At 39.9% G+C, this 144,179-nt stretch overlaps 2 protein-coding genes, 1 long non-coding RNA gene and 1 pseudogene across 4 annotated transcripts; 2 read left to right on the top strand and 2 right to left on the bottom strand.

The window, feature by feature from the left end:
* Window positions 1–4,644: 4,644 nt before the first annotated feature.
* On the bottom strand, window positions 4,645–7,185 carry LOC137216682 (U3 small nucleolar RNA-associated protein 25 homolog pseudogene; annotated as a pseudogene).
* Window positions 7,186–24,206: 17,021 nt separating this feature from the next.
* LOC137216681 (CXXC-type zinc finger protein 1-like) lies at window positions 24,207–30,235 on the top strand. The gene is made up of 10 exons (XM_067722734.1): window positions 24,207–24,229; window positions 25,206–25,257; window positions 26,996–27,103; window positions 27,229–27,392; window positions 27,773–27,980; window positions 28,082–28,192; window positions 28,517–28,566; window positions 28,782–28,878; window positions 29,831–29,983; window positions 30,089–30,235. The coding sequence occupies exons 1-10, from the start codon at window positions 24,207–24,209 to the stop codon at window positions 30,233–30,235; spliced, it is 1,113 nt and encodes a 370-aa protein (XP_067578835.1).
* Window positions 30,236–40,706: 10,471 nt separating this feature from the next.
* On the bottom strand, window positions 40,707–52,761 carry LOC137216949 (uncharacterized). The gene is made up of 3 exons (XR_010939906.1): window positions 52,683–52,761; window positions 44,719–44,964; window positions 40,707–41,689 (listed from the first exon to the last, which is right to left on the bottom strand). It is a non-coding gene; the product is annotated as an uncharacterized lncRNA (long non-coding RNA).
* Window positions 52,762–58,524: 5,763 nt separating this feature from the next.
* On the top strand, window positions 58,525–129,649 carry LOC137216770 (zinc finger protein 81). Of its 2 annotated transcripts, XM_067722818.1 has the most exons (5): window positions 58,525–58,656; window positions 64,193–64,438; window positions 100,550–100,676; window positions 107,852–107,947; window positions 127,153–129,649. In XM_067722818.1, exons 2-5 carry the CDS (start codon window positions 64,367–64,369, stop codon window positions 128,859–128,861), a joined length of 2,004 nt encoding a protein of 667 aa, XP_067578919.1. In that variant the 5' UTR covers window positions 58,525–58,656; window positions 64,193–64,366; the 3' UTR covers window positions 128,862–129,649. The 2 variants fall into 2 exon arrangements, with proteins under 2 accessions (XP_067578919.1, XP_067578921.1); XM_067722820.1 differs by lacking the exon at window positions 64,193–64,438 and having other exon boundaries at window positions 58,556–58,656.
* Window positions 129,650–144,179: the final 14,530 nt, after the last annotated feature.

The following is a 144,179-nucleotide window of genomic DNA, read 5'->3' as shown; positions in this document are numbered from 1 at the left end:
GCTGACAAGGTTGCAGTGAAAATTAAATGAGGTACCTGATATTGATCACCAGGGCCTCAGGGCAGAGGCAAGTTCCAGACTTGGTGTCCCTGAGACAGGTCACCATCTTCCTGCTGCATGAGCACCACGTGGCTGGTGTCCCACATCCAGAGCCCTTCCTGTTTCAGTGGAAAATGTGGTGCAGCCGATGGAAGAAAGGTGAGATGGGAGGGTCAGCCCCACAGCCTAGAGGAGGGGGAGGCAGCTCCCTGCAGGGTGTCTGCGAGCGAGGTCTGGGTCGGGGTGACCACCGGCCCCAGTCAGGGAGACGCTACCCCCTGATGCCCCGCACAGGCCCTTCAGTCCTCACTGGCTCTGTGCACATGCTCAGTTGATCCCCACCAGAGCTGCTTTCCCCCAGCACAATACTGTTAAATAAGCTATAGACCTAATTCAAATTTCACCATTTTTCCCACTAGTGTTCTTTTTGTTTCAAGATCTTCTCCAAACTTTGACTGTTCCTCCGTCTATCCTTGTCTTTAATGACCTTGACACTTTTGAAAAGTACAGTTCAGGTATTTTGTAGACTGTCTCTCAACTTAGGTTTGTCTGTTATTTTCTCATGATTAGATTGTGGTTTTGCATTTTAGCAAGAATGCCACAGAAATGTCCTCAGTGCACTTCTTGAGGAGGTACGTGATGTCGATGTTAAACTTGATCATTTGGTTAAGGTAATATCTGCTGGTTTCTCCATTGTAAAGTTTCTATTTTTCGCATTGTACTTAATAAATACCTTGGGGAAGATACTTTGAGACTATGCGAATATTCTGTTTCTATTCAATCTTTTGCCCACTAATTTTAGCATTTATCAGTGGATCTTGCCTACAACAATTATTACCGTGGTGTTTGCCCAATAGTGGTTTTGTATTTCCTTCATTCCTTCTACATTTATTAATTGGGATTATTCTCTAAGAAAGAGCTGTCCCTCCCCTCTCACTTATTTATTGTCTTTTTATTCACTTTTTAATTTATATCAGTATGGACTCATGGATATTTATTTTATTCTCTGGGTTATCCTCCAATACAGTAGCCCCTCCTTATCCGCAGTTTAGTTTTCCACAGTTTCAGTTACCCATGGTCAAATGTGGTCCAAAAATATTAAATGGAAAATTCCAGAAACCAACAATTTATAAGTTTTAAAATTGTGTGCCATTCTGAGTGGTGTGATTAAATCTCCCGCCATCCCGCTTCGTCCTGCCTGGGGCTGTGAATCATCCCTTCATCCAGTGTATCCCACCCGTTTGTTGCAATATAGCAGTGATTGTGTTCAAGTAACCACTATTTTACTTAATAATGGCCCCAAAGTGCAGGAGTAGTGATGCTGGCAGTTTGGCTATTCTCTACTGTGCCTAACTTATAAATTAAACTTTATCATAGGTATGTATGTGTATAGGGAAAAATAGTATGTATGAGGTTCGGTACAATATGTGGTTTCAGGCATCCATTGGGGATCTTGGAACATATCCCCCATGGATAAGGGGGGAGCTACTGAACTAGCATTATTTATTGTGTTGCTCACATTGTCCCAGCTGTGGCCATTGGGAGCTCCTTCACGTTGGCTCCTGTGTCCTTTTTTTTATTGTTTAAATAAACTTTAAAAAATCTACAATAGCTTTCGATTTATAGAAAAGTCTCAAAGATAGTTTTCTCCATCGTTAACATCCTACATTGCTATGGTATGTTTGTCACAACTAAGGAACCAACATTGGTACATTACTGTTAACTAAACTACACACTTTATTTGCATTTCTTTGGTGTTAAACTAATGTTTTTTTTTTTTCTGTTGCAGGATCTCATCCAGGACACCACATTACATTTATTCATCATGTCTCTTTGGCTTCCCCTAGACTGTGAGTTTCTCAAACTTTCCTTGTTTGTGATGACCTTGACAGTTTCTAGGAGTACTGGTCAAGTGATTGATAGAACATTCTTCAGTTGCTCTTATCTGACATTTTTCTCATTACCAGACTAGGGTTTGAGATTTTGGGAAGAATACCACAGAAGTGAAGTACCATTCTCATCACTTCATATCAGGGGTACATGCTATCAACCTGACTTATCCCCAATAATGTTAACCTTGATCACTCCCTTGGCAGAGGTTTGCCAGCTTTCTCCACTATAAAGATACTCCCCACCCCCTTTCTATACTCCAGTCTTAGGAAGCAAGTCACTAAGCACACCCAGGGATGGGGAGAGGATGTTAACCACTACCTCCTGGACGGGGAAATATCTACACACATTATTTGAAATTCTCCAAGTTATCTGTCTCATCTCTCCCATTTATTAGTTTATTCAATCATGTATTTATACCAGTATGGACTTATGGATATTCATTTTTATTTCATGGGTTATAATCCAATACTATTGTTTATGTTTTGTTGCTCAGATCTCTAGCTTTGGCCATTAGGAGCTCCTCTGGGTTGGCTTCTGTATCTTTTTGACATGCCCTGCCTTTTTTGAGTACGTTCTTACTTTTTGGCACCACAAGATGTTTCAGGTTCATCTTGTAGTTTCCCTGCTCCAGCCCTGGACTCAAGCACTTCTCCAAGAAGCCCTAACTCCTTTTATTGGAGAATGGTATTGAGAAACAGGATCTGGGCACTAAATGTGCTCACTGACTAGGCAGAACACTCCAGTGTTACCTAGTATATTCTTAGAGCCCAATCAAGAGACAGAAATCACACAGGAGTTTGAAGAGAGCATGTTTAATATAAGTAATTAACTATAACAGGGAATTGGAGGAATGGGAGATTGGCTACTAAGAGGTAAAGAGCACTCCAAAGAATAGCAAATATAGGGAGTAGCCTTTATCCCTAGTGCTGAGATAAAGCACCTGAGAAAGAGGCCACTCCCCATCTCTCCACCCCGGCTTAGAATTTGATCTAATTGGAAAGGGCACGACCAAGACCCATTGGATGGCAGAGAAGTTTGCTGAGCTGGTTGGCAGGGCTTGATGGAAGTCTGCCCTCTGGGATGACGGGGGAAGACGTTTATGGGATGTGCCACATGCTTATGGCCGCTGGGTGCTACTGTCCACCTAGGGATGCACTGCAGAAGCCATGGGTGCTGCAGGAACTTGGTGAGAGCAGCACACCAGAGCTAGGAAGAGAAGTCTCTTCCTCCTCCAGTGTCTTTCTATGCCCTCTACTGATAACTGAAATACTTAGGCTAATTTCTTTCCTTTCCCATCCTCTTCAGTGCCGTTATACTATTCATTTTTAATATAGGTATGTTCATTTGTTAGTGTATATGTCATTTAGGGTTCACCCCACATTGTAGTTAATTTTAATTTTTTTGGAGGATGTGAAACAGTATGGTTTCATGAATCAAAGCTACACAAAAAGGTATATTCAGAGAAGCGTCACTTATCTCCTTGTCCCTACTATCCTGTCCCTTTCCCACCTATCCCCTGTAGGTAAGTGAGCTCTTTAGTTTCAAGTGTATCCTCCTGTATTTCTTTTGCAAGGACATGTATGTCTTCTTATATCCCCTTCTTTCTAGACACTCTTTAAAGCTTCACTTTCTTCATTTAACAGTATGAAATCATTCCATATCCATTCATAGTCTTCCTTTTGTTGGAGATCTTTAAGGTGGATTTCTAGATGTAGGATTGCTGCCTCAAGAGGTAAGAACAAATGTAGTTTAGTTAGATATTACCCAATTCCTTGCCAGAAGGATTGAAGCAGTTTGTGTTCCCAACAGAAATATACTAGAGTGCTTTTTTCCCCACAGCCTCACCAACATAACATATTGTCACACTTTTAATTTTTACCAGTCTGATAGATGAGACATGGCATCTTGGTGTTATTTTAATGTGCATTTTGCTAATTGTAAGTAAGTTTGAGCTTTAAAAATATATTTGGTGGCCATCGTACATCTCTTTTTCTTTTTGTGAATTACCTGTTCATGTCTTCCCATTTTTAAATTTGTTTTTTATTAAAGTATAGTTGATTCACAATGTTGTGTTAATTTCTGCTGTACAGCAGTGATTCAGTTATACATATACATACTCTTTTTTAAATATTTTTTCCCTTGTTTATCCATTCCATATATAATAGCTTGCATATGCTAACCCCAGCGTCCCACTCCATCCCTCCCCCACCCTCCATCCCCCTTGGAAACCACAAGTCTGTTTTCTACGTCTGTGAGTCTGTTTCTGTTTCGTAGATGCATTTGTGTCAGGTTTTAGATTTCATATATAAGTGATATCATATGGTGTTTGTCTTTCTCTTTCTGACTTACTGCACTTAGTATGATAATCTCTGGTTGCATCCCTGTTGCTGAAAATGGCATTATCTCATTCTTTTTGATGGCTGAGTAGTATTCCATTGTATATATGTACCACATCTTCTTTATCCATTCATCTGTCAATGGACATTTAGGTTGCTCCCACATTTTTAAAATGAGGTTTTTAGGCCCATGTTTCTCAATTTTTAAGAGTTCTTTATATCAGGGATCAGCAAACTAGAACCCATAGGCCAAATCTGGCCCACCACCAGTTTTTATAAATAAAGTTTTATTGAAACACAGCCACACTCATTTGTTTACATATTGTCTATGCTGCTTTCACACTACCCCTGCAGAGTTGGTAGTGTAGATTGAGTCAATTCTTTTCGTTCTTTTTTTTTTAAGAATTTACCAAGTGTAATAAATTAGAGGTGAAGTCACAACAAAAGAATTTATGGCGTCCAAAAAAATTCACAAGTAGAAGTTTCCTTCTATCAACTTCTCAGAGTCCCATGAGCTCTCCCCTGACCTCTGAAAGATGGGTTTTACCAAAATCTGGTTTACACTGAACTTTTCAGGTATATATGATCTGAAAAGAAAGAAGTATCTGAAAAGAACCTGCCTGGTGCTCCTTCCTTGTTGCAGCCCTTCTTTGTGTAAGTGATCAGAATCAGGTCCAAGTGACACAGAACCAAGCATGACATATCACACCAAACACCATTTCCTGTCCAACCAATTCTCATCTCTCTCCAGTAATGAAGAGGTGGACGTTCTTCTTGGACTGCAGCATCTGTGCAGCCCGCTCGACCCCGACCACAGCAGCCAACCTCTGGGCATCGTACTTGGAGTAGAGGACAGTGCAGGTCCAGGCAGCTTCCTCTCCTCTGGTGGTGGCTTGCAGCATGTTACAGACTTCACTGTAGAAGTGGGGATATGTTGGCAGTTCATAGAAAATCAGGTTCCTGATGCCTTTTATTGTGTATCTTTTGTAGAAATGGAAGCGCTCTGTGAGGAGCAGGAACTGCTTCTCTCCTTGAAGGAAGAAGTGTCTGGCCCTGGAGACACCAGACTTCTGGGCACACTCGCAGATATGAGTGAAGTTCAGTTCCTCCTTCCTGAAGTAATTTCGGAGACGCACAAAGTCCAAGTAGGAGGGGACATAGATAAGCGTGTGAGACATGACTGCATCACGATACTGAGGCAAAATCTTGTTGACGAAAAAGTTAAACCTGGCATCAATCACTGAAGCTAGGTTTTCAGCTTCCATCCTCTGGAAGACACGTGGGAGCTGCACCAGGACATGACTGATGCAGCCTGTCATCGGGACGTTCCTCACAGCCACCTGGCCTTGCCCATGGACGCAGTATTTGATGAACACAGAGTTGATCTGGGCATCCTGCAGGGCCCCAGACAGCAGCGTCTGACGATAGTACTTGGACCAATTATTGAGGCTCCACATGCGCACTCGAGAAAAGTCCACCCCATGTGAGTCCAAGGGCAGTAGGTCCATGTGGTTCATCAAATGCAAGACATGCTCCCAGTTCTGCATCAGGTAAATGTCAGCTTGATCAATGATGAGAAGCTCAATAGAAGACAGAAAGTCAAAATCTCTCTTCTTCTCTCCTTCTCCACCAATGATGGTCCTCAAGCCCAGAGGGGAGGCAATGAGGATGTCTGACGAATAGAAGGGGGCATAAAGTCGGATGCTTCTCTGCAGTATTGCCACTCCAGTCCTGAACTGGTCATCGATGTTGCCGACAAATACAGCTTCATAATCCTCAGGCCTCTTCAGGTTGGGTGGTCTCTCCTTGGGATCTGAGCCATACTCTCCATTAAACCTTTTTGTTGCCTACAATTATTTTCTTCTTGCTGTCGCCCTCAAGAAGACTGATGAAGAGCTGTACCACCCGCAAAGCAGCTTCCCAGAATGGCACCACTATCAGCACCTTGGGCCTCGTTAGCCCTTGGTCCCTGAAGTCATCATCATCACCCACCCCAAGTTTCTGGCTTCGGCACCTGCTGTTGTTGGTAAGCACCTGGGCATTGGCTTTGAGGACGTGATTTATCACATGCAGGCAGTACACGTGGCGGATCTCTTCCCCATCCTTCAGGGCAGTCCTTTCTGGGTAGAACAGGTCCCGGTAAGAATTCATAATTAAGAAGAGCTCTTTCTGGAGGGGTGTGAAGGGGCTACTTGAATTTGGGGGACCAGAGAGGAACTGGCTGTTGGTCTTGATCCAGGTGGATTCCAGAGGCTTCTGGAGATGAAGTGACTTTAAGTCAATGTCCTTTGGGGGTTTACAGGTTTCCGGTTTCCAACTGTTGAAACCTGGATGAAAAGACAAGCTGGCCCAGGATGGGCCATTTTAGCTGGTGGGTAGTTTTGGGATTTGTGGCAACAGCCTGGATTTCTTTTTCTTTCAGTTCTTTGTTTACATGTTGTGCAAATGGATCTTGTAATGCTTTCAGAGAACAGTTGCCTTCTCTTTCCTCTTCGAGAGAGTTGGTTTCTAGGCTGAAGAGTGACTCATGTTTTGCATCTGTAAACTCCTCTGGGGATTCCTCTGATGTGCCAGGTGGCCCGTGCCCATCTTTTCCCTTAGGGTCAGCAGGTAAGGCCGCATTCTTCTGCATGTCAGTAGACGCTACTGCCGTCTCTTCCTCCACACTGATGTCACTATCGCCATCTTCAAGATTCATTTCTGTCTCATCTATAACACTGTCTTCTTCTTCCTCTTCCTCCTCCTCATCTTCCTTGGAAACATCCTTTAATGTGGCAAGTAGTCTGTTGTAACCAGAAACTTGTTCTGGTTCACTCTCTGCTTCACTTTCAGAACTTGAAGTATCTAAACTCTCTGACAGTTGACAAGTCTGTGGTTTTGCTTCCTTTCTGGAAACCCTTGGAAGGTGGAAAACAGAAGTTCAATGTTTTGAAATAAAAGATTTGGTAAAGCTGTCTTCTCTTGTAACTTAGAAAGAAGATCAGTGGACGAAAGCAGTTCAGGAGCTTGTAGTTCTAAAGAAGTCATGATCCACACCATTGTAAAGAAATCATACCCCAATAAAGATGTTAAAAAAAAAAAAAGTCATGATCAAGTGGGGTTTATTCCAGAGACGCAAGGATAGTTCAACATCAGCCCGAGAGGCTTGTCTGCTCACCCACCGGGGTGGGCGGGGCTGGGAGCTCAATTCTTTTCATTCTTGTTTCTTTATTCTGCTCTGTGGTAGTTATTTCCACTATTTTATCTTCCAGGTCACTTATCCGTTCTTCTGCCTCAGTTATTCTGCTATTGATTCCTTCTAGAGAATTTTGTATTTCATTTATTGTGTTGTTCATCATTGTTTCTTTGCACTTTAATCCTTCTAGGTCCTTGTTAAACGTTTCTTGTATTTTCTCCATTCTATTTCCAAGATTTTGGATCATCTTTACTATCATTACTCTGAATTCTTTTTTAGGTAGACTGCCTATTTCCTCATCATTTGTTTGGTCTGGTGGGTTTTTACCTTGCTCCTTCATCTGCTGCGTGTTTCTCTGTCTTCTCATTTTGCTTAACTTACTGTGTTTGGTGTCTCCTTTTTGCAGGCTGCAGGTTCATAGTTCTTGTTGTTTTTGATGTCTGCCCCCAGTGGCTAAGGTTGGTTCAGTGGGTTGTGCGGGCTTCCTGGTGGGGGGGACTGGTGCCTGTGTTCTTGTGGATGAGGCTGGATCTTGTCTTTCTGGTGGGCAGAACCGTGTCCGGTGGTGTTTTGCGGTGTCTGGGACCTTATTATGATTTTAGGCAGCCTCTCTGCTAATGGGTGGGGTTGTGTTCCTGCCTTGCTAGTTGTAGGGTGTCCAGCACTGTAGCTTGCTGGTTGTTGAATGGAGCTGGCTCTTAGCTTTGAGATGGAGATCTCTGGGAGAGCTTTCACTGTTTGATATTACGTGGAGCTGGGAGGTCTCTGGTGGTCCAATGTCCTGATCTCGGCTTTCCCACCTCAGAGGCACAGGCCTGACACTTGGCTGGAGCACCAAGACCCTGTCAGCCACATGGCTCAGAATTAAAGGGAGAAAGAAAGAAAGAAAGAGAGAGAGAGAGAGGGAGGGAGGCAGGGAAGGAGGGTGGGAGGGAGGAAGAGAGAGAGAGAGAGAGAGAGAGAGAGAGAAAGAAGGAAAGAAAGAAAGAAAGAGAGAAAGGAAGGAAGGAAGGAGAAAAGAAAGAAAAAATAAAGTTATTAAAATAAAAAAATATTAAAATTTTTTAAAAAAAGAAAAAAGAAAGAAGAGAGCAGCCGAACCAAAAAAACAAATCCACCAGTGATATCAAGCCCTAAAAACTATACTAAAAAAAAAACCAAAAGCAAAAAAAAACGGACAGACAGGACCCTAGGACAAATGGTAAAAGGAAAGCTATACAAACAAAATCACACAAAGGATACACATACACACTCACAAAAGGAGAAAAAGGAAAAAAAAATATATAAAGGAAGAGTAACGAAATCAATAAAGATATCTACCAATGATAATAAACTCTAAATACTAAACTAAGATAAACATAAAACCAGAAACAAATTAGATGCAGAAGGCAAACTCCAAGTCTACAGTTGTTCCCAAAGTCCACTGCCTCAATTTTGGCATGATTCGTTGTCTATTCAGGTATTCCAGAGATGCAAGTTGATTGTGAAGATTTAATCCACTGCTCCTGAGGCTGCTGGGAGAAATTTCCCTTTCTCTTATTTTTTGCACGGCTCCTGGGGTTCGGCTTTGGATTTGGCCCCACGTCTGCGTGTAGGTCGCCTGAGGGTGTCTGTTCTTTGCTCAGACAGGATGGGGTTAAAGTAGCAGCTGATTAGGGGGCTCTGGCTCACTCGGGCCAGGGGGAGGGAGGGGTACAGAATGCGGGGCAAACCTGTGGTGGCAGAGGCCGGCGTGACATTGCAACAGCCTGAGGTGCGCTGTGTGTTCTCCCGGGGAAGTTGTCCCTGGATCATGGGACCCTGGCAGTGGCGGGCTGCACAGGCTCCCGGAGAGGAGGTGTGGATAGTGACCTGTGCTCGCACACAGGCTTCTTGGTGGCTGCAGCAGCGGCCTTAGCGTCTCATGCCCATCTCTCATGTCCGCACTGATAGCTGCGGCTCACGCTCATCTCTGGAGCTCGTTTAGGCGGTGCTCTGAATCCCCTCTCCTTGCGCACCCCCAAACAATGGTCCTCCAATACTTCTAGGTAGGTCTCTGGACCTGCTGTGGCACTGTGGGGCCAGCTCAGACTCTGATCTGGCCTTACTCCTGCATGTACTTGTCTCCAAAGTCCACAGTTGCCCCCAAAGTCCACAGCCTCAATTGTGGGAACACTCGCTTTCTCTTCAGATATTTCACAGATTCAGGTTTTACCAAGCCAATTGCAGGGGTTTAATCCGCTGCTCCTGTGGCTGCACGGAGAGATTTCCCTTTCTCTTCTTTGGTCGCACAGCCCCTGGAGTTCACCTTTGGTTTTGGCCCTTCCTCTGCCTGTCAGCCACCCTCAGGCATCTGTTCCTGCCCAGCCAAGAGGGGTGAAAGCAGAGGCTGATTAGGGCTCACTTGCTCACTCAGGCCGGGGAGAGGGAGGGATACAGCTGTCACAGTTGGGGTGTGGGGGGAGTGCCTGCAGTGGCAGAGGCCAGCAGGAAGTTACTACAGCCTGAGGCATGCCATGCATTCTCCCAGGGAAGTTGGCCCCAGATAATGGGACCCTTGGCAGTGGTGGGCAGCACAGGCTCCCAGGAAGGTGTGGGCAGTGACCTGCACTTGCTCCCGGGACCCTCGGCAGCAGCAGCGGCAGCCGTCGCGCCCGCCTCTGGGATCCTAGGTAGCAGCTGCGGCTCGCATGGGTGATGCCCTGCCGTCTGTGAGTGCATGTAGGTAGAAGCTCCTATGGTGGGATTGCCCCTCTCCTTGAGCACCCTGCAACAATGGTCTCTTGCCTCTCAGGAAGGCCTAGGCTTTTTCCCAGACTCCCTCAGTTGTGGTGCACTAGCCCCCTTCAGGCTGTGTTCACGCAGCCAACCCCAGTCCTCTCCCTGGGGTCTGACCTCCGAAGCCTGAGCCTCAGTGCCCAGCCCCCACCTGCCCTGAACAGACAAGCGTCTCAGGCTGGGGAGTGGTGGTTGGCACCAATCCTCTGTGCGGGATTCTCTCTGCTTTGCCCTCCGCACCCCGTTGCTGCGCTCTCTTGCATAGCTCCGAAGCTTCCGCCCCGCCACCCCCCATCTCTGCCAGTGAATGGGCTTCCTAGTGTGTGGAAACTTTTCCTCCTTCACGGCTCCCTCCCAGAGGGGCAAGTCCTGTCCCTACTCTTTTGTCTCTGTTTTTTTCTTTTTTCTTTTGCCCTACCCAGCCACGTGGAGATTTTCTTGCCTTTTTGTAAGTCTGAGGTCTTCTGCCAGCGTTCAGTAGGTGTTCATTAGGAGTTGTTCCATGTGTAGATGTATTTTAGATGTATTTGTGGGGAGGAAGGTGATCTCCATGTCCTACTCCCCTGCCATCTTGAAGGTCCTCCTGGAAGTTTTATATTTTTTAATTACAGATTCAATTTCACTTCTAGTGATCAGTCTGTTCAAACTGTGTTTCTGCTTGACTCTGTCTTGGCAGGCTGTATGTTTCTAGAAATTTGTCCATTTCTTCTAGGTTGTCCAATTTGTTGGCATATAACTGTTCACAGTATTCTCTTATGATTTTTTTTTTTTTTTTTTTTGCAGTACGCGGGTCTCTCACTGTTGTGGCCTCTCCCATTGTGGAGCACAGGCTCCGGACGCGCAGGCTCAGCGGCCATGGCTCATGGGCCCAGACGCTCCGTGGCATGTGGGATCTTCCCGGACCAGGGCACGAACCTGTGTCCCCTGCATCGGCAGGCAGACTCTCAACCGCTGCGCCACCAGGGAAGCCCTCTCTTATGATTTTTTTAATCTCTGTGATATCATTATTATCTCTCTTCTTTCATTTCTTATTTTGTTTATTTGGGTCCTCTCTCTTTTCTTCTTTGTGAGCCTGGCTAAAAGTTTATCAGTTTCATTATCCTTTTGAAAACCCAGCTCTTGGTTTCATTTACCTTTTTGGGTTTTTTATCTCTATTTTTTTTACTTCCTCTCTGATCTTTATTATTTCCTTCCTACTTCTGACTTTGGGCTTTGTTTGTTCTTCTTTTTCTAATTCTTTCATGTGGTAAGCTAGGTTGTTTAGTTGAGATTTTTCTTATTTCTCGAGAATGGTCTGTACTGCTATGAACTGATTTTGCTGCATCCCACAGATTTTGGAAAATTGTGTTTTCATTTTCATTTGTCTTGAGGTATTTTCTGATTTCCTCTTTGATTTCATTGTTGACTTTTTTTTTAATAGCATGTTGTTTAGTCTCCACGTGTTTGTTCTTTCCCCCTTTTTCTTTCTGTAGTTATTTTCTAGCTTTGTGCCTTTGTGGTCAGAAAAGATACTTGAAATAATTTCTATCCTCGTAAATTTGTTGAGGCTTGTTTTGTGACTTAGTATGTGATCTATCCTGGAGAGCGTTCCATTTGCACCTGAAAAGAATGTGTATTCTGCTTTCTTTGCACGTAGTGCCCTGTAGATATCAATTAAGTCCAACTGGTCTATTGTGTCATTTAGGACCTCTATTGCTTTATTGATTTTCTGTCTCAGTGATCTGCCCGTTGATGTCAGTGGGGCATTAAAGTCTCCTACTCTTATTGTACTATTGTCAATTTCTTCCTTTATGTCTGTCAGTATTTGCTTTACATATTTAGGTGCTCCTGTATTGGGCACATATATGTTAACGATTGTAGTATCCTCTTCTTTGTCTTTCATTATAGCCTTTGTTTTAAAGTGTATTTTGATACGAGTATTGCTAGCCCTGCTTTCTTGTCATTTCCATTTGCACAAAATAACTTTTTCCATCCCCTCACTTTCATTTTGTGTGTGTTTTCTCACCCTGAAGTCTCTTGTAGGCAGCATGTTGAAGGGTCTTGTTTTTTTATCCAGTCAGCCACCCTGTTTTGTTTGGAGTATTTAGTCCATTGAGATTTAAAGTAATTATTGATAGGTATGTATTTATTAGCATTTAATTCCTTGTTTTCTCATTTTTTGGTAGTTTTTTGTTCATTTCTTTTTCTTTTTGTGGTTTGATGATTTTCTTTTGTAGTATGCCTGAGTTCCTTTCTTTTTGTGTATCTATTGTTGATTTTTGATTTGTGGTTACCGTGGGATTCAAATATGTTAACCCATAATTGTATCTACTTGCTATAAACTGATAATCATTTAAGGTCACACACATTCTAAAAGATGTACATTTTTTACTTCCCTCCCCCACATTTTGTGATTTTGATGTTCTATTTTACATGTTCATGCTTATCCTTTTGCTGTTAATTGTAGTTACAATTGCTTTTACAAATTTTTTTGATGTTTTTTAATCTATGTACTGGCTTATTTAAGTGATCATCAATCCTTTTATATATCTGCCTTTCCAATAGATTCTTGCTTCTTTTCTTTTTAGAGAAAACCCTTCAATATTTCTTTTAGGGAGGTTAATATTGCTGAATTCCTTTAGCTTTTGCTTGTCTGAGAAATTCTTTATCTTTCTTTCTATTCTAAATGGTAATCTTGCTGGGTAGGGTATCCTAAGTTGCAGGTTTTTCCCTTTCAGGACTTTGAATATATCATGCCACTCCCTCTGGCCTGCAAAGTTTCTGAAGAGAAATCAGCTGAGAGCCTTATGGGGGTTCCCTTGTAACTGACTCCATGTTTCTTTGCCGCCTTTAGAGTCCTCTCTTTATCTTTAACTTTTTCCATTTTAATTATGATATATCTTGGTGTGAGTCTGTATGGGTTCATCTTGCTTGGGACCCTCTGTGCTTCCTGTACCTGGATATCTGTTTCTTTCTTTAGGTTTCAGAAGTTTTCAACCATAATTTCTTCAAATACATTTCAATTCCCTTTCCTCTCTTTTCTCCTTCTGGAAGCCCTATAATGCGGATGTTGGCATGTTTTATATTCTCCCGTAGATCTCGTATGTTGCTTTCGTTTTCTTTTTCATTTGTCTTTCTGTCTGCTGTTCTAATTGGGTGATTTCCATTTTTCTATCTTCCAGATCAGTTATGTGTTCTTCTGTATCACCTAGTCTGCTGTTAATTCCTCCTAGTGTATTTGTCATTTCAGTTATTTTATTCTCCAGTTCTGCCTGTTTCTTTTTAATATTTTCTTGTTCCTTGTTAAAATTCTCACTGTGTTCATATATCTGTTTCCTTAATTCGGTTAGCATTTTATTGCTAATGCTTTGAACTCTTTAATAATAATAAATAATTTCTGTTTCATTAGTTGTTTTTTCAGGGGTTTTCTCTTGTTCTTTCATCTGAAAAAATTCCTCTGCCTTCTCATTTTGCTTAACTTCCTCTGTCTCTATGAAATTAGGTGAAATAGTTACCTATACCAATCTTGAAGGAGGGTCCTTGTGTGGGAGCATCACAATACTGTCTTCATGTGCCCAGTGGCTTTGATGGGAGAGCTGGATCTGAAGTGAGCATGAATCACATCTTCCCCCAGAGTGTGCTGGTAGCTACCACATTGGTAGAAGGTGGGGCTGGAAATGGAGGGGCTAGAGCCAGGGCCAGATGTGGTCTAGGGCTTCTCCTCTGCTCAGTGGCCACCACCACCCTGTTGGGGGTGGGGGTGGGGGTAGGGGTGGGGGTGGGTCCTAAGTTGCTGGAGCATAAGTCCTAAGAGTCTGGTCTGAGCTGGCTCCATTCCCTCTAAGTGTGTGCTCTCCCGTCTCCCAGCACGGGCACCCTTGTCCCAAAGGGGAGCAGTACTGGAGCAAGAGGAGCTGGAGCAGGTGCTTGGTGTGGGTCAGGGCACAGGCTGTAGCAGTACCAGCACCAGTCACTGTTCTGGACCATTCCTGCAAGTGCCAGCAATGGCTGCCTTCACCTTGTTTAGATGCCATGCTGGGTCTGAGCCAGCTCGGTCCCTCACAACTGTGCACTCCCCTCTGCCATGGTAGCCCTCACCCTAATGCAGAGCTGCACCATGGAGCAAGTGGGGCCAGAGCAGAGGCTTAGCTCAGGCTGGGTCACATGCTGGGTTGGTCATGGGAAACCAGCCAGAGTCCTGGGTAGTTTCAATATGCTTCCCCACCCTTGTTCCGGGGAGTAAGCAAGCATGTGCATGCTCTTCATGAGTGGTGTGTAGGTTTCTTACAGCCCTCCTATTAGTCTCACTGGTTTTCAAACCAGCTCCAGTTTCTTGTCTTCCCCGTGTCAGACCCCAAGGCTGGGTGCTCAATATGTGGCTTGAACTTCTCACTCCCCAGGGAGGACCTCTGAGCCTGTGCAGTCCCCTTCATCTTCTGTGCCCTCTCTCAGGGGTGCATGTCTTGACCTGATTGCTTCTCTTCCCTTCCTAGCTGATTCTGTGTGGATCATTTTTACAGCCATTTTGCCAGTCTCCAGTTTGTTTTCAGTGAGAATTGTTCCACACGTTGATGTATTTTTCATGTGTTTGTGGGTATAGGTGAGCTCTGCATCCTCTTCCTCTGCCATCTTGATCTCCCCTTCTCTCTTCCCTCCTCCTTTTTTCAATCTCCTCTTCTCCTGAACTTTGAAAAACTTTAAGAATGACAGAAACAGGTTTCAAAAAAACTGTTCTGAAAGCTGCAGGCATGAGATTGCACCTCTGATCCTGAGAAGAAGGCATGGAAAACTGGAACAGTCTCTCAACAGTTCGAACCACAAATTTTCAGCAGTTACAGATAAGAAAAATTGCAGCCTGGGACAGACCACAGTCATATGCCCTTCTTGCCCTATATAAATTAATCCTGCCTCAGCTTGGGAAGTTTATCGTTCTTAAGTTTCTAACTGATGCACATCCGTTGAGTAAAATCTTTAAGTACTCTTAGAGTCACAGTTTTTCTCTCGACAGGTTCATTCTGTAATAATAAAGGGGTTAATTCATCAAAAGGACATAACAATCCTGAATGTTTAGGGACCTAATAACAGAGCTTCAAAAAGTGTCAAGAAAAACCTGATAGAACTGCAAGGAGAAATAAATCAATCCACAATTACAGTCCAATATTTCAACACCCTTCTCTCAATAATCACTAGAATAAGTAAACAGAAGAGAAGAAGTAAGGATATAGAAGACTTGGATAACACTATCAACCAACTTGCCCTCATTGACATTTATAGAGCATATCGGCAGACTACACTTCCTTTACAAGAGCACATGTAACCCATTTACCAAGATAGACCATATTCAGGGTCATGGAACCAATCAAATACATTTAAAAGTATTCATATCATACAAAGTATGGCCTGGGACCAGAACTGAATTAAATTAGACATCAAAACCAGAAAGATCCCTGGAAAATCCCCAAATGTTTTGAAACTAAATTACATACTTCTAAATAATCTGTAGATGAAAGAAGAAATAAAACTTGAAATTATAAGATATTTTGACCTAAATGAAAATGAAAGCACAGCATATAAAAATTGGGGGATTCAGCTAAAGAAATATTTAGAGGTACATTTATAGCACTAAGCATTTATATTAGAAATTAAGAATGCTCTTAAAGCAGTAATCTCAGCTTCCTTCTTAAGAAACAAAAGCTGTATGAGCAAATTAAATCTAAAGTAATTAGAAGAAGGGAAATAATAAAGATCAGAGCAGAAATCAATGAAATAGAAACCAGAAAATCAATAGAGGAAATCAATGAAACCAGAAGCTAGTTCTTTGAGAAGATCAATAAAATTGTGAAACCTCTAACCAGAATGATCAGGAAAAAAAGAGAGAAGACACTAGTCACTAAGATTAAGAATGACAGAGGTGAAATCACTGCAGGTCCTAAAGATGTAAAAAAGGATAAAAGGGAGCACTATTAGCAAAGATGGAGGAGTAAGGACCCCTGGAATTTCACCCTTCCATAAAAGCAATGAAAAAACTGGCAAAATATTGTCAAAATCAACTTTTTCACAACTCTGGAAATCAACCAAAGTTTTTCAGTTACCTGGGAAGCATTTAATCAAGACCATATACTGAATCTCAGTACGAACAGCAAGTTCTGTGGCATTTTAACTTTCCCTACTCCCACCCCCAACTCCCCAGTTCGGTGGCAGACTTGAAAAGACCACTTTCCTGGTACCGGTAGGAGCAGAACGGAGTTATTGCTCTTTCTAAGAGCTGCTATAAACATGGGAGGACAAATATCTCTTTAAGACCCTGCTTTCAATTCTTTTGAATATATATCCAGAAGTGGAATTGCTGGATCATATGGTAGTTCTACTGTTAATTTTTTGAGAAACTGTTATATTTTTTTCATTAGTGACTGTACATTTTACATTCCCACTAACAGTGCACAAGGGTTCCAATTATTCCACATCCTTGCCAACACTAGTTATTTTCTGTTTTTTGATAGTAGCTCTGCTAATGAGTGTGAAGCGGTATTACATGTAGTTTGGATTTGTATTTCTCTAACAATTAGTGATGTTGAGTGTATTTTCATGTGCCTGTTGTCCATCTGTGTGTCTTCCTTGGAAAATGTCTATTCAGGTCCTCTGCCCACTTTTTTTTTTTGGCCGCACTGTGCAGCTTACGGGATCTTAGTTTCCTGACCAGGGATTGAACCCGTGACCCCTTCATTGGAAGCACAAAGTCTTAACCACTGGACTGCCAGGGAAGTCCCATGCCCACTTTTTAATTGGGTTGTTTTGTTGTTGAGTTTTAGGAGTTCTGTATATATTCTGGATATTAATCCCTTATCAGATATACAGTTTGCAATTATTTTCACCCATTTTGTGTGTTGCCTTTTTCACTCTATTGATAGTGTCTTTTTAAAAATTAATTAATTTATTTTTGGCTGCATTGGGTCTTCGTTGCTGTGCGTGGGCTTTCTCTAGTTGTGGCAAGCCGGGGCTACTCTTTGTTGCGGTGCACAGGCTTCTCATTGTGGTGGCTTCTCTTGTTGCGGAGCCTGGGCTCTAGGCGCGGGCTTCAGTAATTGTGGCACGTGGGCTCGGTAGTTGTGGATTGCAGGCTCTAGAGTGCAGGCTCAGTAGTTGTGGCACACGGGCTTTGTTGCTCCACGGCATGTGGGATCTTCCTGGACCAGGGCTTGAACCCATGTCCCCTGCATTGGGAGGTGGATGCTTAACCACTGCACCACCAAGGAAGCCCTGATAGTGTCTTCTGATGCACAAAAATTTTTAATTTTCATGAAGTTCAATTTGTCAAATTTTTTTGGTTGTTGTTGTTGCCTATGCTTTTGGTGTCATACCCAAGAAACCATTGCTGAATCTAAGGTTGTGAAGTGTTTGCCCTATGTTCTTAGAGTTTTAGATCTTACATTTAGGTCATGGATCCATTTTGAGTTATTTTTTTAACATGGTGTTAGGTAAGGATCCAACTTCATTCTTTCCCATGTGGATATTCAGTTTTCCCAGCACCATTTGTTGAAATGGCTGTTTTTCCCCCACTGATAGCCTTGATAGTACTGATCGCCTTGATAGTCTTGATAGCCTTCTCAAAAATCATTTGATCATATATACAAGGGTTTATTTCTGGATTCTCTGTTCTATTCCATTGGCTTATATGTTTGTCTTTATGCCAGTACCATATTGTTTTGATTACTGTACCTTTGTAGTAAGACTGAAATCAGGAATTGTGAGTCGTCCAATTTTGTTCTTCTTTTTCAAGATTGTTTTGGCTATTCAAGGTCCCTTGAGATTCTATATGAATTTTAGGATTTTTTTTGTGTGAAAAAAAATTGGGATTTTGATAAGGATTGCATTGAATCTAGATCAGTATTGACATCTTACCTATGTTTTCTAATCTATGAACTTGGGTTATTTTTCCATTTATTTCTGTCTTTATTTTCTTTCAGAAATGTTTTGTAGTTTTCATTGTACAAGTCTTTTAACTTCCTTGGTTAAGTTAATTCCTAAATATTTTTATTCCTTTTGATATTATAAATGCAATTGGTTTTTAAATTTCCTTTTTGGATTGTTCATTGTTAGTGCATACAAATGCAACTGATTTTTGTGTGCTGACCTTATGTCTTGCTACTTTGCTGAATTTGTATATTAGTTCTAACAGGGTTTTTTTTTGGTGTCTCTATGGAATGTAGGGTTTTCTACATATAAGAGCATATTATCTGTGAACAGAGATCATTTTACTTCTTCTTTTCCAATTTATATGCCTTTTATTTCTTTTTCTTGCCTAATTGCTCTGGTCAGGACTTCCACTATTTTGAATAGCAGTAGCAAAGGTGGGCATCCTTGCTTTGTGTCTGACTTAGAGGAAGTTTTCAGTCTTTTACCACTGAGTATGGTATTTTCTGTGGGTTTTTCATACATCAATCTTACTATGTTGAGGTAGTTTCTTTCAATTCCTAGTTTGTTGATTTTTTTTTTATCATGAAAGAGTGTTGAATTTTGTCAAATGCTTTTTCTCCATCAATTGAAATGACCATTTGGCTTTTCGACCTTTCATTTTGTTAAGTTGGTGTATTACATTGTTCAGTTTTCATGTTGAGCCAACCATGCATTCCAGAAATAAATCCCACTTGATCATGTTGTATAATCCTAATATGCTGTTAATTTGGTTTGTTGAATATTTTTGCATCAATGTTCATAAGGGATTTTGGTCTGTGATGGATTTTTTTTTTCCTGTAGTGTCTGTCTGGCTTTGGGATCAGCATAAGGCTGGCTGATTATGAATGAATTATGAATGAATTAGGGAACATTGTCTACTCTTCAATTTTTTATTGAAAAGCTTGAGAAGGAATGATGTTAGTTTTTCTTTAAATGTTTGGTAGAATTCATTGGGAAAGCTATTAGGCCCAGAGATTTCCTTTCTTGGGAGATTTTTGATTACCGATTCAATCTTTTTACTAATTATTGGTCTCTTCAGATTTTCTATTTCTTCATGGTTTAGTCTTGGTAGGCTTTGTTTTTCTAGGAATTTGTCCGTTTCATTTAGGTTATCCAATTTGTTGGCATACAATTGCTCAGAGTACTCTCTTTTAATTCTTTTTATTTCTGTAGAATCAGTAGTAATGTACTCACTTTCATTTTTGATTTTAATAATTTGAATCCTCTGTTTCTTTCTTAGTCCATCTAGCTAAATGTTTATCCATTTTGTTGATCTTTTCAAGAATCAGCTTTGGGTTTTGTTGCTTTTCTATCACTTTTCTATTCTCTATTTCATTTTATTTCTAATCTTTATTATTTCTTTCCTTCTGCTAGCTTTGGATTTAATTTTTTCCTCTTTTACAGGTTCCTTAAGTTGTAAAGTTAGATGTTGACTTGAGATCTTTCTTGTTTTTTAATGTGTTTATAGCTATAAATTATCCCTTAGCATTGCTTTCACAGTGTCACATAAGCTTTTCTTTTTCTTAATTTTACTTATTTTTGGGCTGTGTTGGGTCTTCGTTGCTGTGCACAGGCTTTCTCTAGTTGTGGCAAGCAAGGGCTACTCTTTGTTGCAGTGCACAGGCTTCTCATTGTGGTGGCTTCTCTTGTTGCAGGGCAGGGGCTCCAGGCACCAGGCTTCAGTAGTTGCAGCATGCGGGCTCAGTAGTTGTGGTATGCGGGCTCTAGGGTGCATGGGCTTCAGTAGTTGTGGTGCGTGGGCTCAGTATTTGTGGCTCATGGGCTCTAGAGCGCAGACTCAGTAGTTGTGGTGCATGGGATTAGTTGGTCCATGGCATGTGGGATGGTCCTGGACCAGGGATTGAACCCGTGTCCCCTGCATTGGCAGGCAGATTCTTAACCACTGCACCACTAGGGAAGTCCTCCATAAGCTTTTGTATGTTATGTTTTCTTTTTCATTTGTCACTAAGTATTTCCTAATTTCCCTTGTGATTTCTTTATTGATCCATTGGATGCTTAAAAGTGTGTTGTTTAGCTTCCACAGATTTCTGAAATTTCCCGTTTTCTTTCTGTTATTGATCTCTAATTTCATCCCATTGCTTTTATTTTTTTAATATTTTATTTTATTCTTATATTTTACACAGCAGGTTCTTATTAGTTATCTATTTTATACATATTAGTGTATATATGTCAATCCCAATCTCCCAATTCATCCCACCACCGCCCGCACCCCACTTTCCTCCCTTGGTGTCCATACGTTTGTTCTCTACATCTGTGTCTCTATTTCTGCCTTGCAAACCGGTTCACCAGTACCATTTTTCTAGATTCCACATATATACATTAATATACGATATTTGTTTTTCTCTTTCTGCCTTACTTCACTCTGTATGACAGTCTCTAGATCCATCCACGTCTCTACAAATTACCCAATTTTGTTCCTTTTCATGGCTGAGTAATATTCCATTGTATATATGTGCCACATCTTCTTTACCCATTTGATTGTCGATGGGCATTTAGGTTGCTTCCATGCCCTGGCTATTGTAAATAGTGCTGCAATGAACATTTGGGTGCATGTGTCTTTTTGAATTATGGTTTTCTCTGGGTATATGCTCAGTAGTGGGATTGCTGGGCCATATGGTAATTCTATGTTTGGTTTTTTAAGGAACCTCCATACTGTTCTCCACAGTGGCTGTATCAATTTACATTCCCACCAACAGTGCAAGAGGGTTCCGTTTTCTCCACATCCTCTCCAGCATTTGTTGCTTGTAGATTTTCTGATGATGCCCATTCCCATTGTTTTTAGAAAAGATACTCTGTATGATATCTAACTTTTAGAAAATATTGAGATTTAATCTGTGGCCTAACATGTGGTCTATCCTGGAATATGTCCCATGTACACTTGTGAAGGATGTGTATTCTGCTGTAGTGGGTAGAGTGTTCTGTATATGTCTGTTAGATCGAGTTTGTTTACTGTGTTGTTCATGTCCTCTGTTTCCTTAGTTATCTCTTGTCTGGTTGTTGTATTCATTATTGCGAGTAGAGTATTGAAGTCTCCAAGTATTATTGTAAAACTATCTATTTCTCCATTCAATTCTGTCAATTTTTGCTTCATATATTTTGATGTTCTGTTATTAGGCATGTAAATGTTTATAATTGTTATATATTCTCACTGCTTTGAACTTTTTATTAATATATAATGTCCTTCCTTGTCTCCTGTCAAGAGTTTTTGACTAAAAATTTATTAGTCTGATATTCGTATAGCCATCCCTGCTCTCTTTTGTTTATTATGCATGGAATAACCTTTTACATACTTTCACTTTCAGCCTATTAGTGTTCGGGGATCTAAAATGAATTTCTTGTAGATCCCATACAGTTGGATCACTTTTTTGAAAAAAATCCTTTCTGCCAATCTCTATCGTTTGATTGGAGAGTTTAATCCATTTACGTTAAAGTAATTACTGATAAGGAGGGACTTACTTCCATTTTGGCATTTGTTTTCTGTATGTCTTTTAGCTTTCTGTCCCTCCTTCCCTGCAACACTGTCTTCCTTTGCGTTTAGTTGTTGGGTTTTTTTTTTTTTTTTTTGGTAATGAAATTTTAAAATTCCTTTCTTATTTCCTTTGGTGTATATTTTATAGCAATTTTCTTTGTGGTTACCATGGGGGTTTCATTTAACATCCTAAAGTTATTACACTCTAATTTGAATTTACACCAGCTTAATTTCAGTAGCATATACAAATTTCTCCTTTAATAGCCCCAGCCCCACGTCTTTCAGTTGTTGATTTCACAAAATTACTTCTTTATACATTGTGTGTTCAAAAACTTAAGCTAATAATTTTTAAAGAATGCATTAGCCTGTCAAATTATGAAGATAACAAAATGTGGAGTTACAAACCAAAGTTATAATAATAGTAGCTTCTAGATTAATAATTGCTTTTTTTTAATGTAGTAGTCTCTTAAATCATGTAGAAAACAAACAATGTGGTTATGCAGCATTGTTACAATAATTCTGCCTTTTATAATTGCCCATGTATTTACCTTTACTGAGATCTTTATTTTTTCATATGGCTTCAAGTTACTCTCTATTGTCCTTTCATTTCAACCTTCAGGACTCCCTTTATCATTTCTTTTTTTTTTTAACATCTTTATTGGAGTATAATTGCTTTACAATGGTGTGTTAGTTTCTGCTTTATAAGAAAGTGAATCAGTTATACATATACATATGTTCCCATATCTCTTCCCTCTTGTGTCTCCCTCCCTCCCACCCTCCCTATCCCACCCCTTTAGATGGTCACAAAGCACCGAGCTGATCTCCCTGTGCTATGCGGCTGCTTCCCACTAGCTATCTATTTTACGTTTGGTAGTATATATATGTCCATGCCACTCTCTCACTTTGTGAAGACTATTTCTTAAAATAAACCTTAAAACTTTGGTTTTTATAATATCCAATATATGAATCACCAACAACTGTTGTAGGAACACTGTGCTGGGAGTCCTTCACACTCCAGCATTGCCTTAACTGTCTAGTAGAGGAGAGAAACCTGCAACCCACACAGTGACACAAAGCAGAATGACAGAGGTGTTGTGAGAAAACTGAAAAAGGAGGAGCAAGGGGTTTGGGGAAGGCTTCCCAGTGGGGCAGGCACCTGAGCTTAACGTTGAAAGATAAGCAGAAAGTTGACAGGCAAAAGCAGACAAATACAAAACAGACAAGTACAGGCAACTCTTCCCCATCCTTTATAATTCCAAGGTTAAAATAAGAGGAACACCACTCACTATTATAACTATTTCCACAAGTGCATTCAGAAGAGAAGCAGGTCACTTGGTTGGAAAGGAAGTAGAGGGAACTTCCCAGATGATGATGCCAAAGCTGAGTCTTGAAGGGTGAGCAGGACTAAGCAAAAGAGAAGGACAAGCCTGAGCAAAGGCCTGGAATGTGGAAGCCCATGCTGCATTGACAAGAGAGTGACTATCCAGGATGTCCTGAGTGTTTGACACCTGGAGGGCCTGGGAAGAGGATTTGTCTATCACAGGAAAGTGGGGTCCTGTCATGGAGAACTTTGATGGGCACACCACAGAGTGGAGAACTGATTCTGAATACCCTGGGAATCCAGGGAAGATTCCCAAGGAGAATGGTGACATAATTTTTTCATCTGTGGCCCTTTGGGAAGACAACCCTGGAGGCAAAATGGATTAGCCAGCCACATGTCAGAGGTGGGAGTTCATTATAATGTAAAATACAGGAAACCTGAACTAGGGCTTTGGAACTGGGAATGAAAGAAATCAGCAGTAAAGAGACAGGAGATATTGGAGAGGTAGGTCTGAAGTCAGAGGTGAAGAGCAAAACGCTGTCCAAGATTCTTTGAATGAGCCACAGTGATGAAAAATAACTCAAAGGGAAGTTAAAAGTTTAGCTGGGACAAAACAAGTAGTGCTTATAAACATTCACAGCCATAGAGATGTAGTAATGCTTTCTTTAGAGCTCGCAGACTACTTCTTAGTTCAGCTCGAATTTCTCACCTCTTGCCCCAATCCCTAAACTGGATTTGATAAAAACTGTGAAGATTTAGCAGGGGATACTGTCTTTAGAGGCTAGGCTCGAACCAGGACAATAGCTTCTTAACAGCAACATCTTAACATTTTTGAACTTTGCTTTTCTACATGATGATTAGTTAGATGCAACTCTAGTGTAAATTACAGCATTTATTTGCTCTTATCTTCAAGGAATAATATGCAGCCAGATAAATTGCAGTAATTTGCCACTTTGCAACAACACCAGGCAAGGCACCTGGTCATCAGTGGCTACTGGACACTCTTGTGTGTCATGTGTATGCTGGGCACTGCACAACCAGTAGTGAGCAAGACCAACATTGTCCCTGCCTTCATTTCTAGTTGAGGAAAATGGGTGTGACAAAACAGGTGTGAGGGGTTCAGACAATGCCTCCATTTACTTCTTAATTTCAAGATTAAAATAAAAGAAACATTCCTGCTATATAATTATGTCCACAAATTCATTCAGAAGAGAGGCTGGTCATCCAGATGGAAAGGAAGCAGAGAGAGCTTCCCAGACGGTGATGCCAAAGCTGAGTCCTGAAAGGTGAGCAGTGTGATTGTAATCTTTCACAATGATAATGTTTTTTTCTATTTTACTTTTGTTTTACTTTTACTAATATATTTTTCTTTATTTTCATTTTACATCATTTTAATCATGTATTATATAAGATTGGAATTTTTACATGTTCATGGTGAATCAAATCATTATAGAATGACCATTTGAACCCCAATTAATACTTTTTGTCTTAGTATTTTTAGTCTGATATTAATATAATTGACCTTGCTTTATTTTGATTAGCATGTACCTGGCAAATTTCCTTCCATCCTTTTATTTCAAACGTTTCTGTAGCCTTATGATTTGCCAGGTTTGGCATAAACAGCATATGGCTAGACTTGTTAATTTTCATCCAAAATGACAATCTCTGACTTTAACTGGAGAGTTTACCCCATTGACAATTTTTTATTACTGATTATGTAATAAAGTATAAATTTCAAATATGAACTTATTACTACCTTCTTACATTTTTCTTTCTATTTTTCCTGCCTTTCCATAAATCTTTTTCTACTTTCTCGACTTCTAAAAGCTGATTTACTTGTTTTTCTTTGTTTTTCTCATTGCCTACCTCATGATTGAAATAGCAGATAGTAAAATGGTACTAATATGTAATTATTCAAAATAATTGGAAATGATAAAGGGATCAATTTTCCTGCCACATACAATAATGCGGTGAAGATCACTCGGATGTGTGAAACAGTGAGGCGCTTACGTCAAAAGAGACTAGTGTATCCTTCATGACGCACAGAACACCGTGCATGTAACTATGGTTTCTCTGTAACTATGGTTTCTCTGTAACCATTTGCTTCAAACTTTGGGCTGTACAGCAGCTCCGATATTAAGGGTCTGGAGCAAGTGCAAACACAGTACTTTCGGGAAGGGGTGGCGCTAAGTTCGATACCGGACTGGAAGTCGGTTTGCTGCCATTTTTATCTCAGCTGCCTTGAAGCTCTCCTCCGTGTAGCGCCTTCCGGGCGCTGAGGTATCTTGTGAGGGCTTTGAAGACGGAGGGGTGGGTGAGGGGGTCGTCGAAGGGGATTTGGGGGTTGATAATGGGTGTCTTTGGAGGCAGTATGGGGACTTGTTCGAATTTGAGTTGAGCGCTCAGATCATTATTTTCTGTCTTCTTATATTGTCAGCTGAGACCACAGTTGGGTATGTATTGTTTTCGTTAAGCTCTAAGTATTTTCTAATTTCCGTTATTATTATTTTTTTTACCAAGAGTTTAGAAATGCCTTTTCAATTTTCAAAAGTTAAGGCTTTTGTTTCTAACGCGACTTCTCTGTGCCCCGTGTGATGCTTATTCATTGGAAAGTGTTCAGACTTCCTTTAAGACTAAGGCCAGGGTGAGTTTTTATTAATATTGCATCTGTAGCTCGAAACTAGTATGTGTTCTCTGGTTGATAACTGTCTTAACCAAAACGTGTGTATTCTTTGTGTGTGTGCTTGCTCTTTTAATCTTTGAGAGTAATGATTTGCGTGTATGTGCAAATGCACGCAAACATTTAAAAACATTTGTATATTTATATATTTTAGCAGGCGTTACTGGGTTCAGGTAGGAGTAGTTTTCAGAATAAAGACTGTCAAATTATTCTAGGTGAGTGAGTCAGGGCAGACAGCGCACAGCGTGGCACGTGCAAGTGGGGGAGGGGGCAGGGCTTGGCATGGCTCAGCATGTGAGAGGTAAGGCAGAGCAGAGTATGTACAGGAAGTGGGGAGGGGTATATGAGGCTGAGAGTCTGGGAGGCGGGCAGGGCCTGGCAGCGCATGGGACCCACAGGGCTGGGAGCCTTAAGGCAAGACAGAGTGTGTCCAAGAAGGCAGAGTCAGGCATGTGGAGCCTGGAGAGACTAGGCAGACTGGGCGGGACAGAAAGGTGGGCGGAGCATGTCTGAGGGGCTGGGCCGGCTGGGCAGAGGAGGCTTGTCTGGGACCATGGTGTAGGGCAAGCAGGGTAGCAGGTGTGTCCTGGAGGGTGGACAAGGCAGGCTGAGCCCTCTAAGTGTAAGGAGGTGGAGTCTAGCTTTTCTGGGTGGATATGCAGGGCCTTATGAATTCGACTGGGCAAGATGCAGCCAGATGGACTAGCCAAGTGTGTCTGGATAAGGTGGGCAAGCAGGGCCAGGTGGTGCCAGTCATTCCCAGGCAGGCAAGACCTAGTGCATCCAGGCAGGTGCTGTGGGCCCCAGCCACAGTGGCCAGAGGGTGAGGCCAGGAGTGTTGGGGCAGGGTGAGCCCATCCCCACCCACTTAGTGCTGACCCAGAGCCCTCCTTCCATCAGCACAGGAGCGCTACTTATAATCCCTGGTCTCTGGTGAATCTAGGACACAGGGTGGTTGGGGGAATGGAGCTGGTGCGAGGGTCTGCCCATCAGTTCTTAACTGTGATACTCTCAGAGACTTTGCCATAGTCCCCCTGACAACTGCTCACTCGATCACACCTGCCTCAACTACAGAAGTCTGAGCTGTCCCAGAAGTACCAGGTGGGGGCAATGCCATTGGCAGGAAAGGAGGCCATACACCAGCTGTTGTCTGAAAAGGACCTGCCTCAGTACTGAAGCTTATACCAGGACTTTTATATACGAGATTCTTGACAATCAAAGCCTGATGAGTGTATGGCAGGGCCCCTGCGTGGAAGGGTAAGGACATTGAAGGCAGGGAGGCTCAGCAATGAAGAGAGAGGCGGCACGGAGTGTCCAGAGGTCATTTAAGAAACAAATTGGGGAGACCTGTCAGCATTTTTCTCGCCTACAGCCCTGGATGAATGACACTGAGGACTTCCCATTCCTAGATTCTGCACTGCAGAAGCAGGCAATGGATACGAAGAAAAGGAAGAATTTGAAGAAAAAAGTGGAGTGGAAGGTGACAGAAATGGTGGAATGGGGGGCATGGAGGCAGAGGTTGGGGGCAGAATGCAAGGTAGTAGTACAGGGTTAGGGGCTGACACTGATTCCCCTGCCCCTGCTTTGACCACTCTTGTCTCACAGAAGGAGAAGCAGCAGAAGCTCATGGAAAAGTCAGAAGATCCAGAGCAGTCAGGTGCCGAGCACCCAGCCTCACTGCGGCAGTGCCTGGGGCCTGACTGTGTGCACCCCACCCGGCCAGGCTCCAAGTACTGCTCGGACGACTGTGGCATGAAGCTGGCAGCTGCGTGAGTGCACCTGGAGGTTAAGCAACAGGGAATAAAGTAGGGCATGATCTATGCCAGCTGTAAGTCCATCTACCCCGCTACCTATGCATCCTCCACCATTCGTCCACTCATCCACCTATCCATCCACCCTTACATCCACCGACCCGCTGAACCACCCATCCACATTCCATCCACCAACCCACTCATTCACCCTCAACAGTCACTTGCCCACCCAGCTGTCTAGCCATGCACCCAACCATCCACCATCCAAGCACGCATTCACCAACATTCACTCATCTACCATTCATTATCCTAAACATCCACCATTCGGCCACTCATCCATTTCTTCTTATTTTGATGCCCCCACATACGCATTCCATTCTTGCTGTCTCCCCTTCCAGCCGCATCTATGCGATCCTGCCCAAGCGCATCCAGCAGTGGCAGAAGAGCCCTTGCATTGCTGAGGAGCATGGCAAGCAAATGCTCGAGCGCATCCACCGTGAGCAGCAGGACACCCACACCCGCCTGAAGGACTTAGAGTGCCATTTCCATGAACTTGAGGCCATCATTCAGCGTGGCAAGCAGCAGGCTGTGTGCAAAGATGAAGAGGTGAGTGGGAATGGGTGGGGTGGAGCAGAAAGGTGCCTGATATCTTGCCCTGCCGTCCCCACCCTGCACTGCTTTACTGGCCCTTCTACTGTCCTATGCAGAGTGACAAGCATGGCAGGAACAGCGTCAACCTGCAGATCTTCTGTGTCTCCTGCGGGCAACCCATCAATACGCAGGTTGCCCTGCGCCACATGGAGCGCTGCTTCGCCAAGGTTGGAGCATTGGCTGGGGGAAGATGGGGCAAGGGTGTTTTTGGCTGGGTGGGGTCCATGAGGAGGGGGGCAGGTTTGGTGCCCGGGTATTTGTTGTAGAAGACAATACAACACACATCCATGGCTCTACCCATTTGTGCTTTTCTTCCACCCCCAGTAAAGGGGCCAAGATTTGGGCATCAGCCACTGGTGAGGGGGGGACATCGGCTGAGCAGACAGGAGCGTAGCGTCCACAGGGAGCAAATGTGTTGTTTGGGGCTTTTTCATGGGAGGTTACGCAGTGTGTGTCTATAGTTCCTCCCATTTGTACTCTTTTTTCCCCAGTATGAGCGCAAATCGCCCTTCACGTCCATGTACCCCACTCGCATTGAGGGGTGAGTGTGAGTGCTGCTCAGGGTCAAAGGCACGATGTGGACAAGGTCGGGAGCAGGGTGTGCAAGATCAAGGGCTGGATGTGGGTAGGCTCAGAGACAGAGGTGGGCAGATTAGCGGCAGGGTATAGGTGGGGTTGGGGACAAAGTGTGGGCAGGGTTCAGGGTGGGACCAGCCTCCTCCTGACCCTTAGCACCTCACTTTCACCTCTCCCCAGAACCGCAAGGCTCTTCTGTGATGTTTACGACCCACGGAGTAAGAGGTACTGTAAGCGACTCCAGGTGTTATGCCCTGAGCACTCGAAGGACCCCAAGGTGAGACTTTTCTTTCTCTACCTCATCGCCCTCCATTCCTCCCCTTCTCCCTACCTGACCACCTTCCTCTCGTCCTCCAGTGCTTGATTGCCTCCTATTCCTTCTTCCTTCTGCCTGACTGCCTTCAGGCCTCCTGACCAATCCCTATGTATCCCCTCCTCCTTTCCTGACCTCCCCTACACCCCCCTCCTCACTGCCCAATCACTTTCTAGTTTTACTTTTCTCCCTGCCTGTTTATTTATTCATAATCTCCTTGCCTGACCCCGCACCCCAACATTTCTCTCTCCCTCTGCCTGACCAGCCTCCGTTCCTCTGCTCCTCACTGCATAACCATTCCCCATTCTTCCCTTCTCCTTGCTTGCTCATCTCCCTTCTTTTCCTAGCCCCTGCCTGACCACCCCACAATCCCCCCTCCCTCCCTGCATGGTTACCCTCAATTCCTCTCTTCTCACTTGCTGACTTCCTTCCATTCTTATTCTCCCTGCCTCACTTCCCCAATCGCCTTCTCACTGCTTGTCATGTCCTAAATCCCTTCTTCTTCCCTGTTTGATCAGCCCCCATCCCTTTCACCCTCCTAGCCTTATTCCTCACCTCCCCCATGCTTTACCAACCCTCATTCATCTACTTCTCCCTGTCAGACTCCCCCTCCATCCTTCCTCTCCTTCCTGTTTGATCTCTTTCTGTTCTTCCGTCCTTCCTGCCTGATCACCTCCATTCTTACATCCCTGCTTAACTTCTTCCTCCATTCTCCATGATTGATCATCCCCCTTTGGCCCCCTCTTCTTTACCTAATCACTGAATTCCTCTCTTCCCCCTGCTAGGTCACCACTCCCCATTCCTCTCCTTCCTGCCTGCCTGCCCTCTATTCCCCTCTTCCTTGCATCCTGCCTGCCTGATCACCCTCCATTTGCCACCCTTCACGTACCTCAGCATCTTTCATTCTTCCCCACAGGTACCGGATGAAGAAGTGTGCGGTTGCCCACTAGTGAAAAACGTCTTTGAGCCCACCGGTAATTTCTGTTGCCTCCCCAAACGCTTGTGCAATCACCACTACTGCTGGGAGAAGCTGAGACGTGCCGAGGTGGACCTAGAGCGCGTGTGCATGGTACGTTACGTGGTACGTTACATGGTACATTACATGGTACGCCCCTTAGGGGCTGAGAGGCAGGATGGAATCCTAGAAGGCCCTTCTCATGCTTGCCCCCCACAGTTGCTCAAGCTGGAAGAGCTGGTTGAGCAGGAGCACAAGGTGCGCACAGCCATGAAGAATCGGGCAGGGCTGCTGGCCCTGATGCTTCATCAGACAACCCAGCATGACCCGCTCACCACTGACCTACGCTCCAGAGTAGACAGCTGAGCTCTGCTCAGCTGAGGTCCTGTACTCAACACCCTGTGCAAGGGTGTCACTCTACGAATTCCTCACACACCTCTTCCTCTAATATATTTTTCAGGGCATCTCAGAGTTTCTCTGTGCTTCTCTGTTCCCCATTTAGTCTCCTGTCTCGGTCTACGCCTCCTTGAGGTGGGGTGGTCCTCAAAATCCCCCTCTTTCTGTCCGTTCCTGTATCCTCCGTCTCTTTCTTTCCTGAATCTGGGTGGGGCCAGGAGACTGCCCTGCCCTCATCTCCCACCATCCAGAGTTTTGTTTAAAAACTTTAGAACAAGAGATTTTAATATCCTCTGGTGGCCCCTAAGCCGTTCTCTCTGGCCACAAACCCAATTCCGAACCTCCAGTGGTGGTGGGTGACAGTGCAGCTTTACTTGGGGGGTGGGCTACAGTGCACATTTGGGGGTGCCTGTGATGCCCGGTGTGCTCAGTGCAGGTCCTGGTGCACACCTGGTTTCCAGTGTCTAAGAAGTGGGTGGGGAGGGTGAGTTTGAGTTTTCATCTCTGTCAGAAGAGGGAGGGACAGGTAGGTTGCCCTGGATGTGCAGTGAAATATGCAATCAGTTTATGCACACAAGATGTTGCCTCTCCTCAGCCTGAGCACTTTGAAGACAATGGGAAATAGGAATATTGTTTATTGAGAGTCAACCCCATATGGGGTTTAGAATCACAGAGTGGCTAAGTGTGGGCACTTTGGAGTCAGCTGACCTCGGCTTAAGTATTTCCTGGTCATTCTACTTGCTAGCAGTGTGACCTTGGGACAACCAACTTAGCCTCACTGTGCTTCAGCTGCTTCTATTGTAAAATGGTCCTAAGGATAATCATTGTCAGGTAGCTGGCAAGGTTGCAGTGAAAATTAAATGAGGTACCTGATATTGATCACCAGGGCCTCAGGACAGGGGCAGGTGTGTCACAGGAGGAGCAAATTCCAGACTTGGTGTCCCTGAGACAGGTCACCATCCTCCTGATGTGTGAGCACCATGGGGCTGGTGTCCCACATCCAGAGCCCTTCCTGTTTCAGTGGAAAATGTGATGCAGCCGATGGAGGAAAGGTGGGATGAGCGGGTCAGCCCCACAGACTAGAGGAGGGGGAGGCAGCTCCCTGCAGGGTGTCTGCGAGCGAGGTGTGGGTGGGGGTGACCACCGGCCCCAGCCAGGGAGACGCTCCCCCCTGACGCCCAGCACAGGCCCTTCAGTCCTCACTGGCTCTGTGCATACACTCAGCTGATCTCTACCAGAGCCTGCTTTCCCCTGATCCTTGGGGATTTGCTGATTTCTCCTCTATCCTGATCTAGGGCAGAAAAATCCCTTTTCTTTGGAACTTAGAGAATGGCAGGGTAGTAGGGTGACCACGCTCTCTAGGGCCCTTCTGCTTCTTCCTCCTCCTCTCAAAGATGAGTAAAGTGGCCTGAGAAGGTACATGACTTGCCCAGGCCTCTGGGATTGTGAGTGACAGCAGTGGACTGGAACCTGGTCTCCTGACTGTGCCTTCCACCCTCAGCACACAATAGCCAAGACCAAGTTTCCCACTAAAAGTTCCCCTCAAGGGATTTCCCTGGTGGTCCAATGGTTAACACTCTGAGCTTCCATTGCAGGGGGCACAGGTTCAATCCCTTGTCAGGAAACTAAGATCCTGCATGCCGAGTGGTAAGACTAAAAAAAAAATGTTCCCCTTGAGAGTCCGTAAACAGAGGCAGACGATGAGGGAACCAGACCTTGCCCCACAGTTCCCTCCTTCCTGTGGATGTTGTCACCTCTGGGGACAGGCTCATTTTCACAGGGGCTCAGGGTCATGTGGTCAGTAAGACAGTATATATGACAAAACTCATTTTAGTTTTGTTTATTATACAGTTATATTTGTAACTATTACAAATATAACTATTTGTATAATAAAACTAAATATAAAGCAAGTTACACACTACAAATAAGTAGAAAGAATAAAATTTAAATGACCTCTGTTATCTCCTAACTAAATTCTATTAACATTTTGATTTTTTTTTTTTTTTTTTTGCGGTACGCGGGCCTCTCACTGTTGTGGCCTCTCCCGTTGCAGAGCACAGGCTCCGGACGCGCAGGCTCAGCAGCCATGGCCCATGGGCCCAGCTGCTCCGCAGCATGCGGGATCTTCCGGGACCGGGGCACGAACCCGTGCCCCCTCCATCGGCAGGCAGACTCTCAACCACTGTGCCACCAGGGAAGCCCCATATTTTGATTTTTTTGCTTTCAGATATTTTTTCTGGCTCTGAGCTTTGGTGTTTATGTTCATGAGTGTTTAGTATATTCATACATGCACATTTAATTTAAATGAAAACTAGAATTGTTTGGTTACCTTCTCTCTTTGCTCTGTATTCTAACTTAAGTATTTTTCCACGTCAGCAAATATTTTTGTATACAATTTTAATAGCTGCATAATATTGAGTCTTTGAATATATCATAATTTTTATAACCAATATACTGTTAGTTAACATTTATGAAGGATAGTTTTGGTTTTGACTATTAACATCACAGTAGTGAAATTCCTGCATTTAAATCTTCATGCACATACATGATTGTTTTCTAGAAATTGAAATCTTGGATCAGGGTGCAAGGACAGATATTAAACGACTTAGGAGGCGATAGTTGTACACTTGGTCCCAATGAGAAACCTGCCTTTTCCAAGTGTCACACAATCATATCAGTCACAGATACACAGATTGTGGCCACAGAAATGTGGTGCCCCCTGGGTCTCCCACAGGGTGTGGCCCCCAGCTGAAGTGTGGGTGTTTCCGGGCTGGTGAATCTGATCTCTGCAACGTACCTGCACATCATCCCCTCTGCAGCTTTGACTTCACAGACCCAAGCCCCTTCCCAGGAACAGCAGGAAATAACCAAGTTTTTAATAACCAAGTTTTTAATTTAATAGATTAATTCATGTATTTGTTTGTTGTACCCATTGCTTTTCCAGTGTTTTTAGGGGGCATTAAAGAATCCCTGTAGTAAAATGTCCAGGTATGACTCTATTTTAGGTCAGAGAAGATATAGACAGAACGAACAAAGTCAGCACTAGAATCTATTTGGACTATAGGCATTTGGGCCTGATGGTCCTGCAGAGTAATTAAATTTGAGCTAGAAGTTTTTTTCTTATCTTCCTATCAGATATAGCTGGAAAGGAAACGCAGTCGTTTGTAAGATTTACATTGGCCACAGGGAGAAAATGTGACAATTCTTCCAGGGTAAAGGTTTCCTGATAATTGAATTTCAAAAACAAATTTGATCTCATTATGGAGTATGGGTGAGGTAACCTTATACTTTATCATCCAAATCAGGACACTTTAGAATGGGAAGGGGCATCATTAATAATTATGCCGGAACAACAGGTGTAAACTGGACAGAGGATCAGCCTAATGAAAAAGACGAGTGTCGTCAACAGTAATCTTGTCATAAGTGTATGATGATAGGGTTTGCCACAGCCATCTTCTAGAACAATGGTTCTCACAGTATGTTTCTTGGACCACCACCAGCAGCATCATTTGAGAGACTGGTAGAAATGCAAATTCTCGGGTCCTACACCAGACTTTTGGTTATGAGGTTTAGTAGTCTGTGTGTTGACAAGCCCTCTAGGTGATTCTGATGCATGCTCAAGTTTGAGAACCGCTGGTTGAGAACCATCTAAAAGAAGCCGAGGGCGTAGGGCCCAAGCAGAACACAGTGGATAGGGTTCTTCATGTGCACACCTCACTGATGATTTCATTTCATACAGGTGCAAACCATCCTACATTTTAACTTTCCTCTGGGGCTTTTGACACTACTTGGGCCTTAGGTAGGTCAAAGTTAAAAGAATATATTTATATCAAAACACCATATTGGGGGCTTCCCTGGTGGCACAGTGGTTGAGAGTCCGCCTGCCGATGCAGGGGACACGGGCTCGTGCCCCGGTCCGGGAAGATCCCATGTGCCGCAGAGCGGCTGGGCCCGTGAGCCATGGCCGCTGAGCCTGTGCGTCCGGAGCCTAGGCTCCGCAACAGGAGAGGCCACAACAGTGAGAGGCCCGCGTACCGCAAAAAAAAAAAAAACCAACCTTACCATATTGTATACCTTAAGTATATATAATTTTTAATTTGTCAACCATTCCTCAATGAAACTGGAAAATTTTTTAAATATTTAAAAACATTGGTAATAGAATATGCCATTTTCAGTCTGGGCTTAAAGTTCTGTGCAAAGACTCTGTGGTCAGTTCCTCTTTTAATGTTGTTTTTAAAAATCTCTACTTAAAATATGTTATCCTGAAATATAAAATACAATTGCAATAGGGACTATAATTCTTTCAAGATACAAAAGTTAGTTAATATATCTTCCCTGCATATATAATCCCTCCATGGTGATCCATTAGATCAAGGAAAAAATTCTTACTTTTTCTATGATGGAGTCCAGCATTTGTCCTCAGATTTTAAATTTATTTTGCTTCCCTGAATGTCACATAGACTCTTCTTCTTCTACACAGAGCTATTTGACATCAAATAGTTTTTCTTTTTCACTTCCATACCTTTGCACTTTGTATCACATGCCTTATCATCCAATTTAAGCTTCTCCAACACTGGCGGGTAAACTTACTCCCTCATGGAGAACTTACCTTTCCTACCTACCTGTATTTGTTTTTCACATTTCAGGGTTGCTACAGGACAAGGGGTGTGTGTATAATATATTTCTCCCTTCCCAATTCCTGGCATAACATTTGCTACTCGGTACTCAACGGCCCAGGAAAGGTGTTTCTGGCAGTTCTCAAAATAGCAGGAGGACTTAAGAGGGTTGTTTAGTCCTCATTTTTATCAATATTTTTTAAATTGAAGTATAGTTGATTTACAATGTTGTGTTACTTTCTGCTGTACAGCAAAGTGATTCAGTTATACATATATATACATTCTTTAAAAAAATATTCTTTTCCATTATGGTTTATCATAGGATATTGAATATAGGTCTCTGTGCTATACAGTAGGACCTTGTTGTTTATCCATTCTATATATAAAAGCTTACATCTGCTAACCCCAACCTCCCACTCCATCCCTCCCCAGCCCCCTCCCCCTTGGCAACTACCAGCCTGTTCCCTATGTCCATGATTCTGTTTCTGTTTCACAGATAGGTTCATTTGTGTCATATTTTAGATTCCACATATAAGTGACACCATATGGTATTTGTCTTTTTCTTTCAGACTCACTTCACTTAGTATGATAATCTCTAGTTGCATCCATTTTGCTGCAAATGACATTATTTCATTCTTTTTCATGGCTGAGTAGTGTTCCATTGCATATTTGTACCACATCTTCTTTATCCATTCATCTGTCAACGTAGTTCTCATTTTTAGTAAAGAATAACTTTTACTGCATGAACACAGTGAATTGCAGAAATTTCAATTATATTTCTTTCTCCTATAAAATATTATATAATATTAGGTATTTAGTAGTAGGCATACTATGTTATATACCAGGATAAAAACTCATTAAAAAATTATTAACTAGGAGATGTGGGTTATTCTGGGCTGGGGTGGGAAAAGTACCGGATGAACCTGAACATTTTGTTGTACCAGAAGGTCAGGATGTGCTCAAGGAATCATGGGACATGTCAAAAGGACATAACATTCCAGCTGCAAGTGACTCCCACTGGCCAAATCTGAGAATATTTTAAAATTCAAATTAAATATAGTAATAAATTATTAGAGAAATGCAAATTAAAACTACAGTGAGGTACCATCTCACACTGGTCAGAATGGCCATCATTAAAAAGTCTACAAATAACAAATGCTGAAGAGGGTGTGGAGAAAAGGGAACCCTCCTACCCTGTTGGTGGGAATGTAACTTGGTACAGCCCCTATGGAGAACAATATGGAGGTTGTTCAAAAAACTAAAAATAGAGTTGCCATATGATCCAGCAATCCCACTCATGGGCATATACCCAGACAAAACTATAATCCCACTCGTGGGCATATACCCAGACAAAACTATAAAACCACCCCTCTAGGTGGTCACAAAGCACCAAGCTGATCTCCCTGCATACAGGTCTTTTGTCTCCTTAGGTAGATTTATTCCTAGATATTTTATTTTTTTGTTGCAATGGTAAATGGGAGTGTTTTGTTAATTTCACTTTCAGATTTTTCATCATTAGTGTATAGGAATGCAAGAGATTTCTGTGCATTAATTTTGTATCCTGCTACTTTACCAAATTCATTGATTAACTGTAGTAGTTTTCTTGTAGCATCTTTAGGATTCTCTATGTATAGTATCATGTCATCTGCAAACAGTGACAGCTTTACTTCTTCTTTTCCGATTTGGATTCCTTTTATTTCTTTTTCTTCTCTGATTGCTGTGGCTAAAACTTCCAAAACTATGTTGAATAATAGTGGTGAGAGTGGGCAACCTTGTCTTCTTTCTGATCTTAGTGGAAATGGTTTCAGTTTTTCACCATTGAGAATGATGTTGGCTGTGGGTTTGTCATATACGACCATTATTATGTTGAGGTAAGTTCCCTCTATGCCTACTTTCTGGAGGGTTTTTATCATAAATGGGTGTTGAATTTTGTCTCACACCAGTCAGAATGGCCACCATAAAAAAATCTACAAACAATAAATGCTGGAGAGGGTGTGGAGAAAAGGGAACCCTCTTGCCCTGTTGGTGGGAATGTAAATTGAGACAGCCACTATGGAGAACAGTATGGAGGGTCCTTAAAAAACTACAAATAGAACTACCATACGACCCAGCAATCCCACTACTGGGCATATACCCTGAGAAAACCATAATTCAAACAGGGTCATGTACCACAATGTTCATTGCAGCTCTATTTACAATAGCCAGGACATGGAAGCAACCTAAGTGTCCATCGACAGATGAATGGATAAAGAAGATGTGGCACATATATACAATGGAATATTACTCAGCCATAAAAAGAAATGAAATTGAGTTATTTGTAGTGAGGTGGATAGACCTAGAGTCTGTCATACAGAGTGAAGTAAGTCAGAAAGAGAAAAACAAATGCCACATGCTAACACATATATATGGAATCTAAAAAACAAACAAAAAAATGGTCATGAGGAACCTAGAGGCAAGACGGGAATAAAGACGCAGACCTACTAGAGAATGGACTTGAGGATATGGGGAGGGGGAAGGGTAAGCTGGGACAAAGAGAGAGTGGCATGGACATATATACACTACGAAATGTAAAATAGATAGCTAGTGGGAAGCAGCCACATCACACTTGCATTGGAAGAATCAACATTGTGTGGTGATATGTCTGGATAGAATTTTGAAAGCAGAATGCTGTTCTCCTCCAGCCGGCACTATGGTAAAAATTCTTTTAGGATTTTCCCTGATTTTCCCAGTTAACAGGTGAGTTTCCTGGAGGAAAAGCCTATAAAAGCATGGAACACCCCATGCCTATAGGCATCAGGGACTTCACACTAGAACAGTGACCCACACATAAACTTTAAAAATTTGTTAAGTATTTCTAGCTGAATCTTCTTACTAGCTTAAATGGCATATGGTAGTATCTGTACCAGGTAAGCAAATGATGGCCTTTTTTCTCCCTGTAGGCACCTATTTTTCTCCAGATATTGGGTTACAGTCATACTTCATTTTATTGCACTTTACTATACTTCGGAGATCTTGCATTTTTTGTTTGTTTGTTTTTAACGAATTGAAGATTTGTGGCAAACCTGCATTGTCAAATTTTGGTTAGCATATTTTAGTAATAAAGTATTTTTAAATTAAAAAAAAAGAATCAACATTGTGAAAATGACTCTACTACCCAAAACAGTCTACAGATTCAATGCAATTCCTATCAAACTACCACTGGCATTTTTCACAGAACTAGAACAAAAAATTTCACAATTTGTATGGAAACACAAAAGACCCCGAATAGCCAAAGCAATCCTGAGAACGAAAAACGGAGCTGGAGGAATCAGGCTCCCTGATTTCAGACTATACTACAAAGCTACAGTAATCAAGACAGTATGGTACTGTCACAAAAACAGAAAGATAGGTCAATGGAACAGGATAGAAAGCCCAGAGATAAACCCATGCACATATAGGGTCACTTAATCTTTGATAAAGGAGGCAAGAATATACAGTGGAAAAAAGACAGCCTCTTCAATAAGTGGTGCTGGGAAAACTGGACAGCTACATGTAAAAGAATGAAATTAGAATACTCCCTAACACCATACACAAAAATAAACTCAAAATGGATTAAAGACTTAAATGTAAGGCCAGACACTATAAATTTCTTAGAGGAAAACATAGGCAGAACACTCTATGACATAAATCACAGCGAGATCCTCTTTGACCCACCTCCTAGAGAAATGGAAATAAAAACAAAAATAAACAAATGGGACCTAATGAAACTTCAAAGCTTTTGCACAGCAAAGGAAACCATAAACAAGATGAAAAGACAACCCTCGGAGTGGGAGAAAATATTTGCAAATGAAACAACTGACAAAGGCTTAATCTCCAAAATTTACAAGCAGCTCATGCAGCTCAATATCAAAAAAACAAACAACCCAGTCCAAAAATGGGCAGAAGACCTAAATAGACATTTCTGCAAAGAAGATATACAGATTGCCAAAAAACACATGAAAGAATGCTCAACATCATCATTAGAGAAATGCAAATCAAAACTACAGTGAGATATCATCTCACACTGGTCAGAATGGCCATCATCAAAAAATCTACAAACAGGGCTTCCCTGGTGGCACAGTGGTTGAGAGTCCGCCTGCTGATGCAGGGGACATGGGTTCGTGCCCCGGTCCGGGAAGATCCCACATGCCGCAGAGTGGCTGGGCCCGTGAGCCATGGCTGCTGAGCCTGCGCGTCCGGAGCCTGTGTTCCGCAACAGGAGAGGCCACAACAGTGAGAGGCCTGCATACCGCAAAATAAAATAAAATCTACAAACAATAAATGCTGGAGAGGGTGTGGAGAAAAGGGAACCCTCTTGCACTGTTGGTGGGAATGTAAGTTGATACAGCCACTATGGAGAACAGTATGGAGCTCCTTAAAAAACTAAAAATAGAACTACCATATGACCCAGCAATCCCACTACTGGGCATATACCCTGAGAAAACCATAATTCAAAAAGAGTCATGTACCAAAATGTTCATTGCAGCTCTATTTACAATAGTCAGGACATGGAAGCAACCTAAGTGTCCATCAACAGATGAATGGATAAAGAAGATGTGGCACATATATACAATGGAATATTACTCAGCCATAAAAAGGAATGAAACAGTTATTTGTAGTGAGGTGGATGGACCTAGAGACTGTCATTCAGAGTGAAGTAAGTCAGAAAGAGAAAAACAAATACCATATGCTCACACATATATATGGAATCTAAAGGAAAAAAATTGGTCATGAAGAACCTAGGGGCAAGATGGGAATAAAGATGCAGACCTACTAGAGAATGGACTTGAGGATATGGGGAGGGGGAAGGGTAAGCTGGGACAAAGTGAGAGAGTGGCATGGACATATATACACTGCCAAACGTAAAATAGATAGCTAGTGGGAAGCAGCCGTATAGCACAGGGAGATCAGCTTGGTGCTTTGTGACCACCTAGAGGGGTAGGATAGGGAGGGTGGGAGGGAGGGAGACTCAAGAGGGAAGAGATATGGGGACATATGTATATGTATAACTGATACACTTTGTTATAAAGCAACAACTAACACACCATGGTAAAGTAATTATACTCCAATAAAGATGTTTAAAAAATCTTTTTATTGGAGTATAGCTGATTTACAATGTTATGTTAGTTTCAGGTGTACAGCAAAGTGAATCAGTTATACATATGCCCACTCTTTTTTTAGATTGTTTTCCCATATAGGTCATTACAGCGTATTGAGTAGAGTTCCCTGTGCAGTCGGCTCTTATTAGTTATCTATTTTATATATAGTAGCGTGTATATGTCAATCCCAATCTCCCAGTTTATCCCTCTCCCCTTCCCCCCTGGTAACCATAAGTTTGTTTTCTACATCTATGACTCTATTTCTGTTTTGTAAATAAGTTCATTTGTACCATTTTTTTAGATTCCACATATAAGTGATATCATATGGTATTTGTCTTTCTCTGTCTGACTTACTTCACTCATTATGACAATCTCTAGGTTCATCCACGTTGCTGCAAATGGCATTATTTTGTTCTTTTTTATGGCTGAGTAATATTCCATTGTATATATGTACCACATCTTTATCCATTCCTCTGTTGATGGACATTAAGTTTGCTTCCATGTCCTGGCTATTGTAAATAGTGCTGCGATGAACATTGGGGTGCATGTATGAATTCTTTGGATTAGTGTTAGCATGGTACATGTTTTGCCATCCATTTACTTTTAACCTATTTTTGTCTTTATATTTAAAGTGGATTTCTTGCACAGAACATATAGTTGCGTCTTGCTTTTTTATCCAATTGAAAAATCTCTATTTGCCATTTACATATAATATGATTATAGATGTGGTTGTGTTGAAATGTATCATATGGCTATTTGTTTTCTATTTGTTCTATCTGTTCTCTTTTCCCTTTTTCCTTTATTTCTGTCTTATTTTGAATTAAGTATTTTTTATTATTCCATTTTATATTCCTCGTTGGGTTTAAGAGCTTTAATACTTTCTCGTTTTATTTTAGTTGTTGCTTTAGAATTTATAGTATTAATATCATTAACTTATTACAGTCTACCTTCAAGTGATATTATAGCACTTTATGTATAATTCAAGAACTTTTACAACATACTTCAATGTACCCTCCTAAGTTTTGTGCTATTGTTGTTATATATTTCAATTTGCATATATTATAAATGGCATGATTCATTGTTATTTTAATTTTAAACAGTTGATTATCTTTTAAAGAGATCCAAATAATAAGAAAAGTATTTATATTTACCCATGTAGTTACCATTTCTGGTGCTCTTCATTCCTTTGTGTAGATGTAGATTTCCATCTGGTATCATTTGCCTTCTGCTTGAAGGACTTCCTTTAACATTTTTTGTAGTGCAGGTCAGCTGATGATGAATTCTTTAAACTTTTGTATGTCTGAAAATGTCTTTATTTTGTCTTCATTAAAAAAATAATTTTGCAGGTAGAGAATTCTAGGTTGCTGGTTTGTTGTTGTTAATTTCAGTAAAGTTCTTGCTCCACTGTTTCCTTGCTCCACTGTTTCCTGGCTTGTTACTGACAAGAAAACTGCTTTCGTCCTTATCTTTGTTCCTGTGCATTTTCTTTTTTTCTCTAGGATTTTCTCTTCACCAGTGGTTTTGAGCAACTTGATTATGACGTGCCTTAAGTAGTTTTCTCATGTTGTTGTGCTTAGGATTTGTTGATTGTTGTATCTTTGGGTATATATTTTTTATCTTATGTGGAAATATTTCAGCCAATATTTTTTCCAGACACCCATCTCTCTCCTCTCTTCAGGAAGCCCCACCTCCTAATACATTTATGAAATGACAAAATTTTGGAAATGGAGACCAGGTTAGTAGTTGCCAGGGGTTAGGGAAAGGTATAGGAGGGGGAGGTAGGTGTGGTTGTAAACTGCAACACCAAGGATCCCTGTGATAGAAGTGTTCTCTACCTTCATTCAAACCTCTAACTGTGATAAAATTGTATGAAACTAAACACACACACACAAATGAATACAAGTAAAACTGGGAAAATCAGAATAAGATCAGTGTACTGTATCAGTGTCAATATCCTGATTGTGATCATAGTTTTGCAAGATCTTACCACTGGGGGAAACTGGGTGCTATGAACTAAATGTCTGTGTCCCCCACAGATTTCATAGGTTGAAATCGTTACCCCCAAGGTGACAGTAGTGGGATGTGGGGCCTTTGGGAGGTAATTATGTCATGAGAGTGGAGCCCTCATGAATGGGTTTAGTGCCCTTATAAGAAGAGACATGAGAACTAGCTCTCACTCTCTGATCTTCACCATGTGAGGATACAGTGAGAGGATGGCCACCTGCAAACCAAGAAGTGGGCTCTCACCAGACATCAGATCTGCTGGCACTTTGATCTTGGACTTCCCAGCCTCCAGAACTGTGAGAAGTAAATTTCTGTTGTTTAAGCCACCCAGTCTATGGTATTCTATTATAGCAGCCTGAATGGACTAAGGTACTTGGTAAAGGATACACAGGACCTCTCAGTATTATTTGTCATAATTGCATGTGAGTTCACAATTGTTTTAATTAAAATTCCAATTTAAAAAGGCATGTATGGGACAATTAAAGGACATTTGTATAATAAGTAGGTAACAAATGATATTAAGAAAATATTGTTAATGTTTTAAGTATGTTAATGGTATTGCAGTTAAACAGAGATACATACTAAAGGAAGTAAGGACAAAACATATCATTTCAGTGATTTGCTTTAAAATAATCCTTCAGTAGTAGATAAAACAAGATTAGTCATATATTCATAACTGTTGATAGTTGTTGTACATGGGCGATGGGTACAAGGGGTTTATTATACTATTTTTTGCATTTCTGAATAGCTTGAATATTATGCAGTACACGTGGATAAGTTCTGTAATGCCAAAAATTAAAAGATAATTTCTAAGAAAAAGGGAGGAAATGACCACAGGAAAAAACTGGACTGAAAATGTTGTATATGACTAATGCCACTTATAATTTTGACCTATCTGTTCCTCAAGCAGTGTCAAAAGGCTGACCAAGAAAAATTATTACACAGTATTACTGAAGTGCATTTAGCCCACGCATTGATACATATAATTTAGTCTTTTCTGTTTGTATGATGTCAGACCATCAGAAAGGTGTGCCCTCAGACAGTTTTGATTTCTTGTTATAATACATTTGCTGAGATCTGCTTTGACTGTAGGGCTTTGGCTTCCTCTGGAAAAAAATGCTCTAGAATAGGGGTAGGCAGCTACACTCATTTGTTTACATATGGACTATGGCTGTTTTCATGCTACAAAAGCCGAGCTAAGTAGTTGTAACAGAGACTATGAGCCACAAAGCCTAAAATATTTACTACTGGGCCCTACAGAAAATATTTGCCAAGGGCTGCTTTAGAAGACAGCCAAAGAAAACACACAGTACTACATGCAAGATGGGGTTGCTATAACAGGGAACTATATTCAATATCCTGTGATAAACCATATATATATATATATATATATATATATAACTGAATCACTTTTCTGTACAGCAGAAATTAACACAACATTGTAAATCAACTATACTTCAATATAAAAAAGTAAAGGACTTCCCTGGAGGCACAGTGGTTAAGAATCCGCCTGCCAGTGTAGGGGACATGGGTTTGAGCCCTGGTCCAGAAAGATCCCACATGCCGTGGAGCAACTAAGCCTGTGCGCAACAACTACTGAGCCTGTGCTTTAGAGCCCACGAGCTACAGCTACTGAGCCCGTGCACTGCAACTACTGAGCCCACGTGCTGCAACTACTGAAGCCCGCGTGCCTAGAGCCCATGCTCCTCAGCAAGAGAAGCTACTGCAATGAGAAGCCAGTGCACCGCAACTAAGAGTAGCCCCTGCTCGAGAAAGCCCGCACGCAGCAATGAAGACCAAATGCAGCCAAAAATAAACTTTAAATTTTTTTAAAAAAGTAAAAAAAAAGATGGGGTTGCTGTAAGTGACATCGTTTCTCTATTATTAGGCTGACTATATGTCCAAGTTGTCACAGCATAATTATGAACAGAGTCCCCTCTATCAATTTATATGAATATCTATCAAAAACCTTTTGAAAACCCCATACCAGGAAGTTTCTACCACAGAGGAACTGTCATGCTGTCCTTGTGGACAATTTAATCACCTAACTGCTTGTGTTTCTTTTATTCTGTATCTGCCACAAAGAACACAAATTTGCAGTTGGATTTTAATAGCCATGTTACTAAAATTCATTCAGCATTGTGTGAATAGCTACAGTCTAATTGTGCTCTGTTGTTGACTTTGTCCACTCTGTCTATATTTTCCCTGATCCTAACTTTATAGATTCATATGTGTTCATTTTACTATACTGATTATAAACCTCATAAATCCAATGGTAAATGGAAGCAGCAACTAAACAAATAAAGGAACAAACAACAATGCACCAGAGACTGAGTATTTTCTAGTTCTTTTTTGGGAAGGAGAAGAGATCTATGGTCAGAGCTGGGGAAATGAGGGGTTACAGGTGAGAGGGTACCTTCCAGAGTCTGGAATCAGCTGGGAGCTGCCTCCCCCTCACCTAGGCTGTAGGGGTGACCCTCCCATCCCACCCTTCCTCCATCAGCTGCATCAGTTTCCATTGAAACACGCAGGGCTTTGAATGTGGGACACCAGTGACTTGGTGCTCACGCAGCAGAAGGATGGTGATCTGTCTCGGGGCAGCGAGTCCAGAATCTGCTGCTTCTGTGAACCACATGCCCCTGCCCTGAGGCCCTGGTGACAGGTTAGGGCCAACTCCTCACTGAATTCCTGCCCCTGGAGACCCCTCCCTCCTCACCTCACACATGCTGCCATGTCCCTCTGCAGCCAGGGCTGGGGACCACTGGGGAGAGCTCCAGTTGGCTGGCATCTTCTTGCTGGGCCTCAGCCCCCAGGCTCTCTTGCTGACAGCTCTGCTCTTCCTGGGAGCCTGAGGCCAGGTGGGCACCCATGGACTCAACCAGAGCTGCTGAGGCCGGAAGGAAGATTCTGCAGCCTTCACTATGGGGTCTTACCCAGGGGCTCCGCAGAGACTTCAAGAAAACTGGAAAGACAGTGTCCACATGGTCAGTTACTCAACATTCATCCCACGAACACTTCCTGCAGGCACCAAGGAGTGGCTAGCTGTGTTGAATACAGCTATTCTGTATTCAAAATACAGATACAGCTATTCTGTATCTGAAAATACAATTTTCTCTGAAGAGAAAAATTCAGAAAAAAACGAACTCTAGTTTATAGTCATGGTGGAATATAGGAAAGATGATAAAATTTGGATTAAAATTACTGAAGGTTTGAATCCCAGGTCTCCCACATGTTAGCTGGGAGTATATGAAGAAGTTACTTTCAGATACAGGTTCCAAAACAAGACAGATATGCGTATCTTAAGAGACAGTAAAAACTACATGAGATGATACTTGTAATGGTAAGCATTGAATAAATATTAGCAATTACTGTTATTGAAAGGCACACATCAGGTACCTCATTTAATTTTCACAACTCTGACAATCAGTTCCGACTATTATTATTCTACCCATTTTACAGATAAGAAAATAGAGGCGTAGAGATTTTTTAAGTCATGTGTACTAAGATCACAAAACTAAGTGGAAAGACAGGATTCAACCCAGATCTGTTAGTTCCAAAATTCACACTCTCAGCCACTCAGTAATATTGCATCAAATGCCCAATCCCTGACCTGCTCTGGCCTGTTGATAATTGGTCACTACGGGTCCCAGATCCCTGAGACCACATCACTGTCATCTCTGGCTGGTAGTAGAAGCCATCAATGACTCACTGAACCACATCAAATGCAGGGTGCTACTGAAAAACTAACCAAACATTGACATGGCACAGACTCTTAACATTAATTCAAACAGATTGCAAATTACTTTTCCAAGAGGGTAATTAGCCTGGCTTTCAAAGGCCCCTCAAATAATCCCCAGCAGAGGATCCCAGTAACATACCCCCACCAGGAATCCAATCATTGATCTGTCTAGACAGCTAATAACTGATCCTTACAGTACCTGAAATGGACTAAAGGAGAGGCCAGATGTTGACCTTACAGGCCCCAATTAACTGACTTCACATGGCCACAATTCCTGATACTCATAGGACACCAAATCACTGATCCCAAGTATTTTCAAAATAAGACTGCCCCAAAGTCTCCAGTTGCCAAAGCTCCAAGGCTCTCAGTCAACTCACTGACTATGTCAGCCTTTCAATCATTATCTTGCAGAGATCTTAATCACTGACTTCTACAATCAATGATTCCTACAGAGATGTAATCACTTTCCCCCAAAATGCCCAAGTATTATTTGCTAAGGGCTCCTTCAAATGCACATTCACTGCTGACAAATTAGTAACTCCAGCAGGACTTCCCATCACTGATACCATTAGGCCTGAAATCAGTGGTTCCTAACTCTGCCTGCACATCAGAATCAAACTAGGATCTTCTAAAATCTTCTAAAAATGCTTATGCAAAGTTCCACTCCTGAATGAATGTAACTTAGTATCTGTGGGCCCAGGCATCTGTATTTGTAAAAACTGCATAAGCGATTCTGATGCACTGTGAGGAGTGGGAACCACTGTGTTAAATCTGATCCTCCCCCACATGCATCCTCCTAGCATCAGACTTCTCACTTACAACAATGGAAGCCAGAGTCATTTAACATCTACAGACCATGGAGAGAAGAGGACTTCAGTGTAAGGAGATTATATCCCTCCTAAAGATCCTATTTCTCAGCCAGAACAAAAGAAGGACAGTTTTAGACATGAAATAATTTGAAGAGTGTTCCATCAATTTACCATAGTGAAGGAAAACATTCAAGGAAGTATTCTAAATAAAAGAAAATTGAATCAGAAGTGAGATCTCAAAAGAACAAAACAATGCATATGCAAACACACACGTTCACCAGGTCATCGTGAGATCTTTGAAAACAACAGGACTTGTATGTATGTAAGTGCGTGTACAATCATAACAGAGGAAGAAAATGTGACTGGGAATTTGAAATTTAAAATGCTAAGTACCTTTTAAAGCATAAACCTAAAGAAAATATAAACGACCTGTAATAAAAAATTTTAATTATCTTTGAAAGGTCCAGAAGTATAACTGTCTTGCTGAAGAAAATTGAAAGGAGAGGGCATGTCTCTATAGGTATAAATGGGGAAAATATAAACTTAATTATGTTTGATAGAAATGGGAAGATATACCTTTAAAGATTTTATAAAAGTTAAAATTCCCTGACTTAAAAGGTGAGTGGGTTGGGGAGAGAGGGGGTGAATGGTCATGCCTGCATTAAGTCATCAAAAGTAAGAACAGGAAAAAGAAAGCAGAAAATAATATAAATAGTAAACATAAAATAAGAAACAAGGCATAGAATTAGGTATACTATGGTTATGTGAAATTGAATCAGTTGATTCATTCTGTAGAGAGATAAGATTGGAATAAAAAAGCAAGCACAATGAGACATAGTTATAAGAAGCATAACTAAAACACAGCAGCAATTTGCAAAATAAAGGGCTGGGCAAAGATATGCCAAGCAAAGTCCAGAAAAAGGACAGCCAGTTTGGTGATATAATTATAAAAGGGAATTTCAAGGTCAGAAGCATCCAATTGGTATAAACAGGTTATATATAAAGGCAGAGCTAGTAGACTAAGGAACTTAGGAAGAGTGAACTTAGGAACTCTAATTCAAAAAATTAAACCCAACCCCAAATAGCCCAAAACAATCTTGAAAAAGAAGAACAAAGTTGGAGGTCTTACACTTACTGATTTCAAAACTTATTACAAAGCTACAGTAATCAAAACAGTGTGGTACTGGCATGAAGACAGATATATAGACCAATGGAATAGGGAACCCAGAAATAAATGGGTCATATATGGTCAAATGATTTTTGACAAAGGTGCCAAAAGCATTCAATGTGGGAAAGGTTAGTCTCCTCAATAAATGGTGCTGGGAAAAAAACTGGATATCCATGTGCAAAAGTATTACCTTACACCATATACAAAAATTAATTCAAAATATATCAAAGACCTAAATATAGGACCCAAAACTATTAGAAGAAAACACAGGGGAAAAGCTTCATGACATTTGTATTTGGCAAAGATTTCCTGGATATGACACCAAAACATAGGAAACAAAAGCAAAAATAGGCAAATTGGACTACATCAAAATTAAAAACTTCTGTGCATTGAAGGACACAATCAATAGAGTGAAAAGGCAACCTAGGGAATGGAAGAAAATATGTGCAAATCATATATCTGATAAGGGGCTAATATCCAGAATATATAAAGAACTCCTATAACTCAACAACAACAAACCCAGATAACCCAATTAAAAAATTGGCAAAGGATTTGAACAGACATTTCTCCAAAGATGATACATGAATGGTCAACAAGCATATGAAAAGATGGTCAACATCAATCATTAGGAAAATACAAGTCAAAAAAAGTGAGATAACACCTCATACCCACTAGGATGTCTACTATTAAAAAAAAAGAAAATAACTAGTGTTGGCGAGGATATGGAGAAATTGGAACTCTTGTGCACTGCTGATGGGAATATAAAATGGTGCAGCCACTATGGAAAATAGTACAGCTTTCCTCAAAAAAAGAAAAATAGCAATCTCACTTCTGGGTATATATCCAAAAGAATTGAAAGTAGGATCTCAATGACAAATTTGCACACTCCTGTTCATAGCAGCACTATTCACAATAGTCAAGAGGTGAAAGCAACACAAGTGTCCATCAGGAGATGAATGGATAAAAAAAATGTGGTATATTCATGCAATAGTATATTATTCAGCATTAAAGAGGAAATTCTGACACATGCTACAACATGGATGAAACTTGAAGACATTATGCTAAATGAGGTAAGCCAGTCACAAAAAGATAAGTCCTGGATGATACCACTTACATAAGGTATCTAGAATAGTCAAATTCATAGAAACAGAAAGTAGAATGGTGGTTGCCAGAGGCTGAAGGAGGGGGAAATGGGGAGATGTCGTTTAATGGGTATACAGTTTCCATTTTGTAAGGTGAAAAAGTTCTAGAGATTGTTTGCAAAACAATGTGAATATACTTAACACTATTGAACTATACACTTAGAAACGGTTAAGATGGAAAATTTTATAGTACATGTTTATTTTTGCCACAACAAAGGTAATTAAAAATAGATAAAGAAATAAAAATCAAACTCAAAATGCACCCACAACACTGAAGTTATACACTTTGTACCAGATGTTATTTCACACAGCAAAAGCTATATTTATAAGAAAATGTACAGTCCTACATGATTCGTTATTAAAATGAGAGAAAACCTCAAAAAAGCTAAGTACTCAATCTGAGTAATTAGAAAAAGAAATTAGAAAAAACTCAAAATATGCTAATAAATCCCCTAATAAAACCTAAATGCGATATATATTTGTATATTATATGTCCATTGAGAGTATAAATAAAGTGAAGAGCTCATCCTTTGAAATGACCAGTTACATGAATAAATTTCCAGCAAATCTGATAAACGAAATAGAAAAAAAATACAATATTAGGAAGGAGGAGATATTACTACTAGAGGAGATATTCCACTAAACATTATTTCTAGGAGAATATTATGTGCAAATCCATAGCAACATTTAAATATGGAGGTGAAACAGGTGCTTCTCCAGCAAAAAAAAATTAATGCAAAAAAAGAAAGAGCAAAAGAATCTCTAAGTGACCAGTGTATAGAAGTCAGAAAGTTTGTAATGTGTATAATTTTTAAAAAAACACCAGCTTTGGGATTTCCCTAGTGGCGCAGTGGTTAAGAACCCACTGTCAATGCAGGGGGCACGGGTTCGAGCCCTGGTCTGGGAAGATCCCACATGCCGTGGAGCAACTAAGCCTGTGGGCCACAACTACTGAGCCTGTGCTCTAGAGCTCGCGAGCCACAACTACTGAGTCTGCATGCCACAACTACTGAAGCCTGTGAGCCTAGAGCCCATGCTCCACAACAAGAGAAGCCACCGCAATGAGAAGCCCGCGCACCGCAATGAAGAGTAGCCCCTGCTCGCTGCAGCTAGAGAAAGCCTGCGCACAGCAACGAAGACCCAACGCAGCCAAAACAAAAACAAAAACAAAAACACCAAAAACCCAGCTTTCTGTACTATTTTTTGCAATGTCCTGTGAATCTATAATTATCTCAAAATAAAAAGTTAAATACAGTATGGTGACAGACAGTTACTAGACGTATCATGGTGATAAATTTGTAAGAAATATAAATGTTGAACCACTATGCTGTGTACCTGAAACTATTATAATATAGTATGTCAACTCTACGTCAATTAAAAAAGGAAAGTTAAGTACAAAAAAAAAGGTACCAGGATGAAACTGACTTAATATGGAGTGCAATCTAACTTTTAAAAAACAGTATTTCTACAGTTTTTAAACAGTTCTAGACCAGGGGATGGCAAACTACAGGCTGCAGGTCAAATCTAGTCCTTGGCCGGTTTTGTAAATAAAATTTTATTGGAAAACAACCATGTCCGTTCGTTTACATATTGTCTGTGGCTGCATTTGCTACAGCAGCAGAGTTGAGTAGTTGCAAGAGAGACTGCAGTACTGGCAAAGCCTCAAATATTTACTATTTGGCTCTTTACAGAAAAAGTTTGCTAATCCCTGTTTCAAATAGTAATAGAAAGTTGGAAATCTTCCAAATTTATTTTATGAAGCACTGTTACCTTACCTAAAAAATATAGTCCTAATACAAACAGTTATCTGGAGATTATTTCATCTTATAGATGCAAACATCTTTAATAAAATATTAGCAATTTGAGTCCAGTAAGGCTCAAAAGAAAAATTTACCCCATGAACAAATTGGGTTTTCTGATAAGACAAAGATGGTTAATGCTAGTCCATTTATCAATTTACCTATTACATCAACAAATTTAGAAGAAAAACTATACAACCGTATCAATGGATATAAAAAGGGCATTTGACACAATTCAGCAGTAATTCTTAAAATTTTGTAGGAAACTACAAAAATTCGGCAAAGATCATAGTCTCAAAACCACCAGGAAGTATAAAACTAAAAGGTAAAATGCTGAAGACAGTTTCCATTAAAACCAGTAACAACATGGGGTTGTTCCTATGCCAACAGTGTTTGAAAGCTCTAGCTGATGCAATTAAATATGAAGATGAAATAAACTGCTTCAATATCAAGAAAGGAGAGAAAATCATTTTTATTTGCAGGTTATATCATTGTATACTCAGAAAACTAGCACAGGGAATTTTGACAAGGTGATGGGGTACAAGATTGAAACAGATGGAGAGGAAAAAAATATCCTATTTCCAATAATGACAACACAAAATACCTAAAAGTGAATGTAACAAGAACGGTGCTGGACTCAAAATAGAAAAACTAATAGTTATTATTCTAGAATATAGTATAAAACTTAAGCACATGGAGAGGCAGACCATATTCCTGGGCAGGAATATGGTAAAATAAAAATATCACTGGTTCAATATTAACCGTATTGACAAGTGCCAAGCAGAATTCCAATTCTTTTCCAGCTTGGTAAAACAATTTCAAACTCTGTATGCACGTATAAATAGCCAAGAAAATTATGTAAAGGAATACTGAAGGGATGCTTGGACTAGCAGATATTAACATTTACAATAAAACTAATGCAATCAAAACAGAGATAAATAGGCCAGTAAAATAAAAGAAAATGTCCATACTTTGATCTTAATATGTACAGGAATAGATATGACACCAGCGATGTTCAACTGAGGGAGTACAGAAAAGTTCACTATGTAAAAGCCAGGGGAAAGAGGAGGAATGAACAAAGGCTATGGAAATGCAGAGAAGGAATCAAAGTGCCCAAATAACCAGAAAAGATCTCAACCACTAATAGGTGGAAAAGGTAAAACAAAACTAGATATAATTATTCAGCCCTCAGAATAATAAAAAATGAAAAAGAACATCATACAGTGCTGGAGAAGATTTGGGGAAATGGGGGTATTTATATATTGCTGATGGGAATATTTCATACACATTTCCGTATACATAGATATATGTATTACACATTGTATATATCGATATAATATATACACAATGTATTATAATATATATATAACACTTTTGAGAGGCATTTGGCAATGTCTATTTTAAAAATACACACACTTGTACCTAATAATAAGGTTCAAATACAGCAAAAGCCGACACAAGCAAAGAGAAACGCACAAATCACCATTACACTGCCCTCTACAGAGCAGGTAGGTGAAAAAAAAAATCAGAGAGGGTATACCAGTTTTGAACAACACAATTAACAATCGGAGAACACATATTCTTTGAAAGCAATAGATGGCACATTTACGAGACTTGGCATAAGGCAAGTCTCCACAGGTTTCTAGGAACGTTCATGACACAAATCACATTATCTAACCTCTGAGAAATTAGGTTAGAAATCAATAACAAAAGGATTAACTGTTTATTGCAAAACAGAAACGCGCTTCAAAGTGACACGTGTGAAATGAAAAAAAATCATAACTGAATTTTAAAATACTTGGAAATGAACAATAATGATAATACGATACAACAAATCTTGTGGGTCTTAGATGGAAATGTATAACCTTAAGGCTTAAATTAGAAAGAGAAAGGCTGACTAACAATTAGCTGGGCATCCGATGTAAAAGAGCCCACCACTGAATCCACAGTAGCCCCATCACCCACCCAGATTCCGCCCCCCACCATCACTCAGCTCAGAGTAGCCAATCCCCTTCAAAATCACCTCTGCGTGTCGCTAACTCGTAAACAGCTGAGAACCGCTTCCCTTCCAAGTGCCGACCTCTAACACCCGGGTGTTTAGTGGAGGGGCGGGGGGTGTCTCATGCGCATGCTCAAAAGCACTTGCGAAGCTCCGTTCCCCAATCAACAGGGCACTTTCACGCAGAGTCCGTGAGAGTTCCCTTACCCTCTGCGGCTTTGCTGGGCTCGGAATATGGCCGCATCCAAATGTTGCTGCTTCAGGGGGCCGCCATCATGGAAGGGTGTCCGTGCCGTACAGTGGAAGAAGCTGTTGCCTCCTGCCTCACGCAGCAGAACAGTGGGGCTGCCTTGGGAGGAGGTGGACTACCCTTCTTTGGGTAGACTTCCTGGTGCATGGGGGTCTTTGCATTTAGCCTCTGAGGGGCTCCAAGGGACATGGCACGGGTGAGAGGGGAGCCATTACTAATGAAAAGAGTAAGAATAAGAACCCAGAGTGTGTCTGGGAGATACCACTGGAGTTGAGGGGAGAAATGTCAGGATGGTACCCTCCCCTGGCCGATACTATGGAGTGTTGTAGAAGGGGGAGTAGGAGCGATACTGTACCCCTCCTCCCCGATACCACGAGGGGAGAGAAGTCGGGGTGGGAGCGTCGGGGTAATCTCAATCAACCCTCACACTAGTCACTCCAACTGAAATAATTGGTATCAACAAAAATTAGTTTATTTATTTTTGGGCCGCACCTCCTGGCTGGTAGGATCTCAGTTCCCCAACCAGGGATTGAACCCGGGTCACCACAGTGAAAGCCCAGAATCTTAACCAGCAGGCCACCAGGGACACCCCCCCCCAATTAGTTTTAAATTGATATGGCTAATGGTTGTTTTCTCTGTCTAATGTAATGTGTCAGTAAAAACATCTTCCAGGATTATTCATACTTCCTTGTAAAATAACATCTAAGTAATAATTATGCAAGTGCAGCCTTACAACAAATTTCCAATCCTGTCCCACAAGGAGTTTGTTGCCCCTTAGGGCCTCAAATATGGAAATTATGGAGAAGCCATTGCCCCTATGGGAGATGTCGTGGGGGCAGAGGTGAGAAGAATCCACCATATCCCCTCAATGGATGAACTGCTACACATTCTTCAAAACCCATCTCACATGTGTCCTGTGGGAAGCCCTCTCTGACGGTGGTAGAGGCTCAATGCCAGCTGAAGGTCCTTCTGACGCGCAGGTCCTATTTGAAAGGACCTGGCCCTGAGCTCTGGTGTTCTCTATGTCTTTGTGCCCTCAGACCAGTCACGTCCTTTTTGAGCCCCAGTTCAACATTCTGGACAGCAGAGGGCTGGACTCTGTGATTACCCAATAATAGTGTGAAATTTTTCCATTAAAAAGCTGGGTGTAAAATAAATAAGCTATCATTGCCTTCTATCTACTGACACATGTAAATGGTTGTGGCTGTTTGTCCAGAGGTCCCTGCTCAGTAAATATTGTAAACTATTTTTTACCTACTAAAGGAAGGCATGCAAGACAAGACTGATCAGAAGACTGTGGATATTACTCCTTGCATCTACCGTAGGGCAAAGAGGTACTCATCATTACATCCTTAGCTGCAGATATGAAAATATTCTGACCTTGCGTTCTTCCTCGTTTTCAACTACATGCCCATATAAATGTGAGGATTCGAGACTGGCCTGCTCCAGGATGCAGGGCAGTCGGTGGTAGAGTTTAAAAGGAGACTCTGATCTTCCTAGTTAAAGTGCAGTCCTCCAGCATTTCCAATTCACATCACTCTGCCCTATCCACCCCTCTTTAGCAGTTATCACCTTTCAACAATGTTTATTGCCTCTCTTCCCCACTAGGAGGTCAGGTCCAGGAAGCTAGGGACTTGGGGGCTGTTTTGTTTTACCAAACAACAAGTACCAAGAGCAGTGACTGGTGATCAATAAATATTTGGTGAATGAACGAATAGGGTCTTACATACTTAGAAGTTCTCCATCTCTAGTATTTTCTGCATTACTCTAGAAGACAATTTTATAATTAGTCATGTCATCCAGAGATGCCTGTAGAGTCTTTAGGAGGGAGTAATTAATCTTTTAAGAAAATGAATCCAGTGCATGTGTTTTGCTGCTCTCTACATGTATGGTAAGATACTAAAAATAAGGCAGTTGATTACTCCACATACGTGAGAAGCAGAAATCACTGCAGTATCAGCACGAACAAAGAAATGTGCAAACAGTAAATGAATAAGATAATTTCTGATAAAAAGGAAGGCTATGAAGAAAACGAAAGCATGGCGAGGAGCTAGAGAGTTGTGGGGGTAGATCGGGGAAGAAAAACATCCGAAGAAAGGACATTTGAGCAGGTGCACGAGTAGTGTGATGGAGTGAGCCCTGGGGCCAGAGCACTTTTGGCAGGGGCCACAGAAAGTATCAATGCCATGGAGCTTCTGCCTCCCTGCTCATCCCACAACTGGGTGGCATCTCTGGGCTGGAGCCAGAGATTTTCTTACCCCATTCAAGAAAGGGACATCACTTTTCTCCATGCAGACTTCCTCTTTTTACATTTAAGTGTTTATCTAACAGTTTAATTTTCCCAATTAACTTAAATATTAGTTAGTTTCAATAATATAATTAGCACTTATGCACCTACCACCCAAAAGAAAAGGTATGGCCTTAATAACCTCCATCTATCCATGTGTTCCCCCAATTGATGGCCCTGCCTGCCCTCAGCTGAGGTAAGTATCATCCTAAATCCCAAGTTCATCAATTTTTTATTTCCTTTTTATATAATTTTATCACAACTATACAAAATCCTAAATAGTTCATGTTCTTTATATTAGTAGCTTTTAATTTTATAAACGTGTGTTATGTTTTATATACTATTTTGGGAATCACAGGGTTTGTTTTTTCCCTTAAACTCATCCTTATTGTTGGGTACTGTTCTAGTTCATTCATTTTGACTCCATCCATTTTTGTTTCCAGGTCTTGCTATTGTGAACAGGATGCCATGCATATCCTAGGTTTCATGTGCAAGTGTTTCTCATGGATATATTCCTAAGAGTGGACTGGATAGATTGTGAGGTATGTACATATTCGCTGTAGGAGGAAATGCTAACTATTTTCTAAAGTAGTTACACTGGTCTATATTCCTTCAACAGGGCAAAAAGATCCTGTAGCTGTACATCCTCTGCAACACTGTACTGTCAGACTTAAATATTTGCAAATTGAATGGGTGTAAAATGTCATCTCATCATGTCATGATTTGTATTTCCCTGATCGCTGATGACTTTGAACATCTCTTCATATGTTTTTTTTTTGAGCCAGCAATAAAATGAAGACTATATTATTAAACTTACATAACAAAAGTTCCAGTCCCCAACTCTAACTACTTGAATATGTTGGCTCCTTTTGGTCATTTTTTATTCTTCAAAGGAAAACAGCCATGAAGTTGATACAATGCAGAAAAGAAAACTTTACATGCTGAAAGTAATAGCACTCTTATTTGCACTTGACTCAATCAATTATGCAACCTCAGGAACACAATAAATGCACTTGACTGTTTATACATCATTAATATTGCAAAATCAACTATATTATCATAAATTTTCTTTACTTATCTCAGAATATAATCTCCAAAGACTGTAGTCTCCATGAAACAATTGTCCATCTGGAATTACTTTGTCCCCCTAAATGAGGCTAGTTACTTTTTTCCTATTAGGAAGCCATCCAAAGTTTGATTCCTTTCAGAGTCATATCTCAAATGTCTATTTCTGAATTTATTTTGTTGCAAGCTTACAGTTAGCAGTTGACAAAACCTTTAACTTTTTTTATACCCACAACAATTTGACAAAATATTTTTTACGTTTCATATGTTTATTGGCTCTTTTTTTTTCCTTCTCTGAAATAGTCTAATAGACTTAGTTTTTTAAAAACGTAACCATAGTGCTATTACGACACTCACATTAACAATGATTCCTGGAGCTCTATTAGACATGTATGCATGCCAAACATGCTTCCACTTATTCCATTTCTTCTTTCATTTATTCATTCAACAAACACTCAGACCAGGGCTATAGGGGCAGAAAGAGAATCTGGGATAATCAGAGAATCCAACCCTCTAAGAAAGTAAAAATTAGCTCAGGGTATAAAAGTCTGCTCTGCCACTCATAAGGCTGGGAGAACAGACACAGATTAAGTCAGATGCGAAATTAACAGAAAATATTATTTCTCCCAAGGATGTCCTGCAGCTGTAATGCCATAAATAACTCCTACTTTGAGTGACTACTGCTTTTTTACTCACTGAGAAACTGTTCTCTACAATCATAGGCTATCAGAAACTACTGTTTGAAGTGATATCAGTACAGATAAAACATCTCACTCTTGCTGAAGATTATAAGTCACTTAGACACCGCAGCTAAGATTTCTAACCCCAGTGCAGAGAGAAGGGGTATCTAGATACAAAATTCTGTATCTATCTTAACTTTATGGTTTCCAAGGAAACAGGATTCTGGGTTCACTTCATAGTCCACATACAGCCCTGCTTTGCTTTGAGTTTACCAGAACACTGCTTCATTCACATTTCACCTGAACTTCACCATTCCTCAGAATTCCATAATAACTCTATTTTTTCCTTGTTTAGTGAGCCACCCCATGGTTCCTCTGGCGTGTGGTCTCCCTCACTGACCGATAGATTTGTCTGACTACAGATTAATCCCAGATGGTCTTAGGCTAATTGGGATAGGACACCCTTACATTCCAGATTGTTAAACTGAGGCCCAGAGGGGATGTGGCCGGACTGAGAGCATCCAGCAAGTTCACACCTGAGCCCCTCAAAACACCTTCTTCACTTGAGGATTCAAAAAGGCCTTCAGAGGGTTACAGAGCCTTCTACCTCTTTCAGGAAGATTCCCTGGAGGAGATAGCTGAACTTGGTTTTGAAAGATAAGTAGGCATTCCCAGGTGAAGGGTAGCATGACTTCTTCCCCTTCTGCCCCAGTAACATCTCCCAGAAGGCACAGGCATCTCCAGAATTTCCATATTGGGGGTGATAAGGGGCAACAAATTGGTTGAAGGGCAGAATCAATCTTGTCTTAAAGCTACACTTGCAAAGTAAGGGCACTATTACTATATAGATTTTATTTTATAAGAACATAAAAATAAATTTTCCTAAAGATACTTTTATTGACATATTGCATTAGATTAAGGGAAAAATCAAAAACCTTTATTGGTAAGAACTTCTACTTTAGCTCGGGTAGCTGGAGTGGGAGATAATGTAGATTATGGGAGCATCCAAACCCCACAGCCAACCCCAACAAGCCCAGCAGAGGGGAATCTAACACTGACTCCTCCCCCTTTTCCCCAGGGCTATATCCTAGGAGGACTTGCAGGTCCCTGATTTCTTCCCTTTCTCCCCTCGTGGTATGTTCCAGGAGAGGCCCGCAAGCAGTCCTACTTCTTCTCATCCTGTGGTATCTGCCAGGAGATAACAGCCACTGGCACCTCTGCGTCTTTCCAGAGGCCTCTCAGCTTCTCTGAACATTATTACACAGATCCCAGGATGCCCGCCCAGAGAAACGTCCCCACCCTCTCTCCCCACCATCTGTGAGACAGCGCCAGTGCTCAGCAATGTGAGTTTAGAGGCTTCCTCATCCTCTGTACGGAATGGACACTCCTCCAACATGGCGTACTCCATGAGGAAGCGCAACCTGGGCGCGGCCATGTTCCCCGCCTGACAATGCTGCCTAGGGGCACTGAAGGCAACTAAACACAGACTCCGTAACATCTCCATGTTGGCTCTGGCTGACTGCGGCTTCGAATGTGATTTTGCGCATGTGCAGAACCACGCCCCTTCGTGTAAAGCCCCAAACCCCGAGAAGGGGCGGTGCTAGGGGTGGTGACCGGAAACTGCTGCGGTTTTCGGCCGCGGTTTAATAGTTGTTGTCAAGAGGATCCCCGTGCTCTTTGCCGGAGGGATGTGGAGGTGATGGGGACCCGGGGAGGGTGAGTGTTGAGGAATTCTGTGTGGTCAGTGATGGAATCGGTTGTCTGAATGTAGTTGGATGATTCGCTTGTTATTTTTCAGGCTTTCCTCTTTTCTCATATCAACGTTAAGGTCTTAAAATTCACTCTGAGACCCACAAGGTTTGGTGCATTATAAGTGTTTTCTAAGAGTTGATTATTATTTTTTTTGCTCATGAATTATTTAAAAGTGCGCTTTCATTTTACAGAAGTTTATCTTTTTACTAGACTTCTAACCTTAGTTTTCTGTGGTTAGAAAAATGTCTACATGAAGCTCATTCCTTGAAATATGAGGGGAGTCATGGCCTAGTCCTTGGTGAATTGTTTTATAAATGTTCCATGTATAATTCGAAAATAATATTTAATTGTTTAGTCGTCAATTGTGTTGTACAAAATTTGTACTTTTTTTTCCCTGCTAGTTCTATTACAGAGAAAGGAGAGATTAAGTCTTCACTGTGATGATGATTTGTTCATTTCTCCTTCCTGCTGTCCATGATATATTTTGAGTTAAGTTTTGTATAAAGTGTGAGACTTAGATCAAGGTGCATTTATTTGGCTGTCCAATTACTCAAGCACCGTTTGTTAAAAAGACGGTAGTTCCTCCACGGACTCGTTCTGTACCTGTGTCAAAAATAAATTTGCCATACTTTTGTGTGGCTATTTCTAGGTTCTCTATTATGTTCCATTTATTTATGTGTCTATCTATGTGTCTTTTATCATGAATGTGTGTTGAATTTTGTCAATACTGTGTGAATTTATATGGTTTTTCTTCTTTGGCTTGTTAATATGGGGGAATGCCCTTATTGATTTTTGAATATTGAATCAGCTTTACATTCCTGGAATAAGCCTCACTTGGTTGTGGTGTATAATTCTTTTTTTATATTGCAGGAATTGATTGGTTAATGCTTTTGTTTTTGAGGATTTTTGTGTCTAAGTTCGTGAGAGATGTTGGTCTATAGTTTTCTTTTTTTGTACTTTCTTTTTCTGGTTTTAGTATTAGGGTAATACTGATCTCAATAAATGAGTTAGAAAGTGTTCTCTTCTATTTTCTGGAAGAGATTGTGTAGAATTATGTTATTTTTCTTTAAATATTTGATAGAATTCTCCAGTGAAACCATCTGGGCCTGGAAATTTCCTTTTGGAAGCTTTTGATTATGGCTTCAATTTCTGTAGTAGTCAAATGACTATTCGGGTTATCTATTTAATATCTTTTCAGAGTATCTTCATATTTAATAGTGGGTAAGTTGTGGGAGTCTCTGTTTTGTGAGGAATTGGACTATTTCATCCAAGTTGTTGAATTTATGTGCATAAAGTGGTGTGTGGTATTCCCTTACTTTTCTTTTAATGGCTGCAGGATCTATAGTTATATCTCCTGTTTCATTTCTGATATTGGTAATTTGTGTCTTATCTCTTTTTATCTTTGTCAGTCTTGCTAGAGGATTACCAATTTTATCGGTCTTTTCAAAGAACCAGCTTTTGTTTTCATTGATTTTTCTCTATTGTTTTTGTTTTCAATTTTATTGATTTCTGCTCTTATATCTATTACTTCTTTCTTTCTATTTGCTTTGGGTTTTCTTTGCTCTTCTTTTTCTAGTATCTTATGGTGGGAGCTTACCTTACTGATTTAATACCTTAATTCTTTTCTAATATAAACATTTAGCATTATAAATTTCCCTCTCCATGCTGCTTTATCTGCATCCCGCAAATTTTGATATGTTGTATTTTGATTTTCATTCATTACTTTTTAATTTCCCTTGAGACTTCCCCTTTGATCCATGGATTATATAGAAATGTGTTGTTTACTTTCCAAATGTTTGGAGACTTTCCTGTTACCTTTCTGTTATTGATTTCTAGTTTGATGCTGTTATAATCAGGGAACATATGCTGTACGATTTCAATTTATTAAGGTTTGTTTTATGACCCTGGAGAATGTAGCACAGGTGCTTGAAGAGAATGTGTATTCTATTAGTGTTTGGCTGCAGTAGAATGGGTATGTTCAGTTAGGACACCCTTTTCTTGGTCCTTTGATTAAGGGGAGCAGGCTTTTCTTAGAGCTTTTTTTGTCTGTAGCTATTGATGGTTCTGAGTTATAAGCTTTTCTAGTGCCCTGTTTGTGATATATGGGAGGGAAAATGAAACCCAGGGAACTCACCGCTGTGTTGTTCCTTAGGCCCTGAGGTCTGTGGACTGTCTGCCTTTCCTTTTTACCTTTCAGAGTCTTTCTGTTTGTATTTGCTGTTATGTCATTTTTTCCCTGGTCTCTTCTACATTCATTATTCTCTTCTACCTGTATTTTCCTGTATTAACTTTGTTAATTTACATTTTGCTGGGGAAGCATCTGCTTCACATCAATATTAAAATATGTTGCTATACAGTTATGCATAATATCCCGCAATAACTACTTTGAAACACTGCCTGATCTGGGAAAGATTCTCATTCTGTCTCTCTCTCCCTCTCCCTCTCCCTCTCCCTCGCTCTCGCTCTCTCTCTTTCTCTGTGTGTGTATGTGTGTGTGTGTATATGTTTTTAAACTCTTCTTTATCTCATTTGCTAGGGGGTTATCTGTGACATCCGTCATTTTAAAGGACCAGCTCTTTGTTTTCTTTAAACTCCCATTGTTATATTTATTTGACTTATTTAAGGTTTTTATTAGTTACTATTTTCCTTTCGGGGGGTTGCTTCATTTTGGTTTTTTTCTACTTCTGACGTTCTCGATTGAATACTTAGCTCTTCTTTGTTTTTATTTATTTATTGTATAAAACGTTTACTTTGTTGGTCTTTGGGGGCAGTTTGATACATCACCAGTGTATTACAGCTGAGCCATTAATCTTGTAGCTTCCTCACCATTAACTGGTTCATTTTTATGACACTGCTGAGGAGTCTGCTGTTTCTGCAGAGGTTCAAGAGAAAGGCCTTTTAAGAAATGTGCAGGTTCCTTTTGTATATCTCCAGAAGCTGTTTCCACTCTATTAACTTTTTCATCATTCACAGTGTTTATCTTCTTAAGATTAGTGGTAACTGGTTTTTGCTGTATTTTTTTTTTTTTTTTTTTTTTGCGGTACGCGGGCCTCTCCCTGCTGTGGCCTCTCCCGTTGCGGAGCACAGGCTCTGGACGCGCAGGCTCAGTGGCCATGGCTCACGGGCCCAGCCACTCCGCGGCATGTGGGATCCTCCCGGACCGGGGCCCGAGCCCGTGTCCCCTGCATCGGCAGGCGGACTCTCAACCACTGCGCCACCAGGGAAGCCTGTTTCTTTTCTTTTAAAACAGATTTATTTATTTAGATATATAAAACAGACTTATTTATATATATTCAATACCTTAAGATTCACCCATTTAAAGTATACAATTCAGTGGTTTTTAGTACATTCACAGAGTTGTTCAGTCATCACCACAATCTAATTTTAGAATATTTTCAACACACCAGAAAGAAACCTTGCACACATTAGCAGATATTCACCATTCATGCCACCCCCTACCCCCAGCCCTAGGCAACTTCTAATCAGTTTTCTGTCTCTATATATTTGCCTATTCTGGACATTTCATATAAATGGAATCATAAAATATGTGGTCTTTGTGACTGGCTTCTTTCACGTACGATAATGATTTCAAGGTTCATTCATGTTACAGTGTGTATTGGTACTTCTTTTTTTATTGCCAAATAATATTCCATTGTATGGACACACCAAATTTTGTTTATCTGTTCATCAGTTGATGGACATTTAAGTGCTTTCTGCTTTTGGGCTATTATGAATAATACTGCTGTGAATATTTGTATACAAGTTTTGGAGTGGACATGGGTTTTCATTTCTCTTGGTAGATACCTAGGAGTGGAACTGCTGGGTCATATGACAACTCTATGGGTAGCATTTTGAGGAACTGCCAACCTGTTTTTCAGAGTGGCTGCACCATTTTACAATTCTACCAGTAATGTATGAGCTCAGTTTCATTCACATCTCACAAACACTTGTTACTATCTTTTTTTTTGCCATCTTTGTGTATATGAAGTAGTCTCCTAATGAATAGAACATTTTTGATTTTTAAAAATATTTATTTATTTTTTGGCTGCGTCGGGTCTTAGTTGCGGCATGCAGGACCTTTTGTTGTGGCGTGCAGGCTCTTCGTTGCAGTGCGCGGGCTCCAGAGTGTGTGGGCTCTGTAGTTGCAGCAGTCAGGTTCTCTAGTTGTGTCGCACGAGCTTAGTTGCCCCATGGCATGTGGGATCTTAGTTCCCTGACCAGGGATCAAACTGGCGTCCCCTGCATAGCAAGACAGATTCTTAACCACTTGACCACCAGGGAAGTCCCAGAACATTTTTGGTTTTGATTACATTTCCCTAAGGACTAATGACGTTGAACATCTTATACTATAATCAGAGAATGTAGTCTGTCAATTCCCAACATTCAGACATCTACAAGATTTTTTGTGTGGCCAGGTTATTTGATAGAATTTTGTAAAAGTTCCATGGGTGTAAGAAAAGAAAGCATATTCTCTTTCTCTGGCACAACATCATCTTTATGTGTTTAAAATTTAATTTGTTCATACCTTTAATTTTATTTTACTCCTTATTTCTTTTACTCTGTTGTTTCCTCTTCATCTCATTTCTTACTTTTGTTGTCCTAATTAAGTTCCTCTTCATTTTATGTGATATTTACCCTTTCCCAACAAGAATGACTAAATCTGTAGTGCCTGTATTAGTTGATCGTAATGAAATTGTACCTCAATTTGGACACAGAGACACCCTCCCCTCCCTAGTTCCCTCAACAGGAGAAACATTTTTCACCTCTGGATGTTTTTGAGGTAATTAAAAATTTTAGTCCCAGGCTACTAGTATTTTCCTTATTGCATATCTCTTCTGTTTTAAGAAACTTTACTTAACATTTTTTTTTTAATTTTTATTCCAAATTACGGTCATGTTTTCAACATTTGTTAAATAGAACCATGTTTATTTTGAGCCTCCCACATAAAAGGTACCATGTGATGTACCACTGAGAATGTAGACTGAGTTTGATTTAACATCACAAACCTCTGTTTCTGTATGCATAAAATGAGATAATAATAACTACAGCAACACATGGATGACGTGATTGTTGTGCAAATTAAATGAGGTACCTCCTTCTGTATATTACATGAGTCCTTGTAATAACAGTACTTGCTAATATGAATTAAATGTTTACCTGGGCCAGTCTGGTGCTGAGTGCCTTAAAAACATCATCTCATTTAATTTTCACAACCCCTTGAAATAAATAGTTTTGATTTGTTTTGGGGAAAAAGTCTGAAGAAACATTTTCATATTCATATAGCTAAAGGTTGGCAGAGCTAGAAATGAAGCTTTTATTAATTTTAGTCTAAATCTCATGGTCTTGCTCATATTCCATTGTAATGAATAACTTGAATCGGTGTTGATGTGGCTTTGTCTACTCCACAGTATCCAGTGTCGTGAGCTATACTTCGGTGCCCTCAGGAAGCGCTTGTGGGGTGAATGTTGAATGCCTGACCAAGTGGACACTGTCTTTCCAGGTTTCTTGGAGTCTCTGTGGAGCCCCTGGGCCAGACCCCATAGTGAAGGCTGCAGGATCTTCCTTCAGGCCCCAGCAGCTCTGGTTGAGTCCACAGGTGCCCACCTGACCTCGGGTTCCTGGGAAGAGTGGAGTTGTCAGCAAGAGAGCCCGGGTGCTTAGGCCCAGGGGGAAGATGCCAGCCAACCGGTGCGCTCCTGGGCCATCCCTGGCCCTGACTACAGGGGGGTGTGACAACTCCTGTGAGGTAAGGAAGAAGAAGAGGTGCCCAGGGACTGGAATTCATCCAGAATGAAAGATAATATCTCATTATTTGAATTTGTATGACTTTTTTTTTAACCAGGCAACATAATCAGGGGGTTTTTATTGGATTTATTTCCCTTATGTGAATTTCCTTTTCCTGTCCATTGCTGAGTTATTTATTTTAGCTTATGGATGTTTACAGTTTTTTTTGAATATTAAGGTTAATAACCCTTTATCTTTCTTATATATTTTTGTGAATATTTTTTGCCACTTTGTAATTTGAAATTAGTTTCTAGTTTTATTTATAAGTGGCAAAAGGTGCCAAGTAGTTTTTGAAGTCTTCTTAAAACAGTGGCTCTTCCCTGCTTTGTTTCTCCCAGATTCCAACTCCCTAGAAGCAAGCATTCTTAATCTTTTTAATGGATTTATTTTTTTTCGTTTTGGGCATTATCTATTGACTTTCCACTATGGAAGGTAGAGGTTCAGCTTTTCCTTGCACCTCCACTCATATACACATTTGCCTCTAGCTATCACTGTTTTTATTAGATCTACTGTCAGGGTTTATTATTGTGACTGTTTATAGTTAAGTCATGTAGTGTCCATGCTGTGATTACTATTTCTGTACAACTTTTCCTTTTGCCTGGAATTAACTATTTTTTTTCTGGTTTAGTCATTTCTTTGCTTTACTATATACATATCAATAATTCAACTCCAAATTCTTTCCAGTTGTTTAAATCTCCACTCTGTATATTCAAACATATTAGGTAATGATCATAGTGACAATAATTATAAACACTCATATAATGTTTACTATATGCCCAGCACTGTTACACACACACTACATATACTAACTCATCTTCCTAACAACCTGGAGAAGTAGGTACCATTGTTATTCCCACTTTATAGAAGGGGGAACTGGGGCATAAAGAAAAACTATCTGGCCCAAGTTAACACAGCTAGTAATGGAGGGGGGGCTATCTCAGCTCTGGGTATCATGTCTTCTCTTTGAAGAAATCTCTCCTGGACCTTACTGATTCACTGAAGGCTGGTTTGGTTGCTCTCTCAGCTTCACACACAGCTATGACCTTGGTGTGTTCTGTTCGCCATCCCTCAGGAAATCCTTTTTACCTCTGTCTTGTGTCAGATTTCCTTTCCTGGGAATCCTGTCCTTCCTTCCTGTTTCCTGGATCCTGTGTCTTCCTCTTTCTTGGTTTACCCCCTAATTTTTTGGAGCACATCCTCCAATATGTCCCTGAGAATGGATGCATGACAGGTGAACTTTATGAAGCTTTGCATGTCTGAAAATGTCATGCAAAAATGTATTTATATAATATATATAATTGTATAAATAAACTTATAGAAGTAAAAAAAAGTAATAAATACCATGGAAATATATTTATTTGACCCTGACACTAAATTTATCTTTTTGGCTGGGTATAGAATTCTAGGTTGGAAATCATTTTTGTGTAGAATTTTACAAGTCTGTTTCCAGTCTAGTCATTTTCTACCCATACACACGTTTTCTCTGCTTTTCAAAAAACTATTCTTGTTCAGTTGTTGATCCTCCATATTTTAAATTCTTTGTCCTACTGATTTCCATTTCTTTTTCTTTTGCTCACCTTTCTAGTTCTTTTTTAAACTTCACCTCCCAGGTTTTCTTCTATGTCTCTCATTAATGCTGTTCTATATTGTTGGAGGATGGAAGCAATGAAAAATGCCCACCAAACTGGGAAGGTATCTTGAGACTGAAAAATGAGGCAGGCAGCTCCATATAATCAATGGATCAGTTTATTGTTATAGGGTAACTTACTCACAGGGTGGGATCAAGGGGGCGATGATCCAGAAGTATTTGCAGCTGCATTCCGCACAGCTGAGGGACGATTGGGACAATTTCATAGTTAACCTAGGGTATGGGGGTACGTGCTTGGAAACAGGAAGTGCATTCCTAAGTCAAGATTTATGAATGGGTAACTGGTCTTATGAGCACTGGGAATATGTCAGTGAAGGTCTTCATTATTGTTTATAAATTTATTTTATTTTTATTTATTTTTGGCTGTGTTGGGTCTTTGTTGCTGCACGTGGGTTTTCTCTAGTTGCGGCAAGCGGGGGCTACTCTTCGTTGTAGTGCATGGGCTTCTCTTGTTGCGGAGTGTGGGCTCTAGGCGTGCAGGCTTCAGTAGTTGTGGCACGCGGGCTCAGTAGTTGTGGCTCATGGGCTCTAGAGCACGGGCTCAGTAGTTGTGGCTCATGGGCTCTAGAGCACAGGCTCAGTAGTTGTGGCACACGGGCTTAGTTGCTCCGTGGCATGTGGGATCTTCCTGGACCAGGACTTGAACCCCTGTCCCCTGCAATAGCAGGCGGATTCCCAACCACTGCGCCACCAGGGAAGCCCTTCATTATTGTTTAAAGACTACCAGAGCGTAGAGGCCACCAGACCTAACGATCGTGAAACAATATCTATTAACTACAAAGCCCTTGGTGACAGAGAAGAGGCTTACCACACAGTACAGCTCTAGGCAGGGTCATTGGAAGGACAGGAGGAACTGCAGAGGCCCAAGATGGCATCTGTTATGATGACAACCATACATAAGTTTTTATTTTAAATAGCTCTGTTTCTTTTCAGGATATTCCCTTACAATAGCATACTATTTTTGTTTTATGGATGTAGCATCTTATCACTCTAAGGACATTAGTAATAGTTTTTTAATCTAATTTTTAAAAAGTAATAGACACATGGCTCAAAAATAAAAAATTAAAAAGTATATAAAAATTTAAAATATACAAAGCTATATAGTCTAAATTCTCTTACCCATCTTTCTCCTATCTGTTCATCTCTCTTTAATACGTATAACCAAGTTAGTTAGTTTTCTCTGCATGAGTTTCTTTATGCAGATAAAAGCAGCTGAGAACATATTCTTATTTTCTCCTTTTAAGTTCATGAAAGGTGTCCCACAAAACAAATTGTTATCAATTTTTAGTAACTTTAGGTCTTTTGGTGAGATAGAATATGAATTATAAACAATGCTGCCATGAACATTTTTGTTCATGTCTTGTCATGTACATGTGTCCACCCCTCTCTTGACTATATGCATAGGGGTGGAGTTAGTGGGTCGTAGATTCAGCCTATCTTTAAAAAATGTTTTTATTGTGAAATATAACATATATCCAGAAAAGTGTGCAAAACAGACATGTACAGCTCAGTGATTTTTCACTATATAGGTCTAGAAAATACCCATAGTCAGCATTCCAGAATCCCCCTACTTCCAAAGATAACTACTCTCCTGACTTTTATGATAATTACTTCCATTGAGAAGAAAATCACAAGACACAGAGTGGAAAAAGAAACAGACAACAGAGGAGTTATATCCAGGATGTATAAAGAACAACAAAACAATAAGAAAAAGCAGACTACCCATTAGTCAGAGGCCTTATTTGAATAGGTGTGTAACAAAGGAAGAAATCCAAATGACTAATAACACCTGAGATGGTACTCAATCTCTTTAGTCATCAGGGAAATGCAGAAGTTAAACCACAATGTAATACCACTACACTCCCACCAGAATGGCTAAAATTAAGAAGTCTAACAATGACAAGTGTTAGCAAGGATAGGGGGTCATATCAGTGTTCATATACTCATTTCAGCACATATAGCTGCTGCTATGTTAGCTCATATCAGCAATTCATATGCTGCTGGTGGGAGGGTAAATTGGCACAATCTCTTTGGAAAACATTTTAGCCTTCTTTATCAAAGCATACGTAGACCATATGAGGAAACACTTCTAGGAAAATACCCAAGAGAAATCCTTGGCTAATGTACCGGGACACACATTTAAATGTTCCCTGTAGCATTACTTGTAACAGCAAGAAACTGGAAATAACTTAAATGTCCATCAATAGTAGAATAGATACAAAAATTGAACATAATATTGAGTGAAAGAATCCAGACACAAAATAATTTGTATTGTTTTAATTTATGTAAATTAAAGCAGAACAAAACCATATTGTACAGGGATGTATGGTTAGGTGGTGAAACTCAAAAGCAAGTGCTTACTATCAGAGGCAGGATAGTGGTTTCCATGATTGATGGGGAGGCTGGGTGGAAGGAGGGAAAGAGGCATGAGGAAGGCTTCTGGGCAAAGAGGTGGCAATGTTCTGTTTCCAGACCAGAGTGGGAATTATGTAGGTATTTGCCTTGAATAATTAGTTAAGCCAAATATTTATGTTTCATGTATTTTTTGAATGAGTATTATATTTTATAAAAATCTTTTGAAAAGGAAAAGAATATCTACCCTCCAATTTTGACCGCAGTCTCCCATAAACCCTTTCCAAAGACAGCTACAAAAACATACATACATACACACACAGACACACACACACTCTGCTATAGCCATTTTTAAACTTCTAACACTTTTCTCATTTAACAGTAAATCTTGGTGATCATTAAATGTCAGTAGATGTAATGAGTTGCCTCATTCTTTTTAAAGGCTGAATCTTATTCAATTATATGGATATATCACAATATAACCAGCCCCCCGTTAATAGACATTTAAGATGCTTCCAGTCTTTTGCTATTACAGACGATGCTGCAATGAAAATCCTTATTTCATCCTTATACATATTTCAGTTGACACAAGAGGGAATATGTTTAAAGAGAAATTTCTGCAAATGAAATTCTCAGGACAAATGATATATATGCATTTTTATTTTTGATTGATAGAGCAAAATGACCTTCTTTGTGAGTTGTATCAGTTGTATAAGAATGCCTGTTTTCACCATACCCAAGACAGAAGAGTGTCTTGTCATATTTTTCTTTTTGGCCCATATAATAAGTTAAAACATGGTATATTAGTACAGATCTAATTTGCATTTCTCATGTTATGACTAAGGTCGAATATATGTAATTGTGTTTAAAGATCCGTTTATATTATTTTTCCTGAGCTGATTTTAAATTTCCTTTGCCCATTTTTCTATTAGGTTTTTGCTATTTACGTATTAATGACAGTAGCTCTTTGTCTGGGTCTGTCTCTGGGTCCCAAATATTTTCCCTCAACTTCTCAGTTGTCTTTTAAAGGAAAATATTGACTTTTTCTCCGTGCATTTCACATAATTGTGCTTATCAATCTTTTATGTCCTCCAAGCTTTGTGTCATAAGTAGAAGGCCTTCCCCATTGCTCAGCTATATTTAAAAAAAAATTCCTGCATTTTCTTTTTAGTATTGGTACTTTCATGTTTTTAGTTTTGCTTTTACTTCTGTGACTATCTGGATTTTTGGTTGTTGTTGTAAAGCCTTAGCTAGGGATCAATCTTCATTTTCTTCAAGATGCCTACAAATTTGTCCCATTACCAGTTATTGAATAACCTATATTTTCCCCACTAATATGCAGCACTACATTAGGATATATATATATATATATATATTTATTTATTTATTTATATTTATATTCTAATACATAACTCTGGGTATATTTATGCACCTTATTCTCTTCTGTTGATCTAATAGTCATAGTCTTTATGATTCTAATTCCTCTGTATTTATAGTTTATTCTAATACATCGGAGGGCTAAGTCTCTGATTACTCTTCTTTTTCAGAAATTTACTGTTTTCTTGACTATTTTATTTTCCGTACACAATTTATAATCAGCTTACCAAATTTAAAAATAATCCTCTTGTCATTGTCAGTGAGTTTGCATTAAACTTGTATTTTAAGATACGACCATTTGTCTCTTTATAATTCAGATTTACTACTGAAGTACAGAGTATGTCTGTGTTTTTTTCAAGTAATCTTTGCATTTTCCATTAGTGTGATAAAGTTTTCTTCTTCAAGTATATTTTTGACATCAGTGCTTGTTTCTGTTATCTAAATGAAAAAATACAATGCAAATGTATATGAACTTATATCATTACAAAATGGAACTAAAATGACAATTATACACACAGATAGTTGGAGAGTGAGTGAAAGGAAAAACAAAGAATCCTATGGTTCTCTTATTCTTGTTCAGGAGAACGATATAGATATTGATGGACCTTGTTAGAGAAACAAGCGAATACTTATGGTTCCCTTTTCTCCACATCCTCTCCAGTATTTATTGTTTGTGATCTTTTTAATGATGGCCATTCTGACTGGTGTGAGGTGATACCTCATTGTAGTTTTTATTTGCATTCCTCTAATAATTAGCAATGTTGAGCATCTTTTCATGTGCCTATTGGCCATCTGTATGTCTTCTTTGGAGAAATGTCTGTTTAGGTCTTCTGCCCATTTTTTTTTTTTTTTTAAACATCTTTATTGGAGCATAATTGCTTTACAATGGTATGTTAGTTTCAGATTCACAACAAAATGAATCAGTTATATATATACATATGTTCCCATATCTCTTCCCGCTTGCGTCACCCTCCCTCCCACCCTCCCTATCCCACCCCTCCAGGCGGTCACAAAGCACCGAGCTGATCTCCCTGTGCTATGCGGCTGCTTCCCACTAGCTATCTACCTTACGTTTGGTAGTGTATACATGTCCATGCCTCTTTATTGCTTTGTCACCGTTTACCCTTCCCCCTCCCCATAGCCTCAAGTCCATTCTCTAGTAAGTCTGTGTCTTTATTCCTGTTTCACCCCTAGGTTTTTCATGACATTTTTTTTTTCTTAAATTCCATATATATGTGTTAGCATACGGTATTTGTCTCTCTCTTTCTGACTTACTTCACTCTGTATGACAGACTCTAGGTCTATCCACCTCATTACAAATAGCTCAATTTCGTCTCTTTTTATGGCTGAGTAATATTCCATTGTATATATGTGCCACATCTTCTTTATCCATTCATCCGATGATGGACACTTAGGTTGTTTCCATCTCTGGGCTATTGTAAATAGAGCTGCAATGAACATTTTGGTACATGACTCTTTTTGAATTATGGTTTTCTCAGGGTATATGCCCAGTAGTGGGATTGCTGGGTCATATGGTAGTTCTATTTGTAGCTTTTTAAGGAACCTCCATACTGTTCTCCACAGTGGCTGTATCAATTTACATTCCCACCAACAATGTAAGAGGGTTCCCTTTTCTCCACACCCTCTCCAGCATTTATTGTTTCTAGATTTTTTGATGATGGCCATTCTGACTGGTGTGAGATGATATCTCATTGTAGTTTTGATTTGCATTTCTCTAATGATTAGTGATGTTGAGCATTCTTTCATGTGTTTGTTGGCACTCTGTATATCTTCTTTGGAGAAATGTCTATTTAGGTCTTCTGCCCATTTTTGGATTGGGTTGTTTGTTCTTTTGTTATTAAGCTGCATGAGCTGCTTATAAATTTTGGAGATTAATCCTTTGTCAGTTGCTTCATTTGCAAATATTTTCTCCCATTCTGAGGGTTGTCTTTTGGTCTTCTTTATGGTTTCCTTTGCTGCACAAAAGCTTTTAAGTTTCATTAGGTCCCATTTGTTTACTTTTGTTTTTATTTCCATTTCTCTAGGAGGTGGGTCAAAAAGGATCTTGCTGTGATTTATGTCATAGAGTGTTCTGCCTATGTTTTCCTCTAAGAGTTTGATAGTTTCTGGCCTTACATTTAGGTCTTTAATCCATTTTGAGCTTATTTTTGTGTATGGTGTTAGGGAGTGATCTAATCTCATACTTTTACATGTAGCTGTCCAGTTTTCCCAGCACCACTTATTGAAGAGGCTGTCCTTTCTCCACTGTACATTTCTGCCTCCTTTGTCAAAGATAAGGTGACCATATGTGCGTGGGTTTATCTCTGGGCTTTCTATCCTGTTCCATTGATCCATGTCTCTGTTTTTGTGCCAGTACCATACTGTCTTGATTACTGTAGCTTTGTAGTATAGTATGAAGTCAGGAAGCCTGATTCCTCCAGCTCCATTTTTCGTTCTCAAGATTGCTTTGGCTATTCGGGGTCTTTTGTGTTTCCATACAAATTGTGAGATTTTTTGTTCTAGTTCTGTGAAAAATGCCAGTGGTAGTTTCATAGGGATTGCATTGAATCTGTAGATTGCTTTGGGTAGTAGAGTCATTTTCACAATGTTGATTCTTCCAATCCAAGAACATGGTATATCTCTCCATCTATTTGTATCATTTTTAATTTCTTTCATCAGTGTCTTATAATTTTCTGCATACAGGTCTTTTGTCTCCTTAGGTAGGTTTATTCCTAGGTATTTTATTCTTTTTGTTGCAATGGTAAATGGGAGTGTTTTCTTGATTTCACTTTCAGATTTTTCATCCTTAGTGTATAGGAATGCCAGAGATTTCTGTGCATTAATTTTGTATCCTGCTACTTTACCAAATTCATTGATTAGCTCTAGTAGTTTTCTGGTAGCATCTTTAGGATTCTGTATGTATAGTATCATGTCATCTGCAAACAGTGACAGCTTTACTTCTTCTTTTCCGATTTGGATTCCTTTTATTTCCTTTTCTTCTCTGATTGCTGTGGCTAAAACTTCCAAAACTATGTTGAATAAGAGTGGTGAGAGTGGGCAACCTTGTCTTGTTCCTGATCTTAGTGGAAATGCTTTCAGTTTTTCACCATTGAGGACGATGTTGGCTGTGGGTTTGTCATATATGGCCTTTATTATGTTGAGGAAAGTTCCCTCTATGCCTACTTTCTGCAGGGTTTTTATCATAAATGGGTGTTGAATTTTGTCAAAAGCTTTCTCTGCATCTATTGAGATGATCATATGGTTTTTCTCCTTCAATTTGTTAATATGGTGTATCACGTTGATTGATTTGCGTATATTGAAGAATCCTTGCATTCCTGGAATAAACCCCACTTGATCATGGTGTATGATCCGTTTAATGTGCTGTTGGATTCTGTTTGCTAGTATTTTGTTGAGGATCTTTGCATCTATGTTCATCAGTGATATTGGCCTGTAGTTTTCTTTCTTTGTAACATCCTTGTCTGGTTTTGGTATCAGGGTGATGGTGGCCTCGTAGAATGAGTTGGGGAGTGTTCCTCCCTCTGCTATATTTTGGAAGAGTCTGAGAAGGATAGGTGATAGCTCTTCTCTAAATGTTTGATAGAATTCGCCTGTGAAGCCATCTGGTCCTGGGCTTTTGCTTGTTGGAAGATTTTTAATCACAGTTTCAATTTCAGTGCTTGTGATTGGTCTGTTCATATTTTCTATTTCTTCCTGATTCAGTCTTGGCAGGTTGTGCCTTTCTAAGAATTTGTCCATTTCTTCCAGGTTGTCCATTTTATTGGCATAGAGTTGCTTGTAGTAATCTCTCATGATCTTTTGTATTTCTGCAGTGTCAGTCGTTACTTCTCCTTTTTCATTTCTAATTCTATTGATTTGAGTCTTCTCCCTTTTTTTCTTGATGAGTCTGGCTAATGGTTTATCAATTTTGTTTATCCTTTCAAAGAACCAACTTTTAGTTTTATTGATCTTTGCTATCGTTTCCTTCATTTCTTTTTCATTTATTTCTGATCTGATTTTTATGATTTCTTTCCTCCTGCTAACTTTGGGGTTTTTTTGTTCTTCTTTCTCTAATTGCTTTAGGTGCAAGGTTAGGTTGTTTATTCGAGATGTTTCCTGTTTCTTAAGGTAAGATTGTATTGCTATAAACTTCCCTCTTAGAACTGCTTTTGCTGCATCCCATAGATTTTGAGTCGTCGTGTCTCCATTGTCATTTGTTTCTAGGTATTTTTTGATTTCCCCTTTGCTTTCTTCAGTGATCACTTCGTTATTAAGTAGTGTATTGTTTAGCCTCCATGTGGTTGTATTTTTTACAGATCTTCTCCTGTGATTGATATCGAGTCTCATAGCGTTGTGGTCGGAAAAGATACTTGATACAATTTCAATTTTCTTAAATTTACCAAGGCTTGATTTGTGACCCAAGATATGATCTATCCTGGAGAATGTTCCATGAGCACTTGAGAAAAATGTGTATTCTGTTGTTTTTGGATGGAATGTCCTATAAATATCAATTAACTCCATCTCATTTAATGTATCATTTAAAGCTTGTGTTTCCTTATTTATTTTCATTTTGGATGATCTGTCCATTGGTGAAAGTGGGGTGTTAGAGTCCCCTACTATGAATGTGTTACTGTCGATTTCCCCTTTTATGGTTGTCAGTATTTGCCTTATGTATTGAGGTGCACCTATGTTGGGTGCATAAATATTTACAATTGTTATATCTTCCTCTTGGATCGATCCCTTGATCATTATGTAGTGTCCTTCTTTGTCTCTTCTAATAGTCTTTGTTTTAAAATCTATTTTGTCTGATATGAGAATTGCTACTCCAGCTTTCTTTTGGTTTCCATTTGCATGAAATACCTTTTTCCGTCCCCTTACTTTCAGTCTGTATGTGTCTCTAGGTCTGAAGTGGGTCTCTTGTAGACAGCAAATATATGGGTCTTGTTTTTGTATCCATTCAGCCAATCTGTGTCTTTTGGTGGGAGCATTTAGTCCATTTACATTTAAGGTAATTATCGATATGTATGTTCCCATTCCCATTTTCTTAATTGTTTTGGGTTTGTTATTGTAGGTCTTTTCCTTCTTTTGTGTTTCTTGCCTAGAGAAGTTCCTTTAGCAGTTGTTGTAGAGCTGGTTTGGTGGTGCTGAACTCTCTCAGCTTTTGCTTGTCTCTAAAGGTTTTAATTTCTCCATCAAATCTGAATGAGATCCTTGCTGGGTAGAGTAATCTTGGTTGCAGGTTTTTCTCCTTCAACACTTTCAATATGTCCTGCCACTCCCTTCTGGCTTGCAGAGTTTCTGCTGAAAGATCAGCTGTTAACCTTATGGGGATTCCCTTGTGTGTTATTTGTTGTTTTTCCCTTGCTGCTTTTAATATGTTTTCTTTGTATTTAATTTTTGACAGTTTGATTAATATGTGTCTTGGCGTATTTCTCCTTGGATTTATCCTGTATGGGACTCTCTGTGCTTCCTGGACTTGATTAACTATTTCCTTTCCCATATTAGGGAAGTTTTCAACTATAATCTCTTCAAATATTTTCTCAGTCCCTTTCTTTTTCTCTTCTTCTTCTGGAACCCCTATAATTCGAATGTTGGTACGTTTAATGTTGTCCCAGAGGTCTCTGAGACTGTCCTCAGTTCTTTTCATTCTTTTTTCTTTATTCTGCTCTGCAGTAGTTATTTCCACTATTTTATCTTCCAGGTCACTTATCCGTTCTTCTGCCTCAGTTATTCTGCTATTGATCCCATCTAGAGTACTTTTAATTTCATTTATTGTGTTGTTCATCGTTGCTTGTTTCATCTTTAGTTCTTCTAGGTCCTTGTTAACTGATTCTTGCATTTTGTCCATTCTATTGTCCATTCTATCTCCAAGATTTCGGATCAACCTTACTATCATTATTCTGAATTCTTTTTCAGGTAGACTGCCTATTTCCTCTTCATTTGTTAGGTCTGATGGGTTTTTATCTTGCTCCTTCATCTGCGGTGTGTTTTTCTGTCTTTTCATTTTGCTTATCTTACTGTGTTTGGGGTCTCCTTTTTTGCAGGCTGAAGGTTCGTAGTTCCTGTTGTTTTTTGTGTCTGTCCCCAGTGGCTAAGGTTGGTTCAGTGGGTTGTGTAGGCTTCCTGGTGGAGGGTACTAGTGCCTGTGTTCTGGTGGATGAGGCTAGATCTTGTCTTTCTGGTGGGCAGGTCCACGTCTGGTGGTGTGTTTTGGGGTGTCTGTAGACTTATTATGATTTTGGGCCGCCTCTCTGCTAATGGGTGGGGTTGTGTTCCTGTCTTGCTAGTTGTTTGGCATAGGATGTCCAGCACTGTAGCTTGCTGGTCGTTGAGTGAAGCTGGGTGCTGGCGTTGAGATGGAGATCTCTCGGAAATTTTTGCTGTTTGATATTATGTGCAGCTGGGAGGTCTCTTGTGGATCAGTGTCCTGAAGTTGGCTCTCCCACCTCAGAGGCACAGCACTGACTCCTGGCTGCAGCACCAAGAGCCTTTCATCCACAGGGCTCCTTAATTTGGGATGACTCGTTGTCTATTCAGGTATTCCACAGATGCAGGGTATATCAAGTTGATTGTGGAGCTTTAATCCGCTGCTTCTGAGGCTGCTGGGAGAGATTTCCCTTTCTCTTCTTTGTTCTCACAGCTCCCAGGGGCTCAGCTTTGGATTTAGCCCCGCCTGTGCGTGTAGGTCGCCGGAGGGCGTCTGTTCTTTGCTCAGACAGGACGGGGTTAAAGGAGGCGCTGATTCGGAGGCTCTGGGTCACTCAGGCCCGGGGGTAGGGAGGGGCACGGAGTGTGGGGCGGGCCTGCGGCGGCAGAGGCCGGCAAGACGTTGCAGCCTGAGGCGCGCCTGTGCGTTCTCCCGGGGGAGTTGTCCCTGGATCCCGGGACCCTGGCAGTGGCGGGCTGCACAGGCTCCCCGGAAGGGCGTGTGGCTAGTGACCTGTGTTCGCACACAGGCCTCCCGGTGGCGGCAGCAGCGGCCCTAGCGTCTCATGTCTGTCTCTGGGCTCCGCACTTTTAGCCGCGGCTTGCGCCCGTCTCTGGAGCTCCTTTAAGCGGCGCTCTTAATCCCCTCTCCTCGTGCACCAGGAAACAAAGAGGGACGTAAAAGTCTCTTGCCTCTTCGGCAGTTCCAGACTTCTCCCCGGACTCCCTCCCGGCTAGCCGCGGTGCACTAATGCCCTGCAGGCTGTGTTCACGCCGCCAACCCCAGGCCTTTCGCGGCGCTCTGACAGAAGCCGGAGCCTCAGCTCCCAGCCCCGCCCGCCCCGGCGGGCGAGCAGACAAGCCTCGGGCTGGTGAGTGCCGGTCGGCCCTGATCCTCTGCGCTGGAATCTGTCCGCTTTGCCCTCCGCACCCCTGTTGCTGTGCTCTCCTCCGCGGCTCCCAAGCTCCCCCACTCCGCCTCCCGCAGTCTCCGCCCGCGAAGGGGCTTCCTAGTGTGTGGACACTTTTCCTCCTTCACAGCTCTCTCCCGCTGGTGCAGGACCCGTACCTATCCTTTTGTCTCTGTTTAGTTTTTTCTTTTGCCCTACCCAGGTACGTGGGGGGTTTCTTGCCTTTTGGGAGGTCTGAGGTCTTCTGCCAGCGTTCAGTAGATGCTCTGTAGGAGTTGTTCCACGCGTAGATGTATTTCTGGTGTATCTGTGGGGAGGAACGTGATCTCCGCGTCTTACTCTTCCGCCATCTTCCCCTGCCCATTTTTTTGATTGGGTTTTTTTGTTGTTGTTATTGAGTTGTATGAGCTGTTTGTATATTTTAGAAATTAAGCCCTTGTCGGTCACATCATTTATAAATATTTAAGGGAGACAGATTTCTAATCTCAGTCATTCATGAGACAGAATGGGGAGTTGGAGGGTCTGTGTCTGGCCTTGTCTGCAGATACAGGCAAAAGGAGAAAGGTCTGCATTTGTTCTTGTCACAGGTAAACAAGGGAGTCGTTTGCAAGTCGTATGGGGGTCATGGGAAAGAGTGGACAGCCAGACTTAGATAAGTCATGTGGGAAGAATGGTTGTTTGTGGTAGGTCATTTCTCAAAAAGGAATACAAGTAGGTAGGAGGGATTTCTTAATTGTCACTGTTTTCAGGGCTCAGGTGAAGTTCGACATTGTCAGGGGTTCTCAGTTCTGTTTGAAAACTTGCGTCCTAGATGTCCATGCCCCCGGCCACATGGCATTCTTCTGCCCCACAGAATGGCTGAGTGATGACCAAGAGAAGTGGTTCAGGGAGACATTTGGAGGTGTTGGCAGGTGTTTTGCGTGTGAGATGCAGGAGCTGGGACCCTACTTGCTGTTTCTGACCGACTTCTTAGCAAGATTAAGGGGAATGGTGATAGCATCCTGGTCGTAGGTATTGGAAGACCTGACAGTTAAATTTAAGGCTTTTGCAACAGTTTGGGAGAGATGTGCCAGGGCATTTTCCTTTGTGAGGAAGGCTCCAGGGGGTGGTTCTGAAAGGCAAAGATCATTAATGCCTGTCCCTTTCCTGTACCTCCTGAGGTCTGAGGTGTTTCCTCTTCAGGTTCTGTGTTGTTCCTCATCCTCTACTGACACAAAATCATTATGACCCATTCTAGTAGCTATAAATTCACCTCCCCCTGCCCAATTATCTTCTACTAGTTCCCAGACCTTTCATCTGAATGGGTCAGGTACAAGAAAGACAAGGGCATTTTTATAAACTCACAGAGATCTGTTATGTTGTGCACTTTGGCCCATAGTAAGCAATGTACTGAACCAAGTAGTAATTAGCCTTGTGATCTAGGACAGTGTCCATCCAACCAGAGAATCCAGGTAGCTGAACCAGAATTAAATTTCAGTCTCTCAGGCTCCCTCCCTGCTGGCTGGGCTGCCACACAGAGGGTTACCAGCCAGGCTGGTCTGGGGTCGCTAGGTGAAGGAAAGATTATACCCAGGAATGTTCAACGGAGGATCCCAGATTGTCAAAATATGTCCATATAACCCCTGATCACTAATTACCCAGGGAGCAGCTGAAAGGAACTGATTACTTTCTGGGGAGAGCCATATTCATTGACCCAACTGCTTTACTAGGGTGTATGGACCAGAAGGAGGCAAGGGTGATGGAGTCTGAAATCCTTTTGAGTCCATTTCTGAGGAGGCCATTCCAACACTCGACAATACCAGATGCTGGTGGATGGTTGGGGAGTGTGGAAGTCCATCAGATACCTTGACTATCAGCCTATCATTACATGGCTTTTGCAGTAAAAGGTGTACCGTTTTCAGGCTGCAGATAAATAGTCCAGGATGCCGAAAACTTGACACAGAATAATTCTAAGGGCCACAGCGGTGTGGCTGGAGTCAGCTGAGCAGACTGCAACACTTCAACCTGAAAAAATGTCAACAATGATGCAACAGTGGTGACATCCCTGAGAGCAGGCTCTTGAGGTGTGATGCTGTATGCCAGGAGCAGGCGGGCCCACAATTCATGCAGTGTGTCCTTCCTCATCCCAATGGGTCATCTTTTAGAAGGAGTCATGTTTTGGCAGGCAATGGTAGCTTCTGCGTCAGAAAGCTATAGTCTTGCAATTTGCGCCCAGTCTGTGATGATGGTTATGTTGCCATGTCCGTGTGATGATGGATGCAGAAAAGCAATAGCAGTAATATAGGCCCTGAAGGCTCCATCAGCAGTGTGATTCCAGTCAGTATCATCAGAGACTGGACCCTTACCATGGGCACCTACGTGGGTGACCCAGACCGTTCAATTAGTAGCCTTGTTTTGTTTCCATGGCCCACGATACCAAAGAAGGCTGCCCAGTCTCCCAGCCTGTAGTCTTCCAAGTGCGAGACTGAACAGCTGGACATTGGCAATAGCTTAAGAGTCAATAGATATCAAAGGGAATATTGGCCAGAGTTACAAGCATAGGCTTGAGTTCTGCCTGCTGAGGGGAGTGCTCACATCCATCCTCAGTTCTACTAAGGTTGAACAGCCACAGAGCCTGGTAGAAACCATTAGATTCCAGCTTAGACCACTCATTAGTGGATCAGGTCTAGGCATTTGAGGGATCTTCTATGAATCGAGTGCCCCATGAAGCCCAGCAGCCTTGCTCCACGGTTGGCAGAGTGGGAAACAGATTTTCCCCCAAAGGGAAAATCTGTCCCATTTTCATGTGAAGCCAGGCCAGCTGTGCTCTTGAATATATTCTTTCCTTTTGACAAATGAGGCTTTTGGGCCCTTCCCATCTTGTTAGTCATCGAGTCTGAATTGACCTACCCCCAAAGGGGAGTATCAAGCTGGAGGGTTTGCAAGGCCTCCATGAGTCAGGTGTTCAGTTTCGACAAGGGCCCAGTAGTAAGCTAATAGCTGCTTTTCATAAGGGGTATAGCTAGTAGGTGTGTAAGGAAGACGACAAAGCCTGTACCCTAGGGGGCTTTTCCAAACGGAGGCTGCCCCCCGTTGCTAGCAGCCCCAGTAGGCAACACCATCAGTTACACGGACTGGTAGTTCAACAGGGTCATTTAGGCTTTGGGGACCCTGAAGGCAGAGAGCAGAGAATGTGCCACAGTGAGCCGGACAGCATCCTACACTGACCGTTGGTTTGGGCCGCACTCAAAAGACATTGTGGTTTAGCCAACATAAAGGATCAAATAGAATGTCCAGGGGAGGCACATATTGTCTCCCATTCCCAAAGAGCCCAGTGTGATGTTGGGCTTCCTTTTTGGCATAGGGTTCAAAGAGATAGAAGTTTTTCTTTGCAAGAGGGATAGAGCATCGTCCATCCACCCAGAGGTCCCAGACACTTTAGTCGAATTTTGTCAGGGTTTACCAGCGACCTCTGATGGCAAAGGCATAATAATACTATGGGCGGAGCCATTGAAATTAAGGCTTCCGACTGGCTAACCAAGAAGACTTCATCTATATAGTGAAAAGTTTGGACAGCAGAGGGTAGAGGCAGTCTCGCCAAAGCCTGACCCACTCACTGGTGTGAAACGCCGAGGTACTCTCATTACTTCTGGGAGAGCACTGCCAACGTATATGGAAGGCCTTGCCGTGTGAATGCAGATTGGTCGTGGTCCTTGGTGTCAAGAACTGTGTAGGGGCTGAGATTTTACCCTACTAGTAAGCTAAGAAGTTGGCTTGCCACAGTTTCAAGTATGTTGACAGAGGCCATGAGACTCCTGAGTCAGTGATGGGAGACTTTATTTGTCACAGAAAAATCAGTAGCCAGAGTCAGCATGGTTGCATGTTAGGGAAAAAGAATTAAATCTCATAGCAACCCAGGAAATATAAATACGCAAATATAAAATAGAAAGAAAATTGTTTTGTTATTGAATAAGCATCAAAGCAGACCACAGTGTGCATCACAAGCAATTAGCTAAAGAGATTGCAAAGACAGAAAGAAATCTCACCCTTTTCTGGGACAGAGCAGGTAGAGTCCATTACCTGCTTGTTTTCAAAATAAATGATAACTTATCAAGTCCTCATGCAAGAGGACTTGACAGGACAATTCAGTCTACATTCTTTCATAGTTCATCCTAAGTTCACCTGGTAATGGGAGTGGCCATCTGTGCTAGTTAATTGCCTTTATCTAAAGGCAAAATCAAACTGCTCCTGTCTCTATGATAAGCAGGTAGTTCCAGCTTAGAGCCAGGTGCCTAGGCTAAGCTCCCAGGGTGACAGGGAGATAGGGTGCTATCTTTCTTCCTTGTTATTTACATGTCAATGAGGTGTCTCCCAGACCCTTAAGAAAAACAATCCTGGGTTATAATGCTGACAAAAGGCTTATTTAACCTTTTAAAAGATTTACATACATATAAAAGGGGCAGAGGGAGGATTTACAAATACCAGGTTTCTCAAGGAAATACTCTAAGAAAAGGGAAGCGGTGGGGGGGGAGTCTCCTCTTTTGGCAACAGGGAAAATTCCATTTTTTTTATCCTTACAACTTTCCTTTTATAATAACACCACACTTTTCTAATTATCTCACTGCATTTTCTACCTTTCTGTGGGCAGTTTGCTGCCACCTAAATATCTAGTAAGTCCACACAATAGCTAAGCACAGCAATTAGGAAAATAACCATAGGGTGAATTTTAAAAGTCAGTGCAATATATGTGTTGGGGAAAAAAACCTTTAAATATGTCTTACCAGTAGTTAAAGCACATTCTTGATTAGCAATGTGCAAAAGCTCTCTGTTCCTCATACATTACTTTTACAAACTGTTGTATTATCTTTATTCCTTGCTCTTTCAAATGATTAATTATTTAAGTATTATTTTGTAGTTCCTTATGAAGTCTTACCCAGTCCAAGGCCAAGGAGTAGCTCTCTGGGGGCCTGATAATTAATTTTTGTTTGTTTGTTTTTTGATGTGGACCATTTTTAAAGTCTTTATTGAATTTGTTACAATATTGCTTCTGTTTTATGTTTTGGTTTTTTGGCTGGGAGGCATGTGGGATCTTAGCTCCCTGACCAGGTATCCAACCTGCACCCCCTGCATTGGAAGGTGAAGTATTAATCACTGGACCACCAGGGAAGTCCCTAATTAAGATTTTTTTGTGGCTGCTTCCCACTAGCTATCGGTTTTACGTTTGGTAGTGTATATATGTCCATGACACTCTCTCACTTCGTCACAGCTTACCCTTCCCACTCCCTGTGTCCTCAAGTCCATTCTCTATATCTGCGTCTTTGTTCCTGTCCTGCCCCTAGGTTCTCCAGAACCATTTGTTTTTTAGATTCCATATATACCATGTAGCATACGGTATTTGTTTTTCTCTTTCTGACTTACTTCACGCTGTATGACAGACTCTAGGTCTATCCACCTCACTACAAATAACTCAATTTTGTTTCTTTTTATGGCGGAGTAATACTCCACTGTATATATGTGCCACATCTTCTTTATCCATTCATCTGTCTATGGACGCTTAGGTTGCTTCCATGTCCTGGCTATTGTAAATAGTGCTGCAATGAACATTGGGGTACATGTGTCCTTTTGAATTATGGTTTTCTCAGGGTATATGCCCAGTAGTGGGGTTGCTGGGTCATATGGTAGTTCTATTTTTAGTTTTCTAAGGAACCTCCATGCTGTTCTCCATAGTGGCTGTATCAATTTACATTCCCACCAACAGTGCAAGAGGGTTCCCTTTTCTCCAGCATTTATTGTTTGTAGATTTTTTGATGATGGCCATTCTGACTGGTGTGAGGTGATACCTCATTGTAATTTTGATTTGTATTTCTCTAATGATTAGTGATGTTGAGCGTTCTTTCATGTGTTTTTTGGCAATCTGTATATCTTCTTTGGAGAAATGTCTGTTTAGGTCTTCTGCCCAGTTTTGGATTGGGTTGTTTGTTTTTTTGATATTGAGCTGCATGAGCTCCAACATTTTGGAGATTAGTCTTTGTCAGTTGCTTCATTTGCAAATAATTTCTCCCACTCTGAGGGTTGTATTTTCGTCTTGTTTATGGTTTCCTTTGCTGTGCAAAAGCTTTGAAGTTTCATTAGGTCTCATTTGTTTATTTTTGTTTTTATTTCCATTTCTCTAGGAGGTGGGTCAAAAAGGATCTTGCTGTGATATATGTCATAGAGTGTTCTGCCTATGTTTTCCTCTAAGAGTTTTATAGTGTCTGGCCTTACATTTAGGTCTTTAATCCATTTTGAGTTTATTCTTGTGTATGGTGTTATGGGGTGTTGTAATTTCAGCTCGGTGCTTTGTGACCACCTAGAGGTGTGGGATAGGGAGGGTGGGAGGGAGGGAGACACAAGAGGGAAGGGATATGGGGATATATGTATATGTATAGCTGATTCACTTTGTTATAAAGCAGAAACTAACACACCATTGTAAAGCAATTATACTCCAATAAAGACATTAAAAAAATAAAAAGAAAGAAAAGATTTTTTTTTCTTATAAGCCCACTGAATTTCTCCCGAGTTCCTGTTGTTCAGTAATTAACATCACACGGACATAATGTAGCCCTGCAGTAATGGTTCCATCTCCCCAAATAGTATTTCCCAGATGCAAAACACAGAGACAGCCATGGTCATTTCTAGTATATTATTATGAGGCACTCTTTGAAGGGTACAGATTGAACTTCCAATGCTTAATGTAGTTTTAATTATTTTAAGTCTTGAGGAACAACCCCGCCTATGGGCCGTTGCTTGCATTGGTCCAAATCAATAACAGGCATGCAAATCTCCCTGAATAATAGGCATCTACTTTTGTTTATCCATACTGGGACTGGAGAGAACTTGCATCCTAAAATTAATACAGTGACATAAGACCTATCTTCTGCAGTCGCTATCTATAAATGCCAGGTTTCTGTTTGTCTATTAATTAGATGCTGTTTTAAACCATTCTTCTGTCCCTTCTGGTATAGTCATAGTGCAATACCTGTTTGTTCCCTTGAATATGCTGTAATTCTGAACTCGTGATGCTATCCTAGAGTTATTTGATAGCTAACTGCTCCTGGACTGTACAGATGAGTGGCTCTGAGACCTATGTGGTGATTTTTTTGCCCCATCATTAAATTATTCCAAACAGTCCAATTCCAGAATTTTCTCAGTTTCCATTTGACTTGAGTTTCCATGGCTTTTAAACATCTTGCATGATGTGATTCCATGCAGTTTGCCATTGTATTATGTGTTTTTGTAGTTATCCCAAAGCACCAAGTTTATTATTCAAAATCTCATTACCAAAAGAGTTAGCTATACCTGTGCCTGTTCCTGTTTCTTCCAGGATTGTATTCCGATAAGCCTTCTTTTGCCCTTGTGTGGTCCCAAACAGGCCCCTTAAACAGATTCCATAGTGGGAGGGCTCAGGGATACAAGTCTAGTTGTGAAGACTGATTTTAGCCTCAGATATATTAAGAGAAACTATCCACCTATAATCCTAGGAGCTATTAAAATAGACTCAGGGCATTACCATGTTCCAAACGTAGTAGGGAGATCTCGTTTATATATATCTTACAGGGTCTGTTGATAGGATTCTTACCAGTTTTTATGATGTAATTTACCATCACTATCTTTACAGCTATCAGTAGTCTTATTGAACCAAACCCTTACCATAGTAAAGGCAAGAGAACAGTTCCCTAGTAGGATTACTCCTACAGTTCTCTTGATTGTAGTATAGTTAAGAGAGTTCTTTCTTCTATAACGATCCTTCCAGTCAAACTAGTTAAAACATTTTTGTGTCAAATTTAGGGCTGGAGTATCTTGATGCATATTAGTTACTTTACTTTGGTATTATAAAAAATTACTAATGAATATGGTTCCACCTTTACTCTGCCAATAATTGACTTGTTTGACTTAAAAGTCCAGATCATGTCTATTCTGAGAATACAATATGGAGTTGATTAGAAATATGTAATTGTGGAGACCATTACTTGGAGTACAGAAAAAAAAGCAGTGTAATATGTGTTTTCTAGTAAAATCTGATTCTTAGGTAGTTGAAATAACTCTGCTGTGACTAGGACAGCAAGGCAGTTATGAGAATGGTAATGTTTGCTTGTAGGGGAGGAAAAAATAATTTTCTTTCTACTCTTCTAAGTTCTTGGCTGAGACCCCTTTAATAAAAGATAAATTAATAAGAGAAAACAAGTTTATTAACTTACATACCTCTTGTATATATGGGAGATACCCAGGGAACAATGAGTCACTCAAAACGGTGGCTTAGAATTCCGGCTTATGTAGCATCTTCAGCAAAGAACAATAAATTTATGGGGAAACGACAGGACAAAGGAAAGCAGTTTTAGGTTTCCAAGGGCAGCATACTGTGGGAACATAAATATATGGGAGAAGGCTAATGGTAGATAAAGGCTAGTTAATAAAGTTTGTTATGTAGGTGCCATCTCCAGGCTGATAGGGTCTAAAGTTGCCTCCTGTGATTAACTTTTGTCCTTCCTGGGAGAGAGGAGAGGAGAGACACCTTAGAAAATTTATATCTTTTTAAAAAAAATTTTTATTGGAGTATAGTTGGTTTACAGTGTTGTGTTAGTTTCTGCTGTACAGCAAAGTGAATCAGTTATACATATACATATATCCACTCTTTTTTAGATACTTTTCTCATACAGGTCATTACAGAATATTGAGTAGAGTTCCCTGTGCTATTCATTGATCCTTATTGGTTATCTATTTTATATATAGTAGTGTGTGTATGTCAGTCCCAATCTCCCATGAAAATTTATATCTTACTTTTAGGCAAATGGGAGGGCAGGGAGCTTTTCTTGTACCTGCTTCTTCTCAACTGCATTCAGCTCAAAATAATCCTTATGCCAAAGTGACATATTCTGCTACTCTTCAACCTCATTTCAGTTGAGCTCAATACCAGTATCAGTCACTCTAGAAAACTTAAGTTTCAAGTCCTTTGTGGGAGAGACAGTCCAGTCCTCCTGAGGTACTGGCTTCATAGGGAAAGCATGAATCCAACTGTATTTTTTCTTTTACTTGGAAAGATCCCTCCCAGTGTGGTGACAGCCTGTCTTTTCCTGGGACTCTTTTATGTAGATGAAATCTCCCTTTTGATAGAGGTGGCAGACTTTCCAGGGGGTCTTTCCAGGTTCTTATGACTTTATGTCTCAGGGTTTCTGGGGAAGAGAGAAACCCTTTTAAGAATTGAATATGATTATGGGAAGATTCAGTTAAATTAGGCACAGGACATGGTCTCAGACCAAAATTCATAGGCCTGCTAAACATAAGTTCAAAGAGAGTGATTTCATGCTTGCTGGCAAGGGTTGCTCTAATTTTTAACAAGCTAGTGGTAAAGCTGTAGGCCTTTTTAACCCTAATTGGTTGCTGAATCTTGGCCAATGAGTTTCTTTAGAGTTTGATTCATTTGCTGTACATGTCCACAGGAATAAGAATGATAGGCTATATGATAGCTTGTAGAAATCTGTAAACATTTTTGTAATTCCTGAACAGCAGTGGAAATAAATTGACTTTTTCTGTCTGATTCAACGTCCTCTGGTATCCCCAAAGTGGAAATTACGTTTATTAAGGGAACCTATACCATTGCCTGAGCACTGGCTTTTTGAAGAGAGGAAAACTTCAGGCCATTCTGACATCATACACACCATAAGTAGACAAAACCTCCTATGTTCTGCACGCATTACTTCTATGAAATCCAACTGCCAGCAGTTCCTGTTGGATGGGAAGTTGGTTGGGGAAAACTTGTGGTGCTTACCTTGGGAGTGGCCTGCAAAGAATTCTGCTGACAGATAGCACATCTCTTTAATATGTTTTGAATAAGTTCATCTCTTTGGTAGGTGTAGTGAGAGTCTTTAAAATGCCTTTATCAATGGTGAAAAACTGAAACCATTTCCACTAAGATCAGGAACAAGACAAGGTTGCCCACTCTCACCACTGTTCACCATAGTTTTGGACGTTTTAGCCACAGCAATCAGAGAAAACAAAAGAAATAAAAGGAATCTAAATTGGAAAAGAAGAAGTAAAGCTGTCACTGTTTGCAGATGACATGATACTGTACATAGAGAATCCTAAACATGCTACCAGAAAACTGCTAGAGCTAATCAGTGAATTTGGTAAAGTAGCACTTCCGGGGGCTGGAATGGGGGAAGGGCTCTCCCACCTCCATGGCCTCCTTGCCTCCCCAGGGAGAGGGGAAAGGAGTCAGCCAGCTGTCAGTGCTAGAAGCTTCAGGATCACGCGCTCGGACAGCGGACTTTCTCTAAGAGCCCGTGCACCCATCCCCAACCAGGAGAAGACGCTCAACCTCCCATATGTCCTGTCCACCTGGGTTTCAGAGGATCTTGCCTTCTGACCCGGAGGCAAAGGGATTGAAACCATCGCCTTCCTCCCTTACTAGAAACACAAGAAGAAGCTGAGAGTGAAACACAAGAAGAAGCTGAGAGTTACGTGGCCGGATCAACCCAGGCTCCCAGTGCAGTGTTAGGACTGAGGGCCCCAAGGGGGGAAAGTGGGAGACTCGCCCCTTCCAGATCATTCGCACCTGCTCCCTCCGCCCTGCTGTGGGTCGGGCTCTCTGCCAGGGTGGCCTACCCCTTGCGTAGCTTTTGTGATTTGATGTTCTGTTTATTTACTAAGTGGGCAGGTTACAGGTGTGGTGCAGGAGTCCTGAGGTTTTGCTGCTGTATACTTTTTTTCTTTTTAAGATTTTGGTTTGTCAGGCTTGCTATGTTCATTTCACACAGCGAGGGTTTTCTCGTGCCCGAGACGGCCACGGCCAGCAGGAGTGAGCTTTATTGTGTGAAGAGTTCAGGGAGATCTGTGTCTTTATGCCTGTCTTACCCCTAAGTACTTCATGACCTTTTTTTTTTTCTTAGATTCCATATATATGTGTTAGCATACGGCATTTGTTTTTCTCTTTCTGACTTACTTCACTCTGTATGACAGACTCTAGGTCCATCCACCTCACTACAAATAACTCAATTTCGTTTCTTTTTATGGCTGAGTAATATTCCATTGTATATATGTACCACATCTTCTTTATCCATTCGTCTCTCGATAGGCATTTAGGTTGCTTCCATGACCTACCTATTGTAAATAGTGCTGCAATGAACATTGGGGTGCATGCGTCTTTTTGAATTATGGTTTTCTCAGGGTATATGCCCAGTAGTGGGATTGCTGGGTCGTATGGTAGTTCTATTTGTAGTTTTTTAAGGAACCTCCATACTGTTCTCCATAGTGGCTGTATCAATTTACATTCCCACCAACAGTGCAAGAGTGGGGGAAGGGTAAGCTGTGACAAAGTGAGAGAGTGGCATGGACATATCTACACTACCAAACATAAAATAGATAGTGGGAAGCAGCCGCATAGCACAGGGAGATCAGATCAGCTCAATGGTTTGTGACCACCTAGAGGGGTGGGATAGGGAGGGTGGGAAGGAGGGAGACGCAAGAGGGAAGAGATATGGGAACATATGTATATGTATAACTGATTCACTTTGTTATAAAGCGGAAACTAACACACCATTGTAAAGCAATTATACTCCAATAAAGATGTTAAAAAAAAAAAGAGTTCAGGGAGGGAGGTGCCAGCCTGGGGTATCAGTTCCCAAAACAAGGGTGACGGTACCGTTCTGAACACTTCACTCACTCGCCTTTTACTTGGGCCGCCCGACTTCCTGTTCTCACTAGAAAGAGAAGTAATTTTCCAAACGAGGAGCAGGCCAAACACCGAAGGAGCTGGGCTTGCCGGCCGCTTCCCACCCTGCAAGAGCTAGCGTGGTTGGTTTGGGGTTTGGTTTTCACGATTTCTGAGTTAAAACTGCAGGCCGCTTCTGCCTCCCAAATCCCGCACGAGGGCACAGGTGCGTGGCGAGCATCCCAAGTGGCTGTAGCCATGTTTTAGCTGCTTGGAGACAGACAGTGGTGTTGAGGATGACACGGCCTGTCAGAAAATACCGGTTGAGGCAGACTTCTTGTATGCATATTCTACAGCACCTGGTTACTATTCCTGGCGAAATTCAAAGGACGGATCCTGGTTCATCCAGTCACTTTGTGCAATGCTGAATCAGTACGCTCACAAGCTTGAGCTTATGCATACTCTCATTTGGGTTAACCGAAAGCTAGCGATAGAATTCGGGTCCTTTTCCACTGATTCTGCTTTTCACGCAAAGAAACAGATTCCTTGTATTGTGTCTATGCTCACAAAAGAACTGTTATTTTTAATCACTAAAGAAATGGATGATTTTTTTTTAATTTGTATGCCAAGTGAGGAAACGGTGTAACTCATACTATATTTTCCTCTCTCATTTAAATCTAATCTAATCCCCCAGGTGATACTTGGAAACATGTCACTTTCATAGAAATAAAACTACTATGAAGCTACTTCAGACACAATCAGGTAGTTGAAATTGAATTTAAGAATAAATAAAAATGGATAGTGGTACAGTCATTATGAGAGGATTGTAAATTAACAGCTCTCATAATTAGTAAGTTTTAGTGCTTATGCTATGCTACAGATTTTCAAGGAATTATGGAATTATGTTGTTGTATCAGAGAATGTGTTATGGTTTTTGTCAAACTATAGAAATGATGATGTGGAATAATGTATCCTAGAAATTGGTGGTCCGTGTGCGTGGTCAAAGGCTTGAAGACCTTGATCTTAGAATTAGTATTTGGAGATAAGACAATGGTATTTTTACATCACTTCTCTGAGCACATGGTTTTTTGATGCATGTCTTTGTTGTTAAAAGAAAAAATCATGTTTAGTATTGAAAAAGGAACTAAATGTTTTAATTGAAAATGTGTGAGAAAACTAAGTTGACGCTCTCAAGGTTAAATGCAACATTAATAGAGGGAGACAGAGTTAGGACTATAAGGTGCTGAAACGCAACTCTTCCCACTAGCTGCTGGGCCTCGCATTCCCACAGAATATCTGAAGGGCTCTTATGTCAAAACCTCAAACTTTGATCACACTGATAGCAGCATGAATTGAAGAAACTCTGTGGGAACATACTAAAATACAACTTGCAGAATACACAGTGAGGTGTAAGGAAGAAACAATAAATCAAGCATCTGGGCACTCCGTAATTAGAAGAATAGTTGGAGGTTGAACAGGGACACAGCGCAGCCTATGTGATGAAGGCAGAGCCATAGACTGCGGCTTCAGGAAAAGGAATGCTGGCTAATTATCTTCATAGGTACTGGTGTGCGTGGAGGATGCTCCCAAGGCAAGAAGCTCCAAGAAAGTGAACCAAATCAAACTTCTGAAATGGAAATTTTCCAAAGATGGTGAGAGTCATAATAAAAATCATAGCACTCTTTTTTTTTTAATTTTTCAATGATGGCTTTTAACTGGATGTTAAATCAAATTCTTATCTGCCTTTTTGTAGATAGCACATTATATAAAATACACTTAGCACCACTACCAATGTAACGGATACACTGAATAACAGTTCACTTCTCACTTTACACTGAGGGGGAGAAGGGCTGCGGTTGTCAGCCTGTCAGAAATTAAGTATGTAAATTAATGCTTAAGTGTATGAATTTGAATATGATTTACAAGAGGCTTGGAGTGTTGTTGGGGGGAAATACTGAGGTTTCTCTCTCCCCTTCAAGGTTAACACGTGCTCAGTGACCTTTACAGACTGCATGCGGGCATGGGTGTGCCCATGTGTGCACTTGGCCACCGAGCTTTGGCCAGGAGCTGAAATACTCATGAAGAGCAAATCCTGGACTCCTTCTGGAACGCCCCTTTCTGCCATCCATGAATGTCAGCCCATAAAAGCAATTTCATTAGCATTTCCTCATTTTCCAATATAAGCAGTGAGTGTGGCCTGATAATATGGGCCCTCATCCATCCTTTGCAGAGTATGGGAAAAATCATAGCACTCTTTGTAGTAAAATTTTTAAGTTGTATTCTGTTGACATTTACAATCAAAGGAGAACGATACTGTTATGATCATATACTGTTCTCTGAAATGAATGGACCATGGCACCCAGGACTTTATCAGTCATCCAGTCTTCCCTCCTTTGGTGCCAGGGAAACTGAAGGCCAGAGAGGAGAAGCAGCACAGCCCCCAGCCAGGGAGGCCTGGCTCCGAGCCTTCTAGCTCAGGAGGTGTTGAGCTGTCCCTGCATCGCTGTATCCTGCTGGTTTTCAGTCTGACATTTCCTGTGAGCTTTCTTTTTTTTTTTTCTTTAAAGCAAGATTTATTACTAGAGATATTTCATAATATAAAAGAGCCAATTTAACAAAACAATATAAAAATTTTATATCTGTACACAGCTAATAACATAGCCTCAAGATAATAAAACATAAACGGAGAAAAAAAAGAGAAATAATCAAATCTATACTCAGTGGAAAATTTAACATACCTCTTTCAGTTACTGAAAGAAAAAACAGGCAAAAATTCAGTAGATATAAAAGACCTGAACAACATAATTAATGAACTTGAGCCAACAAAAATATATAGAGCACTGTAACCAACAACTTCCGGGTACATATTCTTTTCAAGAGCACAAGGAATGATTATAGAAATAAACCACATGCTGTGCAATAAAGTTTTTAATATGTCATTTTAAATTATCATTCAGCTAAAAATATTTTTAAATTTCCTTTTTTTGTCCCATGAATTATTTAGAATCCTGTGAGCTTTCTTTTGCTAAAAGAAACGAACTCACATTTATAAATGAGAGCTATTTGTTTTGACTATGTCTGTAACTTTTTCTAAGTGAAGCATGTAGTGGTATCTTAAGGTGTGTTCCTGTGTGGCAGTTTTATAAAAAATTTGTTACTATGAATTTTTATTCCCAAATATAAATTTTAACTTAAAAATATAAAACTAAAACACTTCAATGGTGATCTATTACTAAAGGAATTCATACTATTTCATGATCAGACTCCAGCCTACTTCCTTGGATTTTTTTTTTCTCATAATTGCCTGCTTGACATATTATATAATCTCTCCTTTTCACAAAGCTGTTCGCTCTTTCCTTAATTACTGTGTATTTTCCTGTCTCCACACCAATTTCTTCGTCTTTTCTGGAAAACATTTTCCCTCACTTATCTCTATCACACTTATTTTTTCCAGGATTCAGTTTAAACTGTACCAGCTCTATGGAACCTAAACCTACATCCCCAGTAGAATCAACTGTTTTCTCTTTGGGGCCCACATTGTACCCTGAATATATTTATAATATGCACTTTTTTGTGTGTTTTTTGAAATGAGTTATATTTGAACGACATTGAATTACCCAGATCTTAAATGGTATAGTTTAATGAATTTTGACAAATATGTATACCCATCACTCAAATTAAAATATAGACCATGTCCATCACCCTTGAAGGTTCCCCCTTAATCAGTCAATATCCTCCCCCTGAGGCAATCATTGTTAATATTTTTAATCCCTATAGATTAGCCCTGCTGGTCCTTGATTGTCATATAAATAGAATCATACGTTTTGTGTTTGGCTCTGTGTTTGGCTTCTATTTGTAAATTTTTGAGAGTCATCCAGGTTGTTTGTTCTACCGGTATCTCTTTCTTTTTTATTGCTGAATATTCAGTTATATGAATATGCTATAATTTGTTTATGCATTTACCTGCTGATGAACATTTGGAATGTTTCTAGTTTTTTTATCATGATAAATCCTGCTATAAATATTCTTGTGGAAGTTTTCTGAGGATATATTGTTGTCATTTCTTTTTAGTATCTACCAAGGAATGGAATTGCCAGATTACAGGCTGGTGTATATTTAACTTTATTAGAAACTGCCAAACCAGGGACTTCCCTGGTGGGGCAGTGGTTAAGAATCCGCCTGCCAATGCAGGGGACACAGGTTCGATCTCTGATCTGGGAAGATCCCACATGCCGTGGAGCAACTAAGCTCGCACGCTACAACTACTGAGCCTGCATGCCCTAGGGCCCACGTGCTGCAACTACTGAGCCCGCACGCTTTAGGGCCCACGTGCCACAACCATTGAGCCCGCGTACCTAGAGCCCATGCTCCGCAACAAGAGAAGCCACCACAATGAGAAGCCCGGGCACCACAATGAAGAGTAGTCCCTGCTCAACACAACTAGAGAAGGCCTGCGCACAGCAGCGAAGACCCAACACAGCCAAAAAAAAAAAAAAAAAGAAACTGCCAAACAAGTTTCCAAAGTGATAGTTCAGTTTTACATTTCTACCAGCAATTTTTCAGTTTTTTTTAATTTTAGCTTTGAAAGTGAGTGTATAGTGCTATCTTAGTGTAGTTTAAATTGCATTTCCCTTATAACTAATGATGTTGAACATCTTTTAATATACTTTATTGGTATGTCTTTTTCATGTGTGTCTGTTCAAATATTTTGCCCATTTAAAAAAATTGGGTTACAGGCTTCCCTGGTGGTGCAGTGGTTGAGAGTCTGCCTGCCAATGCAGGAGACACGGGTTCGTGCCCCGGTCTGGGAGGATCCCACATGCCGCAGAGCGGCTGGGCCCGTGAGCCATGGCGGCTGAGCCTGCGCGTCCGGAGCCTGTGGTCCGCAACGGGAGAGGCCACGGCAGTGAGAGGCCTGCGTACCGCAAAAAAAAAAAAAAAAAAAAAAAAAAAAAAAATGGGTTACATGTCTTTTTCTTTTTGCTTTGTAGGAGTTCTTTATACATTCTTAATATGGGTGTTTTGTATACATATTGCAAATATTTTCTCCCAGTCTGTGTCTTGGCTTTTTGTTTTCTTAATGACATCTTTTTTAAATTTTTATTTTATTGAAGTATAGTTGATTTACAATGTTGTGTTCAACATTTCTGCTGTACAGCAAAGTGATTCAGTTATACATATATATATTCTTTTTCACATTCTTTTCCATTATGGCTTATCACAGGATATTGAATATAATTCCCTGTGCTCTACAGTAGGACCTTGTTGTGTATCCATTCTGTATGTAATAGTTTGCATCTGCTAACCCCAAACTCCCAATCCATCCCTCCCCCACTGCCCCTCCCCGTTGGCAACCACAAGTCTGTTCTCTATGTCTATGAGTTAATGACATCTTTTGATGAGCAGAAGTTTTAATTTTGATAAGGTCCCATTTATCAAAATTTTCTTTTGTGGTTGTTGCTTTTTGTACTATGTCAAGAAATCCTTGCTTGTCCCAACATTGCAAAGATGTTCTCTTATGTTTTCTTCTGGGGCATTTTTAGTTTTAGTTTTTATGTTTAGGTCGATAATACAGCTTGAATTAATTTTTTGTTGACTTTTTCTGTCATTTGTTTTCTATTTCATTAATTTTTTTGATCTTTGCTAGTTCTTTTACCTTCTTTGGGTTCATTTGGTCTTTTACTTTCTAGCTCCTTGAGGTTAAATTTTAGGTCATTGATTTTAGACTCTTTTCTAATATAAGCATTTAAAGCTATAAATTTCCTTCGAAATTTATCTTTATTTGCTTCATGCAAATTTTGATTTTTTTTAGTAAGCAGCCTTCTAAGTTGGCTGTCAGTGATCCCCACTTCTCGGTATTCATACCCTTGTGTAATCCACTCCCCTTTGTATGTGGGCTGGACCTAGTGACTTGCTTCTAAGAAACCGAATAAGGTAAAAGTGTTGGGATGTCACTTATGTGATTAGGTTATAAAAGACTGTAACTTCCATCTTGCTGGCACTCTCTCTCTCTGGCTCTTCTTGTTTGCTGGCTTTGATGAAACAAGCTGCCATGTTGTGAACTTCCCTATGGAGAGATCCACGTGGCAAAGGACTGAGGGCAGCCACTGGCCAACAGTCAATAAGGAACTGAGTCACTCAGTACAACAGACCTCGAGAAACTGAATGTTATCAACAACCACTTGCCTGAGCTTGGAAGTGGGTCATTCCAAGTCAGTGTTCAAGATGAACGTAGCCCTGGCCAACATCTTGATTGCAGCCTTTTGAGAGATCCCAAGTGAGAGGACCTATTTAAGCCACACCCGGGCCCCTGACCCACTGTGAGATAACGGATATTGTTGTAACTCACTAAGTTTTCGGGTAATTTGCTATGCATCAGATAGAAAGCTAACACAGATTTTGGTCATGGGAGTAGGGTGTTGTCATAACACACCTAAAAATGTGGGAATATCTTTCAAACTTGGATGTGGGTGGAGGCTGGAAGGATTTTAAGGAGCATATTAGAGAAATCCTAAATTGCCTGAATAGACTGTTAGTTGAAATTTGGACTATAGGATGCCGATGAAGGCTCAAAAGGAAGTGAAGAACATGTTTTGGAAACTGGAGGAGCTTATGTGATAGAAACTTAGCAACACTGTCGTCTGCAGTTATGTGGAAAGTAGAGAATTGTGCTTCATGAACTTGGTGATCTATCTAATATTTCCAAGAAAAGTGTTGAAGGCATCAAGTTTCTTGCTGCTTTTAGCAAAATATGAAAGGAGATAAATTGAGAGAAAGACTGTCAAACACAAAGGATCCAGGACTTGATGGTTTTGAAAATTATTAGCCTCTTCAGATAGCACAAGATTCTAAAGTTAAGAAATAGCTCTGCGAAATTGAGCTATTTGTAATGAGGTGGATAGACCTAGAGTCTGTCATACAGAGTGAAGTAAGTCAGAAAGAAAAAGACAAATACCGTATGCTAACACATATATATGGAATTTAAGGGAAAAAATGTCATGAAGAACCTAGGGGTAAGACAGGAATAAAGACACAGACCTACTGGAGAACGGACTTGAGGATATGGGGAGGGGGAAGGGTGAGCTGTGACAGGGTGAGAGAGAGTCATGGACATATACACACTAACAAACATAAGGTAGATAGCTAGTGGGAAGCAGCCGCATGGCACAGGGATATCGCCTCGGTGCTTTGTGACCGCCTGGAGGGGTGGGATAGGGAGGGTGGGAGGGAGGGAGACGCAAGAGGGAAGAGATATGGGAACATATGTATATGTATAACTGATTCACTTTCTTATAAAGCAGAAACTAACACACCATTGTAAAGCAATTATACTCCAATAAAGATGTTAAAAAAAAAAAAGAAATAGCTCTGAAACACTATCAGGAAAATATGATCTAGAAATAAAGCAAAAGATGTGACTATACAACCTTTTCTTAAGACCTCAGATCAGAGGACCAGAGCATTCAGCCACACAAAACTCCCCTTGAAGAGATTAAGAGTGCCTCATAGATCTCAATCAAGCAAGAGGGCCTCTAGGAAGCTTAAGAGTGTGTCCCTCAGCCCTCTCAGCAGGAGTCCAAGATAAAGAATGGCTTATCTCAAACAGATCTGTAGGTGCACTTTTCGTCTAAGGGAGTGAACCCAGTGAGATTCACAGACAACTCATAAAATTTTAGAGCAAATTATATGAACAGAAACACTACCACTTTAGACTTAAAGGGATAGAGACAATACAAAAATGGAAAGATGTCAGACCTTCAAAGTGCTACCGGTAGGAAGCAGACTGAGAAAACTCTTCTGCTATCTTTCCTGAAATGCTACCTTTCAACCTTTCATGAAATAGGAAAGATGGCTCAGAGGGTGGGACCAGAAACACAGAGGGTAGTACCAAAAGCCATGAAGAACTTATCAAGGCACTCCTAAATTTGCCCAGCCAGATAAAACTTATTTTCTTCATCATTTAAAAATTTTGTAGTTTGTATTCTGTATTTTGACCTCTGTTTCTTCTGTTGAGCACTGAGTGGTCATTTTAATCACTGTTACCCTGTATGTAATATGTCTTTTTTTGTTTGTTTTCTGGCTGCTTTCTTCTTTGGTTTTCATTAGTTTGACTACACTGTGCATAGGTGTGGTTTTCTGTGGATTTATCCTGCTTGAATCTGTAAATTTATGTCTTTTACCATATTTGGGAAGTTTCTGCCTCTTATTTTTTTATATAAATTTATTTATTATTTATTTTTGTCTGCATTGGGTCTTCATTGCTGTGTGCGGGCTTTCTCTAGTTGCGGTGAGCAGGGGCTACTCTTCGTTGTGGTGCATGGGCTTCTCATTGCAGTGGATTCTCTTGTTGCAGAGCACAGGCTCTAGGTGCACGGGCTTCAGTAGTTGTGGCACGCGGGCTCAGTAGTTGTGGCTTGTGGGCTCTAGAGTGCAGGCTCAGTAGTTGTGGCGCACGGGCTTAGTTGTTCCACAGCATGTGGGATCTTCCCGGATCAGGGCTCAAACCCGTGTCCCCTGCATTGGCAGGCGGATTCTTAACCACTGTGCCACCAGGGAAGTCCATGCCTTTTTTATTTTTATTTTTATTTTTTGCAGTACGCGGGCCTCTCACTGTTATGGCCTCTCCTGTTGCGGAGCACAGGCTCCGGACGCGCAGGCTCAGCAGCCATGGCTCACGGGCCCAGCCGCTCCACGGCATGTGGGATCTTCCCGGACCGGGGCACGAACCCGTGTCCCCTGCATCGGCCAGCGGACTCTCAACCACTGCGCCACCAGGGAAGCCCCACTTGGTTATTTTTTTAAATGAGGTATAATTGACATATAACATTATATTAGTTTCAGGTATATAACATGATCATTCAATATTGTATATATTGTGAAATGATCACCACAATAAGTCTAGCTAACATCCATTACCATACATAATTACAAATATTTTTCTTGTGATGAGAACTTTTAAGATTTACTTTCTTAGCAACTTTCAAATATGCAATACAGTATTATTAACCATAGTTATCATGCTGTATATTACATCCCCATGACTTCTTTATTTTATAACTGGAAGTTTGTACCTTTTGACCCCTTCACGCATTTCGCCCACCACTCACTCCTGCCTCTGGCAACCACCAACTCTTCTCTGTATCTGTGAGCTCTGTTTTCTGTTTTTTGTTTTTCTTAGACTCCACATATAAGTGAGATCATATGGAATTTTCTTTCTCTGTCTGATTTATTTCACTTAGCATAATGCCCTCAAGGTCCATCCATGTTGTTGCAATGGCAATATTTCCCTCTTTTTTATAGCTGAATAATATTCCATTGTGTGTGTATGTGTGTGTGTGTGTATGTGTGTGTGTGTATATACACACACACCACATTTTCTTTATCCATTTTTCCATTTATGGATGCTTAGGTTGATTCTATATCTTGGCTATTGTAAATAATGCTGCAGTGAACGTGGGAGTGCAGATATCTTTTTGATTTAATGTATTCATCTTCTTTAGATAGATACCCAGAAGTGGAAGTGCTGGGTCATACCTAGTTCTGTTTTTAATTTTTCGAGGAACCTCTATCTTGTTTTCCATAGTGGCTGCACCAATTTACATTTCCACCAACAGTGCACAAAGGTTCCCTTTTTCCTGTGTTCTCACTAACACTTGTCATTTCTTGTCTTTTTGATGATAGCCACTCTAACAGGTATGAGGTGATATCACATTGTGGGTTTGATTTGCATTTCCCTGATGATTAGTGATATTGAGCACCTTTTCATGTACATGTTGGCCATCTGTATATCTCTTTGGAGAAATGTCTGTTCAGATCCTCTGCCCGTTTTTTAATCAGATTTTTTGGGGTTTTTTGCTGTTAAGTTGTATGCGTTCTTTATACATTTTGCATATTAACCCCTTATCAGATATATGATTTGCAAATATTTTTTCCCATTCAGTAGGCTGCTGTGTCATTTTGTTGAAGGTTTCATTTGCTGTGCATAATATTTTTACTTTGGTATATTCCCACTTGTTTATTTTTGTTTTTTCTTGCCTTTGCTTTTGGTGTCAAATCCAAAAATTTATCTCCAAGACTTATGTCAAGGAGCTTACCACCTATGTTTTCATCTAGGAGTTGTATGATTTCTGATCTCATGTTCTAGTCTTTAATCCATTTTGAGTTATTTTTTGCATGTAGTATAAGATAGTGCTCCAGTTTCATTCCTTTGCATGTGGCTGTCCAGTTTTCCCAACACCATATATTGAAGAGACTGTCCTTTCCCAATTTATGTTCTTGGCTCCTTTGTCATAAGTTAATTGACTTTATATGTGTGGGTTGATTTCTGGGCTTTCTGTTCTATTCTGTTGATCTGTATATTTGTTTTTATACCACAATCGAGTTACTTAATACATTCATCACCTCACAGAGTTGCTTAGTTTGAGTGTGTGTGTGTGTGTGTGTGTGTGTGTGTGTGTGTGTGTGGTGAGAACACTAAAGTTAATTTTTGTATATGGTGTGAGATGTGGGTCAAGGTTTGTTTTTTTCCTCCAAAACTCATATCCATTTGTTCCAGCACAATTTTTAAAAAAGACTTTTCCTTTCCCCCTTTGGCACCTTTGTCCCTTTCCCCTTTGGCACCTTTGTCAAAAACCAGTTGTCCATATGTGTGCAGATCTGTTTCTGGATTCTCTATTCTGTTCCATTGATATATGTGTCTGTTCTTAGATCAATACCACACTGTCTGATTATTGTAGCTTTAAAGTAAGTCTTAACATTGCATAGTATAAATCCTCCATGCTAATCTTTGCTTTGTGTATTCTAGTTCCTTTGCATAGCCATATAAACTTTTAACATCTCCCTGTCAATTTTTACCAAAAAGTTGACAAATAATTGGCTGAACAATTAGAAGACAAATGAGTAAAGTGATATAAAATTTCAGCAGCACTCAATCAAGTTGATTTATATATTATAACTGCACCCACCAATGACTGAATATGCTTTCCTTTCCAGGGACACATGAAACGTTCTTCCGGATAGAACATATGTTGAAATCATACAGAGTATGTTTTCTGACCACTATGGAATTAAATTAAAATTGGCCAAAAAAAAAAAGGCATCAAGAGAAAATGGTTATGTTTTTGAAGACTAAATGAAAGCAGCAGTAGAGGGAGCTATGTAAAGTGAAAAAAAATGTACATTCTTCCTTCTAAAAGTTATAAAACACAAATTCCCATTAAAATGAGCAACAAAATAGGATCAAGTTCAAATCCTGTACAGAAATATTATTTTTAAAAATGAAAGACTGAGGCGCTTCCCTGGTGGAGCAGTGGTTGAGAGTCCGCCTGCCGATGCAAGGGACACGGGTTCGTGCCCCGGTCCGGGAAGATCCCACATGCTGCGGAACGGCTGGGCCCGTGAGCCATGGCTGCTGAGCCTGCGCGTCCGGAGCCTGTGCTCCGCAACGGGAGAGGCCACAGCAGTGAGAGGCCCGCATACCAAAAAAAAAAAAAAAAGAAAGAAAGACTGAGTGTTGTATACAATGAATAGCAGAAATTTCCAATTAGATATTTGTATTCTGTACATTATGTATAAGTAGGTATTTAATAGGCATACCCTATGGGATATTATGGTAAAAGTTACTAAAAACAATTTTCTATCTCTTCCCTATCCCGCCATGCTGACCATGTCACCCTGAATGGGATTGTGTTGTTACAGGTGTCAGTGTCCTTTGAGGATGTGACTGTGGACTTCAGCAGGGAGGAGTGGCAGCAGCTGGATTCTACTCAAAGGCGCCTGTACCAGGACGTGATGCTGGAGAACTATAGCCACCTTCTCTCACTGGGTAAGCAGAGCCACTCTGTGAACCTACAAGGACCTTGTTATGGGTAAAATTGTGGCCCCCCCAAAGAAAATATGTTGAAGCCCTAACCCCCACTACTTCTGAATGTGACCTTATTTAGAAATAGGGTCTATCCAGAAGTAATCAAGCAAAAACAGGGTCATTAGATGGGCCCTAATCCAATATGACTGGCATCCTTATAAAAAAAGGGACATCTAGACACAGAGACACAGAAACACAGAGGGAAGGCAATGTGAAGACATACAAGGAAAAGATGACCATGTGACTGGAGTGATGCATCTATAGGACAAGAAATGCCTGAGGCCACGAGAAGCCAGGAGTGAGGCATGGAACAGTTCCCTCCCTAGCACCTTCAAAAAGAGCATGGCCCTGCTTACACCTTGATTTTAGACTTCTGGCCTCCAGAACTTCAAGACAATAAATTTCTGTTGTTCTGAGCCACCCAGTTTGTGGTACTTTGTTACAACAGCCCTAGGAAACTAGCACAGCTTTCTGTACTGGGAAGTGGGGTGCTGCTGTAACAAATACCTACAAAATCCATGGAGGTGGCTTTGGAATTGGGCAATGGGTAGAGCCTGGAAAGATTTTCAGGTGCTTGATAGAAAATGTCTAGATTGCCTCAGAGAAACTGTTGGTAGAAATAGGAGTGTTAAAGGTGTTTTTGGTGAGGTCTCAGATGGAAGTGAGGAACATATAATTGGAAACTAGTGGAAAGGTGATTCTTATTATAAAGTGGCAGAGAATTTGGCTGAATTGTGGGTAGAAAACAGAAGTCGTGAGTGATGAATTTGGATATTTAGCTGAGGAGATTTCTAAGCAAAGTGTTAAAGGCAGGGCTTGGTTTCTGCTTCATACTTACAGTAAAATGCTAGAGGAAAGAGAAATTGAAGAAGGAATTGTTAGTAAAAAGGAACTAGAATATGAAGATTTGGAAAATTCTCAGCCTATCCATACTGCAAAATATAAGAAGGTGTACTCTGGAAAGAGCACCAAGGGTGTGGCTGGACAACCAGTTGCTAAAAAGGTTAGGTATATGATTTGTAGATCCAGTCAACCATCTCAGAAGAAACGCTGCCAGCTTGGGCTGAAGAGGCCGGAGGCAGGGAAAAAGGAAGGAAGGCTGGGGTTCTGGGATTCTACAGACAGGAAACAGTCCAGTAAAGCTATTTGGCTATGAACACGCTTCAAGAAAAGGGATGAATGACCCCCAGAATGGTTCAGAAGCCAGCAGGGCTGTCACTGCCATCACAGGCCCAGAGGGCACAGACTGGGGAGATGCAGGGTGACTGGCTGTCACCTCTTTGTTTCCAGAAGGTGAGCCACCTAATTAGTTCCAGAGCTAAGAGGGCAGGGCCACCACCCAGGTGTGAGGTCGCCACATCTGATCTGAGGTCACACCTCTTAACATGCTCTCTTGAACTCTCTCTTCAACTGTCCCTTATGGTACTTGTTGACTATCAATTTTGAGCCAGTATTTAGCCTTAGACGGAGTTTACCGCCCACTTTAGGCACATTCTCAAGGAACACGACTCTGGGAGGACCCAGTCTCAGTGCTCCAAGGGCGGCTCCTGGCCTCATACCATCCACAGGCTGGGCCTCCATCATAAGGACTTGGGCCCCTTACGAGCAGCACTGGGAGGCAGGTGTTGCCCCTCCTTTTGTTTATGGAAAAGCCAGACACAAAAACTTACTCTTCAAGACCTTAGAAGGGATATCTCAACATGCCCCACACCACTGGACCCCTAGAAATTTCACTGCGATAGAAGGCTCCTAAATTTTTGTCAGATTTATTTCCCACCTTCTGCCACACAAATGTCTTATCCATAAGTCTAGAGTAGTTGCTCCTCCTTGCTCACTAGGTCTAATGAGCATAGTATCATCCATGTAATGGACCGATGTGATGTCCTGTGGAAGGGAAAGTTGATCAAGATCCCTGCAGACTAAATTATGACATAGGACTGGAGAGTTGATCTGCCTCTGAGGTAGGACAGTGAAGGTGTATAGCTGGCCTTGCTAACGGAGAGAAAACTGCTTCTGCTGGTCTTGACTAACAGGTATTGTTTTTTAAAAAAGCATTTGCCAGATAAATAGCTACATACCCGGTATCAAGGAGTGCGTTCATTTGCTCAAGCAACAAAACCATATCTGGTACAGCAGCTGCTGTTGGAGTCACTAGCAGGTTGAGTTTATGATAATCCACTGTCTTCTGCACAGGCCAAATAGGCACGGTGAATAGGGATGTAGTGCAACCACCACCCTGCATCCTTCAGGTCCTTGATAGTGGCAGTAATCTCTGCAGTCCTTCAAGAATGCGGTACTGCTTTTGGTTTACCATTTTCTGAGGTAGAGGCAGTTCTAGTGGCTTCCACTTGGCATTTCCCACCATAAAACGCCTCACTCCATAGGTCAGGAAACCAATATGGGGATACTGCCTGTTGCTGAGTATGTGTATTCCAGTTATGCATTCCTGGACCAGAGAAATAACCGCAAGATGGCTTTGGGGATCCACTGAGCCCACTGTGTGTGATGGACCTGAGCGAAAACTCCATTGATCACTTCACTTTTATAAGCCCCTACGCTGTCTGGTGGGCCACAGTGATGTTTTGGGTCTTTTGGAATTAGTGTCAGTTCAGTGCTAGGGTCCAGTGATGTCTGGTAAGCCTCATTGTTTTTTTCCCCAACGCACAGGTACCCTGTAAAGGGCTATAGGTCCCTTTAGGGAAGGTTGGGAGAAAGGTTAGTAGTATAAATTTTTGGCAGTGTCATGGGTTCCTTCCTTCAGGGACCCAGCCTCCCCTTCATTCAAAAGTGTTCATTCCGGGTATATAAACTGGCTCAAGTCTGAGAATTGATTGAGGAGCCAGGACTCTGTGTTTTGATGTTTCAAGTTAGACTTCTGTTCACTTGACCTAGGACTCTTCTCCTTATACAGATCAAGTAAGAATTTAGTAGATGGCCCACCTGTTTCTTTTCTAGGGATGTCAGGATCAACTAGCCAACCCCATAGATCTCTGTGAATTGGACTTTTTGTTTGTTTGTTTGTTTTTTTGGCAGCACAGAAAGTTTGTTTTATTTCTAATGTATATTAAAGACATGTATGCATTTTTTCCTATTTGACAGTAGTATGGTATATGAGAAAGAAGTTTAAATCTTCACCCGGCCACTTGTTGAGTGAATAACTAAGCCTCTTACTAGCTATGTGATTTTGGAATTTTACCTCTCTGAGCCTCAGTTTCCTTATCTAAAGGGACTAAGAGGAGAGTTATTTTCAAGATGAAATGAATGAATTTATCTAAAGTGCCTAGGGCAGTGTCTGGTACATAATGAATACTCAGTATTCTTTCATTTCCCCTTTCCTTGCTCTTAATTTGTTGATATGTCTGTCTGTGAGCAGATGAGCCACTCTGTAACAGGTGTTATATTTAATGCTATTCCCCTATTCTCATATAGTGTTAGAAGGATAGAGAGGTATAGACATATAACACATAAATATATGAGTATGTAGCATAGTTTCATAAATATCTGAAAACTGTTCTTTGCTAAATGTTCATATACTGTTTTTGTCCTGCTTTTCTTAGACTGTCCTAACTCTGCTGCCTTGAAAGAAGGTTATCTCTTAAATAATGGAACACTAAGATAAAGGTTTGTTTTGAAAGATGTCTGAAGTCTAATGAGTAGGAGAATAAATTAAAACAGTATTATAAAAATGTCTACCCTTATGTGTGAATCGGACTTTTCTGATTACTGCTTTGACCCTGTGGTAACCGCATCCACCTTGCATTTGACAACTCAATGCCTCTGTTTGGCCCCTGCCACCCCAGGATCCAATTACTCCCATTGCATTTAGGTTTCCCAGTTCACTGGCAGAAGTTCCCACTGAAATTTCTGACCTACAGCAAGGAGCTTGCAGCAAAGAGCAATCACAGATTACCCGGGGCCCCTTCACAAATTTATTAGTCACAGTCATCATGACAGGTGTGTCTCTGGACCCTCCCAGTGTGAGTGAGCAGACCTTCCACGATAAATCCACTCTAACATTCCAATCTCCCTAAGCCTTTGGATGCCTTCCTCTGTAGTACACCAAAGTAGTCCTGGCATTTCAGCTACATTTAGTGTGGGCCATGTTTTGGTCCATGTTTCAACCAACCAGCCAAACACACTGTTTCAGCCCTTCCTAACCCCTCAAGTGGCAACATTACATTCAGAATCTGCTTAGTGTACACATATCAATAATTTTGGCCTGATCCAACTTTATGTTCTTTCCATTATCCCACACTCTTAATATCCATTTCCACACATATTCCCCAGATTTCTGTCCGTATAGATTGGACAAATCATGCAGTTCTTTTGGAGTATCTCACACCTCCTCATGGGTCACACTCTGTACCTCACCCTTGGGCCTTGATGAGACTTAAGTCTAGTTATAGGTCTGGAAGCAAAGAAGGGTGGTAGACATAGGTCCTGAGGGGAACCAGCAGTACCTTACAAGGCAAGTCCCTCAGGGGAGCCCACTGCAGGCTCCTCTGGCAGAGGAGGGTTAAACTTCTCAGTTGAGGGTAAAAGGGCTGCTTCTACTGGCAAAGACTCATCTGAATTTAGAAGTTCAGTGTCCTCATATGTCTCCATTCCAGTTTTCAGGATCCTGTTCCTTCCTCATCAATGCTCTCCTTTAACAGCAGACACTCTGTGAAGTTGGGAATTCAATTTGTGTTGTAATTTAGCCACTCACAGGATGAGACTCTGGGTTTGGTTTTCAGCCATCTCAGCTCTGCAGCTATAGGAGCTAAGGGTTACTTTCAGGACAGACAGAGAAATTTTCAGGTCACTTATGCGATGCATGATCTGGAAAATCAAATCCCTGAGCTCATCCTTTTCTTTCCCCACTTCATCCAGCGCAATTAGGAGTAACCAGGCAATCTTATTATACTTGGAAGTTTGACAAAAATTTCCAAGGTATCAAATACAAGGTTATCCAGAACCTCACTTCTTACAAGCATTTGATTAGGAGTATCCAGTGTTGACATTTTGCATATCTCTATTGCCATGTTACACCAGGGACTATTAGTGCCCTCCTTACTACTGAAATAGAGTCATTAGTGCTTTTGAATCTAATCAGAATAAGGAATCAATTCTAGAAATCCCATAACTAATTCAGAAAACTCATCCTTGAGATTCTGTTCCTCTAGAGCCACTCTCTATTATGGTTCTGCAGAGAAATAGAACCAATAGGATACAGGTATATACATATAGAGAGTATACACATACGTGCACGCGCACGTGTGTACATAAATACAGAGTAGGGGGGAGAGATATATTTTAAGGAACCAGCTCACCCAGTTGTGGGGACTGGCAAGTCTGAAGGGCAGGCCAGCAGGCTGGAAATTCAGGTGAGTTGATGTCGAACTTTTGAGTCTGAAATCCACAGGGCAGGCCACAGACTGCAAACTAGGCAGATTTCTTATGTCGCAGTCCTGAAGCAGAATTCCTTTTTCCACTACCCCGTTTTTTGTTCCCTTTGCTCTCAGCAAGCACCTCAGCTAGTTGTGGTTTTTTACCAAGTGGGATGACCCAAAACTTTATTCCTGAAGGGTCTGGCCCATCAGTAGTGCTGCCTGAGTTGAATTGTTGTAGTTTTCCATTGACTTTAATCACAGGGCATGATAGTATGCCTTATGGGGTCTCCTGTATTCTAGACATACTCTTCTTTACCTCCATCATGATATAGCAGTCCAATTTCCCCTTGGTGGTCAAGATCAACCACCACAGCCAGCACAGTAACTCCCTTCTTTGCCTGTCGATTCAGAGACATGAAAAGACCAAGATTTCCAGGTGGCAGACTTAACTTCCAGTTCAAGGGAATCATTGTTGTGTCTCTCGGTGGAAGTGTTCCTCCCTTTGGAACTAAAACGTGTAGAACAGCAGAGCATAAGGTTGCCGGTACAGGAAGCAAAATTTTTGCTAATGGGTCACTAGTGGTAATAGTAAGTGGTGCCACTCCTGACCCGGGGCTGAGTGGGTGGGGCTACCACCCTCGTGGGCTTGGAGGACAGAGTGTTGTACCAATGAGAATTATTGTGAAGCCTTAAAATCTAATGGAATTTGCCCTGCTAGGTTTCAGACTTGCTTGAGACCTCCCATCCCTTTTTAAATTCTAATTTCTCCCTTTTGGAATGGGAGTATCATCTATCCTCTGCCTGTCCCACCACTGTATTTTGGAAGCAGATAACTCATCTGTTTCCACAGGTTTGCATGGAGAGGAATGTTGTCCCAGAATGACTCATACTCAAGTCTCACCTGTAAGATTTGGATGATTTAGATGATGTGATTTGAGACTTTGAGTTGATGTTTAGATGAGATTTTAGGCATAAGAGTTGATGCTGGGATGATTAAGACTTTGGGGGATACTGGGATGGGGTTAGTGTATTTTGCACATGGGAAGGACATGAATTTTGGGGCATCAGAGGGCCGGCTCTTACGGGTTGAATTGTGTCCCCTCAAAAAAATATGTTAAAATCTTAACCCCCAGTACCTCAGAATGTGCCCTTATTTGCAAGTAGTAATCTTTACAGAGGGGATCAAGTTAAGATGAGGTCATTGGTGTGGGCCCTAATTGAGTGGTATCCTTACAAAAAAGGGAAATTTGGGCACTGAAATAGGCACACATAGAGGGAAGACAATGAGAAGAGACGCACAGGGAGAAGACAGCCATGGGACTGGAGTAAAATGCGTTTACAAGCCAAGGAATGCTAAAGATTTTTGGCAAGCACAAGTGCTAGAAGATGCAAGGAAGGATTCTCCCTTATATCTGCCAGAGAGAACATGACCCTGCTAACACCTTGATTTGAGATTTCTAGCCTCCAGAAATATGAGACAATACCTTCCTATTGTTTTAAGCCACCCAGTTTTCAGTACTTTGTTAGAGCAGCCCTAGGGGAACTAACACAGAACCTCAGAGAGGCTGCTTCCATCCTCAGCTGCTGAGTGCTCTGGGGCATCTGAAGTGTGTGATGGTGTCATCCTTGATTGGTCTGAGATTCTTCAGTCCCTTTGCACCTTTGCGCTTATTACTCTTTTCCCAATGAAATGTGGTCACTTTTCCAAAGAACAAATGGAAAGCAATTAGCTGGACCCCATTTTCTATCATTTCCTGTTAACAGGGTGTGAAATTCCCAAGCCAGAGGTCATCTTCAAGTTGGAGCAAGGAGAGGAGCCTTGGACGTTGGAGGAGGAAACCCCACATCAGAGCTGCTCAGGTGAGCGAGTGTGATCCGGGCAGAAGGGAGACATGGAAATACTTGAGGCTGATACTTGTAAAAGGCTATGATTGCTACCCTTTTTTTTTTTTAACATCTTTATTGGAGTATAATTGCTTTACAATGGTGTGTTAGTTTCTGCTCTACAACAAAGTGAATCAGTTATACATAACACATGTTCCCATATCTCTTCCCTCTTGCGTCTCCCTCCCTCCCACCCTCCCTTCCCACCCCTCTAGGTGGTCACAAAGCACCAAACTGATCTCCCTGGGCTATGTGGGTGCTTCCCACTGAAGGTTCCAAACTTTAGAGACTTCTTGAAAATAGGTAACATTGGCCTCTCTGGTACCAAATTGCTCTCTCCCTTTATTTCCCTTACTGTTATCAACTGTCTTCTTGGCTTGGCTTTCCTCCAGGAGAATTGCTGCAATATGTATAGTCTCGATCATATGACAGGCTTCCTCAGTATGAATCTGGTTTTCTTGGATATTCTCTCCTTCCATCACATTTTTATGCTTTAGTACCGAAACCCCACTCCCAGGGTCTTAGATCCTTATCATATACATTCAGGTTTTAATGGATTTACCATCTTTGAAGATCAGTTGGTTGCCTCACTCCTGTTCTCCCTGGTGCCCTTTCACCTTCTTCCCCATCTCATTTTCATCTTCTCACTCTAAGATACCAATAAACTGTCATCTACAACCAGCCTCACCTTCTTTTCTCTTTGTAGGTATTGCCTTTAGATTCCTCACTTCTCTCTACCTTCCCTATCTCACACCTCTCTCCCATCTTCTGACTTTATGATCACTGTCACCTAGCATTTTTTCTTTTAAAATCAGCTTTATTAAGGTATAATTTACATACCATAAAATGTATTCATTTTAAGAGTACAGTTTCCTAAGTTTTGACAAAGGTACACACTGATATAACCACCACCCCAATCATGACATATTACATTCCATCACACAGAATGCACCTTCATGCCCCTTGAAGTTAATACTCAACACCACTTCGGCCCCAGGCAACCATTGGCATGCTTTTTGTTATTATAGATTAGATTTGTCTTTATTAGGGTTTCATATAAATGGAATCATACTGTATATACCCTTTGGCGTCTGACTTTATTTGTTCAGCATAATGATTTTGCAATTCATTCATGTTATTGAGTGTATCACTAATTTGTTCCTTTTAAATAGTGAATACTATTCCGTGGTATGACTATACTGTAATTTGTTTATCTCTATACCTGTTGATGACAGGTGGTCATTGTTTGGTTATTATGAATAAAGCTGCAGTGAACATTCTGATATGTCTTTGTGTGAACATATGTTTACATTTCTCTTGCGTAACTCACCTAGGAGTGGAGTTGCTGGTATAATATAATCAGTGTTTGCTTATGTTTCTTATAATTGCCAAACTGTCTTCCAAAGCGGCTGTATTATTTTACATTCCTAACAGCAATACATGAGAATTTCTGTTGTTCCAAATCCTCACTAACACTTGCTATCGTCAGTCTCTTTAATCTTTGCTATTGTAGTGGATGTATGAGTTTAAGTTGCATTCCTCTGATGAGTAATGATAAGTATCTTTTCATGTGCTTATTGACCATTTGTACATTTTTGTGAGTTGTCTATTCAAATATCTTTCCCATTTTTTATTGGGTTGTTTGTCTTCTTTTTATTGAGTTTTAAGAGTTGTTTATATTTGCTCTATACAACTCCTAAGCCAGATATATGTATCACTGATATTTTGTTCCAATCTGTGCCTTGCAATTTTTTTAAATATTTTTTTAACTTTTATTTTATATTGGAGTATAGCCGATTAACAATGCTGTGATAGTTTCAGGTGCACAGCAAAGTGACTCAGCCATACATATACATGTATCCATTCTCCCCCAGCCTCCCCTCCCATCTAGGCTGCCACATAACATTGAGCAGAGTTCCCTGTGCTATACAGTAGGTCCCTGTTGGTTATCCTTTTTAAATATAGCAGCGTATACATGTCAATCCCAAACTCCCTAACTATCCCTTCCCTCCACCCTGCCCCCCACTGGTAACCATAAGTTCATTCTCTAAGTCTGTGAGTCCGTTTGTGCCTTGCAATTTTATTTTCTTACTGTTGCCTATCAAAAGGCAAATATTTTAATTTTGATGGAGTCTAATTTATCATCTTTTTCAAACTTTTAGTATTTTTTGTGATCTGTTTAAGAAATCTTTGCCTACTACAAGGTCACAAAAATTTTCTCATATTTTCTTCTATAAGTTTTATTATTTTAGCTTTTTCAGTTTAGGTCTATGATCCATTTTGTGTGTTTAATGTAAGGATTGATGTTCATTTTTTTCAATACGACATTCAGTTGTTCTAGAACCATTTGCTGAGGAGACTTTTTTCCCACTGAATTTCCTAGGCACATTTATTAAGATCAATTGATTTCATATATGTGAACCTATTTCTGGATTCTCTATTCTGTTCAATTGATCTATATGTCTTTCTGTTTTAAAATGAAGGTTTTATTATTATTTATGTATGGTGAGGTCAACAGATCCAGAGACAACTGCCATTGAAAATAGTTTGTAACTCACAGTTCTCAAGAGGAGGAGGCATGCCACACCACGTAGGGTCACACCAGGGAGCACCAGGGTCAATCACGAGGTAGAATTTGTGAGGAGGAAGCATGGGCAAGAGACTTTATTGTGATTTTCATGGAAATAATGGGTGAGCCAGAGTAATCAGGCTGGGGAGGTTTAGAATTAGCTAGTTTGAGTAATTTCAGCTGGCTCTGGGGTGTAGGGAGTTGCCTGGTACCCAGCCCTGAGGTGATTTGGGCATGGGGCTAGTGGCTCAACCTGTGAGATCGTGATGAAGGAGATAATTGGTGGATATGGGCTCTGGATTGGTTGTTTTGCATATGAAAGGTACGTTAAAGGGAAGTCATTTACTGCCTCTAGGAAATAACTAGGCCTGGGAGGGGCAGTCTCTCCAGGATCAGCAAGGCATCGGATGCCAGAGCATCAAGAATACAGAAAATAAGAAAATATAGTTAATACACTGTCCTTTTGCCAGACCCATACTTAATTACTGTAGCTTTTATAATGAGTCTTGAAGTCAGGTAGGGTAAGTTCTCCAGCTTGGCTTTTTAAAAAAATTACTTTAGCTCTTCTAGGTCATTTGCATTTCCATATAAATTTTATAATCAGTTTGTAATTTTTTTGAAAAAGCTTGCTGGGATTTTGGTATTAATTCTGTAGATCAATTTTAGGAGAACTGACATCTTAATAATATTGAGCCTTTGAATCCATGAATATGGCAACTTCCTACATCTATTTAGACCTTTGATTTCTTTCAGCAATGTTTTATAGCTTTCTGTTTAGAAGTTTTATGTATCCTCCATTAAATTTATCCCTAAGTATTTAATGTTTTTTGATACTATTATAAATGGCATTGTGTTTTTTTTATTTTCAGGTGGTTCATTGCTAGTATAAATTGCTAGTGATTTATTTTTGTATGTTGACTTTGTATCCTGAGGCATTTCTAAATCCACCTATTAGTTTTCTTGTAGGTTCCTTGGGGTTTTTCATGTAAGTAATCATCATCACTTTAAGGGCACTTTTACTTCTTCCTTTCCAATCTCATGATTTTTATTTCTTTTCCTTTCCTTATTTCAGTCTAAGACCTTTAGTTTGATGTTGAATAGAAGTGTTAAGCATGGGCATGCTTGCCTTGTTCTGATATTTGGGGCAGAAAGTTCATACCATGAAGTATGATGTTAGCTGTAGGTTTTTTGAAGCTGCCCTTTATCAGGTTATGTAAGTTCTTTCTAATCCTAGCTTATTGAAGAGGTTTTCTCTTATCATGGTTACATATTGTATTTTGTCAAGTGCTTTTTCTTCATCTTATTAGAGTGATCATATGATCACTTTTATTTTGTTAATATGTGAATTTACTTATTGATTTTCAAATGTTAAATTGACCTTGCATTTTTGAGATAAATACTAGTTGATTTTGATTTATTAACCTTATTATATCAATGCATTGTTGGATTCTATTTACTGATTTTTTTAAAAATATTGGCATTTTTCATGGGTGATATTGGTTTGTAGTTTTCTCTTCTTTTGCAATATCTTTGTCAGGTTTCAGTATTAGGGTTATGCTGGCCACAAAAAAAATGAGTTGTGAAGTTTTCCCTTCTCTATTATCTGAAATAGTTTGTGTAAGATTGTTACTTTTTTACTGTTTCATGGAATTCACCAGTGAAACCATCGGGCTTGGAATTTTCTTGACGAGAAAGCTTTAATAACAAATTCAATTTCTTTAATAGACATAAGGCTATTCAGATTTTCTGTTTCATCTTTTGTCAGACATAGTAAGTTGTATTTTTTAAGGAATTTGTCTATTTCCTTTATGTTGTCTAATTTAATTCTGTTGTGGTCTGAGAAAAGAATATATTTAGCTGTTGATGGGTGTTGTGTACTAATACTGTATATATATATATAATCTATATATAGATTTAAAGTTGGTTGTGTGTTGTTGATATCTGTTGCTTTATGGAATTATATTCTACTTTTTCAATCAATTATTTGTAATTATAGGGGATTAAAACTGACAAGGAGATTTTAAAGTTTATATGGATATACAAAGGACCTAGAATAGCCAACACAGTCTTGAGAAAGAAGAAAAAGTATGAAAGATTTACACTACCTAATGTTCAGATTTACTATAAAGCTACAGTAATTCAGACAGTGTAGTATTGGTGTAAGGACAAACAGATATATAAATGGAACAAAAGAGAGTCCAAAAATAGACCCACATGTATATGGACAACTGAGTTTTGAGAAAGGTGCAAATACAATTCAGTGGGAGAAAGGAACATCTTTTGAACAAATTGCACTTGAACAAATGGATATTAGTATCAAATGGAAAAAACCTTGACCCAAACCTCACACTATATACAAAAATTAACACGAGCCATAGTAGGACTGAATTGTTTCCATTGGACCAACCCATCTAACAGATCAAAACTGTTAATTCTATCCATCTCTTTTTTTTTTTCGGTACGTGGGCCTCTCACTGTTGTGGCCTCTCCCATTGCGGAGCACAGGCTCCGGACGCACAGGCTCAGCAGCCATGGCTCACAGGCCTAGCCGCTCCGCGGCATGTGGGATCTTCCCAGACCGGGGCACGAACCCGTGTCTCCTGCATCGGCAGGCGGACTCTCAACCACTGTGCCACCAGGGAAGCCCCTAAACTGTTAATTCTGGAAAATATATTTTAAAAACTACTGAAGACACTGGAGAGTGACCAAAAGAACATTTTTCTAGGTCATCATATATTGAGTAATTTTGGATTGTATCTTGAACATTATCAGTGTTATGTTGTAGTAACACTATATTCTGTTACACTGTTCTGCGTTTTTTCACAGTAGGCAATTAACCAGGTTATACTCAAATCGGAGATGCTGTCTCACCTAAGGTGGATAGCAACTCAGATCTCTGTTCAGACTTCCTCTAACTTCTGACTTCTCTCCAAAATCTGCTTGCTTTTATTCACTCTACCAATACCTGTTTTGTTTTGTTTTGTTTCTCTAGAGCTTACAGTTACTGTCTGTAGAATAATTTTTGTTTAGGAGGTTACTTCTCCATACTAGAAGTGGAACTCTTACAGTTGATCCTTGTACATTTACCCTGTATTCTGAGACCTTGCTAATAAATTCACTCATTAATTCTAGTGAGTCTTTTTGTAAATTCCTTAAAATTTTCTGTATCCATTGTCATGTCTTTTTATCATTTCCTTTTTAGTCTGCATGCCCTTTATTTTTATTTTATCTTGTTCCCAATCTGAAGGCAAAGTCTTTCAGTCTTTCAGCATTAAGAATATTAGCTGTGGTTTTCCTTAATTAATTTGTGGCAATTTATTTTTATTCCTAGTTTGAAGAGTTTTTAACATGAATGGATATGAGATTTTCAAAATGCTTTTTCTGCATTTATTGATATGAACATTTTATTCTGGTAATGTGATGAATTTCACTGATTTTCAGATGTTAAACTGACCTTGCATTCCCAGGATAAACCTTACTTGATCATGATGTATTATCTTCTTTCATGTATTTCTTGATTCAATTTGCTAGTATTTGGTAAGGGTTTTTATCTCATGTTTCTGAGAGATATTAATCTTTAGTTTGGGGGGATTTTTTTCATCTTTGATTTCAGTATCATGTTAATGCTAACCTCATAAAATGAGTTGAAATTCCATGCCTGCTCTGTCTTCTGGAAGAGTTTATGTAAAATTGCTATATTTGCTAGGATTTTTCAAAGTTCACTCCTCTGTTCGGTGATTTTGTATAAGATTGCTTTAAATTTTATAATTTTTCCTTAAATATATGATAAAATTTACCAGTGAACTCATCTGGGTCTGAAGTTTTCTTTGTGGGATTATCTTTAATTTCAAATTCAGTTTCTTTAATAGATATAGGAATGTTCACATTTTCTATTTCTTCTTGTTTTGATAATTTTTCTTTCAAGGAGTTTGTGCATTTTATCTAAGTTGTCAATATTTGACATTCAGTTGTTTCATAATATTCCTGTATTATCATTTTAATGTCTGTTGTATCTTCAGTAATGTGCCCTCTTTCTCTGAAATTGATAAAATTTCAATTCAACAGGATTACAAAAATATAAATTTGTATGCACTTAATAACATAGCCTCAAAATATATACAGAAAATATGGATTATACTAAAAGGAAAGATAAATACACAATCATAGTTGGAGATTTTGATATGCCTATCTCAGTAATTGATTTTTATCTGTTTACAGACAAAAGAGTCTGTAAAGATGTAGAGGATTTGAACACAATAAACCAGTATGACCTAACTGACATACATAGGTCACTCCATCCCACAACTGTAGATTACACGTTCTTTTCAAGTGCATGTGGCACACTGACCAAAATAGACCCTATTTTGGGACATAAAGCTAATTGCAACAAATTTCAAAGGATTGAAATCATACATTATATGTTCTCTAGTTACTGTTGAAATAAATCAAAACTCTGAACAGAGAGACAATTAGAACATCCAAATGTTTAGAAAGTAAGCAGCATATATACACATAGCTCATAAGTCAAAGAAAAAACCACAGTGGAATTAGAAAATATTTTGAGCAGAATGATAATGAAGATATGACACATCAGGGCTTCCCTGGTGGTGCAGTGGTTGAGAGTCCGCCTGCCGATGCAGGGGACACGGGTTCGTGCCCCGGTCCGGGAAGATCCCACATGCCACGGAGCGGCTGGGCCCGTGAGCCGTGGCCGCTGAGCCTGTGCGTCCAGAGCCTGTGCTCCGCAATGGGAGAGGCCACAACAGTGAGAGGCCCGCGTACCGCAAAAAAAAAAGATATGACACATCAGAACTTGTGGGATGAAGCTGAAGTACCACCCAGATAGGAATTTATTGCTTTATATCAAGATGGTAGAGTAGGAAAATCCTGAGCTCATCTCCTCCCACAAACACACTTAAATTACAGCTACACAGAGAACAACTAACTATCTCCGAGAATGACATGAAGACTAGCAGAACAGATTTTCTACAACTAAGGATATAAAGAAAAGGCCACATTGAGATATGTAGTAGGGGCAGAGACACAGTCTATTCAGAACCCACACACCCAGTATGATGACCCACAAGCAAGAAGGTATCATAACTGCAGAGGTCCCCCTTGAAAAGTGAGGGGTCCAAGCCCCACGTTGCACTCTCCAGCCCAGGATACCTGCACTAGGAAGACAAGTCCCCCAACATCTGGTTTTGAAAACCAGTGGGGCTTACATCTGGGAAAGCTGGATGGCTTCAGAAACTAAGACTCCACTCTTGAAGGGCTCACATACAGACTTACTCTCTCTGAGTCCCATTGCAGAGGTAGCAGCTTGAAAGTGCCTGGGTTATACGAGAATGAGATTCACTGACTAATTTTAGAGCATGTGCCAGAGGGGCAGGGATCTAGTGGAACTTTCTCTAGGGACAGAAGTGCTAGTGCATTTTTTTTTACTCTCCTTCCACCTAGCTGGCCTGGTGCTGGCAGGTACCATTTCTGTCACTCTCCCACTCTCCATTAGCCTCACTAACACCATGCACCCAATGTTCCTCTAAGGACCCACCCCACTCCACCCAGTGGGCAGCCTCAGCTGGCACCAGTGCCCCCCCCAAAGTGGGTCCTGCTCCAGGGGGCCATTCCACCCTCCAGCATGCTCACAGCAATCATGGCCCAACCACAACAGGTGAGTACATGCAGCCCACACAGGATACCCCTGGAGCACCTGGTTCTGGTGACCAGGGGGGATTGTATCACTGGATATTAAGAAGATATTATGATGAACTTTATGCTAACAAATTTGATAACTGAGACGAAATGGACACAATCCTAGAAAAACACAAGTTATAAGAAATGTCACAAACAGAAAGAGAAAAATTTTAGTAGTCTTTTTATCTATTAAAGAAGTTTAACCTAGAATTTAAAACCTCTCTCCATTGGTAAATTCTTCCTGTCGTTTAAAGAAATAATACCAGTGTCGTACAAGTTCCTTTGGAGAACAACAAAACCAAAAAATAATATTTTCCACCTCATTTGATAGTAAATTGAACTATATTAGAATAAAAAATTACTCTTCTTGCAAAGGTATCATCATGGTCAGAATGGTGGTCACCTCTGGAGGTCAGTAATTGACTGGGAAGGACCACAAGGAAACTTCCTGGGATAATTAAAATATTTTATATTTTCATCTAGGTGGTGGTTACATGGGGTATAATATGAAAAAACTCATGAGTTCTACATTTAACATCTGCATTTTACTGTATAGAAATTATACCTCAATAAATGAAGAATTTCTTATGCAGATCACCTTATGAGCCTGTGAGATTACTCCTTGGAGATATTTATATAGGAATGGTATTGCTTGATCATTGGAGTATACATGCTGTACACAAGTGTGCCCATTTCACCACATCTATGCCAGTACTTGGCATTACCCAGATTTCTTATTTTGTGGCCAATCTAATGGATGTAAAGTGGTATTGTGGGATTTTTTCCCCTTTTTAATATCTGTTATCCATTTGGGTTTCCTCTCCTGTGAATTTCTTGTTCCTATTATTTTATCTTGTCTAACCATATAGTTTTTTTCTATTCTTGACTTGTACCTAATTTGCTCACTTCCTTTTCCATTGAGCCTTTTCCCCCCACTGAGATGCCACTGGCTATGGATGTTGTTTACTGGCTTCTGGATATTTGTTCCCGTAGTAATTAATTCAAAAGATTCTGAACACTTAAGCTTTTTATTTGTATTCTTAGGAGTTCCATATTGGCACCACTAGTTGCTATATTATAACTGGGCTTTAGTACCACACTTACCTACATATTAGACAATTCCCACAGAATATTCTACTTTATTCATCCTTACTTAGTATGTGAGGAATTGGCATTATCATTGCCCAAATCAGGAATCTTCAACATTCCAAACTTTGTCAGATTCTGCTGTTTCTTGTTTCTTCCCTCTTAGCTATCTTCTCCTACTCATTACTCTGCAATTCCTTTTTTTTCTTTTTAAAAGAATACTATTTAGATATCCTCTCATCTTAACTCCTAGTATCATCACCTAGAGCAAGTCTGTATTTTCTTATGCTTGGATTTGCAGATTCCATTCTTGTTTCTAGTTCATCTTAAATACCACTGATAGATTTCATTACCTGAGACACTGCATTTCTCTTTACCATTAGCTTTATGAAGTAAAGCTATTAATATTAAATATTAACTTTTTTGCAGTCCAAATGATTTTATTTTTTAAAATTTATTTTATTGAAGTATAGTTGATTACAACATTGTGTTAATTTATGCTATATAACACAGTGATTGTTATACATATATACTTTTTCATATTCTTGTCTATTATAGTTTATCACAGGATATTGAATATAGTTCCCTGTGTCAATTACTCCATGTTATATAATACATGACCAATAGCTCTTCTCTCAGTGCCACCTACAACATGGCCATTTATTTCCAATAAAGGTTGTATCTGTGCAGTTTCCTTAATTCATGCTTTCCTCAGATTTTCACCTTGTCTTTAATGCCTACCAAATATAAAGTTCGTCTCTGCATCTAGTCTCTTTATTATTTTGTGCTTTGCCTATCTAGGCAATAGACACTTTCGTTTTGTTTCATCTCAGGTTATTGTCTATTACATAAAACTCCCCTTACCTACTCCAAAGTAATTGCTCTTTTCCGTTTCTGTTCCCCCAACACTCAGATGCTTCTGCCCCTAGTAATTTTGAAAGTCCCTGAAAATAAGAGCCTGTATCTTATTTTCATTATCCAAATACTAAGCACAAAGAAAATACCAATATTAACTAATCAAATTTGTGGGGGACAAGAATATGAGTATTTTGCTCTATTTCAGAAGGGTTTTTAAAAGTTCTACTGAGAGGAATTCAATGGAACATAGACTGCAATTGGAAAGTAAAGACAATGGAATCAAATATTTAAAAGTTTACTGTCTATGCATTGTGTTTCTATTTTTAAAACATTATTTATTTTGGCTGCTATTAGTCTATTAAAATGATTAGCAAAATGAATAGCACATAGGGTGTCTGCTTCTGAGGTTCAGAAAAAAAGTCTCACTAGCAATATGATCAGATTAATTTTCAAAATAAAAGACTCAAACTATTTGATGAAGCATACATACATTTTTAAATGGCACAAAAGAAGATGCTAAGCAGGAATGGAGGAAGAGGATATGAACATGTCATTTTATTTGGGAATAAACTGGACTTTTGTGAGGCATTGTTTTGAGTGGCAAAGAGAATGCCAGCTTGCATGTACAGTTCTTTCTAGACTGATGACTCTCCATTTATGTACTGTTCATTGAATATATGGGCTCAGGAAAGGTGTAGAGAAGCTTTTTATTGCAGGAGCAAATTTTTTACAATGAATATTGGTGCTGGTGATCTAAATATTGTCCAATACAGCAGGGGGTTAGAAGTTAAGTTCTATTTATGTTAGACATTTTATATAAATTTAAGTGTTAAGTAAAGTGAGAAGTGAAGCCACTGCTAAAACCAAGCCTAGGAATCCAGGACTTAATAACTTACAAATAAAGTAAAGCCAAATGTGTGAGAATAAAATGCAACTTAAGAATAAGAGGAGGGGGCTTCCCTAGTGGCGCAGTGGTTGAGAGTCCGCCTGCCGATGCAGGGGACATGGGTTTGTGCCCCGCTCCGGGAAGATCCCACATGCCATGGAGCGGCTGGGCCCGTGAGCCATGGCTGCTGAGCATGCACGTCTGGAACCTGTGCTCTGCAAAGGGAGAGGCCACAAAAGTGAGAGGCCCACATACCACAAAAAAAAGAAAAAAAAAGAATAAGAGTGGGAAGAGGCCTTCAAGATCGTGGAGGAGTAAGACGTGGAGATCACCTTCCTCCCCACAAATACATCAGAAGTACATCTACATGTGGAACAACTCCTACAGAACACCTACTGAACGCTGCCAGAAGACCTCAGACTTCCCAAAAGATATATATTATTTTCCTTTTTCCCTTGCAAAAATTCCCTTGCAAGTGTGTATGTGTATGCTTCTTTGTGTGATTTTGGCTGTATAGCTTTGCTTTTCCATTTGTCCTAGGGTTCTGTCTGGTTTTTTTTTTTTTTACACTATAGTTTTTAGCACTTGTTATCATTGGTGGATTTGTTTTTTGGTTTGGTTGCTCTCTTCTTTCTTTCTTTTTTTTATTACTTTTTAATTTCTTTTAATTTTTAATAGTTTTTAAAATTTTTTTATTTTAATTTAATTTTATTTTTTTCTTTCTTTCTTTCTTTTTTCCTCCCTTTTCTTCTGAGCCATTTGGCTGACAGGGTCTCGGTGCTCCGGCAGGGTGTCAGTCCTGTGCCTCTGAGGTGGGAGAGCCGAGTTCAGGACGTTGGTCCACCAGAGACCTCCCAGCTCCATGTAATATCAAATGGCGTAAGCTCTCCCAGAGATCTCCATCTCAATACCAAGACCCAGCTCCACTCAACGACCAGCAAGCTACAGTGCTGGACACCCTATGCCAAACAACTAGCAACACAGGAACACAACCCCACCCATTAGCAGAGAGGCTGCCTAAAATCATAATGTCACAGACACCCGAAAACACACCACCAGACAGGGTCCTGCCCACCAGAAAGACAAGATCCAGCCTCATTCACCAGAACATAAGCACCAGTCCCCTCCACCAGGAAGCCTACACAACCCACTGAACCAACCTTAGCCACTGGGGGCAGACACCAAAAACAACGAACCTGCAGCCTGTGAAAAGGAGACACCAAACACAGTAAGTTAAGCAAATTGAAAAGACAGAGAAACACACAGCAGACGAAGGAGCAAGGTAAAAACCCACCAGACCAAACAAATGAACAGGAAATAGGCAGTCTACCTGAAAAAGAATTCAGAGTAATGATAGTAACAGTGATTCCAAAATCTTGGAAATAGAATGGAGAAAACACAAAAAACGTTTAACAAGGACCTAGAAGAATTAAAGAGGAAACAGACAATGATGAACAACACAATAAATGAAATTAAAATTTCTCTAGAAGGAATCAATAGCAGAATAACTGAGTCAGAAGAACGGATAAGTGACCTGGAAGATAAAATAGTTGAAATAACTACCACAGAGCAGAATAAAGAAAAAAGAATGAAAAGAATTGAGGACAGTTTCAGAGACCTCTGGGACAACATTAAACACACCAACATTCGAATTATAGGGGGCCCAGAAGAAGAGAAAAAGAAAGGGACGGAGAAAATATTTGAAGAGATTATAGTTGAAAAATTCCCTAATACAGGAAAGGAAATAGTCAATCAATTCCAGGAAGCACAGAGAGTCCCATACAGGATAAATCCAAGGAGAAACACGCCAAGACACATATTAATCAAACTACCAAAAATTAAATACAAAGAAAAAATATTAAAAGCAGCAAGGGAAAAACAACAAATAACATACAAAGGAATCCCCATAAGGTTAACAGCTGATCTTTCAGCAGAAACTCTGCAAGCCAGAAGGGAGTGTCAGAACATGTTAAAGTGATGAAAGGGAAAAACCTACAACCAAGATTACTCTACCCAGCAAGGATCTCATTCAGATTAGACGGAGAAATTAAAACCTTTACAGACAAGCAAAAGCTAAGAGAATTCAGCACCACCAAACCAGCTTTACAAAAAATGCTAAAGGAACTTCTCTAGGCAGGAAACACAAGAGAAGGAAAAGACCTACAATAACAAACCCAAAACAATTAAGAAAATGGTAATAGGAACATACCTATCAATAACTACCGTAAATGTAAATGGATTAAGTGCTCCAACCAAAAGATATACACTGGCTGAATGGATACAAAAACAAGACCCATATATACGCTGTCTACAAGAGACCCACTTCAGACCTAGGGACACATGTAGACTGAAAGTGAGGGGATGGAAAAAGATATTCCATGCAAATGGAAATCAAAAGAAAGCTGGAATAGCAATTCTCATATCAGACAAAATAAACTTTAAAATAAAGACTGTTACTAGAGAGAAAGAAGGACACTACATAATAGTCAAGGGATCAAACCAAGAAGAAGATAGAACAATTGTAAATATTTATGCACCCAACATAGGAGCACCTCAGTACAGAAGGCAAATGCTAACAGCCATAAAAGGAGAAATCGACAGTAACACAATCACAGTAGGGGACTTTAACACCCCACTTTCACCAATGGACAGATCATCCAAAATGAAAATAAATAAGGAAACACAAGCTTTACATGATACATTAAACAAGATGGAGTTAATTGATATTTATAGGACATTCCATCAAAAAACAACAGAATACACTTTCTTCTCAAGTGCTCATGGAACATTCTCCAGGATAGATCGTCTCTTGAGTCACAAACCAAGCCTTGGTAAATTTCAGAAAATTGATATCGTAACAAGTATCTTTTCTGACCACAACACTATGAGATTAGATATCAATTACAGGGAAAAATTCTGCAAAAATTACAAACACATGGAGGCTAAACAATACACTATTAAACAACCACGAGATCACTGAAGAAGTCAAAGAGGAAATCAAAAAAATACCTAGAAACAAATGACAATGAAAACACAACAACCCAAAACCTATGGGATGCAGCAAAAGCAGTTCTAAGAGGGAAGTTTATAGCAATGCAATCCTACCTCAAGAAACAAAAAACATCTCAAATAAACAACCTAACCTTTCACCTAAAGCAATTAGAGAAAGAAGAACAAAAGAACCCCAAAGTTACCAGAAGAAAAGAAATCATAAGGATCAGATCAAAAATAAATGAAAAAGAAAAGAAGGAAACGATAGCAAAGATCAATAAAACTAAAAGCTGGTTCTTTGAGAAGATAAACAAAATTGATAAACTGTTAGCCAGACTCATCAAGGAAGAAAGGGAGAAGACGCAAATCAATAGTCTTGAAAAAGGAGAAGTAACAACTGACACTGCAGAAATACAAAGGATCATGAGAGATTACTACAAGCAACTATATGCCAATAAAATGGACAACCTGGGAAAATGGACAAATTATTAGAAAAGCACAACCTTCTGAGACTGAAGCAGGAAGAAATAGAAAATGTAAACAGACCAATCACAAGCACTGAAATTGAGACTGTGATTAAAAATCTTCCAACAAACAAAAGCCCAGGACCAGATGGCTTCACAGGCCAATTCTATCAAACATGTAGAGAAGAGCTAACACCTTTACCTTCTCAAGCTCTTCCAAAATATAGCAGAGGGAGGAACACTCCCAAACTCATTCTGCGAGGCCACCATCACCCTGATACCAAAACCAGACAAGGATGTCACAAAGAAAGAAAACTACAGGCCAATATCACTGATGAACATACATGCAAATATCCTCAACAAAATACTAGCAAACAGAATCCAACAGCACATTAAAAGGATCATACACCATGATCAAGTTGGGTTTGTCCCAGGAATGCAAGGATTCTTCAATATATGCAAATCAATCTATATGATAAAACATATGAACAAATTGAAGGAGAAAAACCATATGACCATCTCAATAGATGCAGTAAAAGCTTCCTACAAAATTCAACACCCATTAATGATAAAAACTCTCCAGAAAGTAGACATAGAGGGAACTTACCTCAACATAATAAAGGCCATATATGACAAATCCACAGCCAACATCGTTCTCAATGGTGAAAACTGAAACCATCTCCACTAAGATCAGGAACAAGACAAGGTTGCCCACTCTCCCCACTGTTATTCAACATAGTTTTGGAAGTTTTAGCCACAGCAATCATAGAAGAAAAAGAAATAAAAGGAATCCAAACTGGAAAAGAAGAAGTAAAGCTGTCACTGTTTGTAGATGATATGATACTATACATAGAGCATCCTAAAGACTCTACCAGAAAACTACTACAGCTAATCAATGAATTCAGTAAAGTAGCAGGATACAAAATTAATGCACAAAAATCTCTTGCATTCCTATACACTAATGATGAAAAATCTGAAAGAGAAATTAAGGAAACACTCCCATTTACCATTGCAACAAAAAGAATAAAATACTTAGGAATAAATCTACCTAAAGAGACAAAAGACCTGCATGCAGAAAACTATAAGACACTGATGAAAGAAATTAAAGATGATACAAACAGATGGAGAGATATACCATGTTCTCAGATTGGAAGAGTCAACATTGTGAAAATGACTATACTACCCAAAGCAATCAATGCAATCCGTATCAAACTACCAATGGCATTTTTCACAGAACTAGAACAAAAAAATTCACAATGTGTATGACAACACCAAAGACCCCAAATAGCCAAAGCAGTCTTGAGAAAGAAAAACAGAGCTGGAGAAATCAGGCTCCCTGACTTCAGACTATACTAAAAAAGCTACAGTAATCAAGACAGTATGGTACTGGCACAAAAACAGAACGATAGATCAATGGAACAGGATAGAAAGCCCAGAGATAAACCCACACAGATATATGGTCACCTTATCTTTGATAAAGTAGGCAAGAATATACAATGGAGAGAAGACAGCCTCTTCAATAAGTGGTGCTGGGAAAACGGGACAACTACATGTAAAAGAATGAAATTAGAACACTCCCTAACGCCATACACAAAAATAAACTCAAAATGGATTAAAGACCTAAATGTAAGGCCAGACACTATAAAACACTTAGAGGAAAACATAGGCAGAACACTATGACATAAATCACCGCAAGATCTTTTTTGACCCACCTCCTAGAGAAATGGAAATAAAAACAAAAATAAACAACAGAGACCTAATGAAACTTAAAAGCTTTTGCACAGCAAAGAAAACCATAAACAAGACGAAAAGACAACCCTCAGAATGGGAGAAAATATTTGCAAATGAAGCCACTGACAAATGATTAATCTCCAAAATTTACAATCAGCTCATGCAGCTCAATATCAAAAAAACAAACAACCCAATCCAAAAATGGGCAGAAGACCTAAATAGACATTTCTCCAAAGAAGATATACAGATTGCCAACAAACACATGAAAGAATGCTCAACATCATTAATCATTAGAGAAATGCAAATCAAAACTACAATGAGATATCATGTCACACCGGTCAGAATGGCCATCATCAAAAAATCTAGAAACAATAAATGCTGGAGAGGGTGTGGAGAAAAGGGAACCCTCTTGCACTGTTGGTGGGAATGTAAATTGATACAGCCACTATGGAGAACAGTATGGAAGTTCCTTAAAAATCTAAAAATAGAACTACCATACAACCCAGCAGTCCCACTACTGGGCATATACCTGAGAAAACCATAATTCAAAAAGAGTCATGTACCACAATGTTCATTGCAGCTGTACTTACAATAGCCAGGACATGGAAGCAACCTGAGTGTCCATCAACAGGTGAATGGTTAAAGAAGATGTGGCAGATATATACAATGGAATATTACTCCACCGTAAAAAGAAACGAAATTGAGTTATTTGTAGTGAGGTGGATGGACCTAGAGTGTGTCATACAGAGTGAAGCAAGTCAGAAAGAGGAAAACAAATACTGTATGCTAACACATATATATGGAATCAAAAAAAAGTGGTTCTGACGAACCTAGGGACAGGACAGGAATAAAGATGCAGACATAGAAAATGGACTTGAGAGAATGGAGTTGAGGATACGGGGAGGGGGAAGGGTAAGCTGAAATGAAGTGAGAGAGTGGCATGGACTTACATATACTACCAAATGTAAAATAAATAGCTGGTGGGAAGTAGCTGCATAGCACAGGGAGGTCAGCTCCATGCTTTGTGACCACCTAGAGGGGTGGGATAGGGAGGGTGGGAGGGAGATGCACTAGGGAGGAGATATGGGGATATATGTATATGTATAGCTCATTCACTTTGTTATAAAGCAGAAACAAACACACCCTTGTAAAGCAATTATACTCCAATAAAGATGTTAAAAATAAAAAGAATAAGAGGATGAGATTTTATATGGGAGATGTGTTCAGAGTACAGTATCAAAATGACTAACAGGGGAAAACTGGATTTGATGATTCAGAGCATTCTCCGTATCTAAAAACTCTTGCTGGTAAGATAGTGTGTAATTCTTCATTTTACAATTATTATTGAGATTCGCATATGTCTCATGAACTATACTGGTAATGGAACAATCTGTGATTCCCACTCTGGGCAAGAATAGTATAATAATTGTGTTAAAGATAATTCACAGTAGTAAAGAGAGCATTAGATACAGTGACTTAAATACAGAATTTTATTTCTCTCTTACATAAAGTCTCTAATATCACAGGCCATTGGAAAACCTAGTTGCTCCTGCTTATTTATGAATCCAGGTTCCTTCCACTACTCAACTCCACTGTCTCTTGGATTCTTTGTGGCATCTGCATGTTTGAATCCATGTTGCTGTCACGTCCAGGTTTTAGTAAGCAAGAGGGTAGAAGAAGGTATAGAGAAAACATGCCTACTGTTTCAATTCTCAGGTTTGAAGGTAGCACCCGTTTTTTTCTCTCACATTCTGTTTAGAACATTGTCACATGGCCACACCAATTTTCAAACGAGGTTGAGAAATGTTATATGACTGGGCAGCCATATGGCTGGCTACTACTCTGTTATTGCAAAAGAATGATGAAACAGATTCTAGTGGGCAGCTTTCAGTCTACCACAGTTGGTTTGTCATCTCTCTGATTTTGTACTTCTTGTTAAATATATATAATTTTTGTTCCAAGAAAACAATAACACCTGGATGGAGAGTTGGAGTATAGACATCCATTTATTGTTTGTATAGGTCAAGATGGCTGTGATCACAATATTTTTCCTATAGGCATGAATAAATTAATTTTTCAGTTTTATTGAGATATAAGTGACATACAGCATTGTATAAATTTAAAGTGTACAGCATAATGACTGGACATATATATATTGTGAAATGATTGCCACAGTAAGTTTAGTTAACATCCATATCATATAGATACAAAAAAGAGAAAGAAAAAATTTTTCCTTGTGATGAGAACTTTTAGGATCTACTCTCTTAGCAAATTAAACTGTTTTTTATCACCTTAATTTGATATTGTTGCTAATAAGCAAGAATCAGTGAGATAAGTGAGGATTTAGAATTGAAAGCTAATGAGGACTTAGACTCTGAGTCACCCCTTCAAGCCAAGCTAATGAGGACTTAGACTCTGAGTCACCCCTTCAAGCCTAGGCTCTCCACAGAAATTTCCCCTTTAAACCCTTGTCTGTTTAATCTTCTCTTCACCCTACTTGATATCCCCTACCAAAATAGAGCTAGATTGCTTAGCTGAACTCCAATCTCCAATACTGAATATATATATATATATATATATATATATATATATAAAATCATTCTGAACTTCACTTTCCTTATCTACAATGGTGAATAATAATAGAAAATACCTCATAGGGCTTTTGAAAGGATTAAATGAGTTCATATATATATATTTCTTAGAACAATGCCTGGAACATCATGTCATATAAGAGCTTGGCACATAATAAGTGCTATATATGTATTTTCTGTCATTATCATCATCATCATCATCAAATTTACTGGTTTCCCTGTGTTCAATTTGGATTAATTTATGTGTACCTTTTAATCTTCTGCCATCTATTCTTTGTGTCAATTTTACTTTTTCATTCTGTTTTTAGATGAAAAGTTTGGGATTAAGACCTCACAAAAAAGAATTTCTGGAAAAGTTTCATTTCATAGTGAAATGGAGGGTGAAGATACAAGAGATGATTCATTGTATTCCATTTTAGAAGAACTGTGGCACGGTGCTGAACAGATAAAAAGCTATCAGGAAAAACAGAACAAACCTCTGAGTCATGCTGCTTTCATCAATAAGAAAATATTGAATACAGAATGGGATTATGGATATAAAGACAGTGGAAAATTTGTTCATCCAGGCCCAAATCGTATTCCTTCACAGAAAAGATCCCATAAACGTGACTCATTTGGAAAGAGTTTAAAGTATAATTTAGATGTACCTATTCATAATAAAAACAATGCAACAAAGAACTTTGATAAAATTATTGGACACGGTGAAGTTTTCACCCAGAGCTCTTCTTATACTAACCATGAAAATACACATACAGGAGTGAAATTCTGTGACAGCAATCCATGTGGAAAAGTCTTCAGCTTCAAACAAGCACTCAGTCACAATCTGAAATTTCCTGTTGGGGAAAAAGCAAATATGTGTACTGAACTTGGGAAGATCTTCACCCAGAGGTCACACCTCTTTGCACCTCAGAGAATTCATACTATGGAAAAACCTCATGAACTTAGCAAATGTGTGAATGTTTTTACACAGAAGCCACTACTCAGTATATATTTGAGAGTTCATAGAGATGAAAAACTGTATATATGTTCTGAGTGTGGGAAGGCGTTCATCCAAAATTCAGAATTAATTATGCATGAGAAAATTCATACTAGAGAAAAACCCTATAAATGTAGTGAATGTGGAAAATCATTTTTCCAAGTGTCATCTCTACTTAGGCATCAGACAACCCATACTGGAGAAAAACTTTATGAATGCAGTGAATGTGGGAAAGGCTTCTCCCTCAACTCAGCCCTCAATGTACATCAGAAAATTCATACTGGAGAGAGACACCACAAGTGCAGTGAGTGTGGGAAAGCCTTTACCCAAAAATCAACGCTCAGAATGCATCAGAGAATTCATACAGGAGAGAGATCCTACATATGTACTGAATGTGGGCAGGCCTTCATCCAAAAGGCACACTTGATTGCACATCAAAGAATTCATACTGGAGAGAAGCCTTATGAATGCAGTGACTGTGGGAAATCTTTCCCTTCTAAGTCACAACTCCAGATGCATAAGCGAATTCACACAGGAGAGAAACCCTATATATGCACTAACTGTGGGAAGGCCTTTACCAACAGGTCAAATCTCAATACTCACCAGAAATCTCATACTGGAGAGAAGTCTTATATATGTGCAGAATGTGGAAAAGCCTTCACAGACAGGTCAAATTTCAATAAACACCAGACAATTCATACTGGAGAGAAACCCTATGTCTGTGCTGATTGTGGGAGGGCCTTCATCCAGAAGTCAGAGTTAATTACACATCAGAGAATCCATACTACAGAGAAGCCTTACAAATGTTCTGACTGTGAGAAATCCTTCTCCAAGAAACCACATCTCAAAGTACATCAGCGAATTCACACAGGAGAGAAACCATATATATGTGCAGAATGTGGGAAAGCCTTCACTGACAGGTCAAATTTCAATAAACACCAGACAATTCATACTGGAGAGAAACCCTATAAATGTAGTGACTGTGGAAAGGGCTTCACTCAGAAATCAGTTCTGAGTATGCATCGCAATATTCATACATGAAAGTAAACCTGTTTCTTGAAAATGAGAAAACCTTATCACAGAAATCAGGTCTAAGTGTGTATTATAAAATTCAACCAAGACCGATCATATATGAATACATTGTATAATAAAAAGAATTCATCAGGCTGTTTCACCTGAGAGGAGAAAAATTATTTGGAAGAGACCCTCTAAGAATGCACTGAATGAAGGGGAACTTCCATATTTTCACAGCCTCACAAAATATAATAGAATTCATACCAGGGAAAATGCTGTCAGTTTGAGGCATTAGGAAAAGCCTTCCTGTACAAAGTATTATATAAGGCAAGTTATTATCAAATTCTTTATAGATGGAGTATGCAAAATCATATAAATGACTGTAATGTTTACTGTGTTATATTAAGCAATCTAAAGTGGCAACAAAACAAAAGGTAGGACAACAAAATGATATATTTAATGTGTAGACCTGCTCTCAGTTCTGTAGAGTATTTGCAGCAGAACACATTGTACAATGGGAGGAATAATTGAATTGAAAAATTTTTTTGGATTTAATGTAATTGTGTCTATCAAATATGTTTCCTATTGAATATTTTGCTCATGTGAATCCACAGTTTTAAAGTCATTATGGTTTTATATATACACACATCTGCTGATACAATTTTACACGAATACATACATATAATCCTATCATTCATACTGGTTTCCATGACATCGTATTTTTATCTTCCTTCATTGTGGTACAATGCAAAATAGCCACAGATCTCTCCCATCCTTTTATGCACCCCCCTTTGTAATATTACTCTGTTGTTTTTCTTATTAAGAGGTGGAGCTCTCTCTCTACTCCTTGACTCTGAGCTTGGCCATGTGACTTGTTTTGGCCAATGTACATTAACAAAGAGATTCAAGAAGATGCTGGGGAAGTGTGTAAAGCCTGCCTCGAGTCTTACCCTCTCTTGCTGCTCTTTGGAATTCCAAGACCTTCATGTGAAGAAACTCAGATTACTGAGGGATGAGAAGCCACATGGAACAGAGATGAACCAGGCCAGCTGAAGCCCCTTAGACCAAATGCCAGACATGGGAGTGAGGCTTTCATCAACCTCCAGCCCCAGCCACGCCAGCCCACACCAGAAGAGCCACACCAGTTATCCCAGCCAACCTGGAGAATTATGAGATAAATAAAATGATTATTGTTTTAAGCTACTAAGTTTGGGGTAGTCTGTTGCACAGCAAATGCTAAGTAATACCTAAAAGTGTACGTCTACTGGGGGTATTGTTTCAAAATATAAGACGTGACATTAGCTTTGGGCCTGGGCAGCAGGCAGAGACTGGAAAAACAATGAGGAAAACTGTTAAGAAAGGCTGGAAAAGATGGCAGTCTGTGTTGTTTAGTAAGGGAAAGAAATAGCAAAACAGTCACCATCCTCTGTGGAAAGATAGAGAATGTACCAAATGAACTTGTGGATCTGGCTAAAGAGATTTCCAACAGAATGTTGGAATTATCAGTTTGCTTCTTTTAGCTGCATGTGATAAGATACAGAAAGAAAAGTATGAACTAAGCAAATAACTGTTCCATTTGTGAGCAGAATTCAGAAGAAATAACAGAAAAGCCAGGACTTGGCTGGGTTGAAAATAACTGCTTCACATCTCCAGTCTCTCCAGCCACCAAAATATTCTCAAGGTGAAAAAATGGCCCAAGGGTAGAGATCAAATCGTAGATGTGGTTCTAAGACCCTTTGTTAAAATGTGTGAAATATTTAAGTTGGAGTTTGGGAGACTCTCTCAGCTAAGTCAAACAGCTTCTTAAAACTTCACATTTTCCCAGTAGCCTGACACACTGCTCAAAGTAGGGAGGGTAAAAAGAATTGTTGATGTCGCATTTGGGACATGGAGTAAATACAAACCAGATTCATAGAAACTTGTAACATTTTTAATAGAGTTTTACTAGCAAAACTACCTCCAGGTTGGACTTAAAGGGACTGAAACAGTCCAAAATGAAAAGTGGCCTCTGGACTCCCCTCTCTAACTTCTGTGAACAGGAAGCAAGCTGAGAAAGTTACTCAACTGCAGACATGGGCCATTTCTTATGGGAAAAGAAGGCTGTCTCAGAAGACCCAAGAACGATGTACTAAAATGGACTGGGAAGCCATTCCCAGGTAGAACCGTGACCTAAGCAAGAAACATTATTTGCCCCTGGGGCAGGGAAACCTGACAATTTTTGCTCTCTGGGATTTCAGAATTATTATGGAACAGTGACATATGTGCCTCTTGTTCCTCCCCTTTTTGAATGGGAGTATCTGTTGCAGTTATCTTGTCCCTATCTCATTATTGTATTTATATTTGTGTGTGTGTGTGTTGGGTTGGGGGGGTGGTCATATAACTTGTCATTTAACTCACAGGTCTCTGGATCAAGAAACTGAGAAACTGCACCCAAGGAGCCTCAGCCATATCTGAACCTGATGCAGAAGACTTAAAGTCTTAGATTTGAGCCTGATGCTATAATTTGGGATAAACGTTTAGAGGTCTTGGAATGGAGGTGAACATATTTTGCATGGTATGATAATGTAAATAATTTATGACCAGAAGAGAGACTGTTAGACAGAAAATGCTACAAATTTCTATCCTTATATGTATGCCTGTTTTCAGTCATTATTTTGCTTTGTGTTTCAGTTGGGATAATTTCTATTAACCTATCTTCAAGTTCACTGATTTTTAACCCCTACCCTGGCTCTGTTAGATCCACTGATGAACCCATTGAAGGCATTCTTCATCTCAGTTATGTTTTCTTTTCATTTCTAGTATTTCCATTCTCTCTGCTGAAATTCCCCATCTGTTCATACCTGTTGTTTACATTTTCCACTACCCTCTTTAACATATTAATTAATCATTGTTATTTTAAATTCCCTGTTTGACAGTTCCAACAACTGGATCAACTGAGTCTGGATCTGTTGATTGCTTTGTCTCTTGACAGTGGATTGTTTTCTCTTGCTGTTTTGCATGTAATTTTTGGCTGAATATCCAATGTTGTATGTAGGAGAGTAGAAACTAAGGTAAATATTTATTCCTGGGAGTAGATAATGGCTGCTTTCCTTATAGGTCATTAGCATAGGGGAATTGAGTCCATCTAGTCAGGATTTAGGCTGGGTTTAGGTTTTGTTGCTCTCTTTACCTACAGTGTGTCAATGACTTCAAATTTCTCTAGTGTTACCTTGTGCTTAGAGTAGGCACTGGTTTTCCAGATAATTTTTCTCAATATTCCTGAACGACCCTTGCCTTTAGGTGTTTCCTATGTGCCTGCATCTCAGAGAGACTCCCTCTCTATGCTCTTGCTTCTCCCTTAGTAGTAGACTTCTATTATTACCTGGGTCTTGGTGACCTGATGAGTGGGGGGACAGGAGTTGTCCTGGGCCAGCCTCAGTCTTAGGCAGGCCCTGTATCCCTAGGTCTTGGAGGGTGAGGCTTTTTCAGTGATCCTACCCTCCCCATTATAAAGCCTTAAATGGTCTGGGCCTAGGATGGTTTCCTGCCCTTCCTCTGTGAGTGGAAGGTTTTTTTCCCTTTTCCTTTCCTCTAGCCACAGTGGATCTTCACCTATGTCCTGTGGGCAACAAGGTTTGCTGCACTTCCCCCAGTGGCTTAAGGCTTTTGTTTTGTAGGGGAATAGGGTCCCATTGGGGCTTTGTGCCATTTCTGTATCAGCAGCTGTCCCCTTGCAGGCCTACACCACTGAGAGAGGCTTTCTCCAATCCCACCCTATCCCCAGTGTTTCTTGTGAGCACCCAGTGGAGGTCTGTGGAGAAGAACCTGCAAATGGGGGCTAACTACCCCTAGGTCTGCAGCTCTCAGAGGTCCTATATTCTCACACTATCCCACACTCAGCCTTTAGAAATTTATTTAAAATTCTTGCTGAATTCTTACTGCTGGTGTGGTAGACCCATCTTCCTTCCTGCTCTGCCATAGGTGACCAGTGATAACTTCCTGTCTCCTTTGAGGCATTTGCCTTATATATCAAGCTAGTTGGTTGCTCTATGATGAGTTCAAGAAAAGTTATGATTTTGTAGATTACCTGAATTTTTTCTAATTATAAGAATGGGAGCTCTTTTCAGGTGTCTACATTCTAGCCAGAATCCAGAAGTCTGGATGGTCTCCTTTAGTCACTACCATCAGAATATATGCCACCTTTCAATATGACTTTGCCACTTCACCCAAGAGGTAGAGTCCATTTCTCCAGCCCTTGAAACTGGATTTGGCCACTTCTTTGGCCAGTAGGACATTAGCAAATATGACACAAGCAGAGGCTTGAGAAGTACTTGCACACTGAGGTTTGCCCACTCTTGCTCCTCTTTGAAATCCTGAGCCCAAGTGTGAAAAAGCCTGGATTATGCTATTAGAGGATGAGAGACTTTATGGAGCAGTGATGGAGCAGAGATGAGCCATCCCAGTTGATGTGCCCTAGACCAACCATATTTCATCTGCCAGATGTGTGAATGAAGCCATTCTATCCATCTAGCCATGGTCAAGCCTACTGTGGTCGGCAGCCTCTGAGATGACCTTGAATTATCGCCACCTCCTGGTATCTACACCCTTGTGTAATTCTGTTCCCTTGAGTTTGGGCTGGATTAGTGACTTGGTTCTAGTGAATAGAATGAGGCAGAGGTAATGGGATGTCACGTCCAAGATTAGGTTACAGAAAGATGGGGGCTTCCAATTTGGATGCTGTCACTCTCAGAGGGTTTACTCTAGGGGAAGCATGAGGCAGCCCTATGGAGAGACCCACATGAGTGAGTTTTGGAGCATATTTTTCCAGTCTAGCCTTCTCATAAGACCAGAGCCTCAGCTTACAGCTTGACTGCAACCTTATGAGAGACCTTCAGCCAAAGGCACCCTTCTGAGCCTCACCTGAATTCCTGACCCACAGAAACCGTGAGATAATAGATGTTGTTTTAAGCTGCTAAATTTTAGGGTAATTTGTTAGATAGTAATAGATTACAATAGTAATACACTGGCCTAGACTAGAAAAGCTCTGCCATCCACTCCACCCATCCCAGACGACTCACAGAATCGTGGATTAAAATGTTGATTGTTTTAAGCCACTAAGTTTTGGGTGGCTTATTACCAAGAAAAAGCTAACTAATACATTTATTATTTACTGAATTTCCTCCTCCACTATTTATCCCCAACAGATAACCAGTACTAATTAACCACTATGAACACTTTCATGTTTTAATCTGTACTCATAATTGTATATAGATATACATATGTTACATGCTTATAATCAGACAGAAGCTGTATAAGGATTGTTTTCTTCCTTGATTTTCAAATATGGGATCATGTCACACAACTATCTCTGCTTGCTTTATTACTCAACAATAACGCATTTGAATGATTGCATGATAGTTCGTGGGGTGGATATGCAATAATTTATTCAACCATTTATATATTAAGATTTATTTATACACCCCCTTTTCAACTTAGGAGCAATGCTGTTCAAAATATTGAGGCAATTTGCATAGTGGTTGGGTAGATAGGCTCAGGAACCAGTCAGCTAGGGTTTCAATCCTGGTTCTACCAGTTACTAGCTATGTGACCTTGGACAGGTTAGTTAACCTCTCTGTCCTGATTTCTTCAGCTGTAAAGGATGGATGTTCACAGTAGTACCTATCTCATAGATTTGACATGAGATGTGTATAAACTTCCTAGGGCTGCTGTAATAAAGTACCACAAACTGAGTGGCTTAAAACAACAGAAATGTGAGGGCAGAAGTCTGAAATTAAGGTGTCAGCAGGGCCACACTCCCTCTGAAGGCACTAGAGAAGGAATTGTTTTGTGCCTCTCACCTAGTTTTTGGTAGTCTCAGTCATTCCTTGGCTTGTGGATACATCACTCCAGTCATACAGCCATTTTCTTCCCGTGTGTCTTCACATCATGTTCCTTCTGCTAGTCTGTCTCTGTGTCTAATTTTCCCTTTTTTTTTTAATAAGAATACCAGTCATATTGGATTAGGCCCACCCTACTGGCCTCATTTTAACTTGATTACTTCTGTAAAGACTCTGTTTTCAAGTAAGGTCACATTCTGAGGTACTGGAGGTTAGGACTTCAACATATCTTTGGGGGGTACACAATTACTCATAACAAGAAGTTGATGCACTTATCTGTGTAAAGCACTTAGAACTATGTGTGGGGAGAAATTCTTGATGAATACTAGATACACCCCACTTCCTGAGCCTGCCAAGTCCCCCCTACCATTCTCTATGCTTGGGCAGGATTTGAGAGCTTGTGTGTGGTATCTTAGTCTCATCCAACTACCTAAAGAAAATGTTTAGAGTGACAGGGAAAGCAGGCCGAGGACCAAGGCTTGTGCTATCAGCATTTGAGGACCAGGCCAAGAAAGATTCATCTACAGAGCATAATGGGAAGGAACAGCTGGAGTGGTGAAAACATACCAGGTGAGCAAGGGGTTCACAGAGAACAGAGTGTTTCCAAGGAGTGTTTCAGTGGAGGAACTGTCCACACTAGAGGTCAATTCACATGAGGAAAGAAAACCGGTGCTTGGATTTTGTGACAAGGAGGTCATTATTAACTTTGGTGAGTGTTATTTTAGAAGTGAATTTAACTAAGGAAAACAATTGAGCAAATTTGAAGGAGTTTCTGAACTCAGGTGGTGTTACTTCACCACAAAACTTTTCCAGTAGAAAAAAAAAATTAGGTTATTGGGCTGTATTGTTCTACTGTTGTCTGGGTTATGCTGAGAAATGTGTTTTCAAGAATCCTGTGTGACTCCAGGTTAGAGTCGGCCAAAAGTAGAAATTGCATGAGATTCGGGAGGTCAAAGTGAAGGAACAACCATTACTCCAAAAGTTTGAGATTAGATACAGGGAAGGACAGATGCAGAGATACCCGGAAGGTCTTAATTTTTCCTCACTCTCTTCCACTCTGTATTCAGCCCTTTCTATCTCCCAGCCCTGCTTACCTACAGTGGCCCCAGGCCTGCCACCAGATGCCTAGCTGCAACCCACAAAGGCAACAGTTCTTCATATATTTCTCCATCAGCTCTCCTTTCATAGTCTCACTTAAGCAGCTGGATGTGCCTGGCTTCTCAGATTTTCTTGCAAGCACTGACTTATCCACCCATGCCAGTGTTTCAAAAGGGCTGGTTTAGTGACTTCTCTAATCTTCCAGCTTCCCCTTCCATACCTTTACTTCCCCAGCTACTCCCACAATTGTGCATGATCTAATTCATATAAAAATTCCTTATTCCATAATACTCATAATGAATCCACTTCCCTGATTGAACCCTGATTGTTAAAGTTACACTTTCTTTTCCTGAGAACTTGGTAAGCATTGCTCTTCTAAAATTGAGTGGTACCATTGAGAAGTCTTAGATTAACCTGATATTTTTCTTGTATGTTTCTGCCACGTGATTCTTTTTTTATGCTGGAAGTTAAGGATCTTTAGAAGCATATGCCTTAGTCTTGATTTTTGTGAGCTAATTTTAACTGGGTTATAGTTAGCTGTTCCAATCATGATTCAAGCCTTTTATTTCAGGGAAGTTTTATTTTGTTTAACTTTTTTATCTGGTCCATCTCTTCTCTTCTTCAGGGACATCAAGTATGCATATGTAATATGTCTTTGTCATCTTCTCCGTCCATTTCTTACCACTCTACATTCGTTTCATACATTCGTTTCATACATTCGTTTCATTATTCTTTTTGGTTGTTTGTGATTGGCTCTAGCCTCCTGTTCAGAGATAATTCTCCATGAATTCTTAATGTCTAGACATCAAGCCAGTGTGCTCAGGTTTATTTACATTCCAGAACAGTAAAGATAGAGAATGTCTCCCTCCCTGGAGACATTCCCAGAGATTTACTTACATTCTAGGACAATAAAGGTAATGTCTCTCTTCCTAAGACGAGGATGGGCAATAAATCAATATAACAATATTGTGTTTTCCCCACATTTTAATTATGTCAATTTTCAATCATGTAGAAGTACTGAAAGAACAGTACAATGAACACACATACAACTTTCATCTAGATTCAACAATGTATATGTAAATTTTTTCCTGAATAATTGATGGTAAGTTATAGACATTATAACATTACACTCAAATATTTGAGCATCCATATCCTAAAAATAAGGACATTCTCCCCCATAACTAGATCATCATTATCAATCTAATTCTCATATGATATCTAATACGATATATCCAGTCCATTTTCAAATTTCTCTCATTGTCTCCAAAATATATTTTACAACTTTATTGAGGTATAATAACATATAGTAAATGGAACTTGTTTAAAGTGTACAATTTGATGAGTTTTGACATAAAACCATCACTTTAAAACCATCACTACAATAAAAATAACATATCCATTACCCATAAAAGTTTCCTTATGCCTGTTTGTCATCCAACCCTCCCTCCCCACACCCTTCCCCCCATCCACAGGCAACCACTGATCTGTTTTTTCTCACTATAAATTAGTTTGAATTTTCTACAATTTTATATAAATGGAATTGTACTGTAGGCATTCTTGTTTTGTTTTGCTTCTTTCATTCAGCATAATTATTTTGTGATTCGTTTTTGTTGTTACATGTATCTATAGTAATTACTTTTTACTGCTAAATGGTATTTCATTGTATAGATGTACCAAATTTGTTTATCCATTCATGTGTTGATAGAAATCTGTGTTGTTTCTAGTTTTTGGCTATTACAAATAAAACTGATATGAACATTTGAATACAAGTCTTTGTGTGGATGTAGCTTTCATTTCTCTTGTGTGAATACCTAGGATTGAATAGTTTGGTCACACACTGAGTGTATATTTAGCTATTTAAGAAATTTGCAAACTGTTTTCCAAAGTGCTGTACCATTTTACATTTCCACCAGCAGCATATAAGTGTTCCATTTGCTTCACATCTTTGCCCTCACTAGGAATGATTATTCCTTTTAATTTTAGCCATTTTTGTGGGAGTCATGTGGTGTCTCACTGTGGTTTTAACTTACACTTTCCTAATAACTAATGCTATAGATCATCTTGTGCTTATTTACAATCTATATATCATCTTGGTTGATATATCTTTTCAAATACTTTGTCCAGTTGTAAGAGTTCTTTATATATCCTAGATATAAGTCCTTTGTTGGATATATATTTTGCAAACATTTTCTCCCAAGTTTGCCTTTTCATTTGAATAACAGAAGAGCAAAAGTTTTTAATTTTAATAAGTCCAGTTCATTTATATGTTCCTTATAGTTCATGCTTTTTGAGTCATGGTTAAGAAATTTTTGCAAAACTCAGGGTCACTAAGACTTTATCCTATGCTTTCTTCTAGACATTTTATAATATTGGTTCTTACATTTAGTCCTGCTATCCATTTTGATTTAATTTTGTATATGGTCTTAGGAAACGGTTTAGGTTCACTTTGTTTTGCATATGGCTGTCCAATTGTTCAAGAACCATTTGTTTAAAAAAAATTATCCTCCCTCGATTGACTTGCCTTGTCATTTCTGTAAAAAAGTCAGTTGATTGGTTGTATTTCTGGAAGTACTTCAGTTCTGTTTTTCCATTTGTCTATCTTACTGCCAGTACCACTGTTGGCATTGTTGTAACTTCTGTATTACTCTAGCATTAGTGATTACTGTAGATTCATAATAAGTCAAAGTCAGATAGTGTTAAGTTCTCCAACTTTACTTTTCTTTTCCACAATTGTTTTGGCTATTCTAGGTCTTTTAAATTTCCATATGAATTTTAGAATCAGCTTGTTGGTTACTATAAAAGGCCTGCTTGGGTTTTGATTGGGATTGAATTGAATCTATAGATCTATTTGGAAATAATTGACATTATAATAATATTGAGTTTTCAGATCCATGAACAGGGTATATATTTCCATTTATTTAGGTCTTCTTTCATTTCTCTCAGAAGTGTTTTGTAGTTTTTAGTATGCAAGTTTTATACATTTTGTCAAATTTATCCCTAAGTATTTCATATGCCTATATTATTTTAAATGGTATTAATTATTTTAAAATTTCCAATAGTTATTTGCTAGGATAGAGAAATACAATTGACTTTCACATGTTGATCTTGTATCCCATAACCTTGCTAATCTCACTTATTAGTTCTAGTAGTTACTGTTGATCCTCTTAAGCTTTTCTACATAGACAATCATGTCATCTGTGAGAAATGGTAGTTTTGCTTCTTCCTTTCCATTATAGGTGCCTTTTATTTATTTTCTTGTCTTATTGTACTGGCTACAGTACAATGTTGAATAGAAGTGATCAGAGTGGATATCTTTGCCTTTCTCTTGATCTTAGGAAGAAAATATTTAGTCTTTCACCTTTGAGTATATTAGCTGTGGGTTTTTCATATATGCTCTTTATCAGGTTGAGGAAGTTACCTCTATTACTAATTTGTTGATAGTTTTTATCAAGAAGAGATGTTGGATTTTGTCAAATGTTTTTTCTCCAGCTATTGAGACAATCATATAGCTTTTCTTTTTTAATTTGTTAATCTGTCAAATTACATTGATTATATTGATTTTTGATAGTTAAATAAATCTAGCATTTCTGGAATTAAACCCCTCTTAGTCATGATGTATTATCATTTTTATATATCACTGGACTCAATTTGCTAAAGTTTTTGTTAGGAATTTTTGCATGTATTCTTATTTAGGATGTTGGTTTTTAGTTTTCTTATATTTTCTTTGTCTGCTTTTGGTATCAGGATAATGCTGACTTCATAGAATGAGTTGGGAAGTGGTCCCTCCCCTGGAAGATTTGGTGTAGAAATGGTGTTATGTCTTCCTTTAATGTTTGGTAGAATTTGCCAGTGAAGCCATCTGGCACTGGTATTCTTTTATAAAAGATGTGGTGTATATTTCATGGAATATTATTCATGAAAAAGAAGAAAATCCTGCCATTTGTGACAACATGGATGGACCTTAAGAGCATTATGCTAAGTGAGGAAGTCAGACAGAGAAAGACAAGTACTGTACGATATCACTTATATGTGGAATCTTAGAAAACCAAACTCATAGAAACAGAGAACAAAATGGTGTTTACAAGGAACTGGGAGGGGTGAGGCAATGGGGAGATGTTAAAGGGTACAAACTTGCAGTTAGAAGATGAATAAGTTCTGGGGAGCTAATGAATGGCATTGTGACTATAGTTAACAATACTGTATTATATACTTGAAAGTTGCTAAGAGACTGGATCTTTAATGTTCTCACCACAAAAAGAAATGATAATTATGTGACATCATAGGGGTATTAGCTAATGCTATGGTGGTAATCATGCTCCAGTATATAAGTGTATCAAATCAACAGGTTGTACACCTTAAACTTACACAACATTAAGTGTCAATTATGTCTCATTTTTTTAAAAAGTTTTAAACTAAAAATTCAATTTAACGGTTATAAGGCTATTCAGGTTATCATTTTCTTCACTGAGCTTTAGTAGTTTGTATTTTTCAAAGAATTTGTCTATTTCACATAAGTTGTCTAATTTAGGAGCAAATTGTTGTTCATCATATTCCTTTTTTATCCTTTTAATAAAATCTGGAGGATCTGAAGTGATGTTCCCTTCTCCCATTCTTGATATTAGTAATTTGTGTCTCATTTTTCTTCTGGGCAGTTTGGCTAGAGATTTATCAATTTTATTGATTTTTCTCAAATATCCAGCTTTTGGTGTGATTGATTTTTCTCTATTGTTTTTCTGTCTTCAATTTTATTTATGTTCCCTTGTTTATTATTTCCTTTCTCTGCTTACTTTGAGTTAAATTTGCTCTTCTTTTTCTAGTTTCTTATGATTGAAGCTGAGTCACTAATTTGAGACGTTTCTTCTTTTGTAGTATAAAGCTTTAGTGATATAAATAACCCTTTAAGCACTCATTTAGTAGCATCTAATATATACTGATATGTTGTCTTTACATATTCATTCAGTTCAAAATACTTCCTAACTTACCTTGGGATGTCTTCTTTGTCCCGTGTGTTATTTAGATGTGTGTTACAGTATCCAGATATTTTAGAATTTTCCACTTTCTGTTATGATTTATAATTTGATTCCATTGTGATCAGAGAATATACTTTGTATGACTTGAATACTTATAAATTAATTGAGACTTCTGTTACGGTACAGAATATGGTCTATCTTGGTAAAAGTTTTATGCACACTTGTAAAGAATGTATTTTTCTCTTGTTATGTGGCATGATCTATAAATATGAATTAAGATCTTTGATAGTATGATTCAAGTCTTCTGTAGCCTTACTGATTTTATGTCCATTCTATCAGTTATTGAGGGAGAGGTATTGAAATCTCCAACTAACATTGTGCTTCTTTCTATTTCTCCTTTCAGTTATACAGTTGATGCTTTATCTATTTTGAAGCTCTGTTATTAGGTATACAGCATTTAGGACTGTTATGTCCATTTGTTGAGTACGCCCTTTTTTCATTATGAAATGACTCTATCATGGTAAAATTCTTATATTAATAGCCACTTCTTTTTTTCTTTTGATCCGTTTTAGCAAGTATGTATTTTCCCATCACACACACTTATATATAGTCTCCAGCCCTTCCAGAGGCTGAACTGATACCACATGGCTCAAAACCCTTACCATAAATCCCATTGTTGGCATAGACTACCCAGCATGGCTCCAGGCTCCCAGGTAACAGACACTCTTATCAGGCAGGACACTCCAAGGGCTTAGAGGTTACCTCCTAGGAGCTGGGTCAAGGGGCCAAGCCTTTCTTTGGGCAAGGTTTATCCTTTACTGAACACCAACCTTTTTTCTGTTCCAGGATCCAATGCAGTTTATCACATTGCTTTGAGTTGTCATGTTTCCTCAGTCTCCTCCAACCTGTGACAGCTTCTTTGGTCTTTATCTTTCATGATCTTGACACTTTTGAAGATTAGTCTTGTAGACATGATAAGTAGTCTTGTAGAAATGTTCCTCAATTTGCATTTGTCTGATGTTTTATCATGAACATATTGAGGTTATGGATTTGGGGGATGGATATCACAGAGATTATGTGCCCTTCTTATTGCATTATTTCAGGGGACAGATTATATGAACGTGACTTATTACTAAGTGATATTACTAAGTGACATTAACCTTGGTCACTTTGTTATGGTGGTGTCTCCCAAGTTTCTCTGTTGTAAAGTTACTGTTTTTCCTCTTTCTATACTCTTCACTGACTCAAAAGTCCTCATACTGAAGGAAAGGGCGATTAAGCTCTACCTTCTGGATGGAGGGGCATCAAAGAGTTTGTAGTCATATGTTAAAACTACCACAAGGGAAATATTTTGAGGTTGTGCAAATATCCTGTTTCTCCTTAAAGTTTCATCCATTAATTTTAGCGTTCATCAATGGCTCTTGTTTTGTTCTAACAGTGATTTTCTTTCCCTCATTGCTTCTACATTTATTAACTGGCATTCCTCTATAAGGAATATTTGTCTTTTCTATTCTTTGTATTATAATCCAGTACTACATTATGTATTATGTGGCACAAATTGTTATAGGTTTGGCCATTGTTAGGTCTTTCAGCTTGCCTCCTGAGTCCCTTTAACATGCCCCCATCATTTTATCGTGGAGGAGGGTACTTCCTTATTTACTGGAACTATAAGAAAGTCCAGGTTCATCTGGTAATTTCCCTGATCCAGACCTAGAATCAGCTATTAATTTCTCCAAGGAGATCTGGTTTCTTTTGTTGGAAAGTGGCATTTAGAAACCAAGCTATCGGCATTATGTATGTTTATTGCTACTGGTGTGTCACTGCTAGGAGTGTCAAAGAGCTAGGAAATACATGTATGTATCCTACCCATGTATACACATATTTATTTTTATTTCTTTAGCTATTTATCTGTATATATTTTAAAAGAAACATGAGTTCATGCTGATATTCCTGACTTGAACCCAGTACTATGGGGTTCCTTTAGCCTTCTCCCAGCCCTTGCTTATTTGCACTTTTTTATCTTGACAGGAAAGAAAAACAGTTAACTCCATTTCTGTGGGCCAATTTTGGGGTTCCCTATTCTCTATTCAGTTCCACTGATCTGTGTTTCTGGATTTTTGTCATTACCACACTGTCTTGATAACTGTAGCTCTACAGTGAGTCTTGAAATTGGGTAGTGCAAATCCTCCAATTTTGTTTTTTCATAATTTTTTTGGCTATTCTTGCTCCTCTATTTTACCATAACAATTTTAGAATTAGCTTGTCAAGGGTGGTGGGGTATAGCTCAGGGGTAGAGCATTTGACTGCAGAATTAGCTAAAAAATAACTTTAAAATGCTTGTTGGGAATTTAATTGGAATTACTTTGCATCTATAGGTCAAATTGGGGAAGAATTGGCATTTTAATTATATTGGGTCTTACAATCCATGAGCATGGCCTATCTTTCCATTTATTTACATGATATTTTATTTCTTTCATTGATGTTTTTTTCAGTATACAGATCCTGTACATATTTTGTTAGATATATACCTAATTAGTTTGTCTTTGTGGTCATATTATGTGTGTTATATTTTTGGTTTTTGTGTTTTTTTTAACATGTGTTATATTTTTAAATTTCAAATTCCAATTGTTCATAGCTGGTATGTAGGATATAATTGACTCATATATTTGACAGTGTATCCTGAAATCTTGCTAAACTTGCTAGTTCTAGGAGCTTTTTTCTAGACTTTAAATTTTTATCTACATAGACAATAATGTTGTCTGAAAATAGAGTTTTCTTTCTCTCCAATCTGAATGTCTTTTATTTCCTTTTCTTATCTAATATAGCACTGTCTAGGACTTCCAGCAGAATATTGAATAGGAGTGATCAGAGAAGACATACTTGCCTTGTTTCTAATCTTAGAACGAGAGCATGCAATTTCTCACCATTCAGTATGATGTAAATTGTAGGGTTTTTGTAGATTCCATTTATTAGGTTAAGGAATTTCCATTCTGTTCTTAATTTGTTTTGAGTTTTTATCATAAGTGGGTATTTATCAAATGCTTTCTCTGCATCTACTGAGATGATTATATGGCTTGTCTTATTTAGTCCATTAATATGGTGAATGAAAATGATTTTCAAATGTTGAAACAGCCTTGCACTCCTGGCATGAACCCCTCATTGTTGTGATATGTGAAATACATATGTGTTTGTATGTACGTGTATACATATACATATGTGTATATGCATCTCTTATAAATTGTATATTTTTATAAATCTTTTACAAATTGTATATTTTTATATCTTTATAAATATAAATATATAAAATATATTTATATATTTATACATATAACTAATATTTTAATTAAGATTTTTGTGTCATGTTCATGAAGGATATTGGTCTTCAGTTTTTTCTGTCATAT

The sequence above is a fragment of the Pseudorca crassidens genome, chromosome X, assembly GCF_039906515.1.
Source record: "Pseudorca crassidens isolate mPseCra1 chromosome X, mPseCra1.hap1, whole genome shotgun sequence".
Taxonomy (NCBI): domain Eukaryota; kingdom Metazoa; phylum Chordata; class Mammalia; order Artiodactyla; family Delphinidae; genus Pseudorca; species Pseudorca crassidens.
This window is presented reverse-complemented; position numbering and strand designations above follow the sequence as displayed.

Coding starts and splice junctions, on each gene's coding strand:
- LOC137216681 (XM_067722734.1), top strand. CDS start 24,207: ATGCCAAAGCTGAGTCCTGAAAG. Junction 27,104..27,228: donor AGAAAAAAGTGGAGTGGAAG/GTGACAGAAATG, acceptor CTTGTCTCACAG/AAGGAGAAGCAGCAGAAGCT. Junction 29,984..30,088: donor ACCTAGAGCGCGTGTGCATG/GTACGTTACGTG, acceptor TGCCCCCCACAG/TTGCTCAAGCTGGAAGAGCT.
- LOC137216770 (XM_067722818.1), top strand. CDS start 64,367: ATGCCAGCCAACCGGTGCGCTCCTGGGCCATCCCTGGCCCTGACTACA. Junction 64,439..100,549: donor GGTGTGACAACTCCTGTGAG/GTAAGGAAGAAG, acceptor GTGTTGTTACAG/GTGTCAGTGTCCTTTGAGGA. Junction 100,677..107,851: donor TAGCCACCTTCTCTCACTGG/GTAAGCAGAGCC, acceptor TCCTGTTAACAG/GGTGTGAAATTCCCAAGCCA.